Genomic DNA, 144,179 nt, shown 5'->3' with positions numbered 1-144,179 from the left:
CTTACTTTTTGTATGTCCTGGTACTAACTCTTAAACCGACAGTTTTCTCCTAGTTACACTGCTAAGTAAGCGTCGAAATGTTGCCTGTTCTCTGCGATTTTAGTCGACAGCGTTACCCCTTGCGAAAATGTGCGAACGTTTTCAAAACTGTTTCCGAATCGCGTAACTTGGGTGGGACGTGGGGAACAGTCCGGTATTTACCTGCTTGTAAGTGAGAAACCGCCTAAAAATCTCACACAGGCTGGCCGGCACACCGAGCCTCGTCGTTAATCCGATCCGGGACCGGCGCGTCTGTCGGAAACCACCATTGTGCTGGTGTGCTGCTGCTTCATGGAAACGCACGTGCCCATATCAGGAATGTCGTAACGCAGAAGTTACACCAACTCAAGAGGGAGACATTCGAGCACCCGCCCTATGGTTCCGACCTGTCCCTAAGCGATTATCACGCTTCCGATCCGTTAAAAAAGGCCTTGAATGGTCGGCAATTCTTGTCGGACGTGGACGTGCAGCATACATTTACGGAATTTTTCACGCTATTTTACGAAACGATATATCTTCAACCTGGTGCGTAGGTGGGATGAATTCCTTAATCCCACGGCGATTTTGCCTGGTTGGCAACGGAAACTTTATGATCGTCTCTTATAATTTTGTTTTTCAGAACGAATTAAGGTTTTAGTTAACCAGAAAAACGATTTGTGTGTCCATTTGTTTATATTTATTTCCTCTCTCTCTAGTTTGGATGTCGTGATGAACACGTTCATCTTTTTCCCCGGCGACATAATTCAAATTTTCAGTGGGAAAAAATCGAGGTGACTTTGAAAAGTTTATCTTGAGGCTCGTCAAACAGTCCAACCTCTTCTTATTTTCCAACAGTTTCACTACATTAGAAATGCAATGAAGTTTGCCAAAAAAATTTTTAAAAACTCATTGAGTAATATGCAATCCTCTTTCTCACTTTTTTATTTAAAGTTGGAATCGAACATCATTTTTCGAATGCCAGGTCCAATAAACACGCTTTTGATAGATTATTCTCGCAGAGATACACATCACTGAAATAACAAATCTAAAGTTTCTTTTTTTTCTACTCCTAGTTCCTGATAATTAGCTTTACCGGTAAACATCCACTACATATAGACGCACGCCCGTGTAAGACCTCTGATTATTGCTGGCCACGATTGAAACAAGTTGCCAACAGTGTAGCATTTCTTCACCCTCTAATTGAGTAAATTATGTTTATTTAAAGTACACGTGTGTTTTTGTATCCCGCCTGGAAGGCGGCGCGTGGGTCTGCTCCTGAAAACTGAAGGGTTGGTCGAATGAAGGAAGCGAGTAGGAGCAGGTGAGGTAAAACTCTCGTCACTGCAGTGTTAATTAAAATTACCTTTACTTAACTTTGCGTACAAGTAGTGGTTCGCCCACTGTGAAATAGAAACAATGTTGCTAGGTCGACTCCTCGGAATCAAATGGGCTGAATCTGCAGCGGCGCTCGTAGAGCTGAACAGCGCCGGCTAGAGGGCGCTGTAGTCGGTGTCGGTGTCGTGGTGCTAACCTACGAACTTGCACCTACGCCGTGACATCGTAGCTATCGATACCACACGTGTCAACTAATCTTTTGCTTGCCTGTCCAGATTCCTACGGTGACAGATTCTTTGGCCAACTTCCAACCATTAGTCATTAGCAACGAGGTCATAACGTTTACCGACGCGAAACAACATTCATAGAGTATCTTATGCGGTGCCAGCACTTAGCTTGGTCACAAAGTTTATTCCCTAAGTGCACTTCCTTTACAAAGTCTGTTTCTTAATCAGAAACGCACTACAAATATAACAAAAAACAATTATAATTAAAACTGTTGACAACCTATAACGTTCTCAGTCCAAGTGGAGTTACCAGTGTTCGTATCACCATAGAAATGCAGTCGTGGTTTACGTGGTTTACGTGGTTTACGTGGTGTCCGAAAAGACAAATAAAACCAAGACACGACATCCCCAGTCCAGTAAATACGTTCAGGATATTACCTCAGGTCGTCTCAGTATAAAAAATAAAAGTTCAACGCTGTCAGTCATTGCAACAAATCTTTTATTTAGCAAGTTACCGTGTTTTTATTTAAACAGGTCATATAAAAATGGATATATCATCATCAAACTTAGATTCCGTTTGACAAATCATAACACCAGAAAATGCAGGACAAGCACCATCACAAACTAGTTGTTCTTCGCCAGAAATATTACGCTTATAATTAACAGCTTTCTTAGACTTGGAATACACTGCTATGATCCATTTCTTTGAGCGCATCGATTAAATAAATTTTTTATAGTTGGACTGTGTAGTAGTAACTCACTCGGAAAACTTTTATTTTCCATGCAGGGGAACAAAAACTTAAAATAAAATGTTAGTTTTTTCCATATAAGCCTGGTGAAAGAGCGATTAATAACTTACTGTGACTACGGTAATTACACTATTCTTTGCCCATTAATCATTATGATAAGATGTTGATTCCTAATTACGATTTAAGCTATGGAGCAGAATTATAGTCATAGGCGTAATAACTGCCCGAGACGCAGAAAATTACTATCACCAAGTAGATGCGAATGCACTGTTTTGTATGTTCCTATACCGCGAAAATGGTACATTTCGGTTGTAGGTTTACACTCAAATCATTATGTACCCTACACTCTCCATGGCTTTCTCTTGTCCATGAGGGGCCACGACACTACTCAAACATGAAGTGGATGAACGACAGGCAATTAAGAAAGGAATGACCACTCGAATAAAACCCTCAGCAAGCTGTGATTAGTATGAAAGTTCATCAATAATGCATTGCCAAGCTGTGGTTAGTGTAACGTTTGTCAGTACCGCATTGTGGAAGAGTTGCCGCACAATTTGGTACAAACAGTCATCAGAGAATCCATAATCAATTATCTCTGGTCCCAAAGGAGTGATAGCCTATGATGGCGACGATGATGGTGTTGATGATGATGATGTTGATGATGATGATGATGATGGTGATGGTGATGGTGATATGTGTGTATAGTGAATAGTAAAGATAGTCTGACACTTACTACCGGTACGGCCGATGTTACATTTGCTTTTGAAGATGTACAGTAGGTAGACAAAAATAAGGAAACAGAAAAAATACAACACATTTCCGAGCCTAATATGGTGTAGGAAATTCATTGGCATTCATTATAGTTTCCAGTCGTCTCGGAATTGTCTTAAATGTTTCTAGCACCTCTCTCTAAAACAGACCACAAAGTTTCAACAATATCGAGATCTGGAGACCAGCGGAGAGAGAGGATGAGATAGTACATCTTTCGGCAGCTCCATGTTCATTTGGAGCTGACGGAGATAGCAAGTGCGACATTCAATTCTTCAATGACTTTTTCAGCTGTCATCGTCTTATTTTTCGTCACAGTCCTCCGCTGAGACTTAGCACATGATGTTTTTCTGCTTTCCCTGTATACGATTTATAACTTCGAAACAGTGCCTCTCGAAACACTAAATACTTCGGCTACCTCGGTTGCGTAGGCAACTGCCATACTAGCACCAACGAACAATTTGATCGCATTCGAATTCGAATTCACATAGTTCCGACGCATTGGTCTTAGTACCACACAGCGCACAGTCCTGACCAAGACTGACCATGTGGTCAAATACAACACCGCTTGACTAGCATCTACGCTTATGTTCAAGCATGCACTTCTGGCGGTGTTTCCACATTTTTGTCCAACACCTGAATGCGCACTGCAAGAGGTTCTTGAAGTTCTGTTAGGAAAATCTTCCTGTTTGACGCCCTCTCATATTCTAGAAGCGTTTATCATGCTTACTAGGCAACAAAGTGGAACAGTTTCCCGAGGTGCCCGCGCAGAGAATCAACCGCATGCTGATTAATGTAGGCGTAATCAACAGTTTAAGAAACCAATTGCAAGAAATCACGCAACTGAACTAATAATTTTAGGAAGAAATCAAACAGAATTAAGGTAACTGCCTCGCTTTTGGAGACGATTTTTCTTTATTTAAAAAAAAATATAACAGGCGCAATTACTCAAATAAACAACCCATACAACTGCGTTGATAATTTCTGTTGAAGAAACAAAATTGCTGTTAAATAAAAAACACACTGAAGTACCTAGAAACACAAATAGGTAAAGCAGTAGGAGCTAGAAAATTTAAATATAATGAAGATAACCGGAATAAATTAGAAAGATTTGTTATTGATGTAAGAATTTGTTAAACGGAAAGAGAATATGGTGTGTTCAGAAAATTTTGTGGAAAGAATTTTGTTTATACGTCTGCGTCAATGTTATCCCCTTCAACGTAGTCCCATTATATACGTTAGTACATCGTACGAATCCCCGAAAAATATCTGGAACTCAACCTCTCAGCAACGTGTTTTTAATCTCTGTTGTGTGTGTAAAAAGAAAGCCCTTTAAAGTTTTTATTATTTTTGAGGAAAAAAAAAACAGAAAGATGTCGCACATTATTGAGGCTGGTGCTTCATTACAATATTGTTTTTCACGAAAAATTTACAGACAAGCATTGTAATGTGAATAGGCGCATTATCGTGGTGCAAAACTATGAATTATTTCGCCACAAATCCGGCAATTTTTTCGGACTGATTCACACAAACGGCGCTGAACTTCGATCTTGGCGATTCTAGAATGCCCCCACTAGGACGACTGAGGCTTAGTTTCGGCGTCACATCCGTAAAATCAAGTTTCATCACATGTTATGACATGTTTCAGCCGGCCGCTGTGGCCGAGTGGTTCTAGGCGCTATAGTTCGGAACCGCGCTGCTGCTGCGGTCGCATGTTCGAATCCTGCTTCGGGCACGGATGTAGGTGATGTCCTTAGGTTAGTTAGCTTTACGTAGTTCTAAGTCTAGGGGACTGATGACCTCAGATGTTAAGTCCCATAGTGCTTAGAGCCATCTGAATTATTTTGAACATGTTTCAGTAGTTGACGATGTTGTTGACTTCATCTAGCGACTCCTAAGCAACTTACATTCGCTGCTGTTTGGTTCATCTTCAGCGACATCTCTATGATTCTCCAATCGTTCATAATCATTTCTTTCCTTTTTCTCACGATTTCATCGATTGATGATGTGCTGAGGCGTCCAGGTTGGTCGTCATCTGCGATGACCTTCTTCGAAACGCTTATACCACTCGTAACTACTTGTTTTACTCATAGCAGACTCAAAAAAAGTAATGATTAACTATCTTAAAGCTTTGCTACATTTCACTCTGTTCTTAAAGCAAAATTCAGTACTAATTCTCTGATCCATTTATATACAAGAAATAAATAATCGCCGATACTAGTAGTGAAACAACCTTAGTGCCACCCCACTGACGTCATCCAGTATGGCGGCCGTGAAATCACGTGACGTCAGATGCAGACTCGAGTACGTGACGTCAGCTGATGACGCGAGTAGCGTTATCCAAGATGGCGGTTTTTGGCGCGAAAGTGTACGCCCCCCTGCTGGGAAGTTTGAGTTTTGGCGGGAAATTGAATTATGTGCTTCTACAGGTCACTCCCTCCTTTTTGACTTTTTTTGCATGATGCTGCGTCATCGTCTTGGAAAATTGGCGTGAATTTCAAATTTTGGAGGGAGTTAGTATGGTGCCTTCCGAATGGAGAGGTCTGTTGCAATGCAGGAATGTAGTTGACTTAACTGTGTAGTCCTCTAGACGGCCGAATAGTGAACTAATACTTAATATGTGTTGGACAGCTTTCGTGATCAAGTCGAAATTTGAGAAGATTCAGTATGGGCATGTCTTTGCACTGGGCCATTCCCTCCCATGTAAATTTTTCGGTTGACTGCTTCATCACATTTCGTGTCTTTATTTAGTTGAGGGAACATCGATTGTGGTGTGTGCGTCTAGCAGGCGGAAGACACGTTTGCTGGTTCTCTAGACATGAGAAACACCTTATTTGACTTCGTAAATTATAGGGGTGATTTAGAATCTGTTACATTACCGACATCGGTATTCGCGAGTGAAAATATCACTATCCTTTATTTTCTTTTTTCGAGTTCCCACGTTAAGGTCTTTACAGACAGGATAAGTTTTTCTCTGCTGATCATTTGTGATCGGTGGCGGAACACTTGGCTGGACGTCACAAAATAATGAGATGTGAGCGCAGTCGAGCATAAAAACTATACCGATTTTGCTCATAAAACTAAATGAAAATGGACTTTGTCTATTTTCGAGGAAAGAGGACATTTATTATCGCCGCGAATGGTTTTTTTTAATAGTTAATTTATTATAGGAGTCGACTTGATGTTAAATAATGGAGTGCAGAACGCGGACGAGTTCCCTACGAGAGCGCGGCCCCTGCTGGAGCGTTAAACGAAGGTGTTTTCCATCCCAGAACGAGAGACGTTGGGGACCTGTCTAATCTGTGACAGCGGCGCCTCCTAGCCATTAGGGACCTGCGCCACTTTTAGACGACCAAGGTGCATTTGGGGAAAGCCGCCCTTTTATCTCCTAGTTGACAATAGCTGCTTTTGTGTTGGCGAAGTGCAATCGTGGTCACCACAAGTCGCGAGGCTGCTGCTGGTGTATTAGCTCCCTCGGTCCTTCCATCCCGTAGGTGACTGTACACTGAGGAGAACGCAAGTTCAACTGCAGTCTTTTAGGATGGTTCAAATTGGTTCAAATGGCTCTGAGCACTATGGGACTTAACTTCTGAGGTCATCAGTCCCCTAGAACTTAGAACTACTTAAACCTAACTAACTTAAGGACACCCACACACATCCATGCTCGAGGCAGGATTCGAACGTGCGACCATGGAGGTCGCGCGGTTCCAGACTGAATCGCCTAGAACCGCTCGGCCACAGCGGCCGGCATCTTTTAGGAAGACGACTTTCCCCAGTACATATGTACAGCGTTTAATAAGAGTGCTAGTTTTTTCGCATCAATTTCGAAGTGTAATTAGAACTATGACGCATTTTTTTCCATCAGCCGTGATAGCATGTATTGGCTTCGGTTAGCTGGGCTGTAGGGTGATTTTTAGTAGGCACGTGTAGTGAACTCTGACATCAAACAGCGATAGATGTTATATGTTTGTAGGTAATACACTTTTTTTAAACTCCTCTCTATCCAACACCAGCATCTAGTCAGTTGAATGTACTGCCAATCAAAAAGAATAAAGATTGTATCTTACAACCCAGCCTTTTTCCCCCCTACTTTGTGGGTGTAGGGTAGATTTTGAGTGTTTCTGTTATTGGTATCGAGTGGTATTGCGAAATTTTTTCCCAGAAGGATAACACCAGTTGTATGGTATAGTCAGATTTTGGGGCATATTGCTGTCCTTGGGTAGCACTACACATGTAGTTGTGTAGTTAGGTCCAATCTTCGTGATTAATTACGTAATTAGGATCGATATTTGGGTAAGTTTCGTGTGGTATTGTCAATTTTTTTCCCAGCGGGTTAAACCAGATGTATGGTGTCATTAGTTTTTGCGATTTTGACCCGTCCTTGTGCAGCGCTATGCTTATAGCTGTGTAATTCGGCCCACTCTTTGTGATTAACTAGGATCGATATTTTCGTCAGTTTCCTGACCGAACTAAATATAGTACACTATTCTAGCCTTCCTCTCCCGCATCTGGACAGTTTCCATGTGTTAGGGGGTGCAATTAGGCTTTTCATCCAGCAAAATCAGGGTTCAAGTCACTGATAAGTTGCGTTGTTTACATGCACTGAGTGTTATTGTACTGCATTATTCTCGGGTGTTTAAGTGTTGTGAGCGTGTTTGCATGCTTTATTTCTGTGATCTACGAGTAGTTTGCATGTCTGTATGCTGTCTACTGGATTATTTCGGTAATTTACTAGTTGTTTGCGTCTCTGCAAATCAGTGTACTGCATTATTCAGGAGTAGTTTCCAGGTCTGTAAATTGTATATTGTGACCCCTAGAACGTTAGGGCGAGTGTTTTGTATCAGCATGATAAATAAACTACGTGAAATCCATCCCTAAATAAATTGTTCCAAAAATAAATACTGTACACTCCCTCTCTTCAGCAGCCCAGAGCAGGCTGATTCCTTTTCCCATGAATTTCCCCCTCCAGCCAGCCAGGGGGAAGGGGGGATGACGAGGCAGGGGCACACATGCAGCTGAGAAAAATACGTGACGTCATCATGATGCTGTGCTCCTATGGACTGAACTGCATGTTCACATGAACTATCGCGGCCCCCTCTAGTGGTGAACTGGAGAACTAGGTCAGTTATTTGGACTGGTGGAGCGGAGGCAGTTGTGTCTTGTGTGGTGGGAGCTGAGACAGCTGTTTCCATGTGTTGTGTAATGCATCTTTAATGCAAAGCATTTATTTGCATGACCGTATTCTTCCTCTTCATATGTTCAAGCATTAATGCTCGCATCTGTTCTTCATGCAGTGATCTGTGGATCCACTTCTCGGCTGAATGAGTGCATGTAATACAGCTATTAAAGCTCCCCTGTCAGGTACCAACATGTCGCTACTTGAACACCGACAGCTCAACAAGCACTGATATCTCAGCCTCTTCTGGTGGTAACACCAAACTAAGCCACTACTGCTGTAGGTAGATAGTTAATTTAAACAAAATTATGCAAATTTAAACAAATTATATTCGAATTGATTAACATAATGGGCAGCCTCTAGTGGAGGCACCACCATACTAACTTCCCTCAGCTGCAGGAGTAAGCTCTTAGAGCAAAATTCCCTCCAAAATTCGAAATACCCGCCAATTTTCCAAGAGGATGATGCAGCATCATGGAAAAAAGTCGGAAAGGGGAGAGGGGTGATCTGTAGAAGCACATAATTCAATTTCCCGCCTGGGGGGCGTGGCACTTTCCCGCCAAAAGCTGCTGTCTCGGATAACGGTACTCGTGTCATCAGCTGACGTCACGTGACGTCACGTACTAGCGTCTTCAGCTGATGTCACGTGACCTCACGGCCGCCTTCTTGGATGACGTCAGTGGGGTGGCTCGATGGTTGTTCCACTACTGATACTATCACAAAACATGTAACCTTTTGACAAATGAACAGCAGATGATACGTCTGATATGACTTACACTTCACAGATATTTTTCAGTCGTGTTTACCAACACAACAACAAATAAATTGTGCCATCCAAACTAAGTCAACATACCAAATTATATAAACCCTATACTTTTTAACATACCCGTAATGACGACGATGATGGTGGTCTATGTTTCTTGCTAGCAGTTGAACGGAATGGACAGTGTCTTGAAAGGAGGATATACGATGAACATCAACAAAAGCAAAACGAGGAAAATGGAATGTAGTCGAATTAAGTTTGGTGATGCTGAGGGAATTAGATTAAAAAATGAGACACTTAAAGTTGTAAAGGAGTTTTGCTATTTGGGGAGCAAAATAACTGATGATGGTCGAAGTAGAGAGGATATAAAATGTCGACTAGCAATGGCAAGAAAAGCGTTTCTGAAGAAGAGAAATTTGTTAACATCGAGTATAGATTTAAGTGTCAGGAAGTCGTTTCTGAGAGTATTTGTATGGAGTGTAGCCATGTATGGAAGTGAAACATGGACGATAAATAGTTTAGACAAGAAGAGAATAGAAGCTTTCGAAATGTGGTGCTACAGAAGAATGCTGGAGATTAGATGGGTAGATCACATAGCTAATGATGAAGTATTGAATAGAATTGGGGAGAAGAGGAGTTTGTGGCACAACTTGACAAGAAGAAGGGACCGGTTGGTAGGACATGTTCTGAGGCATCAAGGGATCACAAAGTTAGCATTGGAGGGCAGTGTGGAGGGTAAAAATCATAGAGGGCGACCAAGAGATGAATACACTAAGCAAATTCAGAAGGACGTAGGTTGCAGAAAGTACTGGGAGATGAAGAAGCTTGCACAGGATAGAGTAGCATGGAGAGCTGCATCAAATCAGTCTCAGGACTGAAGACCACAACAACAACAATAGGCAGTTACGAGGGTCTTTGACTACAAGTCCCTATTCTACTCACCTATATTATTATGGGTTATTTAGTAACATCAGATGCGTATAACAACACGAAAGATGACATGTTGCTTGGAACAAGAGAAAATAAGTAAGTTAACTCCCTATCGAGTAGTCAGCATATAAGAAATGGTCCACTGTTCCTGGCCTCCACACCAAGTTTCACCATTTGTGTCTCGTATATTTGCTTGTTGCTTGAGATTTTTATGGAAAAATGAATCTATGGGAGCAGAGCTATAAAGAGGCCTTCGGCTGCTAACATGGAAACCTTACCGCCTCGACAAAATTTTGAATTTCGGAGTGGTTCCAATGCCATGGATTTTAATGCGTTGTCTCTGCAAAACAACTGTTAAAGGTGAATCTCAAAATCGGTACGAAAATATTCAAAAGCTTGTGGTCGCCTCTGCGCCCTACTGCTAACGCAGCGTACTGTTCTGATATCAGGAACAAAGCGGCACCACTAGAGCCAGCGCAACAGAAGATGACGTCAACACCAATAAAAGTAAGGCAAGCAGTGTCGGGGCATGACAGCAGTTATCTATGCATCGTGAACTGAAGGACACCTGTCGGTGCTTTACGAGTGTCTAGTCTTTCGCTTGGTTAAATGAATAGATACCTCACATGGTCTTCATTTTGGTTTTTCTTCCTTTCTCCCGTGTCTGATGATCTTCATCTTTTTGGGTGTAAAAGCAAATACTGAAGGAACTCTGAAAAACTGAAAAATTGTCCTACAGCAAGTGAAGATAATAAATTAGCGGCATGATCAAACGAACATATTATAACACGTATTGAAAGGGATCTGATATTGATGGACTGATGGAGACATCATTGAAATCAATGGTAATTAGATGACGAGAACGTCTGAAGTAACTGTCACAAAAAGTGCAAGGTTCTAAAATGATACTTTTGGTATAACGGTCGCAGGTTCGAATCCAGCCTCGGGCATGGATGTGTGTGATGTCCTTAGGTTAGTTAGGTTTAAGTAGTTCGAAGTTCTAGGGGACTGATGACCTCAGATGTTAAGTCCCCTAGTGCTCAGAGCCATTTTTTTGTTGTTGGTATAACTGATTCGGTTATTTTGATAAAGCCGGCCGGGGTGGCCGAGCGGTTCTAGGCGCTTCAGTCTGGAACCGCGCGACCGCTACGGATGCAGGTTCGAATCCTGCCTCGAGCATGGATGTGTGTGATGTCCTTAGGTTAGTTAGGTTTAAGTAGTTCTAAGTTCTAGGGGACTGATGACCACAGAAGTTAAGTCCCATAGTGCTCAGGGCCATTTGAACCATTATTTTGAAAACGTGTCGTCCCTCAAGAATTAAATTTGACTATAAGTACATACAAAACGTATTGTACCTCACACTACTGATAAGTATTCCCTGGAATGTGCTAAGAATTTCCGCGTCAAGATGTTGGATTGGTCCCTCTATGGAGCTCGGTAGCGGCTGTTAGAGGAACTGAGGAGACTATTTTGACACGGATCTGCAAATAATCGTTATGATTTTGATTGCAGAAGAGCACCTAAACCGCCATCATACTAAGGAATCGGCAAAATTACTGGTGGACAATTTGATAACCTAAAAGACCCAAGGCATACTGCTACTGCTTAAGCCATTGAATTGCCCGCCAAGCTCGATAATGTTAAATATGCAGTTTAGCGGAGTCGAATACAGTCATTTCTATAAACTCGTGAGAACTCTTTAACGAATAAAAGAAAGTGTGACCTGAGTCCAGGAGGGGTCTGGTGTCCCCTTACACCTCCCCACCACTTCCCTATTTCCAAATTGCGGATGCATGCGATGAAGACGAAAGAGACCCGTCCGTAAGTGAGAGTCTTCGTGTTAAAAAACCAGAAGCCAGCAATCAGCACGTCGTCACTAGGAAAGAAAGAAACTATAATCTGCTCCATAGTAGCCAAGACGTTAGTTTTCTACAGTTTCAATATTATTGTCATCATTCAGCTGCCAGCCATATCACCAACTATTCGTACTTACGCTGAAACATCTATTGAATGTTGTATCCACACAATATTGCGATATGGGTTAACTTTGCACTCAGCGCATTGAAATTCATGAGTCTTACTACACTGCTGGCCACCGTAAATGCAACACCAAGAAAGACAAGAGGTAGCACAACAAAATTTATTTTGTAGATAACATGTTGACCAAGTATCAAATGATTACGTTTACAGACGTCTGTGACATGTGGTTCCTGCCAGAATCAGTAGCCAGAGTAGCCGCCATTGTTGGAGATCACCGCTGCCACACGTCTCGGCATTGAGTCATAGAGACGTTGGATGTGTTCCTGGGGTACAGCAGCCCAAGCAGCTTCCACACGTTGTCAAAGATCATCTGGTGTGGCAGCTGGGGATGTAATCTGGGTCACTCTTTGAGCAACCATGGACCACATGTTTTCTATCGGCGAAAGATCCGGAGAGCGAGCCGGCCAGGGAAGCAATTCAATCTGGTTATTGACGAAGAACCTTTGGACAATGCGTGCCACATGTGGTCGCGCATTATCCTGTTGAAATATGGCTGTGGCCGAGCCCTGAAGGTAAGGAAGGACAACTGGCTCCAGCACCTCGGATATGTAGCGCCGGCTATTTAAAGTGCCGGCAATGCGTACTAGAGGCGTGCGAGAGTAATATCCAATACCGCCCCATACCATAATACCCGGTGCAAGACCAGTGTGGCGGTGCATAACGCAGCTGTCCAGCATCCTCTCTCTACGGTGTCTCCACGCTCGAATCCGACCATCGTGGTGCTGCAGACAGAAGCGTGCCTCGTCAGTAAAGACAACGTCATTCCATTCTGCCGTCCACATCCGTCTGTCATCACACCATTGGCGACGGAGACGTCTGTGGTTCTGTGTCAATGGTAGACGAAGCAATGGACGTCTTGCGGACAGACCACTCTGCTGTAAACGGCGTCGAATGGTACGCGCAGACACTGGATGATGCGTTACAGACGCAATGGGCTGTGCTATGGTTCGGGATGTCACTGAGCGATCCGTCACTGCCATGCGCACAATTTGCCTATCAGCACGTGCAGTGGTGCACCGAGGTGAATGCGATCGACCACGTCGGTCCGTCGTACCCTCCTGCATCCAACGGTCACATATCCGCATTACAGTTGTTTGGTTTCGTCCAACACGACTAGCGATTTCTCTGTATGATAATCCACAATCTCGGTAATCCTCTATCCTTCCTCTGTCGAACTCGGATACTTGATCAAAAGATGTTCGCTGTTGTCTGCGAGGCATAACTCATCGTCTTGTGAAACAACCACAAGGTAAACACACGTGCCGAACGTACACTCGTCGCAATCGCCAAGCCTTAAATGGCGCTATGAGGTGGTGCCACAGGCGCGCGTGATGTGCGTCTGCGCTGAAATTCTAATCAGTTGCATATCTCATCGCTGCAAGCTCATGGTGTAAATTTCACTCGATTCGGATGCTTCCTTCAGGGTGTTGCATTTACGGTGGCCAGCAGTGTACTTGGGTGCGGCAGCAACTTTTCCGCGCGACGTTACGCCGCAATACAGCCGAGCATTCCTAAAAAAGATTGGTTTTCACAAATAAAGTTACCTAAACGTCATAAAACCAGCGTACTGAAGGGACAGGAGTCATGGGATACGTCCTAATATCGTGCCGGACCATCTTTTGCCAGGTGTAGCGCACAACTCGAAGTAGCATGGATTCGACAATTCGTCGGAAGTCCCTTGCAGAAATATTGAGTCATGCGGCCTCTTCAGCCGTCCATAATTGCAAAAGTGTTGCCGGTGCACGAACTGACCTCTCGATTATGTCCCCTAAACGTTCGACGGGGGTCTTGTCGGGAGAATCTGGACGGCCAAATCATTCGCGCGAATTGTTCAGAATGTTCTGCAAACCAGTAGCGAACAATTGTGGCCTGGTGACATGACATCGTGGTTTGGAAACATGAAGTCAATAACTGACTGCAAATGGTGTCCATATATATGAACACAACAATTTCCAGTCAACGGTAGTTAAACACAGCCGACTCCATTATGGAGCCACCACCAGCTCACACAGTGCCTTGTTGACAACTTGGGTCCACGGCTTCGTTAGGTCCATGCCGCACTCTGACCCTACCACTAGCTCTTAACAACTGAAATCGGAAGCCATCTGACCAGCCCACGGTTTCGCAGTCGTCTAGGGTCCAACAGATATGGTTGGTTGATTTGGGGGGATGGGACCAAACAGCGAGGTCATCAGTCCCATCGGGTTAAGGAAATTTGGATATTTGTGGAAAGGGCTTATGGGACCAAACTGCTGGGGTCATCGATCCCTAAGCCTACACACTACTTAACCTAACTTAAACTAACTTACGCTAAGGACGACACATACACCCATGCCCGAGGGCGGACTCGGATCTCTAACGGGGGGAGCCACGCGGCCGTGCAAGAAGACGCCTCAGACCGCGCAGCTTCCCCACGCGGCGGCATCGGGTTAAGGAAGGATAGGAAACGAAATCGGCCGCGCCCTTTCAATGGAAACCAAACAGCGAGATCATCGGTCCCATCGGATTGGTGCAGGATGGAGGAGGAAGTCGGCCGTGCCTTTTCAGAGGCACCACTCCGGCATTTGCCAGAAGCGAGTTAAGGAAATCATGGGAAACCTAAATCAGGCTGGCCGGAAGCTGGTTTGAACCGTCGTCCTCCCAAATGCGAGTCCAGTGTGCTAACCACTGTGCCACCTCGATCGATCAACAGATGCTGTCACGAGCCGAGGAGAGGAGCTGCAGGCAATGTGGTGAAGCTAGCAAAGGCACTCGGGTCACTCGTCTGCTGCCATAGGCCATTACCGCCAAATTTCGTCGCACTGTCCTAAGCGATACGTTCGTCGTACGTCTCACACAGATTTCTGCGATTATTTGAAGCAGTGTTGCTTATATGTTAGCTCTGAAAACTCTACACAAACGCCGCTGCTCTCTGTCGTTAAGTGAAGGCCGTCGACCAATGAGTTGCCCGTGATGAGACGTAATTTCTGGAATATTGTATTCTCGGCACACTCTTGACACTATCAGAATAATGAATTCCCTAACAATTTCCGAAATGGAATGTCCCATGCGTCTACCTCCAACTATCATTCTTCTTTCGGAGTCTACTAATTCACGTTATGCGGCCATAATCACGTCGGAAACCTTTTCATACGACTCACCCGAGTACAAATGGTAGCTCCATCAATTCACTGCTCTTTTATACTTCGTGTACGTGATTCTGCCGCCGTCTGTACATCTGCACATCCTTATCCCACGACTTTGTCAGCTCAGAGTAAAACACGCATCCGCTTAAGTCACTGTTGTTATCCTTTACATATGCATAGGATGAAAGGTCAGCCATCTCCGTACTCTGAAGTACCCCCTCTAAGATTGCAGACCTCAACTGTGTGACACTTCGACATTCGCGTTACGACAGATGTAACCGCAAGTTTCTCAAGGCCTTGATCAGAGCAGGAATTCCCCAACGTTTATCAGGACGGATCTGTTTCGCAGCTGTTGACGGCGAACGCCAGTGTTGCCTTGTTTCTCCAAGAAGCGGGCGTACAGTTATAAATCAGCCACAACGGATCTAGAGTGCGATAATGTAGAACGTGGGCTTATTGATGTACAAAGTTTAAGATGAATTTTGAGTAGTATTAGTGCAATTTAATATGTCTGTGTCCTACATACAATACTGTATACCACGTACGCCATTACCCATTTCTCTGACTGCATGGTTAACGCCAAAAGCCAAAAAATAAATTTAAAATACAACTTTTCCGCCTAAACAAAATCGTCTTACGGGAGCCATATCACTTACTATCTTCTTCTGTCCTGCAACAACCGTAGCGAGGTTTGTACCACAAGAAACTAAGAATAGACCTCTTTCATACGTAGTGCAATGGTGACGGAAAATTTCCACGTGTATAATTGGACTACTCTTAGCAACAAATAATCCTGAGTTAATAACGAACATCAAAACGGATACAGGGGTTAGTAAACACAAGGTTGTCGTAGCGAGTTGAATATTGTAAGCCCAAATCCTCCAAAAATAATCGAGAAACATACCTATTCAAAAAAGCAGATGAAAACTCACTTGACGCCTTCCTGAGAGACAATCTCCACTCCTTCCAAATTAATAATATAAGTGTAGACCAGATGTGCCTTGAATTCAAAGAAATAGTATCGGCAGCAATTGAGAGATTTATACCAAATAAATTAACAAACGACGGAGCTGATCCTCCTTGGTACAAAAAATGGGTCAGAACACTGTTTCAGAAACAACGAAACAAACATGCCAAATTTAAACAGACGCAAAATCCCCAAGATTGGCGATCTTTTACATAAGCTCGAAATTTAGCGCGGACTTCAATGCAAGATGCTTATAATAGTTTCTCCAACGAAACTTTGTCTCGAAACCTGGCAGAAAATCCAAAGAGATTCTGGTCGTATGTGAAGTATGTTAGCGGTAAGAAACAATCAATGCCTTCTCTGCGCAATAGCAATGGAGATACTATCGAAGACAGTCGATATACAGCAGGATTTTGGAACATATATTGTGTTCGAACATTATGAATTACCTCGAAGAAAACGGTCTATTGACATACAGTCAACATGAATTTAGAAAACATCGTTCATGTGAAACACAAATAGCTCTTTATCCGCATGAAGTGTTAAGTGCTATTAACAAGGGATTTCAGATTGATTTCGTATTTCTGGATTTCCGGAAGGCTTTCGACACTGTACCACACAAGCGGTTTGTAGTGAAATCGCGTGCTTATGGAATATCGTCTCAGTTATGTGACTGGATTTGTAATTTCCTGTCAGAGGGGTCACAGTTCGTAGTAATTGACGGAAAGTCATCGAGTAAAACAGAAGTGATTCTGGCGTTCCCCAAGGTAGTGTTATAGGATCTTTGCTGTTCCTTATCTATATAACGATATGGGAGACAATCTGAGCAGCCGTCTTAGGTTGTTTTCAGATGACACTATCGTGTATCGATTAATAAAGTTATCAGAAGATCAAAATAAATTGCAAAACGATTTAGAAAAGATATCTGAATGGTGCGAAAAGTGTCAATTGACCCTAAATAACGAAAAGTGTGGGTTCATCCACATGAGTGCTAAAAGAAATCCGTTCAACTTCGGTTACGCGACAAATCAGTTAAATCTAAAGGCCGTAAATTCAACTAAATACCTGGGTATTACAATTACGAACACATTAAATTGGAAGGAGCACACATAAAACGTTGTGGGGAAGGCTAACCAAAGACTGCGTTTTATTGGCAGGACACTTAGAAAATGTAACAGATCTACTAAGGAGACTGCCTACACTACGCTTGTCCGTCCTCTTTTAGAATACTGCTGAGCGGTGTGCGATCCTTAGCAGATAGGACTGACGGAGTACATCGAAAAAGTTCAAACAAGGGCAGCACGTATTTTATTATCGCGAAATATGGGAGAAAGTGTCACTGAAATAATACAGGATTTGGGCTAGACATAATTAAAAGAAAAGCGTTTTTCGTTGCGACAGAATCTTCTCACGAAATTCCAATCACCAACTTTCTCCTTCGAATGCGAAAATATTTTGTTGTCACCGACCTACACAGAGAGAAACGATCACCACGATAAAATAAGGGGAATCAGAGCTCGTACGGAAAGATATAGGTGTTCGTTCTTTGCGTGCGCTATACGAGATTGGAATAATAGAGAATTGTGAAGTTGGTTCGATGAACCCTCTATCAGACATTTAATGTGATTTGCAGAGTATCCATGCAGATATAGATGTAGATGCGATCATCTCACACGGTTGGCAACAAAATGGCAATGTGTGACTGTTTACCGCATTGCAAAAATTGTTCCGTCTATTGCTTATACGCAGTGTACTTCAACATAAATACGCTTCCGCAGCATCCACACATTTAAACACACCATTACTGACTATGTCGCTAATAAGGTAAAGTACCAAAATACTATGAAACAGTACTTTCTACGGATTATTGTAATTTATGTTTAAATACGCCGCTCGTTGTCATTTGCTGGCGGTCGCAGGTTCTGTCCTGGTGGTGGGGCATGTGTCTTTATTTCATTGTAATCCGTATATAATTTGTCTTTGGGATTTCTTGTATTGTCTTCTGATGATGTATTGCGAGAAAGAATTACGCAATTGTGTATTTAATAACTTTCCACTCAGTTGGATGTGTCGGCTTTACTTTGCCTTCCATTTCAGCAAAACGGAAAGGTTACTTTCGATCTACCACTCTGCTTTTACTTTTCAGTCGACCAAAGTTTCTCCTATGATGCCTTTGTGTTGTTGAATAAATGAATGGGCAGAGTAAACCCGCTAAGTGCACGAAAGCTCCTGCCATCGCAGAGCCCACAGTGCGCTGCAGAGCCCAAGGTACCAATCTCACGAGCTAATGACGTTCAACAGTATCGCGAATTGAGTTAATTTTTCTGGTTTCACCCAGATCAATAGTGGATACTCTGATAGACGAGACCTGTAAGTCGCGAAGTCTCCCCGCCTTGCTGCCAAACTTAGCATGGAAGTTTCTTCCGTGCGTGTTCTGGCAAATTACATCCACGTGGTAGGGAGAAATAGCGTTACCTCAATTTAACGACCTTCGTGACGAAGCCAGTGGCATTATCCTGATCCTATATAGCAAAGGACGTGATCAACAGTCGTCTAAGGCAAGAATATTTTGTCAGTGAAATTTGTCGAGAAAGTTATATTTCCATATATCGAATAAATCGACATCAGTGCTCATTTCGTACCCCAAAGCATCTATGTATGGGTATTGCAATATTTGCACAGCAGTACAAATGTCGACTGCATATGCAGTGAGTCTTGTTTGGAAAAAAAAGAAAAAAAAGAGGACTATTCCACTCACTCACAGTACATGCTTGTAGACAACAGTAATATCCAGTTTGCTATTTGTACTCACCCATGCATTTAGTACTGTTAGGGTCTGCCACAGTATATTTGTAAAGGTCCCTCTTGAGTACATAAATTGTACATTTCACAATTACCGGTTTCGGCCATTGCCATCATTAGATTCGATACAAACAGAAAAAGCAATGGAGCAGTCAACCAAATTCAATTAGCTGAAGCAAAATCAACAAGTCCAATGATACATAAGAAAAATAGAAATATTAACATTATTATAATGTTATCTGCCGTACATACTGGCCATACATAGCACAATGATATTGTAATGCAGGAATCAACGTCAAAATCTGTATATCTAGGTACTTAGTAAGTGCTAGTGACGGCTTTCGCACGTCAGTATTTATACAAATAACTGAGACCCGAGGGCGCACTAATTTTTGGGTACGTTGGTAACCAGTATCGTAAATTCAGTGGTTAAAATGCGTTATACGTAGTCTGTAATTGAAATTACTTAGTATGGCAAAATGTGTGTCTGATAATGAAACATCAACTGACATAAAATATGTGGAAATAAAATCCATACTTATAATCCACATAAAACGTTTAAAGAGTGGTAACAGAAAGTTACTAGCCTGGCAGGGTGAATGACACACAATTGTGTAAAAGCCAGAGTAAAACGTTTCAAAGTAGCATCACGTCTATAAATCGAAACCTTCCGGCAAGACAAAGGAACTAAACATAATCGTAAGCCTAAGATAATTAACAAGGCGGTAACTATTGATTAAAGTATCGATAGTCGATGACACATTCGGTGTGGAATCTCAGTGATGCCACCTCGTAGCTTCTCTGTAAGAAGTTTTGTTTCTCTATGGCGGAGCTTTCGGAAGAAGGCCCAGTCCCCTCGCCGCTGGTGGCTGGTGCATACAAGCGCACACCAAGCTGCTGAGTTTCTCCATAAATCAAAATAAATATTCAGGTTAACCAGATTTTGTTCATTCAGCCGAAACCCCGGTTATCGTTTTCTAAGTGCGTAAAATTTCCCTTTCTTCTGGTAAGTTCAATAATCATCCTTTTGGTGCCTTATGTAACACTTCTATATTATCTTCTATATTTCCCGCCACATATTTTCTTTATTCAAATGTGTACCGAATGTATTCTCGTGTTAGCTCTCTAAAACGAGTCTTGAAATTTCTTACCGATTGACCAACGTAAAACTTATCAGCCTTGGCAGCTGATCTTGTGGACACAAGATTATAAATATTTGTTGCTATTGTTGCCATCTTTGTGGCGTAGCCTAGAACCAACCGTATCTTTCGTTTGAAATCCAATTTTTACTCTCTTTTCTCTGATGGCTTGAGCAATTCTGTAGGAAATTACACCATTATATAATATTTCAATAAAAAAGTGCAAGAAGTCGTATTACGGTGGGAGTCCCTCGTTGCGAGACCAACATGCAAAAATGGGGCGTTCTGCCAGCTGATGGGGACGTGGCCTGCGATTGCAGAGCACCGCAGTATCTCGGTTACTTACTCATATTTCATCTACTCGAACAACCTTGCCAAAACGCAGGGATTGATCGAGTTGCTGCATTAGGGAAATGCAGACTGAACATGGAAATGAACGAATGACTCAGTAAATAACAACCGGATATCACGTTCCATTGTAACAAAATACTCAGAAATATCCATGAATAACCCACGAAATTTTATCAATGTTATATCACGCTGTACCTGAGGAACTGTGACCAAAATTGGGCAGATACATCTCATTTTAAACACAGCCGGTGATGTAAACACATTTTTTGTCCACATCCGTCTCAGAACAGTAGAATGTACTACCGTACTCGTACTACAGGAACACACTTGTAAAATAATGTTCTTAAAATTGTAGATACAGCTATCATGAAAGGTATTTTATTGCCACAAACCACGTAGGCTGGTAAATTATTTTGGATTATTTTGCGTGTACTTTCAACCTTGTAGGCCATCGTCTGGTGGACCTTTTAAAATATTTTGTGGTGAACAACGGATTTATACAATTTTAAAACGTAATCCATGATTATTATGATTATGTGTCACTGTGCAAGTAGGTAGTCACTGTGTATGTCACGACATCGTCTAGTCCCAAACTTGAACTACTTTAGAAGTTAGACTGAACAAAGGTCAATCTAGATTGACAGCATTTGTAGATTCAGTAACAACATTTGATAATGTTGACTGTAAGCCTCTCTCTGAAGTTATCAGCGGTAAATTGCAACGTTTCATAAAAATCGAAATATCTTAAATCGAATGTAAATTTAAGACTTGGTACGTCATTAAGGTATTTGTATGGTGTCAAACCTCATACAGGGTGTAAGAGTTTTCAGCATTGCAGCGCGTCAGCAATCGTAAGTATCGAAATAATTATGAAAAATCCGCCTCGATTGCACAAACTACCTGGTGTTTACCTAGGTTTCAGCGTGGGTAACCACGCCTTCTTCAGAACAAATATAAAACAGCTTGCCTAAATAGGCATAGTCAAAAGCTAAAATCAACACCTACAGTGGCAAGACCCCATAATTTTTTTTTTTTTACAAAAACACGGTACATATGTATCAAGTCAATAATGTTACTTATCTTAACCCTGTGTGTCCTGCCTCGCTCCAGCCAACGTACGTTGAGATAAGCAACATTATTGACTTGGTACATATGTACAGTGTTTTTGGAAAAAAAATTATGGGGTCCTCCTCTGTAGGTGTTGATTTTAGCTTTTGACTATGCCTATTTAGGCAAGCTGTTTTATATTTGTTTTGAAGAAGGCGTGGTTACCCACGCTGAAACCTAGGTAAACACCAGGTAGTTTGTGCAATCGAGGAGGATTTTTCATAATTATTTCATACGGGGTGGTTCCGTAGTGACGTGACAAATTTTCATGGAGAAGGATAAATGTATCAGTTTGAGGTACAGGACCCCAGCACAGAAGCGACCCAGTCGAAAGTTATAAAATTAAGCGAAAATCGTTCTGATAACTCTGACAGTGGAACACATATATCAGTACTGTTAAGTTTTACAACAATTATTGTTGTTGCTAAGACTGTAGGGTAGGCAATTTCAGACTGGCAGCATGGACCAAAACAATATATAGTAAACATGGTCTCTAGAATTCATACCTTCAGAGCTATGACCATTTGTTCATCTTCGCTACTGTGAAACACCTCTTCTGTAAGCTCTTTGGTTTTCACATTTTGGGAGTGGATAATATGGGCCAAAACAAAAAAAAAATTATCCAGTAAATATGGGTTCTCAAATGAATACCTTAAGAACTATGAGCAGTTGTTCATCTTCCATACTGCAGGCTCTGTGGTTTCCATATTTTGAAGAAGGCAATCAAGGAGATTTCCCCCTTAAATAGGGCTTTAAAATGCATACCTTAATAGCTATGGGCACCTGTTCAGCAGAACAGATTCGTTTCGCTCTATCAAAGATGAGCAAGTGCCCATGGCTCTTAAGGCATGCATTTTAAAGCCCACATTCACTAGACTTTTTTCCTTGTTTTGGTCCATACTACCACCTCTGAAAGTTGCCTACCCTACAATCGTAGCAGCAACAGGCCCAAGTATCAGAACGATATTCGCTTTAACTTTCGACTCGGTCGTTCCCCTTACTTCAGACTGGTACTTTTACCCTTCATCATCCGTGAAAGTTTTTAATATCATAAAGAAATCACCCTGTGTAGAAGCGAATCTTCGACGATGAACAGTACAAATAGAAAGAGAATAAAAGGTTTTAGAATATGGTGCTCACAGAGGTCCGACAGCTAGTGACATGATATTGAATCGTGTTGAGAAGAAAACACATTTTTGCCAAACTTGACTTTAAAAATGCACAAGTTTTCGGGGTAATGAAGAGAAGTGTGAGGGTATACTTAGTAGAGGGAGATCTAGGTTTGATTACAGCAGGTGTAAGCAGGTTGCAGTAGTTCCGTAGAGATGAAGAAGTCCACCTGCTTAGCTGAGGGTTCGAACCATTACTACACTTATTGGTGCTCATTAGATACCTTGATTACTATAAAGACAAATTTTAATACATTTTCCTTTCATTAGGTGAGATCGGTGTACGCTCCTTATCTTGACACTGTCGTCCAGTCTGCATGGTACTTTAAAGTCAATGGAAAGCAAATATGCCGGTCACGCCTTCACGAGATTCACCTCTCAGACGCCCCATTGTGTGTCGCCTATGATGTTTAGGACATAGACGAGCACCGCCTGGTGTGCAGTTCAGCAAGAAGTGTCTGGTTCTTGGTGCGACAGATGTAGTCCCTAATTACCCGTACGAGTCCTCATTAGATACCCACTCAGCTGTTCACGTCGGAGGTTCGAGTCGTCCCTCGGGCATGGGTGTGTGTGTGTTGTTCTTAGCATGTTAGTTTAAGTGGTTTGTAAGTCTAGGGACCAATGACCTCAGCAGTTTGGTCCCTTAGGAGTTCACACACATTTGAACATGTTTTCCGACGTCTTGCTGCGCCCTCCTCCTCGCGACGCCGTTTCCTGCTGTTCTCGGTGGTATTAATGTAAACGGATACGTAAATAAGTAAACGAACGACGTTCATTGTACCTGTATTCCACGTTCCCTACGCTTCCCTTGATCCCTGCAGGGTGGTAACGGGACATGGTGGCAAGGCCTCGGGTTGCGACCCCTGTCCACTTCGCCCCCACCCGTCCCTCTGGACTCCGGGAAGGTTCCTAAATAAATAAATAAGGCTGAGTATTATCGTGTTTGCCAACCATGCCGCGGGCCCAGGTTCGATTCCCTGCCGGGTTGGAGGTTTCCTCCGCTCGTGGACTGGGTGTTGTGATTTACTCATCATCATTTCATATCATTCCATCGTCACCGACACGCAAGTCGCCCAATGTGGTCTCGACTGAAATATAAGACCTGCAACCCGGTGGGCGAACTTCCCCGGTTGCGACCTCCCGGCCAACAATGCAGCACGATCTTTTTTTCTTTTAGAGATGGAGAGATTTGTATAGGAACGAGTGGCGTGGAGAGCTGCACAAACCGTCGTTCGAACTGAAGACCAGAACAACGCAACTCTCGTAACGTTCATGGGAGTAGAATTAGAGAATTCAGGCCTATTCGGTGGCGTCGATCTGCGAACAGAATAGGGAGTAGAGCAAACGGAGAAAATGTATGAAAATAATGTCAAATGTGCATTGTTCTTGACCCACGCGGTACGTGCATTGCTACAGTTGTGCAGGTACGACAAGCGCAGGGTGACGTTTAGTGCCGGCGCATATGCTGTTCCCCCAGAAAGCCTCAAAGGGGCCGCCAAGCTTAACGACTGTAGCCGATAGTGGCTGCAACATGGCTCTACACGCGCGGCAATAAACAGTTCGAAAGCGTTGGAAAACTTCACGCAGCGTGAACGCTTGTCTTCGTGCCTTCTTAGTTAGGCGGTCTGAGTTAAATGCAAATTGTTAACACCTAAAATGACAAATGAGGTATTTCTTTCCCCGTGAGTCATTCAGTTGCACTTTAGCAACAGTGTTCACCTGTTATATTTTAAAATGTGAATTAGAGTGTAAAAAGTGATTAGAAACATGCACTATGTGAACCCAGCTGATTCAAACTGATCACTGTTCAGAGCTCTAGATATGTGCAGCCTTTTTAGTTTATTACTGGAAGCAGGCTGAGACTTCTGGTGCAAAAAACCTACATTTGCTCACACTCTTGCAATAGATACAGAAAGAGTGCGAGAAAAGAAGATTCTTATGGCAAGCCTGTTTCTGCGGTGAATATAGTTGATATCCGCTATTCGCTAAATACTCGGTATTCAGTTAGTACCTATTTTGCTATTGCTGAATGATTGTTATTTAGTTCGTTTCTTAGAAAATACTAAAAAGAGCAACGCAAATTTAAGATGAATAAAGATATAGAGAATTAAATATTTTCGAAAACGAACGGAGGTGGAATGTCACGACAAGAAATCATGGCACGCTATCAGTTCATGTCATCTACAAAAACTTTTCAGCATGTTGGTGACAATGTAATTCTGTTAGAGATGATAAAGGACCTGCAACAGTAGTTGAACGGAATAAAAGTTATAACATATTAACAGAAGTAAAACAAGGGTAATGGAATATGATCCAATAAGACCAGATGACGCTAACAGAAGTAAAATAGCAAATGAGACACTAAAACTAATCGATGGGGTTTGCTATTTGGGCAGAAAGATAACTGCCAATGGTCGATGTGGAGAGGATATAAAACGCAGACCGGCAGTAGCAAGAAAAGCATTTTGAAAATTAGAAATTTAAATGTTGGGGAGTGTTTTATGAAGGTATTTGTATGGAGCGTAGGCTTGTTCACGAAGTGAAACGGAAACGATAAGCAGTTGAGACAAAAATAGAACAGAAGCTTTTGTAATGCGGTGCTAGAGCAGAATACTGAAGAAAGATGAGTAGATCGAATAACTAACGAGGAGGTACTCTGTGGAACTGGGGGAAAAAGACATTTGTGCATGATTAAAAGAAGTGTGGAGAACTGCACCAAACCACTCTTCGGACTGAAGCCCGTAGCCGGCCGGAGTGGCCGAGCGGTTCTAGGGGCGTCAGTCTGGAACCGCGCGACCGCTACGGTCGCAGGTTCGAATCCTGCTCGGGCATGGTTGTGTGTGATGTCCTTAGGTTAGTTAGGTTTTAGTAGTTCTAAGTTCTAGGGGACTGATGACCTCAGATGTTAAGTTTCATAGTGTTCAGAGCCATTTGAACCATTTTTGAAGCTCGTAACAACAACAACAATAATAACAGTCAAAGAATGGCACGATGTAATTTAAAATGTAAATGACACGCAGTAACAATGCAGATCGACAGAAGATAGTAAGATGTCGTCACATCACCGCTATCCATTCGACATCCACTGCTGGGGAAACATGTCGTCTAGACTTCACGACGGTTCAGTGACTTCAGCTATGCGCATGCGTGTTTGCTGAATTCATCTTTCATTAGGTAGTTATCACGGATGTTTGATATTTCGTAGATTCCGGCAAAGAACTTTCTTGATCCATTTTCCATCCAGTAGTCTGGATAGATCCCTGCCGCCCCCACAATTAATTTTCAGTATGGCCATATTTACGACTATTCCTTGGTCCGCTTGTAGTTTTACTGCCTCGCCAGGTATTTCTTAGCCTGCATATTTTCCTTGCTCGCCCGATGCATCTTAGTTTTTGAATGGTTTCGGCATTAAAATTCCTAGTCTCACTCGAGGTTAGTCAAAACAGATACTACGCAGTGACAGCAAACATTACAGTGCAGACACAACGAAAGCTTAGCTTAGAAAACTGTTTTAGGGTTATTAAAAAAAGGAAGAAAGGAAGACCAGGGTTGAAATGGTTCAAATGGCTCTGAGCACTATGGGACTTAACCACTGAGGTCATCAGTCCCCTATAACTTAGAACTACTTAAACCTAACTAACCTAAGGACATCACGGACATCCATGCCCAAGGCAGGATTCGAACCTGCGACCGTAGCGGTCGTGCGGTTCCATACTGTAGCGCCTAGAACCGCTCGGCCACCCCGGCCGGCTCAGGGTTGAACGTCCCGTCAACATCGAGGTCATTAATGACGGAGCATGGATTGATGATCAAGTAGGTAAAAATATAAAAATGCAGTAAATGAAGCAGGCAAAAAGGAATACAAACGTCTCAGAAATGAGTTTGACAGGAAGTGTATAATGGCTAAGCAGGGATGGCTAGAGGAGAAATGTAAGGATGTATAGGCTTATCTCACTAGGGGTATGATAGATACTGCCTACAGGAAGGTTAAAGAGACCTTTGGAGAAAAGAGAACCACTTGTATGAATATCAAGAGCTCAGAAGGAAACCCAGTTCTAAGCAAAGAAGGAAAAGCAGAAAGGTGGAAGGAGTATATAGAAGGTCTATACAAGGGCGATGTACTTGAGGACAATATTATGGAAATGGAAGAGGATGTAGATGAAGATGAAATGGGAGATATGATACTGCGTGAAGAGTTTGACAGAGCACTGAAAGACCTGAGTCGAAACAAGGCCCCGGGAGTAGACAACATTCCATTAGAACTACTGATGGCCTTGGGAGAACAAGTCATGACAAAACTCTACCATCTGGTGAGCAAGATGTATGAGACAGGCGAAATACCCACAGACTTCAAGAAGAATATAATAATTCCAATCCCAAAGAAAGCAGGTGTTGACAGATGCGAAAATTACCGAACTATCAGTTTAATAACTCACGGCTGCAAAATACTAACGCGAATTCTTTACAGACGAATGGAAAAACTAGTAGATACCGACCTCGGGGAAGATCAGTTCGGATTCCGTAGAAATATCGGAACACGTGAGGCAATACTGACCTTACGACTTATCTTGGAAGCTATATTAAGGAAAGGCAAACCTACGTTCCTAGCATTTGTAGACTTAGAAAAAGCTTTTGACAATGTTGATTGGAATACTCTCTTTCAAATTCTGAAGGTGGCAGGGGTAAAATACAGGGAGCGAAAGGCTGTTTACAATTTGTATAGAAACCAAATGGCAGTTATAAGAGTTGAGGGGCATGAAAGGGAAGCAGTGGTTTGGAAGGGAGTGAGACAGGGTTGTAGCCTCTCCCCGATGTTATTAAATCTGTATATTGAGCAAGCAGTGAAGGAAACGAAAGAAAAATTCGGAGTTGGTATTAAAATCCATGGAGAAGAAATAAAAACTTTGAGATTCGCCGATGAGATTGTAATTCTGTCAGAGACAGCAAAGGACTTTGAAGAGCAGTTGAACGGAATGGATAGTGTCTTGAAAGTAGGATATAAGATGAACATCAACAAAAGCAAAACAAGGATAATGGAATGTAGTCAAATTAAGTCGGGTGATGCTGAGGGAATTAGATTAGGAAATGAGACGCTTAAAGTAGTAAAGGAGTTTTGCTATTTGGGGAGCAAAATAACTGATGATGGTCGAAGTAGAGAGGATATAAAATGTAGACTGGCAATGGCAAGGAAAGCATTTCTGAAGAAGAGAAATTTGTTAACATCGAGTATTGATTTAAGTGTCAGGAAGTCGTTTCTGAAAGTATTTGTATGGAGTGTAGCCATGTATGGAAGTGAAACATGGATGATAAATATTTTGGACAAGAAGAGAATAGAAGCTTTCGAAATGTGGTGCTACAGAAGAATGTTGAAGATTAGATGGTTCAAATGGCTCTGAGCACTATGGGGCTCAACTGCTGTGGTCATTAGTCCCCTAGAACTTAGAACTACTCAAACCTAACTAACCTAAGGACATCACAAACATCCATGCCCGAGGCAGGATTCGAACCTGCGACCGTAGCAGTCGCACGGTTCCGGACTGTGCGCGTAGAACCGCGAGACCACCGCGGCCGGCGAAGATTAGATGGGTAGATCACATAACTAATGAGGAAGAATTGAATAGGATTGGGGAGAAGAGAAGTTTGTGGCACAATTTGACTAGAAGAGGGATCGGTTGGTAGGACATGTTCTGAGGCATCAAGGGATCACCAGTTTAGTATTGGAGGGCAGCGTGGAGGGTAAAAATCGTAGAGGGAGACCAAGAGATGAATACACTAAGCAGATTCAGAAGGATGTAGGTTGCAGTAGGTACTGGGAGATGAAGAAGCTTGCACAGGATAGAGTAGCATGAGAGCTGCATCAAATCTGTCTCAGGACTGAAGACCATAACAACAACAAATGGATTGATTAAAGGATGGGGAAGGCGACCGGTCTTGTCCTGTCAGAGGAACCACACTGCCGGTATTTGCCTGGTTTGTTGTAAGCAATACCGCTCAGCTTTACTCTTCTGTTTATTTCTGTTCCTATCGCTGTCTTCGACTGAAATAATATACCCACAAAATGATTCTATGGCTTCAATGTTGATTCGTTCCATTTTATGTTCCTTATGTTGATTATACTAGATTTTAGTTTTATTGTAATTGGTTTTGAAGCCATTTTTTCCTTTTTTAATGTCAAATTATTCGTGTCACCGTATTTTTGCAATTACAATTGTATGTCTAAATCATACGAGTTCAGTGTATGAATAAGCGTATTTGTAGGGAGAACTTGTATAGTCGAAGTGGAATGTCGACGGTGGCGAGTTGTGGTCTGGAGCGGGAACATAGCCTGTGTGACTGCTCGCGGTTTTAACGTGAACGTGTCACACGGTCCGATACAGGAGCGGACACTCCCGTGTGAGCCCAGCTGGTATGCACAACTTGTGAACAGTGATTACTGGCACGTACATTATGATCACTAAAGTTTTCGGGAGTATCAACGACGTTTACGTGAGTGTTATCTACAGGCGATTATCCCGGAATTCGTACCAGTTACAGGTTGCCCATCTAACGGCTTCCAAAGACAGCAAAAAATTGATTTTCAGTATTTCGCGTAGTTATTGAGGGAAATTAAAACACTGTTGCAATCTCATTTCGAGGTACAATCTTATCTTAAATGTTTAACGCAATAAGATAAGTATTACAGTTAGAAACTGTGCTTCTTGGGTCGGCGTAACTGAAGGCTGACTTTACTCGGAGTTAATATATATCCAGTATTTCTGGTAAGCGCACTTAGCGAATTCCAACGAAGTTTACATATAATCTCAAATCTTTACGAAAATGTCTCGGTGAAATCAAGATCGGAGAAAATGTTTATCGGTTACTATATTTTCGCCATCATACAGTCAAACATAATGGTCAGGCAAGACGTTTTAATTTCTTATTTCTTTACTACTGACTCAATTTTTAATTCATTTTGCAGACAGTATCAAAATGAGCCACTGAATGTATCTGCAAAATTATACCGTTGCACGACACAGTTCAGGAGACATGACCTCCTAAACATTGAGATGCGTGAAAAATTAGCTTTTGCTTAAAATGGCGCGGAAATCACAAAGGCTACATTCAGCCAGTGTTTCACAGTGAGAGCAGTTAGAGACTTCCAAAATACTTTAAGCATAATTTCAAACCTCTGTTAAACTTTCTCGATTGCACGCTTAATGCCAAATATTCTAGACATTAACTCATTTGTAGGCAGACTTTGAAGATTTTTATGTACGGGAGAGCGATTCTTTAAGGAATCGGGGGTTTACTGGTAGACAATAACCTACAACTTAAACCTGAAACAATGCGTGCACATATGAACAAACAATGTGAATACGCTGGAGGTAATTGTAGATAACAGTACTCTGAATTAAATCCAAAACAATTGCGATATTGTAACAGTGTAACAATGTGCCAGTGGACGCCTATTTATTCTGAGTGATCTGTTATTTGGTACTGGTTCACGTCATATACCTCTAGATAATAGAAGACTACGGTGACAGAATGTTGACACTTATTTATACACGCATCAAAAAAAGGTTTTGCATCACCCCGGTTCCCAGAACTCCTGAAGACAGACGTTGACTGTGGGTATTGTATCACAGACACTGCCCCTTTGACTGACTGTTCAGGGATGTCACAAAACCCGCCCAAACTTGTAAACAATCATGCATGAGTAGCGCCTATAAGATGGGGGGTTCCGGCAGCCGATCAGTTCCAGTCATTCCACCAGGAAGCAGGTACATGGCTCGTGTTGTCCGTAGTTCAACGATGCCTAGACGGCCAATACCGCGGTTCGATCGCGTCTGCTTTGTTACTTTGTGCCAGGAAGGGATCTCAACAAGGGGAGTGTGCAGGTGTGTCAGAGTGAACCAAAGCAATGTTGTTCGGACATGGAGGAGATACAGAGAAACAGGAACTGCCGATGACATGCCTCGCTGAGGTCGCCCAAGGGCTGCTACAGAAGTGGATGACCGCTACCTACGGATTATGGCTCGGAGGAAGCCCGACAGCAACGCCACCATGTTGAATAATGCTTGTCGTGCAGCCACAGGAAGTCGTGTTACGACTCAAACTGTGTGCAATAGACTGCATGATGCGCAACTTCACTCCCGACGTCCATGGCGAGGACCATCTTTGCAACCACGACACCTCGCAGCGCGGTATAGATGGGCCCAACAACTTGCCGAATGGACCGCTCAGGATTGGCATCACATTCATTGATGAGTGTCTCATATGGCTTCAACCAGACAATCGTTGGAGACGTGTTTGGAGGCAATCCGGTCGGGATGAACGCCTTACACACACTGTCCAGCGAGTGCAGCAAGATGGAGGTTCCCTACTGTTTTGGGGTGGCATTATGTGGGGCCGACGTACGCCGCTGGTGGACATGGAAGGTGCCGTAACGGCTGTACGATACGTGACATCCTCCGATCGAAATTGCAAATATATTGGCAGCGTATTGGCGAGGCATTCGTCTTCACGGACGTCAATTCGCGCCCCCATCGTGCACATCTCGTGAATGTCTTTCTTCAGGATAACGACATCGCTCGACTAGATTGGCTAGGATATTCTCCAGACATGTACCCTATCGAACATGTCTGGGATAGATTGAAAAGGGCTGTTTATGGACCACGTGGTCCACCTACCACTATGAGGGATCTACGCCGAATCACTGTTGAGGAGTGAAACAATCTGGACCAACAATGCCTAGATGAACTTGTGGATAGTATACCACGACGAATACAGGCATGCATCAATGCAAGAGGACGTGATACTGGGTATTAGAGGAACCGGTGTGTACAGCAGTCTGGACCACCACATCCGAAGGTCTCGCTGTATGGTGTTACAACATGCAATGTTTTGTTTTCATGAGCAATAAAAAGGGCGGAAATGATGTTTATGTTTATCTCTGTTCCAGTTTCCTGTACAGATTTCGGAACTCTCGGAACTGGGGTGATGCAAAACTTTTTTTGATGTGTGTAGAAGACATTAGTTGTAAATGGTCCAAAATGCATGCGTAATCGACTTTGAATCTTACGTTTCGTTATGAGTTGACGAAACTCAGCACCAACATACGACGCAACACATTGGAATCCAGCGATGGGGTAATACGCTTGCAAAATTCAGAGACTTCCAATATCTCATCAAAAGTGTCTGACCACCTGTATATCATGCGGAATTGACCACTAGCTGTCACGAGAGGCGGATCCGCCAATATAAAAGGAGGCGGTGAATGTTGTATTGTCAGTAGCGAAGCAGTAACAACGGAATTGGTTGGCCAATACAGCTCAGTGGCGTCGAAAGTCGATTAGCCATGGGAGGTCACCTGAATAACGAATCCATCAGGGTGTACTAGCTTACATGGTTGTGGAATGGATGAGTAGGCTGTTAGCGACTGAGGATAGTTGGATTGAAACATTTATTTTTCAGTTTAATTTATTCTTCGCAATTCGAATCAAACGTCAATAACCAGTCTTGCGATGCGATGCCAATCTGGGTCACCTGACGGGTCTGTGGCGAGCCAGTCGCCAGATATGAAGACTTGCCCATCTCCACCAGCGCGACGTCAGTAACAACGACGGTGCGCACCCTTCAATACCCGAGAGTACACGACGTATGGAAAGCGGACGTGCTGGAACGGACACCTGTATAATTAAAGTGGTCTCACACCAACTAACTACTCGCCGGGAACAGTTAAAATCATGAAATAAAAACATCTGCTCGAACAACATTCAACTTTAAAGAAAGCACTGAGTATCCATCCATCAAGACATCCAAGCTTCAAGTCTCATAAAATGTAAAATGGGAAAGGCATTACGAGTAAGAAACCTCTCTGACCACAACACAGCCATGTATATGGGTAACACACTTCACGTAACCAGTTAGTATCCATATTGACTACACATAAGCAGACAGTAGCGATCATTAGGTTAAACACGAATTACTTAACTAGAGCGCTCACTGCTAACTTAGTGTCACTTGCAGCATGCCAGTAGGAATCTATTATAAAATAATGCTCACTATAGAGTGTTAACCCTCTTATACTAATAGGCTTTAGCTTAATCTAACTTTCCATTTTGAAGCGGAGACTTAGCCTCTTTATAACTAAACAGCACTCTCCTGATCATTAACATACCACAATTACGAGTATAACGCAGTGTCCTTAATGGTAACAAGTTCCTTAAGCTAATGCATCATTAAAAGAATTAAAACCGTTCACACGGTATGAATTTACTGTGAGGGCTCATGACAGCCGCTGACAATAGCACCTATTTTCGATTGCGAACACAAGTCCGCTGTTCCACACACACACACACACACACCGAAAGGGAATAACATAATTAAGACGGTCATGTGCGTACAGTAATCGGGACCAACAAGTTTACGAAAGTTGACGTAACGCCAGACGCAAGGATGCCATTGCTTACAACCAACCAATTCACACACATCATATTCAAACCAAACCAATCAACAAATGGAGGCGACTAAAAAGAAATGCGCAGCCGTGTGTTCAGTGCACAAGCAATACCAAAATGCGATTAAATACTGACACTCAGACAGAGCAGCAGAATACGAGGACATTACTAGGCGTATACCCACTCCAATGAACCGACAATCAACAATATTAATTGTAAGAGCCTTTGATACAACACAACAGCGGAATCTGACTCGCTCTTAGACACAGCCCTCGCCAAGCACCTGAACGTAAGTGGCGAAGCCATACGACAGACGAGACCACAATTCAAAACAACCTTTTCCTTGTAGGGGCACAGGGCATAATGAACTAGGTGCACACTTGCTTGCACACCAACAAGTGGACTACAGGAACGAGCAATAGCTGCTACAGAAAGCAGTACTCGATTACACTAATATTGCGCAACCGAAACTATCGCGAAATACAGCTGACCATACGAAGCATCGCCCACCCACCGTTCGTCACTGTTCCGTTAGCAGCCACACGTCATCGCGGAAATCTCGCAAGGTGAGCCAATAACAACTTCCCAAACCGGGAACACACATGCTCGCTGCTAGACAATGTCCAACCTACAAACACTAATAACACACCCTGCACACTGTTCACATACAATCCAAAAAAGACACGTCATTATGGAAACACACCTAAACCAAAACAAATTTCCAAATGCGCGTTACCTACTGACAAGGAACAGACGTACAAACTCTAAATCCTGTCCGCAGCTCGTGGTCGTGCGGTAGCGTTCTCGCTTCCCGCGCCCGGGTTCCCGGGTTCGATTCCCGGCGGGGTCAGGGATTTTCTCTGACTCGTGATGACTGGGTGTTGTGTGATGTCCTTAGGTTAGTTAGGTTTAAGTAATTCTAAGTTCTAGGGGACTGATGACCATAGATGTTAAGTCCCATAGTGCTCAGAACCAACCAAACTCTAAATCCATTCGGAAATCATGCAGGCGTCAATAAGCTGGGAACTACAATAACATACCCTGTAACGGGTGGAATTTAGGAAAAAAAGCTAGGAGGTGGATTGATCAGTACACGGGAATCGGATTCGGGAGGACGACGGTTCAAACCCGTGTCCGGCCATCCTGATTTAGATTTTCCGTGATCTCCCCATTTAGCTTCAGGCAAATGCTGCGATGGTTCCTTTGATAGCACAAGGCCGATTTCCTTCCCCATCCTTCCCTAATCCAACTTGTGCTCCGCCCTTAATGACCTCGTCGTCGACGAGACGTTAAACACTAATCTCCTTCTCCTCCAGAACGTAGCGACTCTAACCGATGCTCAATCAATTCGTCACTTAGTAACCAAACAAGCAAAACACTTAGGAAAATCATTAAAAAGCTTCCGCTCCTAAAAGAACACTGAACATTATGGAACTGGATTCCGCTGCCTAAAATGGCGCGATCGAAAACATGTCACAACTTCCACATCGAGTGCACGCTGTCGTAAGACCACCAGAGGCAGCCCATACTGCTGGCTAGTTCTACACCGCACGCTTCTCTGTCACGAGAGAGAAGACAGTCTGTCGCGCAAACAGCCGCCAGGGAGCGTGAATTCGACGTAGAACGCCGCCACGGTAGGTGGCGGGGTTTCAAAATAGTCAGAGGTCAGCATAACTAGATACAAGGGACATTTCAACTGACCTAAATCTGCCCTAACGGACTGTTGGTGATACGATTTTGAAGTGGAAACGTGAAGGAACAGCCGCCGCTTAACCAACACCAAGCAAACCTCATGTACTGACTGAGAGGGACTGTCGAGCGTTCCGGAGGACGTTTGTTAAAAACCTCACGAAATTAGCTAAGCTACTCGTGATGTGGTCTAGAGAGCGGTGTTACTGGACAGTGGGTAACTGGAAATAAATGATGTGGAGTGATGCATTTGGTAATCTGACGGAAACGTTTGAGTTTGGCGGATTCCTGGGTAACGTTGCCTACCGTCATGTGTAGTGCCATCAGTGAAGCAGGGATGACGTTGTGTTATGGTAAGAGTGTATTTTTCTCGGATAGGTTGTTGTCCCTTCACTGTGCTTAAGAAAAAGCAAAAATTCGGAAGGATAGGAACACATTTTACAGCATTCCGTAGTGGTACAGTAGAGGAACAGTATAGAGACGATGACTTAATGAGCATGACAATGCACCCAGTCATAAACCATGTGCGACGCAACGGATTCTGGACAATATGTTGTTGTTGTGGTCTTCAGTCCCAAGGCTGCCATTCCAGAAATGGACCGGCCTGCCCAGAGTCCCGACCTCAACCTAAAGGAACACCTTTCGGATGAGTTAGAATGTCGACCTTGATCCAGACCACAGAGTCCAATATCACTGCCTGGTTTCGATTCATGAGGAATAATTGGGTGCTATTCCTTCACAGATATACCGACACATTATTAAGTGTAACCTCAACAGAGTTCAAGTTGTCATAACGGCGAAGAATGGACACGCTCCACAGTAATTTCCAGTAGCAGGCAAGTGGATATTTTTGATCAGGTAGTATACTGTAACGTGTCAAAATAAATTTTGAACAGTTACGTAAATAATGTGGTCGTTTCAATCTATTATGACAGCAGCAAAATGTCGTAAAGCTGATAAAGGGTGTAAAAATGCTTTATTTTTTGTAACTAAAGGCAGTGTGTCTCTATATGTTCTAGAAAAACCAGTATTGTAAACAGCTGTGTAACTGTTTACCCACAAGCGGCAAAAACCATCTGTGCGGCAGTGGCTGACAGCAGCAACGTGCGCCAAATGACAGATGCAAGAAATTATACATTGATTGTTAAAGAATAATGGTAGGACCATACGTTTGTCTAGATTTATGGTTCAGCTATGGTTTTGTGGAAAGAAACAGTTGGTCACTATCGAGAAGCCGAAGAGTACGTGAACTTGAGTCGGTAAGACGACTGTTGTGTTACTCCGTGTCGCTGTAGACACGTTTACGTGTGTCGCTATTGATGTTTGCTAGGAGAATTCGGTATCGTTTCTCAAGACTGTAGGAAATTTTCTGGAAATGTTGTTGGAAAGGTTTCGGAATCTCGTGATGAGTAGAGTTAGATTTTTAAATGCAAGATTAGATAATGGAGTAACAATACTAGGGCACAAATGTTTATACACAGGCGGCAAAGACCATCTATGCGGCGGTGGCTGATAGCAGAAACGAGCGCCAGAGATCATCCTAGACGAGCTGGCTGCTACACAGCGAAACAATACACCCAAGAAATTATATATATTTAGTTAAAGAATAATAGTACAGCACTACGCTTGTCTAGATTCATGGTTTGATGAATTTTATTTGAAAGTAGCTCCTCGTAATTTTGTTTCCTGCTTATCCTGTTTTCAAGCGATCTTTCAGTGATGTAGCGTTGCTGGTACGCTGTGTTAGTTTCAACATTGATATTTATGTGTCGTAGGTGCATCCGCAAATAAAACTTTTAATGACAGCAGTTGTGTCTGACTAGGTCCGGTTTCGTTACCTGTGATAGTTTCTTGCTCACGCCAAAGGATTCGGGTGTTGCGTGTAGTTTGGAGATTTTGGGATAAGCACAGTCTGAGGTAATTGAATGCCAGCTATTTGTGTAGATTTGTGGAGGTTAGTGTTACTACGAGGTAGTAACTTGTTGCATACTGATGAGTATTTAATAATCGAGCGTTATTCTCGAGTTTTTCTTGCTCGTAGGATCAAGAACAGGAACAAACGGACTGAATACACAAAAGGAACACCATGTAAAAGACAATACAAACAGCTAAGAAGCTTACAGAAAACACACACACACACAAAGATAAAATCTAAACAAAATTCAAATTTGGCGCCGAACTCACAAGTGAACAAATGAACACTGACTGGGCTGGGACACACAAAAACCACAATTACACTGTGTTTTGGTGAAGTGCAAAGTGCTTTTACATCCTTATTTGTGAAAATACGTGCTATATTTACGTGTGCATTACGACACCTCATCATGATGCTGAGAATAAAAGGAGTACGTAAAAGTGAATATAGGCGCGAAATATCGCGACAAACTACATTACGTTTACATGATAGGTTAACTCCCAACAAAATTCCTCATCAACATCATTTGGTTGCGGATGACAAGCTACCTGCAATACATAATACACAAGTGGTGCTGAAAAATCATGCACAAGAAGTGTAAAGATATTAACAAAAAGAAACGAATTACTGTTTGAACTGAATATCAACATAATTTTGTAATCATTTAGTAAAAATGCTTCACACTACAGATTAAATAAAACGGAAACCCACTGATGATGGCACAGTGGTGCTGAAACATGTTTCGGAAGTTGGAAGAAACGTGGTTTTGCGTAACTGGCGGACCTTACATCCTACAATTTTAACTGCAAACTCGGTAAACTCGAGGAGCTGAAAATCCAAATGATGGACCAGAAGTGAATTGTGATCACTTTTGTTTTTAGCCCATACTCATTGTTAGTGACGCAATTACAGAGATTCCCTTGCCCTAGCCGAAACTTTTAAAGACGGAAAATCCAACTGCTACAATTATTCTAGTAGTACGTGACGAGTGACATTCAATTATACTTGTAGCGGGTAGGTACGAGAGAAGCCAACACCTGAAGTGGATGAGCTTTTGAAAATCTGATTTTAATTTGCGTTCACTCGCTCACATCAACGTTTGGCTGTGTGAAGATCTGATTCATTTTGAAGAGCTAAAATAAACTATGATTCGATAAAATCAAAGCTAGGTGCCTTTATTATCATTTTACTCACTATTATAAATAAAATGAAACAGAATAATCCAAATTTGAACTTTGAAAAGGGAAGTAAAAAAAAGGATGGAAAGTTTAGTGATCTGACTTATAACAAGTCAGTGATTTGCTATAAATAAATGATCGATGAGTCTTTAAAACGAAAGCAGAGGCGTATTTTATCGAACTTTAACGAGGCAAAGTTTACAATTTACCAAACTTCTTGAGAGGTAACATTGGAGTTACAGTAAAAAATAAAATATTGACAATTATAAACTAATACGGAAAGATTTACCTGCGAAAGAATTCTGATTTAGTACAAAAGGCTATAATTAAACTTCGTTAGCAGAGGTACCAGTAGTTGGAGGATGTAAATAACTGTTGTTTATTTATGTAGTAACAATTACGTCTTTGGCCTGAGCCGTCAATCGCTTTATAAAAATAAGTAAATGCAGAACCTTCTTATCCATTTCGGAATGCGCAAGTGTTGTAATTAAGAATTAGAAGTAATTAACTGAAATAATTTCATGCGAAGTTTGAGGTTGTCATTATGTGAGGAACGAGTTAAGAGGTGTAACTGTTATTACGTGGTAGAGTACGACTGTCCAGTATAATTTTCATTAATAGTAGTTCGTACGATACACTCGTTTCCGGTGTGTTGTTGATCTCTATAATTATTTATGAGCTTAACTCAAAAACATCCGGGGGATCGTTATAATATTATAGTGTTGGAAAGCTTATTTAATAGTTCGATCAGGCACACGAGTGCTGATTGTTTTCAGAATTGAAAGGGTTTGAGAGATATAGTCATCAGCCACATTCAACTAGTTTTGAGATACAGCGACTTTAAAGTTTCATAGAAGTATAAAAATGTTAAAGAGAAAATAGACACTTCCTTTTTGCTTTTAATTATAATTTAATACATTGCAAACCTCGTGTAAAATACACGATCTTCTTTTGTTATGTAATATTAATTTGAGAGTCTTTTTAACTATGATGTGGTCGAAAATGGCTTATGACTGTGTCTCCCTGAAAATAATTTAAAACACGAAATACGTTTTTAAAGTTTTATTTTGAAAATTATATAACAACTGGTAATTTTTAATAATTTTTGTACTTTCACATACATAACAGATAAGTCAGTCTAATACTTTATTCTCCACTGTAAATGTGAAATCAAGGAAGTTCTTCTATGTCATCATCGTTCACCTTATTTACAGCACGTGAACGAAAAAAGCATTGGTATGCCATAAGTGACAATATACCACCAATCTTTTTCTGATTAATTTGAAGTGGCTTTTTACATTTTATTGGCAGCTGAAATAGATCTGCTTCAGGAGATCTCCCTTTCCTCTTGTTACATAGATCCACTGACTTGTAGGTTACTATTTCTGAGTAGCAGTGCTTCACACTTAGCGTGAAGGGACCTTCATACTCAAACTTAAATTGAGACGCTTCACTAAAATGAATGGGATCTGCATATCTGAACAGAGTGGGTATCGAGATTAATGACTTCGGATCGCACAAGCTTCTAAAGTCTTGTCTGTGCATTTTCGTCAGAATGAAACTTTTAGGACTAGCAGATTTGACTACTTCTGCCCATTCATCTGGCGCGTATACTATTAGACGTCTGTTTCTTTCATAAAATTCAGTTCGACCAAAATCACGATCACAAGGAAGTCTAGTATCACCTACCACAGGGAAATAATGCTGCAGACATTCAAATCCTTTGGTGGCAACGAGAGTTCTTTCCAGGGCAATAAGAGACCAATTATTTGCATGGCCCTTACAGTTATCTGTGATTATGTGGGATTTTTGGCTTAAGTGTTGGCTATCTCCTACTATTTTAATACAGCTCCCAGTTTCTTGTATCCCCTTCCTCCGTCCTTCTCACTCCACAGAAACATGTATCCATTATTTGAGCCACTATCGTGGATACCGTAGTTATACCTCCATATTTTTCTCTTGTAGAATACTGGGCCAACTGTTAGTTTTGACATGGGAGACGTTTATAGCATGTCCATTGCTATTATATGGTGCTCTTTCACATTCTCTTTAGCCAGAGAAATTAAAGACACGATCTTATTTTGCCCACTATCAGCTCTTCTTAGATGCAACTCATGTTGCTTTTTCCTTTGTGTGACTTCTTCTGCACCTAATTATGGGTTACTCGTTGCTATTAGAAAGGCATCACATGTTGAACAGGTGTCGCTTTTCGGCAGTTTGAAGCCTATGTTAATTTCTGACACAAAAATTGCCCTGAATATGCTTTGTGATACAGTAGGGAAACCCTTTTCCTTACAGTATTCAGAGTATTTGTTCTGAAATAAGGATGTAATCGAGAGTTCACATCCAAAATATACTTCGTTGAGGTTCTGCTGCCCGCTATAGGAACTATTACATGTTGGTACAGCATTGACACCTTGCACAACTTCGTCTTAAAATTTATGTGGATGATTGCCATGTTCGCCTGAAAGAAAAGTCCACATGAGTTGATACGACACTTCGTGTTGTTATTATACTTAACATTATTTTATTTGGTTAAAATGGATACCTTATAGTAAAATGTAATAGACAAACCTCTTCCACCTTCTTTTGGAACTGCGCGACCCATCTTCATCTGCTGTTGCAAAGCCCTTCTTGTATGGTTCTGTAAGCCATGAACCCTGGCTTACAAATCATAACTTTCATTCCATTTACTTTCACATTGTATAAAAATGTCACAGCTCTAATGAAATTTGCATTGTACTCTGTTTTGGATAGTTGTAAAAGAAAGAAATGTGAAGCAGAACAATGTAAAGCAAATTTTTGACAATTTGTCCACCATGTTTAAAAAAAGTGAAACGAACCTTCCTTTTTATGGTAACATTTTCATACAACACATTAGGTAAGTATTGTGGGCATTAAAGTTCCCCAAAACGAGTGGAAAATATTTTCTTCCTCTCTGAGTAGTTTCGTAAAGCACTTATTTGAACAGCTACAGGGACTTCCCAAAGATGCTACCTGAACAGTCTTGTTGGTTTTAGAAGACACGTACTGCTGACTTTCTTGAAGAGCTTGGTTTCTGGGGTGATACTTCATTTGCTCTTCTTAATTCAAGTTTCATTATGAATAGTAAAATAGACACAGAACATCCGTGAGATATAGTCACAAGCCACAAAGTCATTATATGTCGCTGAAACGGCATTGATAATAAAAATATTCTTACAAATTTGTAGCCATGAAAACTATATTATTGCCGCAATCAGTGGTCGTTAAAATTGGGCTCTAAAGATTTCTCATTAACACAAAAGACGACGATCAACCGTGAGAGCAATGTTACTACTAACAACACAACACTGAACAAGGATCACGAGTAAAAAATATTTTTGTATGCTTAGCGAAACATCTTCTGAGGATCAGAATCCTCATTTACACTACTATCACTGCCGTATATGCCTAGAATGTGCGAAGCACCTTCAGATGTACGTGAGCCTTCAGCAATTTTGATGTGGCTTGTGGCTATGTATCTTCTGAAAAAGTCACCAGGTGGCAGAGTATACAACTACACTACGTCATCACCTGCAACTCGTTGGAGAAAGATGGAACTTCTTCAATCCAAGATGAGGATGGCATCGTTAAGAATGTCATAGCGTGAATATCTCAATATCGACAAAAGTGTGGCTTATGATTATATATCTCCAACCCCTTCAGTTGCTCATACAGTGTTTCAAAGAAACTGTTATCTTCTGCGAGGTTAGACAGATCTGTTGCGCCTCTCCACAAATTATTAGCAATTTATTGCATCTATATTTTTCTTCTCGTTTTACTCTTGTACTGGGTTGAGGTGACGCCTGAACATTTTATCAGGGCTAGATACGTACACACTGTAGATGGCATTTCCGATACAGTGCATGCGTGCTGAAATTATATGGAAGGCAAGCCCCCACAGACAGAAGCTTATTTAATAACCATTCATTATTTAAATTTTAAATACAATTTACGTTGTAATAAGTCGCAAGTTATTTGTATCGCTGTTGTCTTTACTGTTGCTAACAGTAGTACGGCTATGGCGATTCTGGCCCGCTTTATTTACGTTTGTGACGTAGATAAATAGCCTTTCGATGACGCCATCACAGAAGTATCCAGATGAATATAGACCGACAACATGCTGCCGGGAGGAAAGTCTTGAAAAGTACTTATAATAATGCTTTATTCTCTTTATTGATTGACTGGAATAGCTAGCGGTTTCAGCAACCCTCTCAGACACTATTTTCAATAAAGGATGGGAAAATGTCCCCAGAAGATTAGAGTTTATGTCCTGTGAACGGCGCAGCCATTAGAGACAGACCACAAGCTCGGATTACGAAAGGATGGGGAAGGAAATTGACCATGCCCTTTTCAAAGAAGCCATTCCACTATTCGCCTGGAGCAGTTTGTGGAAGTCACCGAGAAACTAAATCAGGATAGCCAGATGGGTATTTGAACTACGGTCCCCTCCTCACTCTCCTCACATACATAAATATAAATAAGTGGCTACACATAAACTTAATAACACACACTTTCATTAGTTGTCAAGATTGTTTACTACACTGTCTGCAGCTCTTGATCAGTTAGAAGGCAGTGATTATAGTAGGCTCATATGCACGCTGAACAGTGGTGGACACCACATTCTATGAGATCAAATTTGAAATAATTTTGAATAATTTAGAATAGTTGTTGGTACAATAATAAAAATTGGTGACAAGAACTAAATGACTGATAAAAAGGAATACTAAATTGGTGATGACCTAACAAGCAGTATGGCTATGGCAATCCTGGCCCTCTTGTTTACATTTTTGACCTGGGTCCATGAATTTGACCTAGACTCTGCCCTGTTTTGTTCCAGTTTGTGGGCTAGGTCGATGTGTTTTTGATGACATCAACACAGGGAATTCCCAGAATTTCTTATGTAGTTCCAAATATTACCAGAAATTGGCAGGGAATTTACAACACACACACTCACACACACATAAACACACATACAGCCACACAATAGACACACACACACACATGCACACACAAATTGTTTGATGAATCACCCACCTCTCCTGTGCTACATTTTTACGCGCCATTAAAATGAAGGTGCCAATGACTGTATAGCCCCATCTGGGCTGAACTCATGACCAGAATTAGTTTGCAAAAAATGTCATCCAACAGAAAAGTATCTGAATTACTTAAAATGGTGTAAATATTGTCAACCATATTTTCATTGCTAACTTAAAAAAAACATTATGCACTGTAGATTATGCACTCAGCAGGTACGTTGGTAAATTTCATTGGTTGCAGCATATCATTCACTATAGAATATTAGAATGAATATATAACACACCCATCCACAAATAGTTGAAAATCAACATTTGCTTACCCAATTTAAACAACAAATTTGTAATACATACTTGTCAAACATAAGTTTTGTTTTAAATACTGTTCCATAAAACTTCAAAAAACGCAAAACAAAATAACTGCTGCTTTTATGCTTTACTTCCCTTTGTCAACAAATGGATGAAAAGATAAAACTTTCAAAGTTGAATGTGAGTAACATACTTGGTTTAAGATACAAGAGAACCTGAAATTAATTGAACTAACACTTAGTGTTAGCACTTAGGCCTAAGTGATCGATGTTGTAAAACACAAGTTATCTAAAATACTGCACCAAGCAGGTAAGCACACAAACAAATAGGGAAACTGATTTACTGAAAAATGAAACTAATTAGGCTTACTCTTGGTGTAAGTCACAATATACTCCCAAATGAAATATTTCCACACTTGAATTTTTCTGAAGCATCATTTTAAGACAACAAAGATAATGCATGATGTTATAAATTAGAAAAATGTAACATGATATTGATGACAGGTATTGCTTTTATTACAAATGATTCAGCCCTACTTGTGGTTATGTACATTAACAACTGTAGACAAAGGTGCAATCTTTACCAACTAGAACTATGGTACTAAGGCTCTCTAGGCATTCATAGACTGTATTTCCTATAATCAGCAATTAAATAACACCAAATCTAACAAAAATATCCAATGAGAAAGCACGCACTCATACACACAATGTACCCAGAAGACAAACATTTCTCGATCTTTTAGGCTTGGAAAGACCAATATAACACTTGAAAAGTATCATAGGCGAGGAAAATAATTAATTCGAGGCTCTACTGTGTCTTAAACCAAGCGCCGTACTCAGATCGACGTATGAACATAGCCACCTGTTGGTGACCACAAGCTGAAACCAGGAGTTGATTTTATTTCGACTTCTTGAAGTTTTTCGGAATAGTGTTTAAGGTAAAATTAATCTCTGACAACTACATATTGCCAATATAAACAAACGTCGGTTTTTTTAACTGTTTGTGGAATGTATATTTTACGCTTGTTCTAATACTCCACAGCGAATAATATGTAGTTTCAAATGAAATTTGCCAACAGTCCATAAACGAATTTTTGAAGTCAATAATGAAAACATAATTGGCAATAATTTCGTCAATTTGCAAAATTCATATACTCTTTTAATGGTGCGACGAATTTTTTGATACACAATTATATAACGGAAAAGTCAGAGACTTGACTGAAGAATAAAAGGTATTTCGAAGCATCAAGAAGACTTACGAAGATCATGCATCATACATTATGTCTATACGAAGTAACATGTGTAATGTGTGTTTGACATTCACTTCATAAAAAGAGAAACCAATTAAAGCCCATTATGCTTGCTACCAGTGTTTTCTGAGGTTTTTGAAAAGGCAGTGTATAAGAAACCAATAACATACATTCAGATTCACAGTTTGTCACTCTTGCAGTTGGTTTTCAGGAAAGGAGCAACAGAAAAAGTAGTTTATTTTGTGTGTGAGGCACTAGCAGTATTAGATGATAACTAGAGCGCAATAGCTATCTCCTTTGGTTTAACAAAAGCAGTCGACTGCTTGCATCACGAAAACTTTTTGTGTACATTGGAATACTGCGGAATTACAGGAAAAGCTGAACAATGGTTCATTTCATAAATAGGGTACTGTTCTAGGTCCTTTGCTTTCCTGAATGGATATAACAGCTGCCAGTAAAATGGCAGGTAATTTCAATTTTATTGTGTTTATAGACAACAGGTGTCAATGTGAAAGACAGAATATAATGTAAGTGGTGTGGCAAATATGATAGTAAATAACATTAGCTCTTGGGTTACAGAAACCAAAGTGATGCTTAACGGCAGCAAAACACAGTCAGAGAGATTCTGATGTGGAACTTTTGTTTTCACTGCCTCTGACTATAAATGTGAAAGTCTGTTTCCTTTGTAGACTTCTCAGTTGTATTCTTTGGTTAGAGATCTGCTCATATAATAAAAATGGTGTCTGCACTGCATCTGAATGTGCTTTATCCAGATCTACATTCATTTCAGCAAATCTAAACGACTTATGTAATTGCAGTGAAGTGGTACCATGGAAATCAGCTAGATTTATTAATGAAGAGGCATCAGAAAGTTTCTAGACAGCTTGCAGAAAGTTGATGTATGTTATTTGTTTTTCCATGCTTTACACCGTTGGAAAGCTCCCTGTCTGTGCGAGGAGCGAATCCAGCAGTGCTGGGGTAGAGGAGTGAGCTCGGATGGACACAACTGGCAGTCATTCGGTGAAGCAAGTCAACTGCGAGTTGGTTGGCCATGGCGTCGGAACATTCAGTATCAGTTAACGGTAGACATCGGGCATGGGGTACAATAGGCAAGGAGGGCAGTCGGTACTTTCCCAGTGGTGACTCCAGGAGATACGCAGGCAAGGGTTTCTATTATTGCAAGAGAAAAGGGGCGCTACATGTGTTCTTTAGTAGTCGGCAGTGATTTTGGTCGGCTTGTCGAATTATGAGCTGTGTGGGCTGAGTACAGTTTAAAGTGAATGGAACAAGCATTGTGCTTTGTGTGTAACTGTTATTGGCAGTTACGTTTCTTATCCAGACTATAGAGTGTTTATGAATTCCGTTGTGATTATTTCGCCACGAGTGTGGTTAAGATAATATAGCCATACAGAGACTTATGTAATTGCATTGAGTTTGATGTAGGTAGATTGCTAGTTCTTTTGTTGATTGTAGCACTAGCAGGAGTGAGTAGATGGAGTCAGAGGTTAGTAGAAATAGAGGCAGATTTTATTATGATTGAATAGACACCGAATTGTAAATTTTGAGGACTGCCATTATGATTTTTATGGGTTATACTAGTTTGGTCTGATACATTGGTGATTCTGATTTTGGCTTTATTGTGTTTTATGGTATTAGTCAAGAGGCTGGGCATTGTGGGTTGTAAATAGTTCTGTTATTGTCCCCAGCTTTGCTGTCACTGGGGCCGTATTTAATATCAGACTGGCTTGGAAATATACTGAAAGAAATGCTAATTTATTTATATTTCTTTGGTGGTCAGTTGTTCAAGGAGTATAGCTGGTCAAGAAACTTGATTTCTCTCTTGTAAATTTTCTGTTTTGTAAAGTGGTGAAGAACCGCCACCACGCCCAAATACTTTGCTACAGTTTTTAAAAAGAAAACAGCCGATTAATGAATGATGGCAGTCAGGTAGCCAACCTATTTATGATTGTTTCCTTGTATCTTAGAAGACGCACATAGATAGTTCAAGGTATAAATCAATAGAACATATAAAAGAAGAAATTGCAACTACTTTATGCTCTGTAAAAAGAGATGAAAGAGTTAAGAATGTAATTAACTCCCTCAAAATCTAAAACTTTCACGACGCTGGCAAAATCTCAAATCAGAAACATAAGCAACATATCAGTATCACAGGGGATATTTCCAGATACACTGAAATATACTGTTGTCAAATCCCTTAAGAGAGGTAGTAAGACAGATATTAATAACTGCTGACAGCACCCACTATAAGAGTATACCTCATTTTTGAAGGTACCAGAAAAGATTATATACAAAAAAAGCAATAATACACCATTCTCAAAATAACATACTTAGTCTGAATGTGGATATCAAAAGTGTTTCACTGCAAAATATGCTATTTTGCAATTCACAAATCATATTACACAAAAATTTAAGTAACAGAATATTGCCAACTGGTATTTTCTGTATCTTCCGTATCTGTGTAACACTGCCAGAAAGAAAGAAAAAATCAGGGAATGGTAAGTTCCTATGGAACCAAACTGCTGAGGTCATCGGCCTTAGTCTTACACACTACTTAATTTAACTTACGCTGAGAACAACACGCACACCCATGCCCGAGGGAGGACTCGAAGCTAACAACGTGGGGAGCCGCGCGAACTATAGCAAGGCGCCCCAAATGGGAGTGTTGTGAACTTGGATGAAACTCGGTAGCCCGCCGGTGTGTCAGAGCGGTTATAGGCGCTTCAGACTGGAACCGCGCGACCGCTACGATCGCAGGTTCGAATCCTGCCTTGGGCACGGATTTGTGTGTGATTTCCTTAGGTTAGTTAGGTTTAAGTAGTTCTAAGTTCTAGGGGACTGATGACCTCAGATGTTAAGTCCCATAGTGCTCAGAGCCAGTTGAACCATTTGAATGAAACTCAGTAAGGTGGTGAGGTCAATGATCTATAGCTTCAAGAATGTTACTTAACAATGGGAATGCCGAAGCAGAATCAATTTTAAAGAATTCTTTTATTTCTAGAAATCTCCTTTCTTTCTTCCAAAGTTCTTTTCATTAATATTTACGTGCGTTAAAAATTTTTAGTACTAACTGCACACCTATTGTGAAGTGACATTACACACACAGATGACGTAGGTTAAAGTTTCTTCAGTGTAAGACAAGTGCTCTTTGCACCCATCACGAGATCATACTTTTGCTCAGCGCTCTCTGCTTTTTTTTATCTGCCCTGACTACAGTACCTGTGATTGCTGCACAAAGCGAAAAATAACCAAGTTCGATGCTAATATTCACACACAAGTATTTATGCTTTATTCGATTTTTTTGTACATTTTCATGACCATTTGTTACCATTATAATAAGATATTAATGTTTTGTTTTTAGTTGCTCTACATGTTGAACTTTACTTTGGTATCTTGCACAGAATATTGCATAATTATTTGTGTGTATGATGTTTCATGATGACACCGAGTATGATAATCCACAAATATTCGTCTTTTGAACATAAACTTCCTCTTACGTTTTCCTGCAACATTCTTGCACCGTTTCACGTATTTGCTAGGAATAATGTCATATTCTTACTGTATACGAAATATTCATACTTATTTTGATTATTTCACATAAATACTCATATGGTTTTTATTAGACAGTCAAAATCGTATGTACAGTTCAGATTTTGGTGATATAACACACTTCTTTACTTTCAGTTCCATAATTTATTTTCTATGTATTGTAAAACCACAAATTCAGTGAAAATCTAGTCTCAATATTTACATTGCTATCCATTAGATTGAAAATCAATGGTGGGGGCATGCAACAAAAGTCGAACTTGGATATAGTAAATGTTTATATAAACAAATGGTAATTGGCATTTGAGTACAACCGTACAAATGTGATAGGACTAACGCCACCCACAGAGGGCCCGCCACTCATAAATAGCATTTTAATATTATGTGATTGTGATAAACTTGTGTTAGGCCTCTTGTAAGAAGGTGGAATGTCTGCCAGGACGTGTCGGAATTCGACAGCAACAGAATCGTGACCTAGCGGGAAGATGGCTTATCGTTGTACGATACTGCTGCTTATGTTGGTTGGGATTCCACGACTGTCATCCGAATATGGAATCGGGGTGTTGAGAAGAACCATATTCAACAACATGTTGAATCTGAACAGCCCTATGCGGCTAGCGTTCGAGAGGACAGGTGCATTATTCGCTTGGCCGTACACGATCATACAGCTACGTCACGTCCTTTGAGGCAGGAAACGGGCTTGTTTGCAGCAAGACAAGTATCCACACGGAAAGTGTTGTGCCGTCTGGAGCACCATGGACTACTAGCTCGGCACCGCCTTTGCGGCTTCACTTGAAGCGGCAGCAGAGAGAGAAGCCGACAGAGCCGCTCATAGGGACAAGAATTGACATAGAAGTGGCACCACGTCGTCTTTTCAGACGAGTCTCTTCTTGTGTAGAGCGTCGCAACGGTCACATCCATGTGTAGAGGGAACAAATGTTACTAGACTGCATTCCTCATCATCAGCGGGCATACGTGCACAGCATGAGGTTCCACTGGTTACGCATCGGACTTATTTAACATAGCTGGTAATTTGGACAGCATCCGTTACATTCTGATGTATTAAGGCAGGGAGCTGCGTCCTGTCTTCGAGGTCTCTGTGACGTAACCTTTCAACAATAAACCACAACACCACCTATTTGTTGTACGTTTTGTCCTGACCTGCCAACGGCCTTGCCGCTTTGGTAATACCGGTTCCTGTCACATCAACGAATTTAAGCGCTGTCGGGCTTGGATGGGTGACAGTCCGGTCTGTTGGCATGCGGGATGCTCTCAGTCCCAGTGAGCGCAATCGAGGAGCTTCATGATTGAGGAGTAGCGGCTCCGGTCACGAAAACTGACAACGGCCGGGCGAACGGTGTGCTGACCACATGCCCCTGCATATCTTCATTCGGTGACGCCGCTGGGGAGAGGTACCGTTGGGCCTTCTGAGGGCTGTTCGGATGCGGTTTAGTTTAGTTTTTCTGTCCTGTCTGTAAGTTTGCTTATAGGCTCGACCTTCTCTAATTTTATCTTCGTAGTCTTTTGGCGAGATACACGTAGGAGGAAATTATATATTAGCTGACTCTTCTAGGAAAGTCCGATCTCAGAACTGTAACAGTAAACTACACCATAATGCACAAAGCCCCTCTTCCATCGTCTGCCACTACATATATCATCTCTGTCATGCTTTCGTGCTTACTGAATGAATCTCCATCGAAATGCGCTGCTCTTCTTTGGATCTTCTTTCTTTCCTCTATCCGTCGTATCTGATACGGATCCCGTACTGACGAGCAATATTCAAGTATTGGTCGAACGAATGTTCCGTAAGCTAGCTTCTTGTTGATGGACTACATTTTCCGACGATTCTTACAACGAATACCAGTCTCGCATCTGCCTTACTCGCTATTAATTTATGTGGTCGTGCCGCTTTAAATCCCTATGTACGCATACTCCTAGATATTTTATGAAAGTAACTGCGTCCAGTTCTGCAATCGTGGTAAGCATTAAACAATAGGTGTTTTCATCTATATTTACGCTATACCTTACATTTGTTTACGCTGAGAGTCAATTGCTGCTCCCTGCACCAAACATCGATGCTCTGCAGGTTTTTCTTGCATTTCTCTGTAGTTTTCTAGCTTTGCGACTTCTCTGTACACAACAGCATCATCCGCGAAAACCCTTATGGAGCTTCCGAAGTTGTCTACTATGTCGTTTCTGTATACTGTGAAACACACCCTTGTCGCAAGCACGAAGGTGTTTTCCCCTATTTTGTTCATTAGGTGTCAGTGTAGAACTGTGTCAGAGGCCTTCCGGAAATCAAGGAATACAGCATCTTCCTGGGCGCCTCTATCTGCCTTTTTCTGGGTCTCGTGGACTTACAGAGCGAGATGGGCTTCACAGGGTTGTTGTTTTCGGAACCCATGTTGATGTCCTTAGAGCAGGTTTTTGGACTCCAAAAATGTGATAATACGCGGTAATAAAAGTTGTTCCACAATTAAACAACAGTCCGACGTCAGAGATATGTTCATGTAGTTCTGTGCTTCTGTTCGACGACCTTTCATGAAAACGAGAGCGACCTGTGCCTTTTTCCAGTCATCAGGAACACTTCGCTCCTCCAGAGACCAACGGAATCGTATTGGTATCCCGTCAGATCCAGTGGTCTTCCCTAGGTTGAGAGATTTGTGTTGCTTTTCTATACCATGGTCGCTTATTTTGATGCCAGTCATGTTTTCGTTCGTGCGTCGATTTAAAGGAGATGCTACAGTGCGATCTTCCTCTGTGAAACGATTGGAAAATGGCGTTTAAGTATTTCGACCTTTTCTGTGTCGTCCTCCGTTTCAATCGTATTATAGTCACAGAGTGTCTAGACGGATGACTTCAATGCATTTAATGGTTTGAATAGGACCAAAACTGCTTAGGATTCCCTGTCAAGTCGGTATACAGGAATTTACTTTCGAATTCATTGAACGCTTCATCCATGGTTCTCCTTATGTTAGTTTTGGCTTCGTTTTATTCCATTACAGAAGGTGTTCGATTGTTGCAATGGTCAGCCACTGAAAACATGTGGTCATGGGTTGCCAAGTAACTGGCTCACCACCAATCGCCAGTGATTATTGATGATGAACTCTACTATAGCGTTGAAGCAGCCTCGTATGATGTACAGCTATCTGTCGTCCAGTCTCAGTTTGACGTGATGCACAGCCGGGTTGCATTCACTGTTCTTGACAGAGGTGGCAGCTGTATGTACTATTGCATCATGTATACCTATGAATCATGTACAAATTTAACGATATGTTTCTACTACTACACTGTATAAGCACAACAAGTAAAATTTCGTACATATTATCTTGAACTGCGGGCAAACGCAGACAAACGTCCATATTTTTATATGAAGGCAACAAACACCGCTCTGGTCGTACAAAGTTTAACAAAACCACGACCCGTTTCAGGCCAGTTTAGGCGTATCCTCAGGTGATCTAAACAGCGATCAGAAAGGATGTATTTTACAATCTTACACAGGCTTAGTGGGCAGTGTTACATGGAGTAGAACAGATTCGTATATTAAGTTCTCAATTATGTCTACAATATTATTTAACGCTTTCCTTGAAGCCTCTCCCCGTCCTTCACGACATTATTTAACACGTTCTTGAAGCTTCTCCCCGTCGTTCATGTCACTGATACAATTAAAACCCTCTAGAAGCGTTTGTCAAGTAGACAAAATTGTAAAATACTTCCTTTCTAATCCCTGTTTCGAGCACCTCAGGATGCGCCTAAACTGGCGTGAAACCGATCGTAGTTTTAATAAACTTTCTACAAGAACGGTGTTTGTTGTCTTCATATAAAAAAGTTAAATTTCGTTATTTGTTGACCTTTTTCGTGTTGCAATTTAAATGCCTCAGCAGTGTACAAATGTTATGTGACCCCCCTTAAATAAATTTCGTGGTTTCTCGAATTACTACCACTACAGGAGGTTTGCACTGCAGGTGTTCGAAGAAGAACACTTTTCTTTTAGAATCAAGGAAGCAATTTCTGGCTGTCGGTCTGGAAGAACACTCTCCAAAAGCACTTACCAAAGATCAGATCTTCAACCAAGACCCATTTTATATAACAAAGGGGATCTTTGATAGGATCAATTAAAGCCACAGATTATATTATTTAAAAGGCATCGACCATGTCGGGCACAGTATACCTTACTGTTGTGGACTGACAAGGCAGCCAGTCCACAGTGACGGGTAGCCGAAAGGGCACACGTACACACACGCCGACTGGCGCGAAGTCTGGAACAGGATTCGTAATGAATGTGATAAAGAAAAGAATGTAGCTACTAGAACACTTAACTTTTATATCGTCCTTTGGTATACAGCATTCTTGATGATACAAGTGAGACTATCTTGAGATACATGCAATGGTACAAGTGGTGCCTTGCTAGGTCGTAGCCATGGACTTAGCTGAAGGCTATTCTAACTGTCTCTCGGCAATTGAGAGAAAGGCTTCGTACGTGTAGTCGCTAGCAATGTCGTCCGTACAACTGGGGCGAGTGCTAGTCAGTCTCTCGAGACCGGCCTTGTGGTGGCGCTCGGTCTGCGAGCCTGACAGTGGCGACACGCGGGTCCGACATGTACTAATGGACCGCGGCCGATTTAAGCTACCACCTAGCAAGTGTGGTGTCTGGCGGTGACACCACACTTACGACACATCATTTTGTATCAGGGGTAGTCATAAAGTTTAATTATAACCTCTAGAAAGTAAAGTCTCAATTGTTTTTGTTTGTTTGCAGGTGCATGTCTGCAGTCCGGGCGCACTCTGAAATCCCCACGTCACATTACTGTAGAACGACACTGAGTCAAAACGAAATGGCTTAGCTCTTTGGCAAAGCGGAGTGTCAAAAATGGCTGAAATGGCTCTAAGCACTATGGGACTTAACATGTGAGGTCATCTGTCTCCTAGAACTTAGAGCTACTTAAACCTAACTAACCTAAGGACATCAAACACATCCGTGCCCAAGGCAGGATTCGAACCTGCGACCGTAACAGCAGCGCAGTACCGGATTCAAGTGGGTAGAACCGCTCGGCCACAGCGGCCGGCAGCGGAGTGTCATACGGTAATCCGTTTCTCACACTAGAAGGAGAATAACGCTGCAATAATTCATGATGTTTGTCGAAGTGTACGACCTCAATGCACCATCATATGACAAAGACTGAAGCCCTGGTGCTCGAAGACTAGCATATTATAACCAGTCACGGATGTTGCACATTTCGAACATCACGGTGGTCGTCTTCCTGTGGGTTCCGCGACGGCTCACACTCATTCAAAAAGACCGCAAATACGAGGCGGCAGCGGAAATGTTGCAGCCGTGTCAGTTCAGTTTAGATTATGTGTTTAATAGCCTAATCACCATAGACGTATGGAGTCTGATTGTAGCACTATGGCCCGGGGACAAAGGAGCAAAGCGAGCACTGGAAACATGTGGACTACACCACCGCTGAAAAAGACGAAGACATGACGGTGATTAGACAAAATGATGCAGAGTGTTTTTTGATCCATCGAGGTGTAGTAGTAGCAGATAATGCCCGTAATGGGCATACCATCACAGGAGCGTACTACCGAAATCTTTCGACGATTTTACGAGGGACTGTCATAGACGAAGCGTCGAGGAAGCTCTCCGATATTTTTGATCCACTGCAACGGTCCAGTTCATTCAGCACGGGACACAGTCACGCATGCTGTTTTGTTTGGCTATAAAATTTTGTGTCATCTGCTGTATTCACCTCACATTATCTTTTCTCAGACGAAGAAGCTATTACATGGATGGCTTTTCTAGATCGAAGGCGAGTTGATTTTCGAGGTGGAAAGTATCCCGAACAGCAAAAATGCAGAATTATACAACCAAAGTCTCCACAAAGTGTCCATCGTTGGTAGATGTGGAGAATGGCTGGTACCACCATTACGTTTCATGGACGCAGCTTGATCACGCCGAGTAGACAATTGATACTTAATTACTATTACCTGTAAATTTACTGATATGGTACTTGTCGTCCTCTGTACAACACCGAAGATACTCAGTAGGAACGAAGTACAAAGCATACAGTATCACATTGTGGAGCCACCAGGCAGTTGCTCCAAAAATACTGTAAGAATCTTCAACTATGGTGATCTTATGAGTACTCAGCCGATGCGATAAAATGGCCAATAAAGAGTATGGGTTCTTGTTGTCCCACATGGTATCTTGTTTGCTTTCATTGCCAGACATTAACCTTTAAGAGTATTAAAATGAATAAGTCTCTCCCCATTATAACGAAGATTCGTAGGGTGTTACGTTATCTTCCGTCTTTCATCACTAAAATCCGCTTTACAGGTCTCTTCTCGATGCACTGCCAGACGGGATTAGCCGAGCGGTCTGAGGCGCTGCAGTCATGGACTGTGCGTCTGATCCCGAAGGAGGCTCGAGTCCTCCCTTGGGCATGGGTGTGTATGTTTGTCTTTAGGATAATTTAGGTTAAGTAGTGTGTAAGCTTAGGGACTGATGACCTTAGCAGTTAAGTCCCTTAAGATTTCACACACATTTGAACATTTTTTTTATGTACTACGCAGAGCTCTGGGTGGTCAAGAAGATACTTGTTGGTAGAGCGAAATTTAAATTTCTGGTGTGCACGGACTTCCTTAGTGTTTTTCAGATTATTCGACAAGTGTTTGCAGCGGATAGAATAGTTCAGCATAGGCAGAAGAAAGAGGTGGCCTTCTTCTGCATCCATGGTCTCATGGGAACCGATGGGAATGAGGCAGCTGACAAGGCAGCGAAAGCAGCCTGCCACGAAAATACCACGGTTCACCTTTTCATCGCCCTATAGGCTGCTGGAACGTGAGTGACAGACTACGCCGGCCGCGGTGGTCTCGCGGTTCTAGGCGCGCAGTCCGGAACCGCGCGACTGCTACGGTCGCAGGTTCGAATCCTGCCTCGGGCATGGATGTGTGTGATGTCCTTAGGTTAGTTAGGTTTAACTAGTTCTAAGTTCTAGGGGACTGATGACCTCAGATGTTAAGTCCCATAGTGCTCAGAGCCATTTGAATTTGACAGACTGCCCGAGTGGGAAAGGCAATTGCTGTATGTGGACAACAGCAACTTGCGTTCGATCAAACCGACTATTCGACCATGGCATACTTATCTCCTTTCGGATTTCGAGAAGGGACGAAGTGGTTCTCAGTCGCATTCATATCGGGCAAGCCCCAATTACACATGCTTATCACTTTCGGCATGAAGACCCACCGGAATGCAGTGTTCGCGACGTGACATTCACGGTTCACCATGTTTTACCGTCGTGTGTTTTGTACGCTGATAGAAGGGCAGCCTTTGATCTGCCAGGGTACTTATCCTAAATTTTAGGAGATGGTGAAACAAAAGCAAGAAAACTTTTCATATTTTGGTTGACACCACGACTCCTAACCAGTTTAATAAGACGAAGATTTTAATGTGTTTGTTGGGTGATTGGCTCATCCTATCAGTTGCGCGATCAATCAGCCATCTTTATGCCATAAGCTGTTTTATTCATATTTTTAACGTGTGACTAAAGCGAATTTTTTTTATGACTGTGGCTACTGTTTATGGCTTTTTCTTTCCGTTTTAACGGCAGTATCTCCTCCTGAACCAGCAGCACGATCTCAAGGAAGAGCGGTTATGGCCACGCTGTTAAGCGCCCAACAGTTTTCGGCCCGTCCATCCTTCCGTCGTATCACGGTTCAAATGGCTTGAGCACTGTGGTGCTGAGGTCACCAGTCCCCTAGACTTAGAACTACTTAAACCTAACTAACCTAAGGACACCACACACATCCATGCCCGAGGCAGGATTCGAACCTGCGACCGTAGCGGTCGCGCGGTTCCAGACTGTAGCGCCTAGAACCGCTCGACCATTCCGGCCGGCTGTCGTATCATGGACACTGACATACAGCTTAGGCAATTGTTCTCGACTTCGCCTGATAATGCTGTCACGCTGTGGAACTATGATAATGGTATCATCGAACCAGTCTAAAGTCCTCTTTTGTGCTTTATAATGTCGACAGTTTCGACCTATGCAAAACAAGTTGATAAAAGTGCCCTGATTTACAAGTATCAGCAATGATTTAAAGTGCTAGCTAGCTCGGGCGTTGTTTAGCCGCATGACACCTTGATAACGCAAGTCTCCGCCACATGTTGCTCACAATCTTCGAGGCATTGTCAGTGAGATGTAGAGTAGTGCAGCTTTATACAGTGAGTTAGTCACGGATTTTTTACTCGGGTGAAAGACATCTAAAACTAAATTACACCGAAACGAGTTTATGGCAACATTAATGTAATATGTAAAGGCTTGATGCCAGAACAGATTCGTTGACAATTGGCTGTTACATGGAATCATGCTTGTGTCTGATTACCTGTATCGTGGAATGAAAGATACTTAATTTTTCTAGCCACATAAAAAACATTCACCAACCATACTTCGTCCTTTACTATAATAATAAAACTTGTCCCGGAAACTTCCTGGCATATTACAACTGTGTTCCGGAGCGAGACTCGAACTCGGGAGCTTTGCCTTTCGAGGGAAAGTGCTCTACCATTTCTTTTTTTTAATCTCATTTTGTTCGCTTTTGTTCATTGCATCTATTTTTAGCGGACGTCGTAAGACACCCGTTTAAGTTCGTCGTTGATCGATTAAATCGTTTTTTTTATTACAGAGGGCAGCTAACCGTTTGATCGAACACGCTGAGCTACCGTGCCGGCCACATCTGAGATCCCAAGCAAGACTCACGCTCCGTCCTCACATCTTTACTTCTGGCAGTACCTCGTCTCCTACTTTACAAACTTCACAGAAGCTCTCCTGCAAACTTTGCAGAACTAGCACTTCTGAAAGAAAGAATATTGCGGAGTCATGGCTTAACCTCAGCCTGGGGGATGTTTCCAGAACGAAAAGCTGTGAGGACGGGGCTGAGTCGTGCTTGGGTAGCTCAGATGGTATAGCACTTGCCCGCGAAAGGCAAAGGTCCCGAGTTCGAGTCTCGGTCCGGAACACAGTTTTAACCTGCCAGGAAGTTTCATATCAGCACATACTCCGCTGCAGAGTGAAAATCTCATTCTGGAACCATCCCCCAGGCTGTGGCTAAGCCATGTCCCCGCAATATCCTTTCTTTCAGGGGTGCTAGTTCTGCAAGGTTTGCAGGAGAGCTTCCGTAAAGTTTGTAAAGTAGGAGACGAGGTACTGGCAGAAGTAAAGCTGTGATGACTGGGTGTGAGTCGTGCTTGGGTAGCTCAGAGGGTGCCGGCACGGTAGTTCAGCGTGTTCGGTCAGAGACCTGGCATGTCTCTGTAAAAAAAAAAAAAAAAAAAAAAAAAAAAACTGAGTGAAGAGATCAACAACGAACTTCACTGGATGTCATGTGACGTCCGCTTCGACCAAATACAACGAACAAAATGAAAAAAAAAAGGTCGTAGAACACCTGCCCGCGAAAGACAAAGGTCCCGAGTTCGAGTCGCGGTCAGGCACACAGTTTTAATCAGCCAGGAAGTTTCATATCAGCGCATACTCCGCTGCAGAGTGAAAATCTCATTCTGAAATTTGTCTTTTTTTGTCATTAGTTATCAGAATGGCTCGCGGACCTGTAACGTCTTCTGTTTTGTGGCACCGTCTCCATCTCAGACTAGCATTTACACTCAGCGTCCTCGATTACTTACTGGATACATTGCTATCTCCATTTTCCCCTACAGTTCTTGCATCTACGCCTCCGTCTAGTGCCCTCGACGTTATTCCCTGATGTTCTGACATATACACCGTTCATCCAACATGTTCCAAGACTGATTTTATTCCTGACATATAAGCTATGCCAGCACAGTAACTACGGTGGTAGCTCGAACAAACAATTGTAAAAAAAAGAGATGTGCAGTTGTAAGCAGGCAGTGTTAAGTACTGGAGGTGCGGCGATAATGTGTGGAAACTGTTGTCACAAATCCGAATGGAGTGATATCTCTGAATCACGTGTTCCAGAGATACTCCAAATGTTTTGTAAAACAGAAAAATCTCTTCACTGTTGGTCCCACACACACAGTGTCGTACGCAGGCAAGGACAAGATAGACACAGCGCGGATGGGCGTAAAAAGTGGCCAGAAAAAGAAAAGATAGACGATTTAAGAATTAACCGGAGGAGCCCGCATCTCGTGGTCGTGCGGTAGCGTTCTCGCTTCCCACGCCCGGGTTCCCGGGTTCGATTCCCGGCGGGGTCAGGGATTTTCTCTGCCTCGTGATGGCTGGGTGTTGTGTGATGTCCTTAGGTTAGTTAGGTTTAAGTAGTTCTAAGTTCTAGGGGACTGATGACCATAGATGTTAAGTCCCATAGTGCTCAGAGCCATTTTGAATTAACCGGAGGAGGTTCGTGAGTTCTCCTACTACTCTCGTTCCTGTCTTGTGTCGATGAGAAGAGGCCTTTTCCTCATCTCGTCACAGTGTCATTTTGTCCAAATAGCATCATACAGAAATCACTACCACGTAAGAGGCGTCACATACGTAGTGCGTCAACAGTGCGCTTGGTTCATACAGCTACCGCCTGGGTCAGTTACGTTCAGCAATGGAGTTTTCGCTGCTACTTCGCTACGGTATTGTAGGGTATCAAAGGTTGGCGAGCGGATGCTGCAACAGATATGCTATTTGACTGAGGGTTTACGCTTTCTTCCGATTTCTGTCAACTGAGACGGGAGTGAAACTGTTTAAGCTAGAGTGCTTCGAAGTATTAATACAATATTTAGTGAACAGGGAAACATATCTCACATATAAGAAATCATTTCACCTCACTTTATTTTACTTTACTTTACTCCTCGTAACGCCTTAAATGAGAACTTAGTATCTTATTCTGAAAAATATGCAGCAGATCTTGGCGACAAATTCACGAGAAATATCGATACAACTAATGTAGTTAAGGAAATGGTGGCTTTGAAAATCCAGCCGAAGAAGGTAATGAAGATCACTGACACAACCCCTCAGTCTCATATTTTTAAGCTTATTTTTTTTATTGTGGGTTGCAAGAAGTTTTGAATTCGATGATATAATCAGTAAATTTGTTTCACCCAAAAGCAATGGAAAATAAAATTATATTAAAAACCTTGTTGTTGTAAAGGAAAGTGATCTTAACAATTATTTATAGTCCATCTTCATTTTTTCAATTATTAATTTACGCACATTAACAATTTATGAGGAGCAAATAAAATCTGTTCTTCATTTTATGTCATACTAAAACACCATTCCACCATTCAACCATTCTGGAGACAGATGAAACAAAACAGTTTTGCTCACAATATATATAAATTTTATGTGGCATAATTCTGCCCACCTTTACTGAGTAAAACTACATCCTGAACCTTGAGGATGGAACATGAAAGGCTGTCTAAAGCCAATCCTCAGGGATCCAACACCCTTTTAAGTTGACGAAATTTTGCGGCTTACAGACAGCGGTAGTAAAGATAACAGTCCCTCAGAATCTGAGTTCAATATTTCTACTTCTGATGCATCAGTTTCTGAATAACTATCAGTATTTGAAATCTTTGTATTTTAAATTGAACAATAAATTACATAGTTTGTATTACAACAAATATTTTAATTGGATCCTAAGATGTTGATTTATTTCCTTCATTTATTAACTCTATCATTACAGACACCTAAATTTTGAAAGGTTAGTGAATATTCCTTGTTATTCTTATATTGTGCATTTATGCAGCGGAAGTTATTACATGCTCCAAGACGCGAAACACTAAATGTAAATTTCCGTTTTGAGCGTGGTTCAACACTCCAATATATACAATACATAATCATTTCGCAGTGTGTTTGTACATGCCAGTCTTTTGGCACCGCTGCAGTAGTGGATGCAAGAATACTGTGAGAGTTTCGCGACTCATTACCTTGGACTCTGGTCACACGGAAAAATGAGCATGCAGAAATTTGCATGAAAGGTTGTCACTTTGACGACATAACCGACATTTACGACAATGCGACGCGTGAGTTGAGTAACATCCCAAGAAGAACTTATCTGAAAGTTTCACAAGGTAGTATTAAGTTCTGTACATTGTACTCAAGTGGGGGCAGACTGGGTAGAACTCCTAACGTTTTGAATCACCATCTTACCTTTTCTTTATTTTTTATCGATCCAGTCTAGAAACTTTGTGGCTGACGGAATATACTACCACCTGTCGCTTTTTGTAGTCAGCGTTTTCCGCATATTCTTTTACTCGTTGTATCTGCAGAGACCCTCCTTATTTCCTACCAGCAACATCCTTCCATAGCACATCTACAACGCTTCGATTCTTTTTTTTCTGGTATTCACACAGTACGCGCTTCATTTTCAAACAACGCTCATGAGCACTATGGGACTTAACATCTGAGATCATCAGTCCCCTAGACTTAGAACTACTTAAACCTAACTAACCTAAGGACATCACACACATCCATGCCCGAGGCAGGATTCGAACCTGCGACCGTAGCGGTCGCTCGGTTCCAGACTCAAGCGCCTAGAACCGCACGGCCGCACCGGCAGGCCTAAGCCTCAAATTATGTCCTATGTTGGATACCGGTAAACTTCTTTTGTCTGTACTGGTTTTCTTATTATATCTTCCTTAGTTATTGTGCCATGCATTATTTTCCTTCCAGAGTAGCAGCATTTCTACACATTGACTAGTAAGTGATTTCCAATTTCGAAGTTACCGTTGGTATCATTACTGCTACATCTCGTTACTTAAGTCTTTCTTTCGTTTATCCTCCGCGTTCGGTGATCATTAGAACGTTCGTTCCATTCAACAGCACATGCAACTCCTCCTCACATAGATTAACAAATTCATCAGTGTTTCTTATCACTGATATTCTTTACGCTATGAATTTAATCCTACTCCTGAAGATTTGTTTTATTTACGTCATTGCCTGTTCGACTTAATGGTTGAACAGTAGTGCACGAACACTGCACGCTTGCTTTAAACTCTTTTAATCCGAGCACTTCTCTCTCGGTTTCCCTTCCTTATTACCTCGTGTGTATTCTTGTGCATGCTATTTATTACCTATCTGTCCCGACAGCTTAACCTACTTTCCCTAGAATTACAAACACCTGCACCATTACTTTGTTTAACGTCAATAGGTCGACAAATTCCATGCATATGTTTTAATTTTTCCTAAGCCTGGCCTCCATTATAAATCCTACCCTCAGAACTCCTTCTCTGATGTATTTACCTTTTTAAAGCCAAAGTAACTGCCATCTAATAGATATTCAATTTTGTTTTCCATTGTTTTATGTTTTTCCTATCAGCAGCTTTGATGCATGTACTGTTAAGCTGATTGTACTGTAGTTCCGGCATTTATATGAATTTGAGAGCTTCAGGGTTGTGAGGATGATATTATTCCGAAAGTTTGAAGGCATGTTAGTAGTGTGTCTACCAACTATCTCACACATTGTTCACTATGGCGACGCTGGCGCACTTTGTTTACGTAACTTGATCCAGGTCATCGACTTACTGTCATCATCATACATATTAACGACATAATCAGTGATGATATCATCCTTATCAATGGGAAACCCCTAACTCTTCCCCTCCCCCCCGCCGCTCTATCTCCAGCCAATCATAGTACAGTATTTAAAATGATACAACCAACGAAAAATCCAAGGGGGTGGAACTAACCCAATTGTGTTAAAGAAACTTAAAAACCATCTCCCTCTTTACCCCCTCTCACCCTCCTTATATCTAGACAATCATAATGCATTATTAAAGTGAAAAAAATCCAAAATGATAGAAGTAGACCAGTTCTGCTTTATAACCACCTCCCTTCTCTTTCCAACCAGTCAGAGCGTAGTATTAAAATGATGTTTAAAAATTGTGTCAAATTATTTTGTTTCCGACATACAAAACAGCCACGCCCTTTTCGCCTACGCTCCTGCATATAATGATGTCAGAAGTGAAGTAAAAATTACATAAACCTTATTATGTCTGGCATTAAAAAGGGTGAAAGTCACATTCTTTCTGCACATGTACGTATCTCTGACGTAATGTTAAAGTGATGTCAAGATCAATGCTATGCATTATATATGCACACCTCTGAAACAACAATAAAATGATTTCAAGGTCAAGAGCATATACATAAAAATGGAATACACACAAATATGTACATTTCATGCTGTATTCCCTACAAACATATGATCTCTGTATTTCGTATGTCAAATACTGTCCTTAAAAATGTAATTATGTCGCTCTGTGTTTCAGTTATCAAAAATGCAGTACAAACATGTGATCTCTCTCATGCAAAGTAGTCATTCTTACGCTCAAAGTAGTCATTCTTCCCTTCATCTCCATTTAGTGTTACCATACTGTTTAAGACCCAGTAATGCGTAACATCTAACTCGTAACTTTTTAAAGGGTGTCCACCAATCCCTCAGGTGCCCACCTTTCACTATAAGTATTCACCGTTCCCCCTGGTTTCCACCTTGTAACACATAACGGCTCACTCCCAACACATATCACGTAATGCCCAATGCCTAACGCCTAACATTGTGAAAAGTAATAAAATAAGGAGACGTTTGTTTGTAATCCGTTCATTTTTCATTCGTCACTGCTGTTGTCAAAATGACTCTCAATTCGAATGGACGGAAGAGTAGTCTTAAGAGTCAGGTATTGGAATCTCGAGGAAATGGCCGCTGGAAACTGTCATCGCTGCAAAAAATAGAAACTGAGGCTCCTGGCTCTATACTGGAAAAAGAGTTTAAACCCGTTCTCAACTGGTACAGACGTAGGAACAGTTATTCTGAAAGGAGAGAGATAAAGAAGTTAAAAACAATGTTTCTTCCGCGGCAGCTGTTAAAATCAGTTATTATTGCTTTCTCCATCTTCAGCTTACTGCAATTAATTAAAGAGAATTTGTAACCTCCCCACGTAAAATAAATTGAGATTTAAATAATTATTATGGATAGCGATTCTAATTTTTGTGTGACCTCAGAACAAAATTGGTTCCCATGTATAATCTCCGTGCACAAATGCATTCACATTTAAAGTACCCACAAAATTCTTTTCTCATTTAATGTAAGCTCGAAACAGAAAAATTCCTAAACCTCATAATAAAAAAATAAATTCAGTAACCTGGTAAAATTTGGACGACAGCAGTGCTGCGTCATGACCCTGTAAGATCATTCTGAATAAAAAAAGCAAAAATTCTTACCTCAATAAAAACGGCGAATATATCTGCTCTTACCTAAAAATTTTTTCGGCATAGCTCCGTGCAATGCTGGCCTATACATTTGTGATTTGTGAAAGGAAGCAACTGATTTTTTTGAAATTAATGCTTTTTTTTTAAAAATTACTTTATATTACCAAAATTATTAGTAGGACATTTTTAAAACATTTGAATGACAGTTCAGATACATTACTAGATATGCGCGACGCTGCTTATTTACCTTATACAATAATACTCCATCTCCAGAATCCCGACCAGAGCAGACTGCAGACAAGCGCAGACAACCTCAGACTAGCGACTAGCAACAACTAACTACTACAGTTATACAGTTCGTACTGCAGTCACCACTGCTCTCTGGTCAGCGATTCTATATCGCAGGCAGCGCATACCTCTTACAAATTTCACACCAGACGCGTTTCGCTTTTATTTACTAAGAACCCCACTCATGACGAAAACATATTGAATCTAATGGAAACAAACTTTACCTATTTAAGGAAGTTCACATCGAAACTAGATTCAGCACTATGATGCGGCCCTGATAACAATGATTACCAAAGTACAAAGGACAACTAAAACAACCAGAAAGATATACACTGAAGCCCCAAAGGAACTGGGTTAGGTATGCGTATTACAGAGATATATAAACAGGCAGAATACGGCGCTGCGGTCGGCAGCGCTTATATCGCCTATGTAAGACAAGAAGTGTCTGGCGCAGTTGTTAGATCGGTTACTGCTGCTACAGTGGCAGGCTATCGAGATTTAATTGAGTCTGAACGTGGTGTTAACAGTCGGCGCTCAAGCGATGGGGCACAGCAGCTCCGAGGTAGCGATGAAGAGGGGATTTTCCCGTACGACGATTTCACGAGTGTACCGTGAATATCAGGAATCCAATAAAAATCACATCTCCGACATCGCTGCGGCCGAAAAAAGATCTTGCAACGACGACTGAACAGGATCGTTCAACGTGTCAGAAATGGAACCCTTCCGATCAACAAGAGTCAGCGTGCAAACCATTCAACGAAACATCATCATATGGGCTTTCGGAGCCTAAGGCCCATTCGTGTAGGCCTACCCTTAATGACTGCACGACACAAAGCTTTACACCTCGCCTGGGTCCGTCAACACCGACATTGGACTGTTGATGGCTGGAGACATATTGTCTGGTCAGACGACTCCTGTTTCAAATTGTATCGAGCGGATGGACCTGTACGGGTATGGAGACAACCTCATGAATCCATGGACCCTGCATGTCAGCAGGGGACTGTTCAAGTTGGTGGAGACTCTGTAATGATGTAGCGCGTGTGCTGTTGGAGTGACATGGGTCCCCTGATACGTCTAGATACGACTCTGACAGATGGCACGAATGTAAGCGTCCTGTCTGATCACCTGCATCTATTCATGTTCATTGTGCATTCCGACATACTTGGGTAATCCCACCAGGACAATGCGATACCCCACACGTCCAGAATTGCTACAGAGTGGCTTCAGTTCCCTCCAGCATTACTTCAGACATTAGTCGAGCCCATGCCAAGTCGTGTTGCGGCACTTCTGCCTGCTCGCGGGGTCCCTACATGATGTTAGGCAGGTGTACCAGTTTCTTTGGCTCTTCAGTGTGTATGTTCAGCAAACCAGCTAAAATGAGTAATGTCTTATCTAAATGAGGAAACTGAAAATTCCACCACAGGTCAGGAGCATGTAAAGGAACTCTGGATAAAGTTAAAGAATTGGTTGACCGTACACTAGATAGACATGTACCCAGTAGAACACTTCATAAGAGGAGGGAACCTCCATGGTATATAGTCACTGTAGAGAAACTTCTAAAGAAACAGAGATTACTGCATAATTGGTGTAAAACATAGGACTATAGATAAATGCTGAATGAAACGCGTTTGGCTGTCAAGAGAGCAATGCGAGATGCATTCAATGACCACCGCAGCAGAATATTGTCAATGACATTTCACAAAGCCGGCCGGGGTGGCCGAGCGGTTCTAGGCACTACAGTCCGGAACCGCGCGACCGCTACGGTCGCAGGTTCGAATCCTGCCTCGGGCATGGATGTGTGTGATGTCCTTAGGTTACTTAGGTTTAAGCAGTTCTAAGTTCTAGGGGACTGATGACCTCAGAGGTTAGGTCCCATAGTGCTCAGAGCCATTTGAACCATTTTTGGACCATTTCACAAAATCCAGAGAAATACTGGTCGTATTATAAATACTGGTCATATGTAAAGGCCGTTAGTGGCATCAAAGTTAGTGTCCAGTCCCTAGCGAATGAGACAGGAGCTGAAATTGAGGGTAGCAAATCAAAAAACGGAAATGCTCAATTCCGTTTCCAAATGTTCCTTTACAAAGGAAAACTCAGGAGAATTGCCCCAATTTAATCCTCGTTCAACTGAAAGGATAAATGAAATAAGTATTAGTGTCAATGGTGCTAAGAAACAGCTGAAATCGCTAAAACTGACAAAGCCCCAGTCCCCAATGAAATCCCTGTCAGATTCTATACTGACTATGCGGCTGAGCTAGCCCCTCCTCGCACTATAATCTATCGTAGATTCCTCGAACTAAAAACCATGCCCAGTTCTTGGAAAAAGGCACAGGTCACACTCATGTACAAGAGGGGTAGCAGAAGTGATCCACAAAACTATCGTTCAATATCCTTGACTTCGATTTGTTGTAGAATCTTCTGAGCTCGAACGTAATGAGGTATCTCGAGCAGAATCACCTCCTCAATACCAACCAGCATGGTTTTCGAAAACATCGATCATGTGAAACCCAGCTCGCACTATCGATCATGTGAAACCCAGCTCGCACTTTTCTCACGTGGCATATTGAAAGCTTTGGATCAAGGCATCCACGTAGATGCGGTGTTTCTTGGTTTCCGAAAAGCATATCACTCAGTTCCTTGCTTACGCTTATTCTCAAGAGTACGATCATATATGCTATCAAGTGAGATTTGTAATTGGATTGAGGACATTGTGGTAGGGAGGACACAGCACGTTATCTTGGATGGAGGGTCATCGTCGGATGTAGAATTAACTTATGGTGTACCACAAGGAATTGTGTTGGGACCCTTGCTGTTCATGTTATATCTTAACAAGTTTTCAGACAATATTAATAATAAAATCATAATTTTTACAGATGATGCAATTATCAATAATGAAGTACTATCTGAGAGAAGCTGCATAAATATTCAGCCAGATCTTGACAAGATTTCGACATGTTGCAGAGACTGCAAACTTGCTCTAAATGTTCAGAAATGTAAAATTGTGCACTTCACAAAACGAAAAAATAACATAATATCCTATGACTATAATACCAATGAGTCACTGTTGGAATCGGCCAACTCATACAGATACTTAGGTGTAACACTTTGTAGGGAGATGGAATGGAATGATCACACAGGTTCAGTCACTGATAAAACTGGTGGTAGACTTCGGTTTGTTGGTAGAATACTGGGGAAGTTCAATCAGTCTACTAAAGAGATTGCTTTTGAACGTTACAGAGAAGGGCAACACGAATGGTCACAGATTTGTTTAATCCATGGGAGAGTGTCACAGAGATACCAAAGGAACTAAACTGGAAGACTCTGGAAGACAGATGTAAACTATCCTGATAAAGTCTTTTAACTTAGTTTCATGAACCGGCTTTAAATGATTTCTCTGGTGATATACAACAACCTACGTACCACTCACAAAGGTATCGTGAGGATAAGATTGGAATAATTACTGTTCGCACAGAGGCATTCAAACTAACATTCATTCCGCGCTCCATACGTGAATGGAACTGGGAGAAACACTAGTAAGTGGTACAATCGAAGGTACCCTCTGCCATGCACCTCACGATCGTTTGCAGAGTACAGATGTAGATGTGGATGAAGCACCTTCTGTGGTCATTCTGCAAGTTGGATACAAGTTTTTCTACATTTTCATTGCTTTAGGATAAAAAGAGCATTTTGTTTATTAAAATGCACACCAAATACGCATCCAATCTGCAGAATGATTACAGAAGATGTTCTGTAAATAAAAGCGAAACGCATGTGGTGTAAAATTCTCTTTAGTTAATTGCTGTAAGCTTAAGAAGAAGAAACCAATCCTTTCTTTTAGTCAAGTTATGCCACAAATTTCTTTTCTCCCCAATTCTATTTGGTACCTCCTCATTAGTTACGAGATCGACCCATCTAATCTTAAAAAGTCTTCTCTAACACAACATTTTGAAAGCTTCTATTCTCTTTTCGTCTAAGCTGTTTATGTTCCATGTTTCACTTCCATTCATGGGAACACTCCATACAAATACCTTTAGAAAAGACTTCCTAATACTTAAATTTATATTCGCTGTTAACAAACTTCTCTTCTTCAGAAATGCTTCTCTTGCTATTGCCAGTGTACATTTTATATCCTCTCCAATTCCGTCATCATCAGTTACTTTGCTGCCCAAATAGCAAACCTCGCCTAATATTTTAAGTGTCTCGTTTCCTAATGTAATTCCCTTAGCATCTCCTGATTTAATTCGATTACCTTCCATTTTCCTTATTCTGATTTTGCTGATGTTCATCTTAAATTTTCCTTTCAAGACGATGTCCATTCCGTTCAACTGCTCTTCTAAGTCCTTTGCTGCCTCTGACAAAACTGCAATGCCATCGGCAAACTTTAAAGTTTTTATTTCTTGTCCCTGAACTTTAATTCTTACTCCAAATTTTTCTTTTGCTTCTTTTATTGCTTTCTCTATGTACAGATTGAATAACATCGGCTGTAGGCCACAACCCTGACTCAATCCCTTCTCTAACACTGCCTCCCTTTCATACCCCTCGATTCCTACAACTGGCGTCTGGTTTCTTTATAAGTTGTAAGTAATCTTTAGCTTCCTGTATTTTACCCGTGCTACGTTTAGACCCAAAGAAAGTATTCCAGTCAACGTTGGCAAAAGCTTTCTCTATGTCTAAAAATGCTATAAATGTAGGTTTGTCTTTCCTTAAACTATCTTCTAAGATAAACTGTAGAGCCAGTATTGCATCGCTCGTTACTACATTTCTCCGGAATCCAAACTGATCTTCTCCGAGGTCGGTTTCACCAGTTTCTCCATTCTTCTGTAAAGAACTCGTGCAATCATGACTTATTAAACTGATAGTTAGGTAATTTTCACACCTATCACCAACTGCTTCCTTTGGATCCATGGCACGAACAGCCTGACTGAGGTGGTCTCACAGATTCTCGAATGGGTTTTATAAAGGCACATTTTTAGCCATAGCACGTAAATCTATTTTTTTTAATCAGAGAACCCTGTTTAATAAAGCACGAAAGCCAATGAAAGTTATCTTGTGCGCGGTCGCATGTGATCGCTGGTGAGACACAGAAAGGATGTCTAGTGTTTTGTTAATTACTTCTTCTGTTACCTGTTCTGGAAGGGAGTCGAGGGAGAGCCTCGCGTGTTAGACTGGCCGCTCTAATTTAAACTCTTTAATTTTATAAAAAGTCACTGCGTACTGCAGGGCGCATACTCGCTTATACTAGTAATTATATAAGCAAATTTCCACTGCGCACGGACGAGATACCGACGTGCGGATAATCAACATATCACTAGTGATTAATATTGTATTCCCAATGTAAGTAGCATAGTGCACTTCAGTAATTATAGTTATGATTAACGCTATTGTGATTTCATTATTTGATTAATCCATGATCCTAAAATTTCAACATTATATGTAAACTGTATTTTCAGTATTTATCTCATTTTAGCTCAGAAATAACGTGGCCCACGAACCTCCATCTTACGGCGACGAAATTCTCAAAGTATATGTCCGATGCCACCTTATCATGGTTTAAATATATTCACTGATTTTTTAAATATTTCCATCCAGCTCAATTCAGTTCAACAAAAATTATAAAAAAAATAATATATATATATATATATATATATATATATATATATATATATATATATATATAATTTACATTGGCGACACGTTGGCCAGGACGTTATTTGTGAGCTAATATTTTTTTTTTTTGTTTTTTTTTTTTTGTTTCGTGTTTCATCGCAAACATTACTCTGAGAAATCACCAAGAAGGAATGGAAAGGATATTAAATCCAGAAAGCATAATGGAAAATCTGGTCAGACTGTGACAACAATCACCACAACAGAGAAGGTAGGACAGCCTTATCATATCTATCGCATTTGACTCTGGCGCAATCTTTCATTAACTCGCGATATATAGTAAAGTTATGCAAAAATTTTTTTTTAAAAAAAAGAAGTGATTTTTACTACTGAGTGTGATTTTTTTTCAAAATTTTATTCAGATTTTCAAAGGACGACAATAATTATTGCAATATGGCCGATACACAGCTTAGTAGAGACAACATGGCGTGTAGATACATCGCCAATAATAGATCAACTCTATGCATTGTTTGAATAACAGTTACATACAAGCTAAACATTGTAGACACCCATTTGCTGTAGAGACGAGTTTAAAAATATTTCACGCATTTGCTTTACTGAATTTTCAAAAATTTTATTACTTTTTTGCTATTGATATAGTCACGACTCGTAGTATGGCAAATAGAATGGATAACATAAACAGTTCGCCTACTGCAAATTCCGTATCCAATGAAGAAGCACAGAATCAAATTACGCTTGCTCAAAACACTAATGCTCAAACAAGCGAAACAGTAAATGAAATACAGAACCTAAACAATCTAGCCGTAGCAACAGACAGTAACACAGAGTCGCAAGATGTAGAAACTGTATCACAAGCAGTAAATTCTCACGATTTACCTAGGGCAGATAATGTTCAAACAGTAAATTTCTCACAATTTATCAATGCAGTCATGCAACAATTTCAACAGATGAATACAAGTTTACAGAAATGACAAACAGTTTACGGAAAAATTGCAGGAAATAAACAAAAAACTTGACGGTAATGACGCTAAATTAACCAAAATTGGTAATACAGTAAATTCATCATGGTGCTCTTCGGACCACGCGCTTACAATGTGAGCTGTGTGACATGTTGCACTGTCCTGCTGGCAGATGGCAATGTGTCGAGGAAAAACAAACTGCATCTAGGGATGGACATGGTCCCCACGGATGAGTGCAGACTTGTGTCGATTTCTTGTGTCTTCAAGAATGACAATATCACCCAGACCATAACGCTCCCTCCTCTGGCCTGGACCCTTTCGACGATTGTTGCAGGGTTTTTGCTTTCTGTCCGATGGAGTATAAAACGTGATTCATCTGAAAAGGCCACCCGTCGCCACTCAGTGGACGTCTAGTTGCGGTACTGGGGCGATTCCAGCCTTGGTCGTCGATGAGCAGCAGTCAGCATGGATGCATGAACCAGTCGCCTGCTGTGGAAGTCCACATGCAACAACATACGCTAAATGGTCGTTGAGACACTGTTAGTAGCCCCCTGGTTCGTCGGAGCCCTCAGTTACCCAACAGTTGCACGTCTGTCCTCCAGTAAACATATCTGCAGCCATAATTCACCCCTTTCATCTATGGCCCGTGGTACACAACAGTTGCCTCGGTGCCAGTTTTGGACAGCACTAACCACGGCTGCATGCGGACAAAAAAAAATGGTTCAAATGGCTCTGAGCACTATGGGACTTAACATCTGAGGTCACCAGTCTCCTAGACTTAGAACTACTTAAACCTAACTAACATAAGGAAATCACACACATCCATGCCCGAGGCAGGATTCGAACCTGCGACCGTAGCAGCAGCGCGGTTCCGGACTGAAGCGCCTAGAACCACTCGGTCACAACGGTCGGCTGCACGCGGACCGTTTACGGACTTACCCATATCGGAAATTTTTCCACCTTTGGCCCAAAAGCCAGTCATGGTGCCATTAGGCTTCCACATTACGACAATGACTGCACTGTTCTTGCATACTACTGACAAGCTTTCAACACCCTCCACTATTAGTGCTCCCAAAAGCCATATGTGAGTGACTATTGCGTGTTGACGTCGAATACAGGCGGTGATCACATTAATGCGACTGTGTAATTGTCTCATACCATTGATTACACAGCATCTGTGTAAGCCCTACTTTCCTTCACATAATTGTTGTTGTTGATTGAAATCAGGAGGCATTGCTCATTTTCATTATGTTCAAAATGGGTAGGAACTGGCGTGCTGAAGATTTTCGAAAGGCGAAACAGACGCGTAGGTTTACAGCTCACAAACGCTGCTGAGAAATTTAAAATACCTGCTCTCACGCTGAAGGAAGATTAAAAAGAGGAGATGGATCAGACGTGAAAGTAAGTCCTTCTTTGAATCACATAGTAGTCAAATAAAACAGCATGGTGTTGCTCGTTTTCTTTTTCCATTTTTGGGTTTCTGTACCTCAGTCTGTAGAAACGGGACCATTATGGGATCAATTCGTCCATCTGTCTTTCTGTCTGTCTGTTTGTGCGATTGTTAAGACAGCGTATGTACCATGTTCATATTTATGTAACATACTAAGTTTTACGGTCCCTTGGCGTTCTGAAAAATTTAAGCTTCTATGTCAATCCAGTCAAAAGATACGACCACTTACGTTACATATTTTGATACTCGTCTAATTAGAACCTGTAGGGTAGTACCTTTTGATCTAGAATCATATAATTTGGCAATAAGCAAGGTTTTGCAACACAAATATAGGAGAAAAAAACCTAAAACTGTTAATTTGTAATTATATGACTGTTTCTGCGATTTCTTGTCCGTCTGTTTGTCTGTCCGTCTGTTAAGACCGCTTTTTCTGAGGAACGGATAAAGCTATCAAGTTGACATTTATGTCAAATACTAATGTGTACAGTCCCTTGGTGGTGAAAAAAAATTAAGCTTCTAAGTCATTGGAATTACAAGATCAAAGTCAATGCAATCAAAAGGTACGTCCATATATGTCACATATTTTGATACAAAATGTCGCACGAAAACGTACCTGAACCATCTACACAGATGTCGGGGCCCGGTGGTCTAGCAGCGTAGTACGGCACCTGGACACCAACAGGTAGTGGGATAGAATGTCGGTCAGAACAGCGATCTTTCACACTTCGTTTTAACCTAGCTTCACCTCTGAACGGTATGAGAAGTCAACAAAAGCAACACGTGCTTCGGATTCCAAGTTAAACTGCAGGTCCCCATTCCCTGGTTGGATAACTGGGATGCGTCAGATTCATGCAAATCGCCACAGTGGTATCCAATAGAAATCTCTGCATTAGGAAACTGACTCACACGAAATGATTTTTATAATCTACACTCCTGGAAATGGAAAAAAGAACACATTGACACCGGTGTGTCAGACCCACCATACTTGCTCCGGACACTGCGAGAGGGCTGTACAAGCAATGATCACACGCACGGCACAGCGGACACACCAGGAACCGCGGTGTTGGCCGTCGAATGGCGCTAGCTGCGCAGCATTTGTGCACCGCCGCCGTCAGTGTCAGCCAGTTTGCCGTGGCATACGGAGCTCCATCGCAGTCTTTAACACTGGTAGCATGCCGCGACAGCGTGGACGTGAACCGTATGTGCAGTTGACGGACTTTGAGCGAGGGCGTATAGTGGGCATGCGGGAGGCCGGGTGGACGTACCGCCGAATTGCTCAACACGTGGGGCGTGAGGTCTCCACAGTACATCGATGTTGTCGCCAGTGGTCGGCGGAAGGTGCACGTGCCCGTCGACCTGGGACCGGACCGCAGCGACGCACGGATGCACGCCAAGACCGTAGGATCCTACGCAGTGCCGTAGGGGACCGCACCGCCACTTCCCAGCAAATTAGGGACACTGTTGCTCCTGGGGTATCGGCGAGGAAAATTCGCAACCGTCTCCATGAAGCTGGGCTACGGTCCCGCACACCGTTAGGCCGTCTTCCGCTCACGCCCCAACATCGTGCAGCCCGCCTCCAGTGGTGTCGCGACAGGCGTGAATGGAGGGACGAATGGAGACGTGTCGTCTTCAGCGATGAGAGTCGCTTCTGCCTTGGTGCCAATGATGGTCATATGCGTGTTTGGCGCCGTGCAGGTGAGCGCCACAATCAGGACTGCATACGACTGAGGCACACAGGGTCAACACCCGGCATCATGGTGTGGGGAGCGATCTCCTACACTGGCCGTACACCACTGGTGATCGTCGAGGGGACACTGAATAGTGCACGGTACATCCAAACCGTCATCAAACCCATCGTTCTACCATTCCTAGACCGGCAAGGGAACTTGCTGTTCCAACAGGACAATGCACGTCCGCATGTATCCCGTGCCACCCAACGTGCTCTAGAAGGTGTAAGTCAACTACCCTGGCCAGCAAGATCTCCGGATCTGTCCCCCATTGAGCATGTTTGGGACTGGATGAAGCGTCGTCTCACGCGGTCTGCACGTCCAGCACGAACGCTGGTCCAACTGAGGCGCCAGGTGGAAATGGCATGGCAAGCCGTTCCACAGGACTACATCCAGCATCTCTACGATCGTCTCCATGGGAGAATAGCAGCCTGCATTGCTGCGAAAGGAGGATATACACTGTACTAGTGCCGACATTGTGCATGCTCTGTTGCCTGTGTCTATGTGCCTGTGGTTCTGTCAGTGTGATCATGTGATGTATCTGACCCCAGGAATGTGTCAATAAAGTTTCCCCTTCCTGGGACAATGAATTCACGGTGTTCTTATTTTAATTTCCAGGAGTGTATATGCATAATTAAATCCTACTCGCCACTTGCTTACTTAACTTGTGTTTCGGATGGCATAAAAATGGACTGCAGAAGATTTGTGAGAGGCGAAAAAAGCTATTTCTGCAGTTTCAGATTCACCAATTGAAAAGGCAGATAATACTTTTATAATATCTCCTATAAAAAGACTTGAAATGAATTGCATCCGAAGGTAAGCTCTATTTTGTATCACATATCTGTCGACTAAAGCCCAGTGTTGGTCACCCTGGAAACTAATCTTATCTATTTTCAATACGCTGTAGAAGTTTTGGGTAGGGCGGAACAGGTTATTGCTGCAAGTTTATCGATTAATAAAACAGCGAAAATTTTAAATTATCTTGTACTACTCTGAAAATGGGATTTCGAGAGAATTAGTAGGGTCTGTAATTTAGCGGGGTACATCTCTTACTCGTCGAATTCAGGTGGGTTCAGATGTTACATATCGAAGACTGGAGGATTCGTGAGAATTTGGCACGTAAGCGGTACTCTAACGTAATGGGAGTTGAGAGGTGAGCGCTAACGCGTTTCTTCCAAGTGGTGTGGGCAAGCATTTTACAACCTCTCACATATGCCTCGCGAAGTTTCTGCAATGAGAAAATTAGGGGCTACTACGAAGGTTTCTACAGAGAGGCAGCCAGCGGTGGAAGTTTTGTCTTTTGTTGTCTCGATAAATAAGAGACAACATTCTTTTGCGAGTTTTGCGTGCCTATAAAGGGATGGACTGACATCTTAATGAGTAGACTAAATTTAAATCTACATCTACATGCTTACTTTGCTGGCCATCTTACGGTGTGTGGTGCGGGGTGGTGGTGGTGGAGGGGGGGGGGGTTAATTTTATCTTCGTGATCCTTAAGCAAAAAGTAGGAGGGTTGGAACTTTAATAGTGGCAACTATTTATTTACAGCTCGTACAAAATAGATACGGGTTTTCAAAGATGTACTGACCTTGAAAGTAGTCACCAGCATTGTGTGTAGCCCGTTGCCAGCGATGTGGAAGTAGCAGTGCCAGTTGTGTTGACAGTTCGGGCCGCACAGTCTATTGCCCGACGAAATTGTAGCAGTTCTGAAGCGAATGCCGTGAAATGTTTCCATCAGTTTGGAAATCGAGTTGAGCTCACGAGAGCTTAAGTCAGGGGAGTGCAGTAGATGGTATAGCACTTACCAGACCCAACAGTCAAACAAATCAGTAGCAGATTTCACTGTACGTGCTTGAGCATTGTCCTGCAAAATGATGGTCAGGTCCTGCTGAAAGCGTCATCACTCTGTCTCTAAGCTGGCCATAGGTTGTGTTCCAAAAAAGAACAGCATAGAGACAGAAGTGATGACACTTTCTGCAGGACCTGGCCATCATTTTGCAGGACAATGCTCAAGCATGTACTATGTTATTGGTGGAACTGAAGTTAGGCCAAGTCGCTCCGCATTGTGCCATGGCCAGCAGCTGGAGTGGTCACCAGTTCGTCAGGTGACAGTAAGTTGCACCTTAATGATGTCGTGAGCGGCAGCTTTGCAGCTGGCCGGCTCTTCAGGTACACAATACACTCGATACACGGCGCTGGACTAGACTGGAGATGTCTATTTAGGTTTTTTTTGTTCATCTTGAGACACCATGTTCAGGTAAGATAATGAGCACTACACTCGTAAAAAATATCGTACAGTGTAATTCCCATGTTTTTGTTAGGTATGACTTGCAACTTGTAAGTAGGTGTAAGTATGTTTCATTCCGAAATTATGTTGCTACAGGAGTCTTGTATTCATGAGGAGGGAGTTCAGCTACACTGGGACATGGTGTCGCTGTTCTAATATCATTACCCATCCTTACGTTTCTCGCACGTCCTATTCACTTGTAGATTGGCAGGAGGCAACATCCCTGTAGTTCAGTGATAACTTGCTGTCCTATCATTATCATCCATCATTCCCTTACAGGGCTGTTAGCTAGACTGGCTGGAGCAACTTTCTATTGTTAGACTAGTAGCAAAAATATACTCTCCATATCCAGCAATTGTTGGCGAAACTGGACGAAGCTACTATATAGTGCTCGATCAATGATAACTACCTGACCCTACCTCATTTTTTAAAAATAAACAACATTCAGCACTCTTTACAAAATAAAGACTTATGCACATCCTATCTGGCAGCTTAGGACAGACTGAAGCTCCTTAACAAGTGGAGCAGAAATGAAGGAAGGGGGAGTCGGAAGTGAGGAGGGCTAACAGCGCCCTCTGGTGCTGGTGGTGTTGTGAACTAGGTCAGCTGGTCTCCAAACATCAAGGTGAATACACAAAATTTGATATTCCTGCCAATAAATTTGAATTTCCACCATTGTTTCTGGGAGGGATAGGGCATCCTCTGATGGTGGCATTCGTAACTGTTTAAATAAATAAAGAAGGTGAAATTGTCTAACTAAAAACTATATACATCCTCCCAGTTCTGCAGCTCAACGCAGCCTGGACGAGTTTTCCACCATTTCCAGGGGCTGTGGGGGGGGGGGGGAGAGGGGAGAGGAGGGGTGTATGGGGAAGGGATGAGTGAAGGGTGGTGGTGAAAGAGACCCACATGCTGACCAGGGAAAACCCATGATATCATCAGGGAGCGAGGGTAATTAATTGATCAATTAATCAATTTGCATATTTTATCTGAAATAAAATTGATATCAAAACTGGGCGAGAACACGCTTTACCCTACTACTCCTGCCCTCCCCACAAGGTGTTAGAGGGATGAAATAACAATAAAGAAAAAAAAGAACAAGCTGGCTCTCAATCTGCCTTGGGGTTTTTGTGCTGCTGTTGACCACTGGAGACAGCACATGCCGAGCTGCCATGTTGTGCCATGCTGCTCACACTAACCCTGTCCACGATAGTCTGTTGGAGGAGATGCATTCACCGCAGGGCATTTAAGGAGATTTGCTGCAGTCCGAAGAGTTGGATTACTGACAGATCAAGGACAGTTGCACGTAAGCAACTATCTCTTTTTGATTTAGTCCACCAAACCACCTGCAGAACGCCTAAGTCAATTAATTTGGTGAGAGGACTCTTAAAACACTTAATTCCAGCTGTTCACTGTTCAATGGACAGCTACTGGTGTATGGAATCAGGTAAACAATAGATAAATTTATTGAAGTTGCCAAGCTTCATTGGCTTACTCGTGTTGGGGCAGTGCAGTCTGGCTGTAGTTGCTTTCACAACTAATTACAAAATAGCAAATCATTGCTATTCAGTCAAGTATATGTCTACCTTAGATTGTGTTTTATCATAATTGTTATTTGGAACCTGGCATCAATTATCATGTGTTCTTGGTTGTTTGAATGTTTATGGTTTTTCTGTTTAATGTTAACATATTTTTTATGAATACTTATTCAGAGCCCTTTGTGACATTTCAAGTTGTATTTCCATCCTGGATTACAAGATGTACATTAAGTACCGGGACATATGTAAATTCTCTGTATTGCAACTTGTCAGTCAGCAACGTCAGACCGTGAATGGACACGTGTTGACATTGAAGCAGGGTGAGCGGTAGCATAGGGATTCAGGAGTTGCTATGACCAGACAGTTTTGATATTGCAAGAGGTTTGTCCATTAGTGTTTTGCTGGTTGTGACTTTATTGGAGGGCTATCTTCGTGCTGGATTATGCGAACAAGTTCTGTTTTAAATTTTAGCCTGACAAGATTCATAGATTATTTAATCGCAATTGTACCATAGGCATTAACATCGTTCAAGGTTAATTTGATGTTGCTCACTTGAAGGAAGGGGAAGCTGAACAAATTTTAAGGGTTCTCGTGCAGTTTCCGGGCGTACTGACTCTTAAAATTCTGTATCAGATTCAGTTGTCTGATGATATGCCCATTTGCTAGGCACCACACGTTTATTTCCTCGAAAACTGAAAGTAACACCGACCATTGCAAGCTACTGCATCATAGTGTCATTATGCCATCCACTTCACCATGTACTTCAACCAAACTTGTGGTGCCCAAGAGGAATGGCACAGGCTGTAGGCCAATGGTACCATGCTCTCAATCAGGTTACCTTGCAGTTGATTCCTATACAAAACTTACGCAATTGTTTCAGTTGGCTTGCTAGAAGTGCTATTTTATCGTGTTAGACTTGAACCATGCGCCCTTAGGAGAATATTCCGAGGCTCTGAGAGCAATCTGTACCAACTGGAATTTATTTGAGATCAGTGACGTTTTATTTGGTTTATCAACAGGTGCTGCGGTTCTTTTACGTTTAGTGGACTCGATTTTGAGCTAGCTTAAGTTTAAGCGTAGTTATACCTACCTTGGCGATGTAGTGATGTAGCAAGGGCTTTCAGGAACATTTAGACCACTTAAACCAAATTTTGGTTCGTTTGCGAGAACCGGCATTAACTTGGGATGAAAATGGTTAAAAAGTACACAAGAGCTATCCAGAATTTTCCTCCACCTAAAAATAAGAAATGTATAGTTCGATTTATCAGTATGACAAATTATTTAGGAAATTCGTACCTAATTTTGCTGTGCTGTGCCCATGAATCAGTTGCTGAGGAATGGGGAGGTTTTGCAGTGGACCGATTGTGAGCAAGCAGGCTTTGACGCACTGAAGTTTGCACTAAGTAGTGCTCCTCCAGAGTTTGAACGTTCATTCATAGTGGAAATCAGTGCCTCAAATTTTGGGATTGCAGCAATAGTCCTCCGGGAGCATGACGTTGACGGAAGACCAGTCGTGTACACTTCCAGAGTTTTGTCTGCAACTAAATTAAAATATTCTGTGAGTTAGTGCCACTATCGGTGCTTTTCGGTTAGGAGAAATCAAAGTTTCATCTCACCCGTAAAGAATTTTTATTAGCTGGGGCTTGTGAAATCTCGTAATATTGTTGGGACTGCGTGTTGCGTTGCCTGCATATCTGCCTTTCAGTTTTCGGTCAAGCATATAGGAGGACCAGATTATCATATCGAATATTCCTTGAGCTTTATGTCTGAGGTTATTCACATTGATCCAGATGCATTTCGGGATACCAAATGTGGAACATGGGCATCGATGGTATCGATGAAAATTTCTTCGCTATTCGGTAATAATTTTCAAAAAACTAGACCAGGATCGAGATGCAGATAATGTTAAACAGAGGCTTCTCGCTGATGAATAACTTCAAGGGTACCAACATAACAGAGGACTCCTTTGTTATTGTACCCACTAGAATGGAAAAATAAAAATTTGTCTCGCCAGGGAAATGATCGCTGTCGTTTTTCGGTATTTTCATGAATATTTGCTTGGAGGGCATTTGTGGAACTATAACACCGCAGTGAAAACTAAGAAGATATCAGAAGACTGGTCAATGAGTGTGAGACATGTAATGTAAGTACACCTAAACCTTATACTCGTCGTGGTCTTCTCGATTCACCCTGCGATGAGAGGCTCATGGAAAAGGTTTTTGTGGGTTAATGTAGTCCTCTTCCTTCGTAACAAAAAATGTAGCATATATGTTTGTTATTGTCGATGCAGTCTCCCGTTTTGTATGACTTATACCCAGTAACAGGATGATATCTAGAAAAACTATCCAACTTTTGGCTATTTTTGGGCTTCTGAGGGTCTTAACGATAACGCTCCCCCTTTTGTTTCTATAGAGTTTAGAAGGTTGTGCTTTGGGAATGTGATATCTCGTATTACCACCATTCTTTGTTACACACAGTCTCCTTTCGGAGAAATGGTTAACTGTAATTTTTAGTGGGTGGGTGAGTGGTTTGGGGAAGGAGAGCAGACAGAGAGGTCATCGGTCTCATCGGATTAGGGAAGGACGGGGAAGGAAGTCGGCCGTGCCCTTTGAAAGGAACCATCCCGGCATTTGCCTGGAGCGATTTAGGGAAATCACGGAAAACCTAAATCAGGATGGCCGGACGCGGGATTGAACCGTCGTCCTCCCGAATGCGAGTCCAGTGTCTAACCACTGCGCCACCTCGCTCGGTGTAATTTTTAGTCTGCACTGTTTGTTGTCCATTATCACTCTTACATTTTATGGGGTCAGTGCACAGCTTTGTTGAATTTCGCTTGTAATTCTACTGTTCTTGGGACTCACCGGAGAACTCTGGGCATTCTAATATTTGCTTACGTCCTTAATTCACCTACATCAAACCTACGGACTATTAATGATCTCCTTCCAGAATCCCGAGGTCATCGGAAATAAATTGGAGGCATGCTAAAATGCTACTAATGTTGCACATCGGAGAGAGAGTGGACTGGCAAGGTATCCTGTTGAGTTGGATGTTGTGAAGGTCTTGTTTATTTAAAAATTTGCAGCCCAAAGTCAGGATGATATAATTTCTCAGAAACTATTGCCACGATTTGTTGTATCTTGCAAGGTTGCTAAGATTTTGATCCCAGTTAGCCTCTTGGTTAAAAAATTGCCTACCAAAACCAATCATTTTCTTGTAAGTTAAGTTAAAAAATGGTTCAAATGGCTCTGAGCACTATGTGACTTAACTTCTGAGGTCATTAGTCGCCTATAACTTAGAACTAATTAAACCTAACTAACCTAAGGACATCACACACATCCATGCCCGAGGCAGGATTCGAACCTGCGACCGGAGCGGTCGCTCGGTTCCAGACTGTAGCGCCTAGAACCGCACGGCCACTCCGGCCGGCTAAGTTAGGTTAAAACTCGTGATTTCAAATAATTAATGTAATACCGCGAATTGAACTATATATTGGCTCATATCGACAGAGGTTTTCCCTCTTTCACATCTTTGGCCTTGTACACACAAGTGCTATGGCACTCCGCTAGGGTGTATAACTTACATCGCCTGCCTGCTCCCTGAGCGCTGTCAACGCAGCCTCGCTCTCTGTCTGCCTCGTAGTTTTCGTGGTGGCACTGACCAGTGGTGACGGTGCATGCTGAGCCGCCACGCTGCGCTGCATCTCTCACACTAGTCCTATCCACATTGCCTAGATGGGGGATACGCACTCACTGTATGGCATCTATGGAGGTGTGCCGCAGTCTGAAGGGCCAGACTAACGACAGGCAGTGGCCAGCTGCAACTGAGGAATAACTGCTTGTGACTTCGTCCACTGCACTGTCAGCGGACTGCCGAAGACAGTTAATGTGGTAAGAAGACTCTTAAAAACACTCGCTTTTAGCTGTTCATTGTTCTGCGCACAGAGGCCGGTGTATCTCAACATGTAACCCTTAGCTAAACTTATTTAATGGCCGAACTTCATCAGCTTCCTTGCGTTGGGGCTAGCCAGCTCTGGCTGTGTTTCGCCTATTAATTATGAAGTTGCAAAATACTGCCATTCTGTTTGATGTACGCTTATTGACCCTAGGTTGTTATCATAATTACGCTTCTTATACCTAGTACACATACATCTAATTATCTACATATATACTCCGCTGGCCACTAAGCGGTGTGTGGTGGAGGGCACTGTTCGCGCGGAAGTCATATTTCCCCCCTCAGTTCCACTCGGGGATCGCGCGAGGGAAAACGACTGTCTGAACGCCTCAGTACGAGCTCTAATTTCCCTTATCTTTGAATGATGACCATTGCGCGATTTGAGAGTTAGTGGTGATAATATATGCCCTAAATCATCGGCAAAGGTCGGATTTCGGAATTTTGTGAGCAGCCCCTTCCGTTTAGCGCGTCGTCTATCTGCAAGTGTGTCCCACTTCCAACTTTCTATCAGATTTGTAACGCTCTTGCGATGGCTAAATGTACCAGTCATGAATCTTGCCGCTCTTCTTTGGACCTTCTCAATCTCTTGAATCAGACCCAACTGTAATGGTCCCATTCAGACGAACAATACTCTAAGACCGGACGAACTAAGGTATTGTAAGCTATTTCCTTTGTTGAAGGACTGCATCGCTTCAGGATTCTACCAATAAACCGCAATCTAGAGTTTACCTTACCCGTCACTTGGGTAATCTGATCATTCCATTTGAGATCATTTCGAATAGTCACACCCAGATACTTGACGGATGTTACCGCTTCCAAAGACTGGGCATTTATTTTGTACTCGTACATTAATGGGGATTTTCGCCTCGTTATACACAGTAGGCTACACTTACTAATATTGAGAGATAACTGCCAGTCATTACACCACACATTAATTTTCTGCAAATCCTCATTGATTTGTTCACAACCTTCGTGTGATACCACTTTCCTGTAGACTGCAGCATCATCGGCAAATAGTCTAATGCTGCTGTCATTACCATCAACCAGATCGTTTATGTAAATCATAAAAACGGGCGGACCTATTACACTACCCTGGGGTACACCTGAAGTTACGCTTGTTTCTGTTGAAGTCACCCCGTTCAGAACGACACACTGCTTCCTGTCTGTTAGAAAACTTTCTATCCAACCTGTAACCTCCCCACAAAATTCTCTCTCATTTAATGTAACCTCAAAACAGAAAAATTCCTAAACCTCTCAACAGTAAAAATTATAATTATGTCGTTCACATTCAGCGTAACATCCCAATAAAAAAATAAATTCAGTAACCTGGTAATAATACAATGTAACTAACCTCTCAATTAAATTGTCGCTCACTTATGACTTTTCAATAATTCACTGTGAATTTAACCTGGTAAATTTTGGACGACAGCAGTGCTGCGTCATGGCCCTGAAAGATCATTCTGAATAAAAAAGGAAAAATTCTTACCTCAATGAAGTCGCCGGATAACGCATATATATCTGCTCTTACAATAAATTTTTCTGGAACAGCCCTGTGCAATGCTGGCCGATAGATCTGTCAAAGGAAGCAACTGATTTTTTTTTTTTTTTGCAACAATCGGGATGATCATGGATGGGAGAAATTAGTAAATTCTTTAAATTGAAATGAATGATTGTTAAAAGTTACTTTTTATGAGGAAGATTATTATTACGAGATTTTTAAAACGTTTACATGGGACTTGAGATAACATTACTACATATGCGCGAGGCTGCTTTTTACCTTATACAATAATACTCAGGCTCCAGTATCGCTGCACCACGACCGGGCCAGCCAACACGATACACCAGACCAGACCAGAGCAGACTAGCAACAACTTACTGCTACAGCTGCACAGTTCCTACTGCAGTCAGCACTGCTCTCTGGTCAGAGACCTTGCATATCGCAGGCAGCGCATGAGCAATACATCGAAATTACATCTGCTCGGACCTCTTACATAACCCTCCACTGGGGGGGCAAAAATTTGGCAGCGATGGTGAGTCAATTGGACTTGCCATGAGCAACAAATGTTTCTAAAATCTACTTAATTAACTAAGTTTACAGACACAGAGTCTATACATATATATAAGTGCAGAACATGAAATGAAATAGAGTGCACATGTATTGAGTACAGAACATATCAAGAAATGACAAAATGTATACGCAATGAGTACAAAACATATTAACAAATGACATAAAGTGCACACACACTGTATATATTTTTACTATTTTACAAGAACTAGGATACGCAATGAGTACAAAACATATTAACAAATGACATAACGTGCTCACGCACTGTATACATTTTTTTACCATTTTACAAGAACTAGGAAAGGAAAGGGAAGGATTGCGTCATGGTTGTAACACAGTAGGTTGCACGTAGCTGCACTGAAAGTCCATATCTCTCTACAGAAGCACAACACCAAGTGAGACAGTCTGAAGTTCTCTTCCCTGAAGTATTAATCGGTGTAACCAGGACACTGAAATGTTGTATTAATATTCAATGTTATCATTTTGGTAGTATATTAGGTACACCAAACAGTGGGACCATAATAACATCTCCATCGTTCAAGGTGGTGGACAGCATGATGTGTCAACACCACATTCTTGTAGAATCCATACTCTTTCACCAACGTAGAATTAGTGCAAAATCCAAATATAGTGCTCCATGATCATGAGGATGGACAGGACAAACGGATATTGCAGTAATTTCTGGTAATTAGGTCAGAAGGTGAAGGACATTAAGTATTATGCTAGTCATAATTGAGAATTACACTAGTCTATCAACCGATCTGAGTAATTGTTGGCACTCATTGCCTAGTTACTAAACATTTCTGTACTATGTATGGAGTATTACAGAACATTATTCATAAGTCATCAAATTACAGTAAATATTGGCACTCATTGGCCAGTTACAAACCATTTTTATGCATTATTCAGAAGTGATCATTCAAAGCAAGAGTTAATTAATGGCATAGCATTTACGTAATTCATCTAATTATAGTAATCATTGGCATTCATTGGCCAGTTACAAACCATTTTTACGCATTATTCAGAAGTCATCATTCAAAACAAGAGTTAATTAATGGCATAGCATTTACATAATTCATCTAATTATAGTAATCATTGGCATTCATTGGCCAGTTACTAAACATTTTTATGCATTGTTCAGAAGTCATCATTCAAAACAGGAGCTAATGAGTGTAGCATCAAGCTACTGGTATTCATATATAATAGCATATAAGTGACATAAGACAAATTTAAAATATAAGAAACAGTGGCATTCATTGGCCAGTTACAAAGTATTCATATAGTTTTATAAAACATTATTCAGAACTCATGATTCAAGTGACATAGGACATATTTAAAATGTAACACACTATAACTATTATTCAAGGTCTGTGGTCCAATAATACATAGATATAATGGATTCAATACATCTGAGAAATCCGCATTATATTTAGTACTAGAAATATCTCTTAAACTAGTAGCATTATTTGGGACTGGTAATACATTTTTTTCTGCTAGCAATGCATTGCGTTGGGATCGATAATTAATTGCTGGGGCATAACAATATTTACTCTTGACTTATTGCTGCAAATGAGGATAGGTAACGTCATTCGTCATGAGTCAGCTGTAGCAAGGTTATGAAACAAGTAGAGTATATGTGATCACATTCATGAATGACACACACAAATGGGTAAAAAAAAATGCAAGTACTAGAACAGGTTTAATGACTAACTGCTTATAGCACATTAATTTCATGAATAGCTTCTCCTGGAAAAAATACAAAATGGATTATTCAGCTGAAAGAAGAAACGCATATTATGCTGAAAAGTAGTGAACTTCGAATTAACTCAATATGTATGTACTCTAGCTGTCCTTTCCAAAACATGCAGTCATTATACCATGCGATATAAGACATACTGTCAAAACGGACTGCATCAAATACTTAAATAACTACATAGCATTTCTTAGCTAACAGTAAATATAAAAACTTCATCATTATCCTCATCTGCAAAGAAAATTTCATTATTCATATTACCATAACTTCATCACTATCATCAGCTGCAAAGAAAAAATTCATTATTCATATTAGCATATTCTTCATCATCATCATTCATTATCATCTGCAAAAAAGACACTTCATTATTCATTATTCATATTACCATTTACTTCATACAACTATTCATAGTATAGAGTTTCTTATTTCTAGCATATTTCATCACTAAAACTAAGATGTGTAGTTCTGTCTGACAGCCCGCATCAATCGCCTCGTATTCTGAAAGAAAAATAATTAGTTAAGACTGCTATCATACGATGTGTATAGTATATTCTTGTTAATGCTTGTTAATTCTGATCCATTTACTCTTCATAACGAGGTATTGCATTTTCTTTCGTTCATTCTGATGGTGAAATTCCCATTTCATAGTAATCCACTGTGGTTTGTTTATGTTATTTCTTTTACACGTTATTGCTTTCTGAAAATGATGAATAAGGATTAATATCTTGCATTTAAATCATATACCCATTAAATAAAAACTTGTGTCTAATGATATAATTAAGCATACAGCATAGCATGACAGAAAACGTATTATGTCAAAAACATAGAGAGTGTTCAGGTACAAAAATGTACACACAGCCTCATAATGCAGTAGCCAAAAGTGTAGAATAGTCAAGATAATGAGATATCATAAGGAAAAATGTCAAAGTCAAATGGTGTTTGTTATATCTTAAAGATTTCGTAGTGAATACAAACAAAACAGGAAAACAATCAACATACACGAAAAATGGAAAATGTTCACGGTCTGATGTGTAACGACAAGAAAAGCGACCTGCTAACCTTACCTTGTCGGGCACTTGCCAGGAAAAAATATGATAATCATCAGTAAGTAGTCACATAAATATAATTGCATAAGTGGTCATATAAAAATCAGGAAATGGCATTACAGTGTGATAAATCTTAAAGTATGTTCATTCAATAAAGGGTTTAATATTGGAGACATGGTGATTGCCCCTGCTTTTTCTGCTTCTCAAAGTTTCGACGTGTACTACATTGGGGTGAGGAATGCTGCGAATTCGATATGGACCTTCGTATAAAAGCTCAAATTTACTGCATCTATTCTTTCCTCTGTTGGATAAATAATGTGTGCGTACTAATATCTTCTGTCCAACGTGAAAGTCACGGCGTGTACAAACCTGTCTTTCCTGTCTTCTTCGGTGCTCTGCGGCACGTTTGATGTTGTTGAGTGCAATGCCAATTATTTCATGGTGGCGTAGTCGACGATATGTGGGAAAGGATACTAATTCTTTAATTTTGTTAGGTGGTTCAACATTTTTCAATATAACAGTCGGAGATAGCATAGTAGATTCATTTGGTATTGAGTTAATTACATCCTGGAATGACAGTATGTGTGTATCCCAATCAATATGTTTTTTATGGCAGTATATTCTACATAGTTTACCAATTTCTTTCATTAGTCGTTCACAAGGGTGCGAAGAAGCGTGATACTTGGATATATAGATCGGAGAAATGTTTCTTGTTCGTAACATACGTGTCAATATAGCAGATCGAAACTGTGGTCCATTGTCGGAAATTACTTTCAATACAAGCCTTATATGAAATAGAAAATGTTTTATAAATGTATTCGAAATAGTTTTAGCAGTAGCTTTGCGTAACGGTGTGAAGGTTACAAATTTCGAAGTGAGTTCAACAGCGACAAAGATGTAACAAAAACCTCTATTAGTTCTGGGAATCGGACCAAAAATGTCTACAGCGGCCATGTGTCTCAATTTAACAGGTACAATGGGATGTAACGGAGGAATATGTGAAGTCGTGTCTGACTTAGCTTTCTGGCAGATTTTACACGACGCTAAAACTCGTCGAATACGTTTCTCCATGTTGGCAAAATAACAGTTCTGTCTCAGTATAAGAAAACATTTTCTGGCTCCGTAATGTGCGTAACTTAAATGAGTATACCAAATTAATTTGTTAACCAGTTCGTTGGGAATGCATAGTAACCAGTTGTTGCTGTCAGGGTGAGAGCGGCGAAACAGAATGTTATTGCGTACAGTGTAATGGTTTCTGATGGTAACATTATTCCTATCTTGCCAAAGGTGTTTAATTTCTTTCCATACGTTGTCTTTACTCTGCTCTTGTGCTATATCTCGTAATGACGCCGAAATGAAATTTTCAAATGCAACTTGTTGAATATACATGACGCTAAAATTTGCTTGGCAGAAGTTGGTTGCGATGTCTTGCTGATTGTTGCTGAGAGAACGGGATAATGCGTCTGCTACAACATTTTGTGTACCGGGAATGTGAACAATTGTAAAATTAAATTCCTGTAAATAAAGTTTCCATCTGCTTAACCTGTCATGTGTAAATTTTGCTGAAAGTAAAAACAGGGTAGCTCTATGGTCTGTGTAAACGGTCGTATGTCTTTCATAAAGAAAATGCCGAAATCTCGTAAATGCCCATACAACACATAATGTTTCAAGTTCTGTAACAGAATAATTGCGTTCAGCAGGTGACAGAATGCGACTCGCAAAGGCGATGTTTTTAATTACTGTAGAACCATCTTCTTCAATTTCCTGAAAAATGTGTACGCCTAAAGCGGTGTTAGAACTGTCGGTGGCAATGGAAAAATTTCTAGAAGATCTGGATGTGATAAAAGTGGTGCATTCAACAAAGCTTGTTTCAGATTGACAAATTCAGACTGCGCTTGGCTATCCCAGGACCAAATAGTGTTTTTACCCGTCAATTGACATAATCTAGGGGTGTCTAAAGCAGAGTAATGTATAAATTTACGAAAAAAGTTAATTAAACCCAAAAAGCTGCGTAGTTTTTTCTTCGTCGTAGGAACAGTAATGTCACGTAAAGCTTGAAGTTTTTCCGGGTTAGGCGCAATGCCTTCTGCTGAAATTACATGTCCAACAAATTTTATAGACGTTTTGCCAAAGTGCGATTTACTGAGATTAACTGTGAGTCCTTGTGCACGAAAAGTTCGTAACAGTTGTTCAAGAATCAAATTGTGTTCAGACCAGTTAGCTTCTGCAATAAGAATGTCGTCTACATACGTTGTGATTCTATCTTTTAATTCTGTCGGAAGTATAGTATTCAAACCGCGAATAAATGTTGCTGAAGAAATAGTTAAACCGAACGGTAATTTACAAAATTGATAATAGTCACCAAAACAGAGAAAAGCTGTGTACTTTCTGCATTTCGGATGGAGCTGAATTTGCCAAAATCCCGATTTCAAATCTAATGTGGAATAAATAACAGTCCCATGAAATTTCTGTAGAAGTTCTTCTAGTGTCTGTGGGTGATCTGTTTCATTAATAATAATGTCATTGATGTGACGCGAATTAAGTACGAGGCGAAGTGAACCATCCTTTTTCTTAACAATATGGAACGGGTTTATGTACGGACTAACTGCCGGTTCAATAATTCCTTGGTCAAGCATAGCTTGCAATTCTTTCTTAACTTGTTCTCTGTGAATATACGGAATGGGATAATGTTTGGCTTATCTGATAATCTGATAATCTTGAAATTCATACATAAATCCGGACATAGTACCAGGGACGTTGTCAAAAACTGGAGCTTGCTGTAAAAGAATTTTGTGTAGTTGAGTACGTTCGTCGTCTGCATTTGCATTGCTCTGTTTAACTTTATCAGAAATCATCTGTATAACGTCATAGTCGGCTTCGTCTGGAGTATTATAGTTGTGTACGTACGTATCTGTGAACAATGTGGAATGACAGACTATGTTACCTGATGCAAAAATGACCTCTGTCCGATTAATTGTTTGTTCTTCTGCAGATAAAAAGTGCTGAAATTCTAATGCGAGTTGTACATTTACATCCTTTAACATTAAATACGAATTTTGAAAGTCAATAATTGCGTCATGTTGTACCAGAAAATTCGTACCTAAAATAACGCCTGTTGTCAATAAGGGAACAATCCAAAAATTTGAGTGAAACGTATGACCTGCAATACAAAATAAGTGTGTCTGTAACTTTGAAGTAATAACATTTTCGTGAACAAGATTCTGTGTGTCAAAAGTATTGCTCGCGTTCTGCAAGATGCTACCTGTACTGTATCTAGTCAAATTCTTTCTGACGTGCTATTATTTGCGGGAGGATGCTGTGGCATTTCGACTATTTGTACTGTTCTGTTATTTCGTCCTGACGCATTAGGTTCGGGATGATACCTACTGTCTGGTTCATTCATGATAATCTGTTGTTGTGGTTGATTCTGCTGCTGGTAAGACCGACTGTTATTAAACGTACGCTGAAAATTGTGCTCATTACTTTTACGTCTGTCATAACAGTCATTGCTATACGGCGCATTGTGATATGAGTTAAAATGGTGTGTTTTCTGTACGTAGTGATTTCCTTGTTGCTGTGCGTTACTATTTGGTGTGGCCGACGCTATGCGTGTAGGCGGCAAAACATTAAAGCTTGGTTGACCTTGCACATTACATTGTTGGTTAGGTATGTTAACCGGCTGGTTTTGTTGTTGTTGTGGGGAAAAACCTCTATTGTTACCAAAATTCGTTTCCTATTGCTGATAATTTTGACGATACTGATAATTAAAATTTTGCCTGTTATTAAAATTACGCTGGTAGTTCTTGTCGCTTCGGGAGTGTCTAAAGAAAAATGTCACTTTCGGTAAAATTTGTCATATCAGGTTTTCTTTACTCATTCATTATTCTAGATAGATCGATAGCCGAAGAGTTGTTTTGAAAGATATAAAGGATAGTAAAAGAGAAAGCAGCAGTGCAAAATACTAAAGATGAAATAGCACTACTTCGGCTCGGGGCCCTGTGCACGCTACGGCACATATTCATCGAAGCGTAATGAATCCCCTGAGGTCTATTACGCGCTGCAAATAAATTTTAGTTTCTTTGTTACAGGCAATGCCCGTGAAAATTCAAAAGGAAGTTGTATCCAATCCAAGGGGTGAATCTGTGTTCTGTCATTTTTAAATACTTTAAATTTCCTAACGGATAGAAAGTGCTTGTAATCAAAATTTTCGTCTCTGAATGTCTGAACAGGTTCAGAATTGTATGCTAATCTGTTTGTCTGTGACTGTTCGGAATCTAAGTCACGTACTCTCTGTAAATTACCTAAATTATACTGGCTGTGTGAGTCTGACAAATGTTCGGAGAGTGGCGTATGCTGTGATGTGTTAAAGGCTGAAACATTTTTCATCTCTGTCACTTCTTGCTGTAAAGTTGACAATTTTCTGCGTAGTGTATTATTGGACGAACCTATCTCACTGATCGTCTGCTGTAAATTTTGGAATTCAGGTGTTTGATTAAGCGAAACTGGTGACGTATCGTCTGATTTGGTGTCGTTATTATTTTCGATAACATCAATACGACTGGCCAATTCATCATATTTTTCAGTCAGTGCTTTTACCTGATCATCGTTTTTAGTAACACAAGCATTGATTTGTTTTGTATCTTACGTGTGGTTTTGTTCAATTTCTTAACGTCTGCTTTGATGGCATCGGGATCCTGTATTAATTCCAACTTTTCAAGTCTGTTGGTCATTGTCTGAAAGTCTAATGTGTGTGTGTCTGTTTTTGTTTTAAGATCGAAGATTTCATCATGCAATTCGGTGTTCAACTTTTTGATTTCGTCTAATACTGTAGCACTATTGTTGTCTACGTATGTTTTTGCTTTCGTAAACAATTTACGCTTATCTTCCTTTCTCTGTGCAGTAATTGTTTCCATGACTTGTTGCTTTACTTTATTCTGTTCCTGTATAAATTTACGGTAACGCGTTTCACTGTTTTGTAGGTGGCGATTAAAACGTTCGTCAATTTGGATGTTTTGTTGTTCAAATTTCGTGTCTACTTTCGCATCCAGTGTGCGTGAAAGTTCTGATGACATTAATTTAAACTCGTCGCGTAACTGTGTTGCGTTTTCAGAGCATTGATTAGCGACTGCACTAATTTCATCTCTAAGTAATTTAGCTGTGGCTGCATGTGTATTACTTAATTCTTGTGCCACAGATCTAATTTCTTCACTACTGTTCCTAGCACAAGCCTTAATTTCCTCACGTAATTGTTCTTTAGTATTATGACACTGCGCGGCAACGGCTGTAATCTGTTCACTAACTTGTTTGTTCTGTTCATTTAGATTGTCGTGTTTTTCATTCAACTGTTTAAGATTTTCATTAAGTTGTTTGAAGTTGTTGTCTTGTTTTTCATTCGACTGTTTGGAATTGTTGTCTAGTTTTTCATTTAGTTGTTTATTATTTTCATTAAGTTGTAGCAATACTGCCATAACTTGATCCATGTCAAAATTAGCGACTCTATTTTCTATGCTGTGTGTTGGTGTATCTGCATTTGTCACGTTTTGTGTAACCATTTGGTCATTCTCTGATTCTTGAGAAGGTTCGCCAATTGGATATGCACTGTTGGTCACTACCTCGGAATCAAATAAATCTGACGTATTTTGACTACATTGTTCATCTTCGTGAGAAACAATTATCCGTTCGCTACGTGAATTTTGCAAATCATTACTAGTAATCGGCACGCACTGATTATCAGTAATTAGAGGATTATCGCTATTACACTGAGTGTCGCAAGTATTATCGGTCAAATTATTCGAGTCGGCTATTTCACTCATTGCACATCGCGATGTACTGTTAACAGTTTTTCGAGGCATTTTTCACAAATCAAAATTAAGCACAAAATGAAACAAACACAAAGCAAAAATGGAACAAACACAATTACAACAAAGAGCAATAAATTGCCGATGATCTGCGAAAGAAAGAGTGACAAATTAGTAAATGCGTTGCGCCAGATGCAAACTACATTTAAGTAAATAAGAGCAGATATATGACTACTTCTCAGAAATTCACAAAGAAAATACGATCCTGGCCGGTTGTCGCCAAGTGTAACCTCCCCACAAAATTCTCTCTCATTTAATGTAACCTCAGAACAGAAAAATTCCTAAACCTCTCAACAGTAAAAATTATAATTATGTCGTTCACATTCAGTGTAACATCCCAATAAAAAAATAAATTCAGTAACCTGGTAATAATACAATGTAACTAACCTCTCAATTAAATTGTCGCTCACTTATGACTTTTCAATAATTCACTGTGAATTTAACCTGGTAAATTTTGGACGACAGCAGTGCTGCGTCATGGCCCTGAAAGATCATTCTGAATAAAAAAGGAAAAATTCTTACCTCAATGAAGTCGCCGGATAACGCATATATATCTGCTCTTATAATAAATTTTTCTGGCACAGCCCTGTGCAATGCTGGCCGATAGATCTGTCATTTATGAAAGGAAGCAACTGATTTTCTTTTCTTTTTTTTTTTTTTTTTTTTTTTTTTTGCAACAATCGGGATGATCATGGATGGGAGAAATTAGTAAATTCTTTAAATTGAAATGAATGGTTGTTAAAAGTTACTTTATATGAGGAAGATTATTATTACGAGATTTTTAAAACATTTACATGGGACTTGAGATAACATTACTACATACGCGCGAGGCTGCTTTTTACCTTATACAATAATACTCAGGCTCCAGCATCGCTGCACCACGACCGGGCCAGCCAACACGATACACCAGACCAGACCAGAGCAGACTGCAGACTAGCAACAACTTATTGCTACAGCTTCAAAGTTCCTACTGCAGTCAACACTGCTCTCTGGTCAGAGACCTTGCATATTGCAGGCAGCGCATGAGCAATACATCGAAATTACATCTGCTCGGACCTCTTACAAGCCGCATATGTCATCGGATAGACCGCTAGCGCGCACTTTTTTGAGCAAGCGACAGTGCGGAACTGAGTCGAACGACTTTCGAATGTCGAGAAATATGGCGTCAACCTGGGTGACGGTATCTAGAGCCTGTTGTATATCATGCACATAGAGCTGTGTCTCGCATGACCGCTGTTTGCTAAAACCGTGCTGGTTTCTGCAAATGACCACTACGGTCGCAGGTTCGAATCCTGCGTCGGGCATGGGTGTGTGTGATGTCCTTAGGTTAGTTAGGTTTAAGTAGTTCTACGTTCTATGGGACTAATGACCTCAGAAGTTAAGTCCCATAGCGCTCAGAGCCATTTTTCTGCAAATGAGCTTTTCAGAGTATAGAAAGACCATTATGTCTGAACACAAAATATGTTCCATGATTCTACAACAAATCGATGTTAGTAAAATTGGCCGGTAATTATGTGCATCCGATATCCTACCCTTTTTATAGATTGCTATGACCTGGGCCTTCTTCCAGTCCCGTGGAACTTTCCGCTGTTCCAATGATCTCTGATAGGTGATGGATAAGAATGGTGCTATATTTGCAGCATAGTCAACATATAATCTTACGGGGATATCGTCTGGGACAGATGCCTTCCTGGCGTCTAAGGATCTTAACTGTTTTACAATCACAGATACACTAAACACTATGTCAGCCATTCTTGCGTTTGTTCGATAATTGAAAGGGAGAATGGTGCTGCAGTCCTCTACCGTAAACGAGTTTTTGAAAGCTAGGTTTAGAATTTCGGCCTTCTGTTTATCATCATCAGTTACATTACCCGTACTGTCAGCAAGAGAAGGTATTGAATTGTTTCTAGCGTTCATAGATTTTACGTACGACCAAAACTTTTTGGGGCTATTTTTTATAAATGCTTACGCACAGCTTTTGTTCATTGCCAGTTTAATAAGAATTGGCTTTTGTAGTTGACGTGTACTGGCAAGTTTACTGCATGAAATTCTTAAGTTTGCCAGGCAGAGTGCCCGTCCACTCTGAGTAACAGAGGCCAGCTCCTGATTGCAAATTGTTGACTGCACCTTCTTGTTAATGGTGTAAGTGGTACCTTGACTCATGATTTATTCCTTGTATTTAATGGCAAGCTTCAGAGCTATAAACTTATAGAGTTTAAATTGTTTTAGTCCAGTACAGGCTTTAAAAAATAAAATGAGATGGGCGCCCTGTGTCATAGTGTGATTTCCTTTTTATGTTGATTAAACGAAGCCTGCAGGGTTGACAGCTGTGGGTTCATGATTTCTGATCCATCTTCTTAATTGTTAAATATTAAGAAATGGATGTTAACGACAGCTATAAGGTTTCTAGTTAATTTTTTGGTATTCAAGGAAAGTGATTTCAGCTTTAAATTTTTATTGGACGTGTCATATTTCATATTTGAATGCTAAACGTTTTTCGAACAGTAGTTCTCAGTGGTCCATATGTTATGCCACAGAGGCTCTGAGTACAAATAATGTGATCTTTGGTTGTCAGTAGAATTGTCGTTGCTGTGAGCACGCTGTGATAAGCCAGTGAGAGAATCGGGTGTTGGCTTTGCAACTGAGCGGATGGAAGTAGCTTGCAGAGTACAGAGGTAAGATACAGAGAAGGATGAATTGCGAATTACAATTTTGTAAAGATTAATTGGACTCGTTATGATAATGAATTAATGTTGTTACTGCACTGCTTGCTCGTGCGTAGTTACGATGCGTTTGAATAACGGGAAGTTTTTATTGAATTTTTCTTTCAGTTTGGGTTGATTAGTTCATTGTTTAGACAAGAATAAGTAATGTTAACAGTTCACATGGCTTGCACTGAAGTTAGTTTTCCCACTGCTTTACCATTATCAGTAATTAATTTCATTGCAGAGAAATTTATTTTACCATTGTGATTGTTGTGGAATGACTATCACTTTTCATAATATAGTTTTGAAAGGGTAAATTACTTTTAATCATTTAGCAACTTCAAATTCCATCACCATCCTCTCACGAAAAAAATTCATATTTTCTGATTACATGTATCGTCACATTGCGCTTTGCAGAACACGGTGATTGAAGCATGATCTACTACTTAGAATAGCTGCACGTCCTTTTAGTGCACAAGTGCAAAGTTTTTCTTTTATTTTGTTTGCTTGAGGCTGCGCTGCATGTTTCATGCTCATCACTTTGTGCATCGTCTCTTTTCACAGGTAAGCCACACGAAATTTGTTAGGATCAGTTCTACATCACAGACAGGCCATAGTTCGGTTATTCTCAGTGAGTTTTGGCTTTTAAAATTCATTATCAGTTCTGTTCGGATAACATTCAGTTCAGATTTCATTTCAAATGCAAGCAACCTTGTACTCACAGTGCAGTTTTTTACTTGCGTGTATATTATTCAGTATTTGGAAATTTATTTTGTCAGTTCGCGTACATAAATTACAGCTCATTTTTAGAGGATCATTTTGATTATTTATTCTTTCAAAATTCTTTTGGTAAATTTATGTGCTTTTTATCCTGTTATCTTTGGAACTGCAAGTTACGTACTGTGAAGTCACGCATTGTAGCCCTCTCCAATGTGCTGGACGACAGAATTTCACAGAACAGCTTATACAGTTACGTTTTTTAAACAGTTAGGTAAAGTTAATTAAAAATAAAGTTATAGACTTTCAGACAGTTTCGGCGACTCATTTTATCGGATAGGGTTTCCGTAATTACACCAGTTACGTTGATCGGGATGAAAACACAGATATACGAGTTAGAAGGAATATCAGCCCAGTCTAGACCTGTTTCAATTCACACAATTAAACGTAAGAAATGTTACACTGTATGTCTCGACTGCAAATGAAATTCCGCTAAAAATAAAATTAATAAAATGGAGTGCCTTGTTTTCATGATCTACTATGTATATAATTAAGGCCTTTCCTTTGTCCACCATTAAAACAATAGTGTCATTTGCATCCAAGTTTGTATGTATTTTTTGTACTTTACCTCTTGGTTGTTTCCATTGTGGCAAATATTTTTGTTTTAACATGTGTTCTGCACTGTTCTTCATTAACTAATTTAGCAATTTTCGTGTCTAGACTTTCTTCAGCTTCCATGGTGCAAATGGTCTTTTCATTGAGCGAATTGTGCCTTAAATATTTTTAACGTCCCCTCTTCCTGTCTGTTAAACTGTATTTCGGTTAGGATATCACATGTGGATAAAAGTCCCAAGCTTTATTTTTTCACTTCCCGTTTAGTTCCTTCTGTTTAGTAACCTTCTTTTGCTTTCTTCAACTAATTGTGTTCTGAAGGCCTTGAACGTTGTCCTTAACCCTGTTTATGATGATTGCATATTGGAGCTGAGTCAAAATTTAGTTCTACATTAAATCTTACAAAGATTCACTAACCTTACTTCTAGATCCCTAATTTCGCTTTCGATCCGCAAGACACTGACTTTGTTTTTCATATATAAAGTTTCATGTATATTATAGTATACTTCGGTAGTATATTATGTAACAGGCATTCCTTACTGAACTGCATTTTCATGTTAAGAGTCATAATTTAAACACTGTTCCATAAACTTATAAGAGAAGTTCCATACATTTGACAAGGTAACATATTACATGTTCCTGATACACTGTTGACTGGAACAGCAACATAATCTGAAGAAATTATTTGTTTTAGTTTATAGTCGCAATTTTATTTTGTCTACTGGCTACCGGTTTCGGTATCATGTACCACATGAGCCCATCTACCGATAAAAAAAATTACAGCGTATAAGTTAAACAACTCTTTAAGAGCCATCTACAATTTCATGTCTGTGACAGAGTGCTACCTTAGCAAATAGGCAGCCCCTTACCCCTAGTGCACAGTCGTCAAGTTCTCTTCTCAAGTCGTATACTAAGATTAAAGTAAGTATTATGCTATTTTTAAAAAAATAGGTGCAAATTGCGCTAGTCATCCACGCTCCTTCTCAGCGGGACGTCCGCCTGCTTAGCTGGACGGTAACGTGCGCTCCTCCAATGCAAGCTGGCCCGGGCTCGATTACCGGCTGGGTTGGAGATTTTCTCTGCTCGGGGACTGGATGTTGTGTTGTTCTCATCATCATTTCATCACATCACCGGCGCGCAAGTCGCCCAATGTGGCGTCGATTGAAATAAGACTTGCACTTGGCGACCAAACTTTCTCGTCTGGGACCTCCCAGCCAATGATAACATACGCTCATTTCATTTTTTTTTTTTCTAAGTGGGACTGATCATTCTACTCCAGTCAACGAGATTTCAGGTCGAAGACGTGTCTAGAGACACCCTAGAGAAGTGTGGGATACCAACCTGTCGCAGGCCATACGATCCGACAGCCAGGAGTGATGGTCTGGAGTGTCATTTCTTTTCACAGCAGGACTCTTTTGATTGCCATCCGCAGCATCCTTACGGCATGGCGGTACATTGTGATATTCTACGCCCGCTCATGGCAAGCCATCCCGGGCCTACATTTCAACAAGATAATGCCAGCCCGCACACGGCGAGAGTTTGTACTGTTTGTCTTCGTGCTTGCCGAATCCTACCTAGGAGTGTATAATATCAAAAGAAAATAGTGTATCTACACACATCAAAAAAAGTTTTTCGTACCTCGGTTTCGAGAGTTTCGGAACCTGTACAGAAAATTGAAATAGAGATCAACATAAACATCATTTCCGCTCTTTTTATTGCTCATTGAAACCACACATTGCATGTTGTACCACCATACAGCGAGACCTTCAGAGGTGGTGGTCCACTTTGCTGTACACACCGGTACCTCTAATACCCAGTAGCACGTCCTCTTGCATTGATGCATGCCTGTATTCGTCGTGGCATACTATCCGCAAGTTCATCAAGGCATTGTTGATCCAGATTGTCCCACTCCTCAACACTGATTCGGCGTAGATCCCTCAGAGTGGTTGGTGGGTCACGTCGTCCATAAACAGCTCTTTTCAACCTAACCCAGGCATGTTGGATAGGGTTCATGTCTGGAGAACATGCTGGCCACTCCAGTCGAGTGATGTCGTTATCCTGAAGGAAGTCATTCACAAGATGTGCACGATGGGGGTGCGAATTGTCGTCCATGAAGACGAATGCCTCGCCAATATGCTGCACTATCGGTCAGAGGATGGCATTCACGTATCGTACAGCCGTTACGGCGCCTTCCATGACAACCAGCGGCGTACGTCGGCCCCACATAATGCCACCCCAAAACAGCAGGGAACCTCCACCTTGCTGCACTCGCTGGACAGTGTGTCTAAGGCGTTCAGCCTGACAGGGGTGCCTCCAAACAGGTCTCCGACGATTATCTGGTTGAACTCATATGCGACACTCATCGGTGATGAGAACGTGTGGCAATCCTGAGCGGTCCATTCGGCATGTTGTTGGGCCCATCTGTACTGTGCTGCATCGTGTCGTGGTTGCAAAGATGGACCTCGCCATGGACGTCGAGAGTAAAGCTACGCATCATGCACCCTATTGTGCACAGTTTGAGTCGTAACACGATGTCCTGTGGCTGCACGAAAAGCATTATTCAACATGGTGAGTTGGTGCCAGGGTTCCTCCGAGCCACAACCGGTAGGTAGCGGTCATCCACTGCAGGAGTAGCCCTTGGGCAGCCTGGGAGGGGCATATCATCGACAGTTCCTGTCTCTCTGTATTTCCTCCATGTCCGAATAACATCACTTTGGTTCACTTCGAGAAGCCTGGACACTTATCTTGGTGAGAGCCCTCTCTGGCACAAAGTAACAATGCGGACGCGATCGAACCGCGGTATTGACCGTCTAGGCATGGTTAACTACAGACAACACGTGCCGTGTACCTCCTTCCTGGTGGAATGACTGGAACTGATCGACTGTCAGACCTCGCCGTCTCATAGGCGCTGGTCGTACTTGGCTGTTTACATCTTTGGGCGGGTTTAGTGACATCTCTGAACAGTCAAAGGGGCTGTGTTTGTAATACAATATCCACAGTCAACGTCTATCTTCAGGAGTTCTGGGAACCGGGGTGATGCAAAACTCGGCAAAAGTCGGCAAGACTCAGCACAACCAGGAGCACCACCGAAGATGTCCAACGTAGCTTTGGACGAAACGTCAGGGATAGAAGAGTTCCATGGACGACCGCCATACAATCCGGAAGAATTCTCGGCAGCTGAAACATCCGGTCGAGAAAGCCTTCATTCTATGATGCAACGTATTGACATTCAATTACTTCAAATTTAATAAGTAGGTATACCATCAAAAGAGATGGGTCGGAAATGAAAAGCCCACAAGCTGGGTCTGTTATTGACATTTTCGTGACAGAAAATATGTATAGTATGCCGATGACTTGATGTTATTGCTTAGAGGTGATCGGGAAGAGAGTAACATATGGCTGTTAAGTTTTATGCTTTATCGTTCCTATTACTGTGAAAGTCTAAGTGTAACTTTTCAAAAGAGAGTTTTTACCCTTGCATCTCATTGAAAGACTTTGACTGCAGTTTGACTGTGTACGTAATGTTCCTTTCTCACTAGTGCCTGTATGTAATCATTTCTTACTTGCATACGAAGCTTCTGTGTTTATAGTACCCAAGAGCATTATTACGAAAAAAACAGTTACGCAGGTACTGAACTAAACAAATCAGAATCCGAATATAACAAGGAAAGACAATCACTGAAGTTCATAAACAATGTTGAATAATGGCCCTAACAATCACTTTGACATGCCTGTGCGACAACAGATAAACAGTTATACCTTGCAAATGCCTGCCTGAAATAAATCACACTGCTTTGTCGTTACTCAAATAATCGTGCCATATACATTGCAAGATGCTACATGCCAGTTTAATAGCTATTTAACAGTCGGACAACGTGAACTGCATTGCGAGTCCGAAATACTTTTCTGTTTAAACTTTTGAGTAAGAAGCGGGATTAGGAGGCTCAGTCTCGAATAATATGAAAATTAATTTCACTTCAATTCTGCACTGCTTAGGAGGAACCAAATATGAAATTATTACGAGGTAAAGAATCAACCGTACCGTGATAGTCCAACAACGCAAGCCACGAAAATTTATGTATCGAAACTGAAAATGCTCACTAAACACGACATCCCACTTTCTACAAAACTGACGCTCTTGGCTGGACTTCAGCTTCTTTGATAAATTCCAAATTACAGCAACAGCAATCCGAAATTAGTCGTCCACCCCAGTACACACGTTTTCTTCCAATCACTCTCGACAACTCAGTCTCCCCCTCAGCCATGGACTGAGTACTTGACGACAACAACAAACTTTGGATCTCAGAGAACTTTCTCCATAGATGCACTCAGAAAAAGTGTTGTCTGTGGTCAATATCACACACAAAACTGCCACTTCATACTTTAACAACTTTTCGCGGTGACTAGTTTTAACAGTTTGCATCCGAAACTGAATGTTATTGCGGAATACGGAGAGGGAAGAACTATAAAGGTTCTTGGACTTACCCGGCGCGGATGACTGCCATATGGGTGACCCAGGTTCGAGTCCCGGTACCGCCAGAGATTGTTCCGTGGTGGGAGGACTGAAACGGAGTGCACTCAGTCTCGTGACTACAATTGAGGAGCTACTTGACCTGGAGCTAGCGATTCCACAGCCAAGAAATGAAATAACGACGAGGAGAACAACGTGCTGACCACAGGTCCCTCCATAGCGCATCCACTAATGCCGTTGGCAGAGAACGACACTGCGGACAGTCAAGCCCGACTAACACGTCTAGGGCCAGAATGCGGAATTTTACGTTCCATGTGAAGAAAAAACGCAATTTTCGTACTTTCGGAATATACAGGGCGCCAACAACTCTGGACAATTGCAAGTGCAAGACCGAATCGTGCACAAGAACAGAAAACGACGTTTTTCGGGAGTAATATATGCAAAAGTTTGAACTTACACTTTATAATCATGGGAAAATTAATGATGTGAACATTTTAAAGCAAAAGCCAATGACCGAGGGATTAAGGAAACTGAATGCTTACAACAAACAATGAAAGGTAAGATTAAGCAAGGTTTAGGTAGAAAAATACTTTAAAATATATAAACATGACTTACAAGGGAGACATCTTGCAAAAACGTGCAAGATTTTTTCGAAAACAAGATATTAAGATAATCTTCAAAACTAACAGCTCAGAGCACAACAAATTTTCGCATAGGGTTGTTTGCATACAAAGACTTTTAAATGCAGATATTTACAAAATTTCTTGCAGTGACTGCAATAATTATATTAGGCAAATGGGGCTCAAATTTATGACAAGGTTTAAAGAGCGGATGAGAAATCTACCCTCTATAAATCACCCTATTCAGAGTAAGCATACAATACAATGTATGGTGAATAATATTGAAATGTTGCCCATCATCCCTAGGGTCCGGGTGATGAACGTCTTGGAAGAAGTGGAAATCTACAGTTATATGAAAAGATGATCAGATAAGTTACTCAATGATCAAAGTGAGCTCAGGAAAAAGCAATTCTTGGAACTGTTTACAAGACGGAAAAAAGATGCTTGGTCATGTGTATTACTGAATACTGGTTTTGCTAATAATCTTCTCTGCCCCCTCCCCCCCACACACTTTTTATCTTTGACTATACTTGCCAAGATTTATCGCTTTTCCCTTCCTCTATGTCTCATAATCTACAAATTTCTTTTACCAACCTCTCTTCTCTTCCCTCCATGATATATCCTACACAATAAATGATATGCAAACGTATACCATTTAATCTGATAGACCCCACTATTAACTACGTTATAAATGACTATACTAAAGGTTAAATTTAAGATGATAGTGGCTCAAGTACCATGACGTTTTAAAATAACTCGAGGCACTGTTTTAGTTGCAGCTTCACAAAGGAACTATGGACGTCGTGTGTTCTCATCACTTGTAGCCATGCAGCACGATCTGGTTGGGGCGTACATAGAACACAAGAGAATAAAATTCATATTAATTGTTTGTGAGGCTGTAGCACTGGGGAAAATAATGTACAATCGGTTGAGATCGAGAATTCGCGATTGGTAGTATGTATGCATCTTCTCTATATGTATGTGTGTAGATCTGTCAATGGCAGACGGTTGCGGTTCGAATGCGTAACTTGCTGACTGTTTGTCTATAAATTACGTTTCCAGGGGTACATACTCTGTTGATATGGGGAGGGGAAACTCATGTTACAGGATGCTAAGTACAGTCAACACACTGTCAACTAACGAATAACAAAAAATGGTTCAAATGGCTCTGAGCACTATGGGACTTAACTTCTGAAGTCATCAGTCCCCTAGAACTTAGAACTACTTAAACCTAAGTAACCTAAGGACATCACACACATCCATGCCCGAGGCAGGATTCGAACCTGCGACCGTAGCGGTCGCGCGGTTCCAAACTGAAGCGCCTAGAACCGCTCGGCCACAACGGCCGGCAATAACTTATTACTAGGATAAAAAAATACCCGAAATCTATAGTACGTAAATGTCCTGACATGGTTGTGGGGACATATCAGAGCTGGAGGGTGTAAACAAAAGTAGCGAAGCTGATGTGATAAGCAATAAGAGCATATACTTACGGGAAAAAAATTAACTCTGTACACTTGTCAAGTTCCTGTTGCAGATCCATAGATGGTAGAGTGGAAGTCAGATGAACGTGTAGAACTGAGCCGGACTTTGAGTTTCCATCAAGTGCATCACTACGTGAGTCTGCAGACAACCTCTCTGATGTGTAGTAGAAGTACACAAATTTGTTTCCAGACTACGAGTTTCCGATCTGGACCACTCACTGAGCCTCATCTAGGTACGAGTTGAGTGTCACTATACTTTTCATGATCTTCCCATCCAAAACGAATCCATATAGACCATCGGGAAGAGGGGAAATCTTAGTAATTTTTAGTGTGCTGGTGTACAGGACACGCAAATATCGCATATAGAATCATCCAACGCATGGATATGCCAGAAATATGACCGAATACACACAGAAAAATATCGAAAAATATGAAAAATGACATAAAATCTGTAAAAATCCAGGAAAATTCCGTATGATTACGAAAAATTGTTGGGAAATGAGTAAAATTGAGGGAAATACTACGAAATACGTAAAATCTCGGAAAAAACTTATAAAATTAAGTAAATTGACTGAGAATACATAAAAATAGAGAAAAAGTACCGTGAAATGCGAGGAATTGAGGTTGGTTGGGGGTACCCGGATGCTCAAGATTGAGAAAAGCTTAAAAATTAACCTCTGGCTGCATTCAGTTTTAACTATCCCCCTGTCCCTGTGAACTACGTAGGTTTTCTTAACACATACTTCAACAAAGGCGACATAAGTATTATGCTGAGGCGCTATATCAAGGCATGCAGAACATATGTATCCCAATCCATAACTGTGTTCTCACACATGCAGTCGAATACAGATATTACCGAATTACGGTTAATGGCCACAAGAAATGTTTTCCTGAAGTACTAAGTAGAAGAATCAGTGCATTTGTCAGATTTAAGTCAATCCCTAGAGCGTTCTGTAGGAGAGTGGACCTATGCTACATATATCACCTTAAATAGTGTGAGGGGGGTGTACTCGGGAGGTGTGGTGTTAGGACGAAATTCCTATATTATACTAGGCATGAGCAGAACTACCTAACATCAGGCCGTGACTTCTTTGTGCGAAAGGAATACTACCACAGTTGTTATGATGCTACTGTAAACAGCAATAAGATTGCTACATTTCTTTGGGTACTGATAGGGGTGCTTACTCTCTCATAAGAAGCTGCTGCTTCTTCATGTGCACTTTCATGCAGGAGGGCGTAGGTAGTACCTCAACGTATCCGCTATCGAAAATATTCATGTTGGCTTTTCCTCACTCTGTTTCCTAGTGAGACATAGCCGCATCAGTCAAAATCAGTAGTACTAATGACAAGAACGACTGACGTGGGAAGTGTGATTGAGGCTCCATGCACTTCCAACTTAAAGACTTATAAAATCCATTTATTTCCTAAGTGACAGAACAGCAGTCTCCTGACTTCGTTCTAGTTGGTTTCAAAGAAACTAGAGCGGCGGATAACCATTGACGATACCTTTATAGAACATCAGAATAGTGTTGAAGGAAGTTGTTTTATCATTCTAAAGTTTGTCAGCATAGTGATTGCGGTAGGGAACTTGTGGGGTGATTGTGTGTCTGATGTTGGACATTACAGTATTAAGAGCCTTGCATTCTGTACGACTAATACTTCGGAAACCGTATGGAACTAACAATATAGCATTTTTAGGTGCAGAACTGCGTAATCATAGGAGTGTGTGTTTATGCTTTACGATCATTTCTCTCACGCTGGTACCTCACTGGTACTGTCTCCAGACAGTGGAATAATATTTCAGCATTCATAGCACAATTGACTTACGTGAAATATTTCAAACTCTATCCATTTCGAACTCCGTCATGTATAAGCCGTACATTTCTTCTTGATCGTCTGTTATATCAACGCAACACTGTCATGTCTACTATACCCCGATAAGAGATGCTACCCTCCTCGATATGCAAGAATTGGAGAGATCTTGTGCATTTGGGTAAGATTGGTGCAGACCAGTCTGCTGAACAGCAGTTACGGGAACAGCTCCTCCACGAGATGTGCACTTGTAGATTAAATTGCCAAGTATGTTGCAGGAAAGATTGACCAAAGACAGTATGGGAGGGATTTGTCAATCCCGACTTTATCCTAAGAATGTGAGGATACTCTGTGATGCCCATCCACACGGGGAAAGATGACCAGTCATAATCGTAAATTCTGCACTATGGTCGATGTGCTGGAAATACGTAAACCACCTAACTGCATCGGTACAGGACGCCGTCTGGTATGCTTTAATGTATATGCCCGAATGGACGTACTGCACAGTCAACTATCTGCATTTTCAATCTAATATGTGGTGTATATGTCCGAATCGACGTCCTGCATTCATTATGTACCGTATGGTACTTGCAAAGTAGTGGAGGGGCGATTTAGCGATGATACAGAAATCGGGAAGCAATCTGCTGTGTCAATGGCTAGCGTCGAAATTACGGAGCAATTGGTAAAATTGCTAAAACTGATCGCGCTATCACCTGTGGTGTGCATTACGGTACATCGTCGCATATCAACAATGTCTTTCCCATCCCATCTGTCCGCTGGCACACCTAATGATTGACTGGTACCACTTGGTTGAGATGGAGGAAGGCTCGGGGGAACAGTGGATATCTGTTACCTGTCACAGTCGAGCAAGGGATTAATTTTAGAGGTCATCACCTTCAGACAGTTGTTTGGAAGCGTTTCTCAATGGTGCAGACTTATCCTATTTCCAAATGTTGCGATGCCCCCTCCACCATTTTTTTTTTTTGTTTTTTCACCAGTAAGATAACAGCACCAATTTTTATTTCTACAACCTCGCGCGTGTTGTGAAAAGCGCCTTCCGGCGATCGTCAACCCCAGAACAGTAATCATGTACATGACTGCAAAATGAGAAACCAATGTTCTTCGAAATGGAACACCGAGACATCCACTACTCCATCACTGTGGAAGATGAGATTAATTTTCGAATCCTGCCTCGGGCATGGATGTGTGTGATGTCCTTAGGTTAGTTAGGTTTAAGTATTCTAAGTCTAGGGGACTGATGACCTCAGATGTTAAGTCCCATAGTGCTTGAAGCCATTTTTTGAACGTGAGATTAATTGTATAGGTCTTCACCTTCGGATACCTGTCGGAAATGCTCTACAATGCCACAACTCTACCAGTTTCCATACGTTGTGATGTCTTCCACATTTCTGTCAATGAGAAACATCGCCTCTTTGTTTTATTTCTACCAACCTATGTTCGTGGGAGCTGCATAGTATACACCATGCGATGTTCAGCTTTCTGTGAGAGCCAGTCGATCGAAATATTATAATGTCGATTTAGCGCCTGACACAGATCTCGATGTAATGGTAGAAAAACGAAGTGTATGACAGAGTGCAAAGCTATAGTCATACAGTCGTACCCAGCCTGGATGTGTACCGTGAATATCTGGAATCCGGTAAAACATCAAATCTCCGACATCACTGCGGCCGGAAAAAGATCCTGCAAGAGCAGGACCAACAAGGACTGAAGAGAATCGTTCAACGTGACAGAAGTGCAACCCTTCCGCAAACTGCTGCAGATTTCAATTCTGGGCTATCAACAAATGCCAGCGTGTGCCCCATTCAATAAAATATCATCGATATGGGCTTTCGGAGCCGGACGCCCACTCGTGTAACCTTGAGGACTGCATGACACAAAGCTTTACACCTCGCCTGGGATGCCTTGCAACATGCTCTTCAGAAGTGATCTCCAGCCCCTTGTACTCTTACGGATTTATGGATAGTCCTGCACGATTCATGGTGTCAATTCCCTCCAGCACTACTTCAGACATTAGTCGGGTCCATGACACATCGTGTTGCGACACTTCTACATGCTCGCGGGGGCCCTACACTATATTAGGCAGGTGTAACAGTCTCTTTGGCTTTTCAGTGTATGTACCATGCTCGATGTCGACACGTAGACGGTATTTGTTCTTCGAGACACGGTAGAGACGAGAGAGAGAGAGAGAAACGGTAAGATCTTATAGGAGATTCTACTATAAGGAGTAACATAACTGTTTAAAATGTGGCTGCAGATAGTTCTCTCAATACTACACCGATTTTATACACAAAACTAATAGAAATCTGCTGTATCTGTTCCTGTGGAATCATGGCTGTTTTTATTATTATCGTCACGATGGCGTGTTTAAAATTAGGTGTTACTACTAGTCCCGTGTTATTTCATACTTCATAGTCTCAAATTATAAAGTATACACCACTTGAATGATAGCTCGTTGTGGAACCTAGAAATGAAAGTGTTTTTCCCGACATGTGAGCAGATTGCATGAAACAGGCTGTGATGATCCAATTGCTTACAAAACTAGAACTCAAGAATCTGCTCCTATTGCGAAAGATTGTCTGCTGGATGAGGGAAATTTTACACGCATATTAGTAGAGGTGTTCATGGAGAAAAAAAATCAAATGTAAGCACGCAGACGATATTTGTTCTTGATGTATCGGAAGAGACAGATGCGGTAAAATCTTATAGGAGATTCTATTACAAGACAGGCTCTCACGATTTGTTTCGTAAACGCCGGTGTGATACAGCATTGCACTGGTAAAACAGGACCTGCCATAGTGTACAAAACAGCAATGTCCTCTTGCATATGTCTTCTTGTTGTCAAACGTTTTTACTAACAAACAGCGATTTCAGTATGAGAGACACTCTCAGGACATCTTATTTGTTCATAATGGTTTCGAAATAATGAGGATATTCTGCGGTGATCAGTATTTCTCAAAGCAAAATAGAGGAAGATTTTTGTCCCCAATTTTACGCAGGGTGGATATATATATAGGCCTCTGCAGTCTGGTCATCTGTAATCGGTGGCGGTGCTGTAGTCTTTTTTCACTTCGTTGAGTTTCGCAAAATAATGAAATGCTAATTGTGTCCTGCACACAAACGTAAAAACTATATCAATTTTGCTCATAAACTAAAAGAAAATAGACTGGGCCTATTGCTTGGAAAGAGAATGTTTATTATCATCCCGACTGTGTTTTCCTTTTAATAGATGCTCGATTATAACAGATGCGTTGATATATTTGTTACTATGAAATGTTCTCACAATCAGAGTGGCAGGCACTTGTGGTGGTTGTGTGGGGACAGTCCAGTGTGTATGAGGTCGCCGATGCAGCTGTGCGCCGACCAGAGGGCGGTGGGTGGGGTGGGGCAGTGCCTTACATTTTAGCTGAACCAACAAGGTGCACTTGGCGTGGCCTTCATTTATGTCGTATTGTTTAGTTGGCTTTACAGCCTTTCGTGCTGGCGAAGGGCCGATGCTTGGGCTGTCGCCTCAAGATGGGCTGGGTGCCATTCGTCTACTGGTGGAAGGGCGGAAAAATCGCAGGTGTGCGGTAGCAGTTGACGATTTGGAATGTTCTGTGTCCTTACCGTAGGGGAAGGGAGGAAGGGAGAGAGGGAGGGAGGGAGGGAGGGAGGGAGGGAGAGAGGGGGAGAGGGAGAGAGGAATGGAGGGAGAGGGATGAGAGGAGGTTGGAGTACCTATTTCGCTAGTTCCCAGCCGTACATTGAGATGAATGCACGTTCAACTGCCACCCTCCTCTGCAATCTTTTGGGATGACGATTTTTTTCCACAGTATATGTGTTGCATTATGGCCAATTGATTACGAGTGCTGGTTTTCTTTCACAACAATTTCGATATGTAATTAGAAGAGCGAAGCGTTTTCCATCAGTTGTGGTAGTGTGTACTGACTTCGTTTGCCTGAGCCGCAAGGTGATTGTTGAGCAGGCGTCTGTAGCAGACTCTGACATCAAACAGTGATAGACGCAGTCCTCAGCTCTATGCTTACAGCTAATACACATATTAAACTCCTGTCTGTACAGTACCATTATCTTGTCAGTTGAACATATTTCCCACCAAAAAAAAAATTAAGATAGTACATTCCACTGCAGCCCTTTTTCCCGCCAGCTTGTAGGTGAAGGGTACAGTTTGAGTACGTATGCCACTAGTTTCGAGTGCTAACGTGAAATTTTTTTCCACCAGGATATGACCAGTTATATGACACTGTCAATTTTTTTTAGCAGTATTGTGATTTTAGGCATTTCTTTAGTACCGCGATGCATATAATTGTCTAATTAGGACCAATCTTCATAAATAATTACGTAATTGGGACCTATCTTTCCTCAGTTTCCCAATCAAAATAAATAAATTATAATAACCTACCCTTCCTCTCCTGCATCTGGGCATTTTCCATGAGTTGGTAAGTGCACTCGGGCTTTCTGTCCAGAAGGACCAGGGTTCAAGTCCCAGAAGGTTTCAAACTCTCATACAGAAATAAATTGTAAATGTTTCTTAAAGAATTATTTTAACTGTGTATTGTTGTTTTCTGATCGTACGATGGTGGATGATGGTACGTGGTACCGAAACAGGTAGCCAGTAAATCAAATAATTGTGCGACTATAGTAATTTTTTATTGAGTTTTAATCAATTCAGCGAAATCAAATTATCATCTCCGCATGAATACTTCTATCCTTGTATATATTTACGTAGACACTTTAACAGAAGCATATGTTTTATATGCAAATACAATTTTGGCAATGATAGTTTTGCTGTGATGTAAACATATTCTTCCAAAACAGATGAACCCACAAATGTCACCTTCTGTCAGTTTAATTTCAATATCCTCTCCTTTTAAACCAAGACACTTCACGAAAGGTAACTAATTTAAAAAGGTGCAGTTGATATATCTTACAAGTTACGTTCTTTCAAAAATGGTTCAAATGGCTCTGAGCACTATGGGACTCAACTGCTGAGGTCATTAGTCCCCTAGAACTTAGAACTAGTTAAACCTAACTAACCTAAGGACATCACAAACATCCATGCCCGAGGCAGGATTCGAACCTGCGATCGTAGCGGTCTTGCGGTTCCAGACTGCAGCGCCTTTGACCGCACGGCCACTTCGGCCGGCTTACGTTCTTTCATTGGTATATAAATGGTTATTGCATTCGACTGTAGGGATCAACGTTACGCAGGACTGAATTTCACAGACACTTCGCGGAAGATGTAAAACACCGTCGGAAATATCCAGAACTTCCCGGAGGCAAAAATTCCGAGTTTTATTATTTGAGGCGCGGACAGACTGGAGGGATAATATTGTCGCGCAGCACCATCTCAGACTATTTGCGGCTGAGCGGGCAAACTTCCGGAGATATATGAGTCGGTGCTAGAAAGCTGCACCTACATTCCCATTTCCCGGATGGGCTGGATCGCTTTGCCTGCGCGGCTAACGTTATTTTGAGAACGTACTCCGTCGATGAGAAAGACAAATAATTGTTCCTGCGTTATTCTGCGCCTGCCAAACACCCCACCTACGAACGCGTCTATTCGTCTCTCTGCCTTGCCTTCTCCCAGTCACAGTCCCTCTTTCTCTCTTCTTCTTCTCTTCCGCGCTGTCACACACACACACACACACACACACACACACACACACACAAATACATACATACACGCACTCCGCCTCGCCAAGAGCAGCTAGCAGAAGATTTGATTTACGATTGTTGGTAAACATACAGAACAACTCGAAGAAAGTGGTCGAGTTTATGAATTAAAATAGCTGCATGGTTACAAACGGAGTCCACATCTTAGCACACCATTCATAATCTTAACACGTGTACCTTTGCTTACGTTCATAACAATAGCAAATGTTGACGATTATTTTTATCTTAAAGACAGAAGTTAAGATTACAGACGGGCATTATATTTTAGATATTGACTCCTCTACACAATATGCGTATCAGAGAAACATTTATACTATGGCTACCAGTAAAGTAGCCTCCGTTACGCTATAAATAAAATACTTAAATAGTTAAGATGAATTTATAAGAAAAATCTTAAAACTACACTATTGTATTACTACTCTCCAAACCACAATTCAGATTCAAACATTTGTAATATCTCTTAACCGGTTAACAAATTCTCTCTGCGTAAAAATCGGCCGCCTGAGAGTTATGGAAGTCAACGAGTACAGATACTGTGGTTCCGTAATTGTATGATTACGATTTCATGCATAACACTCCGAGATACTTACGGAAAGTTGTCCGCCTATTGAGAAATCGTGTAACAACGTTTCTCACGAATCTCTTCGCCATTTCTTGCATCATTTCATTTCCGCCTACAGACAAACGGCCATTTTTGTTATCACTATAAACATTCGTCCTTCCACTTCTAAATAAACGTTACAATTGACTCACAACAGCTTTCAATCATTACATACTGTAAGAGAACGAGAAGCACTGCTCTGATCGCTACGGTCGCAGGTTCGAATCCTGCCTCGGGCATGGGTGTGTGTGATCTCCTTAAGTTAGTTAGGTTTAATTAGTTCTAAGTTCTAGGCGACTGATGACCTCAGAAGTTAAGTCGCATAGTGCTCAGAGCCAAGCACTGCTCTCTCAGTTCTAAGCTCACTTACCCACTGCCCGAGTGTACATACGGTTTCACCCTCTCCAATACTTATGGCTACATGAAAACGGAGGTTATTTACCGAACTCCCTCCTATAAACTTTGGGGCAGAGACTTAAGGATCAAAGGAAGAAAAGTCTGTGCAAACGTATGGTTTAAGCTCTTCAATTTCTGAACAATAGTTCTCGATATATTCGAAGCATACGATTTCCGTACTTGAGTCGCACTCACCATTCAAAACCATTTGCACTAAATTTATCCCATGCGTTTCCACAACAGCTTGCCAACCGCTCTGCTCTCACTTCCGTTCCATGCGCATCACAAATTCTATCGCACGCTATTTTGCATAAATCAGGCACACTGTTCCATCAAAAAAATAGGAAGCGTAAAATTGTGCTGTCCCACTGCTGTCGATATCAGTAGAGACAAAGAGATTAGCAAAACCACGGTCAGAATGAAAATAGGGCAAAAGAAATTAGAGAAAGTGGTTGGGGGAAAGATTGGAAAACGTGTATCTAAATGGTCATGTACCCTGATATGGACCATATTGGATCCGAATGTGTGTCGTGTGTGCCGGCCGAAGTGGCCGTGCGGTTAAAGGCGCTGCAGTCTGGAACCGCAAGACCGCTACGGTCGCAGGTTCGAATCCTGCCTCGGGCATGGATGTTTGTGATGTCCTTAGGTTAGTTAGGTTTAACTAGTTCTAAGTTCTAGGGGACTAATGACCTCAGCAGTTGAGTCCCATAGTGCTCAGAGCCATTTTTGTGTCGTGTGTCTTAACCATTGCGACAACTCGATTAAAGAGTGTTCACTAGAGAATGGAAAACCAAACACTAGTTACGGCATTTACAACTGTGTACACTTCATTTGGGTCTTATGACGGAGGTGCCTATGATCTGGCCAGTGGTCACACATTTCACCAGTGTTCGTGCTGTTGCACAGTTCGAAGTAAACTGGCTTGTGTGTCATAATAAAACAACGACATTACAGCGCGCTCATGCCGTGAACTATACTCTAGTTCTAGTAGCTTCGCACTACGCGAGGTTAGACAGGCAACATAAAAGGATTCTGCTTTGGCGTGAAGTAACTTTTGTGCCGCGTGTCTCTGCATGGTACGATAGTCACTTGTCAGCCAAAAAGAGCTGTAGTCGCATGTATGTCTGCTACAGAGATTCATTACTAGTCTGGCAAAACATTATACAGTATCACTGATGTCACTGAAGGCAGCTGTTTAGAACAGCAATATGGTGGTGAGCGCTGTGAAAGTGTAAATAGCTGCTTATTTATTGATAAAACATTCCTAAAAAATGGAAATAAACTAATGCAACCACGTTACCTTTAGAATTTTCATATAACGGTCAATACATGCGTCGTGTCTGACTGTAATGTTTTGTACAGCAGACGGAAGATACAAGGAAAGGAACATGTCTCAATACAAGCACAACTAGAAGCATCTTACGTGTTTTTGCTTTTGCACTGTACGTGAGCCTAAATAATTAAAAGACAGTTTGTCTTCTCCGAAATACCGGTACTGTTTAAATAGTTTATGTATATTTTGAGCGGTTTTATAACCTAGTATTATCAGACGTAGGCTTATGATGTGCTTTTAATCAGTTTCGATCAACTTCGGCTTTTCTTCGAACAGTAAGCTCGTTATGAAAGTGCTCCTATAAGCAGAATATGCTATTTGTCGTTGATAACAAGCGTATTTATTCATTTGAGTGTTCTTACGAAAACTACAGTCTGCTTTCAACGTGTGTATATGTAACCTGATGCTCTTCTCAGAATACGATTCTACAATGTACAGTATGTGTTGAACCGGTAAAGCTTACTACGCCATTTCGTTTCAGAAAATCGTATTAGTGCGACACAAAAACTTCCTGACGTGCCACCTTACTTCACCAAACATCAGGCTTGGTAAAAGCTGCGTCTCTGCCGACCCAGTAATGAATGTCTGTGGTGTCTGTTATAGCAGTATAACTCTGGGTGGGAACTGCGGTCTATTTGTTGACGGGTTGTGCGAGTTTTGACTGGAGTCGGCCAATAGGGATGCTAGGCAGCAGAATTCATTTCGGGAGGCCTCTTGGCCCGCACGCAAAGGAAGTCCTCCTTCTTGCTGCCGTCATGAATGGGCGTGCGGATTTTCCTTGGAGTGTAGACGCTTTATCTTGTGATAGTAATATGGACACATTCATCGGACTTTGTTCTGGATTATGGGAACATCAATAATGCCTTTGCGCATTTACACTGATTTATATGACTGAATAGTACGTGGCTTTCAGATCATGGAGAATTTGACTTCTGTCTATGATTCATTTTGCAGTCATACTTGGCGTGGGAAATGTTAGGTCTTTGTTTGCGCTTTCAACGTCTTTAGAACACGTGGAAGTCAATATTTATCAATTTATTCAGTCATCCAAGGTTTCAAGTGACTTATCTCAATTTATTTCCACTCGTATGACAATGTGCCAGAAATTAATAATTGTATGTTGTAGTTTTAGTTGTCATTTGTATTAAGCGGTAACGCAGAAATGGAAATTAAATGAGCGTATGGCATCGTTGGCCGGGAGGCGCCATCCGGGGAAGTTCGGCCGCCAAGTGCAAGTCTTATTTGAGTCGACCGCGCGCCGGTGATGAGGATGAAATGATGATGAAGACAAACAGCACCCAGTCCGCGAGCGGAGAAAATCTCCAACCCGGTCGGGAATCGAACCCGGACCCCCTTGCATGGGAGGCGAGCACGTTGCCACCCAGCTAAGCAGGCGGACGTAGCATTGTTTCTGCACAAGCAGTGTGTTATATGTCAGATGATTGTTAATCATTATATTGCGTTTTATTATAGTTGAGATCTTACGAATTTAATATTCTTCTCTCTCGTCTTCGTTTAATGACTCCCCACAACTTCCATTGCTCAACATGTGTTCACTCGAGAACCACGTTCTCGAAACGTACCTCATTCATTTTAATTATAATCAAAGCTCGGGTGAAGTAGCCTGTCTTAATCAGTGATTGCAAAAACATTAAATAGGTATATGAACGCAGAAAATTGCAACCAGTCACTTTTATGAAATATGTGTTTCTTTCATAAACTGGTATAATAATCTTTTCAGGTTCATCTTCAGATGGCGCTCAGAAAATTATATGACTGTTTCATAGCGTAATGATGGGCACTGGCTCTGCGAGAATAAGATAGAAAATCCTTAGCGTATCCCCATTAGTAACGTTTATATGGCGATTTGTGTCCAAAAATGAATTCCGTACTTTCTTCGACAGTATGGGATACAAATTGTTGGATATAAATCGCCATACAAACATTACTCATGTCGATACATTAAATAATTTTATATCTTCTTCTTATGGGGCCAGTACCCAACATTACACTATAAAACAGTCATTTATCTACGTGAATGACATCTGAAGATGAACCTAAAAAGGTTCGAAAACCGGTTTGTTGAATAAACGAGTATTTTAAAAAAAAGAATGGTTGCAGTTTTCTGTATTTGTATTGAATAAACAGTCACGGGTTCTCAGATACCCGTAATGGTAATCTTAAAATTAAACAGGGATTTCAGCTATGCAGGTAGGTCTGTGCCACTACTGAACTTTCAGACGCTACCAGTGGAGACGGAGCCATCTACCACACTAGCTCAGGTTTTTTTTTTTTTTTTTAAATTATTGAGTAATATAGGGCTTAGATGGCAAAAACATTTGCATGGAACAAATTACGTCTATAAGATGCAATTCATTGACATAAGTTGTTGGTAGAACAGTGATTTCTGCAGTGTGCATTCTAATTCAATTTTTATGTGTTAACTCTGGGTAACGCTCTCCCTCCCCCCCCCCCCCCCCCACACACTCCCTTTTTTTTTTTAAATTCCTTTGTGCTTTGCGAAAGTCCTTGCCACACCGAAACTTTAATTATCTACCTCTGAGGGCACAAAATCTTTGTCATAGTCTCTTGTCTATTGCCGGTGTACAGTAGTAAGGAGGGCAGCCGATCAAACTTAAGTCCGCATTTGTGTCGCTCCTATATAATTGTTCCTCGGGATATCTTTTCTCTGGTGATGGAATGCATGTTTTTGTAATACATATCAGCACTATTTAATGGACATGTTCAAAAGAAATAAATATTGCAACAGTTACTTTTCTTACTCCCAGCTTTGTTCCGTGAGAATTTCAAGCTCGCCTGATCTTCCGATTATATGACAGGCGCGGCTAATTGCCATAGCTCCAGTTGCTTGAAAGTACTGTGTCATTTTGTCGTTCACTGAGTTATTCAAGAAAAGTACGTCGTGTTTTGTTAATGAAAGGGTGTTATAGTTGAAGCTTACATCCTTACTCGATTAAGAAGATTTGTGAAATTTTCTGTGAAAGATAATTCTGGTATTTCTGCAAAAAGAAGTGTCCAAAAGTAGATAAACAAAACACCGATCAAATGGAGATGTCTCTAATTGTAATACTAACAGTAAGCTTTCGGTTCGAACTCTACAAACGGTTTCTAACAGTTTGCACAAATTAAGTCTTTCTTGGCCACTTGTTGACAAACTGCTTGTTGACTCCTCTCGCGTTCTTCGGTCGCCGTTTGTTTGATAATTTTTCTTACGTTTCATCAGCACGAGTGGCTGGCATTGGCAAAGCTTCTCGCTCCATTGCTGGTGGTGGACTGGAGTCGAGCTCGCGGCCGCAGATTACGTGTACATGGTGCGCTTTTCCGTAGGCGCGGTTCTACCCTTGCTACCTGCAACGGTCGTTCACTGGAGCACTGGAATCCAGGATCCGTTCACCTCGAGGCCATCTTTTGTTTCTTGTTGAAGCTATTCCCATGTTTATGTATATCTAGAGGTTCAAATGGCTCCAAGCACTATGGGACTTGCTATCATCCCAAGAACTGTTCCTCCGGAGGACATAATTGCTAATCCCGAAGCGGCCATTTGGACCCTTCGCCCGCATCTCGTGGTCGTGCGGTAGCGTTCTCGCTTCCCACGCCCGGGTTCCCGGGTTCGATTCCCGACGGGGTCAGGAATTTTCTCTGCCTCGTGATGGCTGGGTGTTGTGTGCTGTCCTTAGGTTAGCTAGGTTTAAGTAGTTCTAAGTTCTAGGGGACTTATGACCACAGCAGTTGAGTCCCATAGTGCTCAGAGCCATTTGAACCATTTGGACCCTTCCTTGTGAAAGAGCTGAGGAAATACGCACTGAAACCGCTAGGATACAGCGCCGAGCAAAACCACCACCTTTCAACCTGAAGAAAGAGGAGTTACAAGCTGTCAAGAGTCTTAACGCTGACAAGAGTGTTTTGGTACAGCCTGCAAATAAGGGAAATGTGACCGCCGTAATGAAGACCGAATATTATAAGCAGAAGATTCGGGACCTGTTAGATTCGACGACGTACCGAAAACTAAGCGCAGATCCGACGCAGCGGGTCTCACGAAACACAAATTGGTTAATCAAGGCGTCTTCACTCTCGAGTGACATACAAAGGAACCTGCGCAACACGGTAGGCCTACCATCTCGGCTGTATGGTTTACCAAAGATCCATGACAATAATGTTCCATTAAGACCGGTTGTTAGCGCTCGTGGCTCACCGATGTATAAGCTGACGAAACACTTGGTCTCTCTGCTCGGACAGCAAAGTGCCACTCAGTGACTATCTGGAGTACATCGGTTCCATTTTCCCGCAAGATATCACCAAGATCTTTCATGCATATCTCACCACGAGCTATTTCATGTGGAATGGCAGCTTCCACGAACAGCCGAAAGGCCTGCCTTGGGTAATCCACTCAGCCCAGTGGTGGCAAACTTCTTCATAAAACATTTCGAAGCGCAGGTACTGGACTTGCACCTTGTAAACCCAAGGCGTGGTATAGACATGAAACGATACCTTCGTTGTATGGAGCCACGGTGAGGAACAGCTCGGTGACTCCCTAAGACACCTGAACAGCCCCCGTGCCAACATAAAATTGATCATAAAGGTTGGAAAAGTCCAACAGGTACCCTTTCTAGACGTAATGGTCACGGGGGATAATGAAAACCTGGGACACAGCGTGTATTGAAAACAGGCACACACACACTGAAACATACACAAACTCTCAAATCATTACCCGAGCCAGAAAAGAGGCATGACTAATATGCAATTAACGCGATCAAGACGAATATGTGAGCCGCTGCACTTTACATGCGAGATACAACACCTCGAAAGCGTTCTGAGGAGCAATGAGTACTCCACTAGTTACTATATGAGAAGCGTGACAGAATGAAACACTCGGCGAAGTGGCACATCGGAAAAAGAAATGTCGGAAATGACATACATTCCCAGAGTTACGGACGGAATCGGCTATATACTGCGCAAACACGGCATAAAGACTATGCATAAACCGACAAAGATGACAAAAGAGTCTCAGATCGGCAAAGGGGATAGGGACCACTTGCAATGTCGGGAAAATACTGCATCCTACGGACATGCGGAAAAATTTATGTTGGAATGGCTGGACGATCTATCAACACCAGGATCACCTCACATAAGTGGCGCTGCAGGATGGGGCAGTCGGGGAAATCGGCCGTGGCAGAGCACGCGCTGTGAGACGCCTATAATACAGTAAAATTCACCAACACGGAAGTTCTTGCTGCATAGAAGAGTCATCACACCCGCTCGTTTGAGGAATCAATATAAATGCCCAGATATGAGAATAGGTTCAACAAGAAAAAGAAGAAAACCGCAAAGTGGAAGGATCCTGGATTCCCGTGCTGCAGCGAACAACCGTTGCAGATAGCACCAGAAATGCCCAGGTGAAAACTCTTGGACGTTGGCGCGCCAGATACATGCGGGGTGGTTATAATTAAACTTTCCCTATTTAAAACGTTGTAACAAGGAAACTAATTACCGCATGAGGACCAAACTTGGTAGCTTTAATTTCAAGGACACGGAGAAGAGAAATAATGCAGAATCAGTTCAACTGAAACGCTTTTAAAATGCTGCTACGGTACATCAAAGCATTACATACCGGTACCGTCACTCCTATAAAATGGGCTCAATATGGCGCTAGTCAGTGTCCAGAAGAGTCTGAAAGCGTAGGATTGCATTCTGCACAGCAGAACGAAACATGTTCATAGGTGTGCTGGCTACCTCTCTTGAGATGCTGCACTTCATATTAGTATATGAATATTCCCCTGGTAAACCCTGTCCTTGAGGAAGCCCCAAAACCTGAAATCACAGGAGTGAGACCAGGGATCGTGCCAGCCAAGAATTTGGAAACGATCGGCTGATAATTCGATCGGCTGATAATTCGATCGTTTCCAGGTGTGTTTCGGAGAAGCAGATGAACTTCAGGAGAGATGTGCGGTGGGGCCCCATCTTGCGTGAAACCTGTTGAGTTTGAAACGCGTACGTTTCATATGTATTCATTACCAGCGATGGCGAGGCATGACAGAATCTCTGACCAGAGAGTTATTTATCGTTGCTAGTCTGCGCTTGACCGCGCGAGTGTTCAGTTGCGAGTTGTACTCTGTCTGTAGTAGAAGTCGGATACAGTTGTGTGTGGCGAGTCGGCATGCGTCCGCGGTGTGCTCTGCCCACGAGTCTGGTCAGGAATGTGGTGGATGATATGTATATTGTTGTAGAAGGTAATGAAGCAGCATTGCGCTCAGCTAATAACGTATGTTAATTGTAATTAATTTGTTCAAAAATGCCCCAATAATAATTTTTTTATAAAGTAAATCTTTTAAAGAATGTAACCTCCCCGCATGTTATTTGAAAGTCCCCGCAAGAAATTAGAAAGTCAATGATAATAAAAGAATCTGCCTGATGTTGTCTTCCCACAAAAGTGAATAATAAAAATGAGCCAAGCGTAACCTCCTTGCAAAATTAAAGAATAATAATGGCCCAAGTGTAACCTCCTCACAGGAATTTGATAAATGCAAATTGACCAAAAAACCCACACAATAATATTAATTAAATAATGAACCGTGAACTGAATGTAACATCTCAACACAAATAATTAAACCTGATAAATTTTATAAGGGCAGCTGCGCTGACCTTCGGCCCTGTGAAATAATTAAACCTGATAAATTCTTACCTCAGTAACACTGCATCTATATCTGCTCTTATTTTTCGGCACAGCTCCGTGCAATGCTGGCGTATATTTAATTTTGATTCTTGGAGGAAATGCATAGGAAATATTCTTTAAATTGAAATGAATGCTTTTTCTTCAACAGAGTGGAAAAATTCTTTAAATTGAAATAATTACTTTTCTTTAAAAGATTTACTTTATAAAAAAATTATTATTCGGGCATTTTTTGAACAAATTAATTACAATTAACATACGTTACTAGCTGAGGGCAATGCTGCTTCATTACCTTCTACAATAATATACATATCATCCACCACATTCCTGACCAGACTCGTGGGCAGAGCACACCGCGGACGCATGCCGACTCGCCACACACAACTGTATCCGACTTCTACTACAGACAGAGTACAACTCGCAACTGAACACTCGCGCGGATATGCGCAGACTAGCAACGATAAATAACTCTCTGGTCAGAGATTCTGTCATGCCTCGCCATCGCTGGTAATGAATACATATGAAACGTACGCGTTTCAAGTTCAATGCGTCTCTGCCCTGGAGCGTGGATATGACATGCTGGAGAAGCATATCGCAGTAACGCCGGCCAGTCACACGGGACGTCTTTGGTCCTTGAGCGCCAGCCTTTTCAAAAAAAAAAAAAAAATGGACCAATGATGAACGTGGCTGTGAAGCCACACCATACGGGGACACGTTCACCATACAGAGGAACTTCATGCACAGTGACTAGAAGTAAGGATCCCCATACTCGGCAATTCTCTTTGTTCACCTCACCCGTCAGAGAAAAATTAGGTTCGTCTGTCCCTAGGATGGTCCAGAGCCAGCCCTCGTCAACTTGAATCTTTGTGAGAATGTTGAGAGCGAAGTTAACACATCCTTGTGCGTCCTGTGTTTCAAGTTGCTGTCGATATGGGTCTTGCACGGATATAATTTGAGAATTGTTCGAAGCACCTTCTGTACAGTGCACCACGTGATGTTCAACTGTCGTGACAGCTCGCGCACTGCCTGACGATCGGGAATAGCGAGCAGCGTTGTCTGCCATAGCAACAGCGATTTCACCAAGCATCTGTGGTGCAACCTGTCGTCGGTCTCTTCCCAGAGCGACGCCCAATTCTCCATTTGATTCGAACTTCATCATGCTCCGCACAGCAGGTGGAGAAAGAGTACCCTTCTGTAATCCTTCCAGCCGGCGATATTCTAGAAGTGCACCTGCAGCATTACTGTTGTTTTGATAATAGAGCTTCACCAATAAGCCCTGTAAACCTTTTGTCCAGGATCATGTGATTCGTCGAGAAGTGCACTGCAACTGGTCAGGTGTGTGAGACTATGAATCACGATGACTGATCACGGCACCTGGTGGCCATAGTTTGAACTGGGCGGTGGCAGTGTGACGTATGGAAATCATGCACCCCATACTCTGGACATTAATGCTACCAAGTATGGTATTCGTACGGTAATTAGTTTCCATGTTATAACGTGTTAAATAGGGTAAGTTTAATTATAAGCACCCGGTATCATTTGCGGCCGCGACCTCGACTCCAGTCCACCATTAGCAGTGGAGGGTGAAGCATTGACAATGCCAGCCACTCGTGTTGGCGAAACGTCAGACAAATCATCCAACAAACATCGGCCGAAGAATTCGAGATAGAAGCAAACAGGTACTTTGTCAATTTGCAAAAAATTATTGCTAGTCCGGAAACAATCTGCAAAGTGGTTTCGGCGATGTACTTGTGTTAAGCGTACATCTTGTCATACTTTAAGTCCTTACCCGTAAAACCTCACAACGTTCCATATGTTCAGGAGTTACTTTCATCTGATAAAGAAAAGAGGGTTAAATGTTGCGAGCTGCTGCTTAAAAAGAATGTGACTGGTGAACTTGAACAGATACTACATTTTATGGGTAATGGAGCGTGATTTCATATTTCAAGACATTTGAGTAGTCATATTAATCGCTACTGATCCGCCGAAGACGCTGACATTGTGCCTCAAATTCCTCTTCACGATAAAAAATTGGATTTGGTACCCTGTTTCTGATAGGCGAACTATCGGTTCTGATGTTCTTGGAAACCACTGCCAATAAAGACGCTGATCTTCAATTTTTCGAAAATTTCTACTTTCAGTTAAAGGAACCTGGAAGGTAAGGCTGCTTCATCCAGGACGATGGGTCTACGTGCCACCCATTTCTGCTGTTTATGCTGTCTCGTCAGGAAACTACGCAATAAGCAACGGTTTGTGGCCGCCTTGTTAGCCGGACTTCACTGCTTGTGATTTGAAAGATAAAGTGCTAAACGGTAATAGTTGCTGTAAATTTGGAAAGTATTTTTAAATTTGAAATAAAGTGTTTTTCTATGACTGAATGAGCGTATTATTGACGCGGGTCCGCTTTTATGTTGGACACACCCGATCCCAACACATTTTATTGGTATTTCTTTCAAACTCTTGCAAAGTTATAAATTAAGCGAAATACATAAGTGCAACTTGAAATTGGAAGATAATCATATCCCGAATTATCCGTTAACGGACTAGAAGAAACACATCTCTCCACACTCTCTTCACATTTGCGTAAGAGGGAATAAAAATTCGTTTCAATAGATCGTTAGTTTTATATTCATGTAACCAGAAGTAAATCTGAGGCGCCGATCTTTACTTTATAGTGCTATCAAGGAAACTAACTGGGTTGTCACAGTAAATTATTCAACTATCTTGGTTTTTTGAGCACACGATGGAAGGAAAGCAGTTCAAAATTTAAAGAACCGTTCGGCAACAAGATTTGTAAACGTGTTTTTTACAGGTCTAACTAGGATTATTTTCATTCACGATAGCTTCGCCGCTTACGTGTTCAGACACGGAGTCGCCAATGTTCCCCGAAGTGGCTGGAGTGAATCGTCTGATGAAGACGTAAATTGTATACTCTTCACATTTTCTAAACAGATGATGGTATGAATAAATAATAAGTCATCTGTATCTGCTTCTAAATACACATTCAACAAGTCACTGGCTGGAGTGTGCATCTCCTTCCATGTTCTACTCGCAAATCGAGATCGATTACTTTTGCTGAAAAAAAAGGCATTCGCTGTAGTTAATTTAGCTAAACAAGGGAGAAACTAAGCCAAGGTAGTCAGAGCATATTTTGAACTCTGGTCTTCCAGAATACGAGTCCAGCGTGTATGTTCACTATGTTCGATTTATCAAGTAAAGCGTTCTCTGCACAGCTGTATACTTTGAAATATTATCTGCAGTGGACTAAATGAAATCTACATTCCAGTAAATCCTCTTCATTCTACGTGTAAATAGCCTTACCACTTATCGTGACAGACTCAGGCATCGCCAGGAGACTACTAAACGCATGCAAACAGTAAGGAAGTGGCGGAACGCCGAGAAGTGAATATCGGCAGAGGCGCCAACATTCTGGAAACATTAGGGCAATTAAGGTGGCACCAGGCGTGTATGGGGCTAATGACATCCTTACACACACACACACACACACACACACACACTCACATCCACAGCGGACGCACCTCGGTAGTAGGCGCCGAGTTCAATGACTGCGTTGGCGTCGGTCATGCTGGTCCATTCACGAGCACGTTTCCTGCCGCTATCCCGCTCACAGGGACGACACGTGTTTGCCCATTACTGGCATCCATCTCCCCCCCCTCCTCGCGCCTCTCCTTTTTTTCTCCTCCCCCCCCCCCCCCTACCCACACTCTTTCTCTCGTGCCAAGTCCCACGACAGAACGGATCTCCTTAGCGCTGCTTCTTATCCAAATATTGGTCGAGTCTGTTTGGCGAGTGGATTTAGGTACCGATAGTCTGGGATTACGATGTTTCCCAAGTACTGTTACTAGGCCCTGATCCTCAAGGGAGACTGTCTCCTCATCTGTGTCGGCTGAAAACGAATACTGAAAACTTACGGACAACGTGAGCTACGGCTATTGCACGACACGTGCACTAAATGGGAAATATTTGGTGACACCCGGGTCCCGAAATCAGCAATGATCTCAGAAGCGAGAGACGCTCCTAAGGTCCGATGCGATGTGCACCTTTGCTCTGTTTTCCTTTTACACTTAATATTGTGTCTATTTGACCTCGCTCTTCCAAAATTTGATACAAGATAAGAAAACATCACGAACAATCTGTTCTCAACACGAAGCTCGGTTTGAACACCATAGTGTTATACTAGATTTTCTATGCCGTTGTCTTGCCCTGACCTTTAAACTGATTGACCCAGCAAGTTCTGAGGGGAATACGATTTCACGCGGACTCGGAACCACGGTGCCCCTTTGCATTTCTCACATTAAAAAATCGTTGCCAGACGTGAAAGAAGCTATAAGTGACAAGAAAATTATAGGACGACAGGGGATCGAACCGTGACTCTTTACAGTTTTAGTCTGGCACTGAGTGGAAGCTTACTTTCGATGTACAAAATTGTAAGTTAGTGCTGATAAGTGTGAAAAACTATCCCATAATTTTCGAACACAGCATTAGTAGTATGCTGCTTGACAGTTACGCCGATTAAATTCAGGTTGGTTGTAATTAATGTGCAACTCTTCACAGAGTCCCGGTGTGGTACCGTAACTTTATAGATATTCTAACGCGTTAAGATTTACGCTGGGAAAAATTAACTCCAATTTTGGCCACCAACTGCAGATCTGGCGCTGTGATTGCAAGAAAGACGTATAGAAATGTCTCCATACGTAATGAGTTAGGAACAGGATGTGGGCGGGAAAAGTCAGAAAAGTGAGAAAGGCATAATGTTGATATTATTAACCACACAATTTGTTCAATATGAGGACCAGAGAGGTATACGACATGATGTATAGCGCCAAATTTTCACCTGGCGGCCAAAACTGGAACTGGCTTTTTTCCAGCGTAAATCGGTTTCGCATTAACGCATTACCAATATACGAAGTATCGCTGTCATATGATAATTACAGCCCATTCTGTACCTCCGTAAGTAGCTGCATCTTAATAGTAACCACCCGTTCTCTAGACGCAACATTAGAAAGAGATATGAAATGGAATAAGAACTTAAGTACGGTGGTAGAGAAGGCGAATATTAGGAAAAAGTAGTTCATCTGTAAAGGAGATCGCATATAAAACACGATACGATCCTTTCTTTAATACTACTCAAGTGTTTGGGATCCTCACCAGGTCGGATTAAATGAAGACATCGAAGAAATTCAGAGGCGGTCTGCTACATTTATTACGGATAGGTTTGATCAACACACAATAATTATGGAGATGCTTCGGGAGCTCAAATGGAAATCCCTGGACGGAAAACGATGTTCTTTTCGCTAAACATCATTAGAAAATTTAGAGAATCGGCATTTGAAGCTAACTCCAGAATAATTCTAATGCCGCCAACGTACATTTCATGCAAGTAAGAGAATTTAGGGCTCTTGTGGAGGCTTATAGACAGTCGTTTGCAAATGGAGCGAAAAGTGAATGACTGGTAGTGCTACAAGGTACCCTCCGACATGCACCATACGGTGACTTGCGGAACATAAGTATGTAGATGTAGATGTAGAACCGTACCCGCAAAACGTATTCTTCAAATAACTCCAGTTTGGTCTGCAACAGGAAAAAGCTCCGATGATGTCCTTAAACAGTTGCTAGAAATGTGAAGAAGATGGCCAAATACTGAAGCAGAGGGCCAATGAACTACAGAATGTAGTAAGCAAAGGAAAATTACATTCTCTAGCAACCCTGTTATTGGTGCTTTTATGCGTAAAAATCAATTTCGAAACATAATCTCCATTTTTGGAACACACCTTCCTGCGACTCATTACGCTTCATCTCATTCGTTCTTAGTCTGTTGTAAATTCATTTCCCACAGTGTAAAAGAAGTAATTTTTGAACGTACGTTTTCTCTCATCACTAAGCATTTTCGTGTCACCGGCGTTGCCTGAGAACCCCGATGTATATTCTTTTCGTGTGTATTTGATCTGGTCGGTTCGTCCTTACCCAAGGGTCAATGACGGATAGTGGTAGGGTCGGGGATCGCTAAACGGAAGGCGCATGTATGTACTGGCAGTGCTGCTCCCTTGTTACTCACTAAATCAGATATAAGGTGTCACCTGTTACCGAAAATACGACTCAAATGAGGAAAAAAGATTAGGTCTTAATTTATTTTATTATAAACCCAGTCACGGACCTCAAAAGGTTATTAGCCAGGTAATTAATTTCGATCAACGATGCCCATATTCCGAACTGAGTAAATCCAGTGTACTACAGAATTCGTGGCATTGCGTGTGTAGATGGTGTAGCCATATCAATCAGCCACACAAGGTTCGTCACAAAATCAAAAATTTTGAGTGTGATAGACATCATACGCGGAACATATTGACATTTTAAGGAAACGAAGATGGTCAACGATGACCGAAATTAATTATCTCATTAATAAACTTTTGTGGCCCGAGACTGGATTTATAATAAAAGAAATAATCCCTGGTATCCGTGGAACGTTAATGCGAAAATGTCGCGTCTCGCGAATTAGGGTTTAATGTCCCATCAACAACAATGTCATTATAGATCTACAAAAGAACAGACACCATATATATAACTAAGGCGATGACGGCCAATGATCTCTTCAGCAGAAGCACACCAAGCTCGAACTCTTACGGGAATAGGCGAAATGCAGCGAGTAATGAGACTAATGAGCAGGGGACTGCATCAGTAGTGTGTAGTACAAATTAACAATTTGGATCTGAGGGGAGGCGGTCTAGGGTAGTCCGTGTGGGTGTGGTGGCCACTGTATCCGGATGGCGTAGTGGTCAGCGCATCTGCCTAACAAGCAGGAGGCCTAGGTTCGAATTCTGGTCTGTCACAAAATTTCAACTTGCCCCATTGATGTAAATCAATGCCCACTGGTAGCTATGGCCTTCGATTCCTTTGTGTCATGCTTCTACTAAAATTTGTTTTCTTTTTGGGGAGAAACGGAGGTCATCAACCTCACGCTCCCTTTCCCCCAGCTCCTTGAATCTGAGCAAGGGAAGGAGAAGAGAGCTAGATTCAAAGAAGAGGTGCGTTCTTCGGCTGAGTTCGCTTAGCTCGAGACAGTGAACGTCACAGAGGTGATCAACAAGCTGCAGATGGAGATGCTACAAGAAAGGCGTTGTGTACAATGATGCGCTATATTCACGAACTTCCGATATCTCCCATTTAAACTAAAAAAAAAGAGGACCGGAAACACACTCCCTATTTCAAGGTATTTCTCTTGTCGCTGGTACTTTAGGTGCAAACCAGCACAAATACCGAGCGAGGTGGCGCAGTGGTTAGCACACTGGACTCGCATTCGGGAGGACGACGGTTCAATCCCGTCTCCGGCCATCCTGATTTAGGTTTTCCGTGATTTCCCTAAATCGCTTCAGGCAAATGCCGGGATGGTTCCTTTGAAAGGGCACGGCCGATTTCCTTCCCCATCCTTCCCTCACCCGAGCTTGCGCTCCGTCTCTAATGACCTCGTTGTCGACGGGACGTTAAACACTAATATCCTCCTCCTCCTCCAGCACAAATCGTGCAGTGTCGCATGGAGTATAGCTGTCGACAGAACTGGACGCTCCGCATCTATGGTCTAACTGGAGAATGCTATGAGTTTAATAGTTGTAGCGCGTTATAGTGGGGCTCATGAAATTAGGCGCATCGTTGTCAACTCAAATATTGTGTTGCAAAAATTATATACATTTAAATCAAAATAAAAGTACCGAAAAACTCATTGTTTTTAGTGTGAAGTATGTTGTATTGTATTCCAAAAAGAATTTTTTTGGGTCATCAGTCTTATGACCTGTTTGATGCGGCCCGCCACGAATTCCTGCCGCGGTGCCACCTTTTTCCTCTCAGAGTAGCATTTGCACACTACGCCCTCAATTATTTGTTGGAGGTATTCCAATCTCTTCCTGCTCTATTGTTTATACCCTGTAAGGGTCCCTCCAGTACCACCTACATTATTCCCTGATGTCTTAAAACATGCCCTGTCTGCTTGTCATTGTTTTCCTTATGATCATTTCGTCGCCGATTCTGCGAAGGACCTCTTCATTCTTAACTTATTAGACAGACTAATTTCAACATTCTTTTCTAGCACCACATCTAAAATGTTCGATTCTCTCCTTTTCCGGTTCTCTCACAGTCCAATACTCATTAGCGTACAATGCTGTGCTCCAAACAACCATTCTTAGAAATGTCTTCCTCAAATTAAGATTTGTGTTTGATACTACTATACTTCATTCTTAACTTATTAGACAGACTAATTTCAACATTCTTTTCTAGCACCACATCTAAAATGTTCGATTCTCTCCTTTTCCGGTTCTCTCACAGTCCAATACTCATTAGCGTACAATGCTGTGCTCCAGACAACCATTCTTAGAAATGTCTTCCTCAAATTAAGATTTGTGTTTGATACTACTATACTTCTTTTGGTCAGGAATGTCCCCCTCTGCCTGTGCTACTTTGCTTTTTATGTCCTCATTGCTTCATCCGTTATGGGTAGAAATGTTTATTCAGTTGCCACAGGAAAAATTACTAACGTTACAAGACAGTCGCAATGAAAGTATTTTCTTAATTCAATACACTGAAGCGACAAGTCGTCGGATAGCGACATGCACATACACAGATGACAGTAGTATTGCGTACAAAAGGTATAAAAAGGCAGTGCAGTGGCGGAGCTGTCATTTGTTCTCAGATGATATGTGTGAAAATGTTTCCGATATGATTACAGCCGCTTACATTGAACGAGGAAATCGTCAAGAAATTTAATATTCCACAATCCACAGTGCCACCACGGAGAATACAGTGGCAGCGGCCGTCACATAACGACCGATACCAGCGGCGTTTGCGAGCAGTTGTCAGTGCGAACAGACAAGGAACACTACGTGAAATAACTGCAGAAATCCATGTGGGACATATGACGTAAATATAAGTTAGGACAATGCGACGAAATTTGGCGTTAATAGCCTGCGGCAGCAGACGACCGACGCGAATGCCTCTGCAAACAGGACGACAGCACTTGCAGCGCCTCTCCTAGGCTTATGATCATATCGGTTGGAGGACCGGAAAACCGTGGCCTGGTCAGATGGTAGGGCTAGATTGTGGGGCAGACCCGACGATGCCACGGGCCCGAGTTGTCAACAAGACAATGGGCAAGCTGGAGGTGGCTCCATAATGGTGTGGCCTGTTATATTTTGTTTTAAGCCGCAAAAACAACTAGGATCATACGCGCCCAAGTCAGAACTGTACAATACGAAGGCAAAAAGAGGAGCTAAAAACGACTACACGTTAATCCCAATCAACGGAAGGGAAGACAGCTAAAAACAGAAACGCGGAGAAATGTCTATAAAATACGCCATAGAGACTAAATGTCCTTCGCCATATTGCTACGACAGATAAAAAGAAAAACGCGGTCGACAGCACTCGCGTCTTTCGCTAAAACGGCCGATAACTCAGACGGCAAATATGAATGAGAACGTAAGTGGTTAAAAAAAAGGGCATTCCGTCAGAAAATTGCGGACCGCCAAAGGCTGAGGACAGTGAGTACAAAGTGGTGGGGGAGTACCACTTAACAAAAGGCGTTGGCTAAAAAGACAGTGCCCAATATATAACCTAGCTAAAATAATCTCACGGTGAGAGGATTAATAACCCGGAGATTGTACCCATGAAGGAAGGACCAGTAGTGACGCCAAAGTGACACCGCCTGCTGACAGATGGCAGCACAGAGATTATCGGAGGGAATGTAAGAACTAGCGGGCTGAGGTAAGAGGACTGCAGCTTTGGCAGCAGCGTCAGTGGCCTCGTTTCCTGTAAGACCCACGTGACCAGGAATCCACATAAACATCACAGTGGCTCCATCAAGAGTGAGCAAGTGACAGCTTTCCTGGACCTTTTGCACTATGAGATGGACGGTGTACAGCACACTGAGGCTTTGAAAGGCACTGAAAGATTTGGAGCAGATGACTCACTTGAAAAGCCTGTGTCACCGGATGTACTGCGTGGCGTGATACAGGGCGAAGAGCTCTGTTGTAAATACTGAGCAGCGTCCCAGAAGACTATACCGAAAAACGTCGGTGCCAATGACGAAGGCACACCCATCACCACGGTCAGTCTGAGAGCCATCAGTGTACACAAAGGTACTATCGCGAAGTTCCGTAAGAAGGTCGTGAAACAGAAGACTGTAGAGCGAGGCTGGAGTAGTGTCCTTAGGAAGCGAATGAAGGCCAAAGTGAACACGGGCCGTCGCTCGAAGCCAAGGTGCTGAAGGTAGTTGAAGTTAAGCTGCCGGAGCACATTGAAGAAGGAGGAATAGGATGAGTGGCGACGCATGGCAGACTAAAGACATGCATATCTGCTGAGGAGAAAGCTACGGCGGTAGGACAGCAGTAGTTCGCCAACTTCTGCATACAGACTCTCAACCGAGCTAGTATAAAAGACGCCAATGGTCAAACGGATGGCACGATGGTGGATAGTACTGAGACGGCGTAAGAAGGACGGATGTGCAGATACATAAACGAAACACCCATGGTCTAGTCTCGAATGGACAAGGGACAGGTACAAATGGTTCGATCTGCTCCCCAGGAAGTATCAATGAGGACGCGTAGGACATTGAGGGACCGCATTCAGCAGGCCGCCAGGTAAGACACGTGGGAGAACCAAGAAAGTTTCCTATCGAGCCTGTGCCCCAGGGATTTCAACGAATCGAAGAGCAACAGGCCTAAGATGTAAAGACGGTGGATAAAGCCAATTGTGCCTCCAGAAATGCATACAGACTGTTTTGTCAGAGGAAAAACGAAAGCCATTTTCGATGCTTCATGAGGCATCGCTGAAGACGCCGTTCAATGAGACAAGTCCGTGGAGAACTGCAATAGATCGCAAAATCGTCAAAGAAAAGGGAGCCAGAGATGCCCGGCGGGAGACAAGCCATTACAGTGTTAATGAAGGACGACAATCAGGACGTAACCCTGAGGCACACCGTTTTCCTGGATAAAGGTATCCGACAAGGCAGAACCCACACGTACCTTGAAAACTCGGTCTCTTCAAAATTCCTGAAGGAATTTTGGTATGTGGCCACGGAAGCACCACATGTAGAGAGTATGGGGATACCAGTCCTCCAGCAGGTGTCATACGCTTTCTCCAAATCGGAAATCACGGCCACAGTCTGGGATTTCCGCAAACAAATAGTTATGACATGGGTGGACAAAGTGACGAGATGTCAACTGCAGAACGACGCACTCGAAATCCACACTGTGCAGTGATTAGTAAACTGCGAGACTCGAGCCACCTTTCCAGCCAGGCATTAATCATATGTTCCGTCACCTTGCAAACACAGCTGGTAAGAGAAATGGGATGGTACCTAGAAGTAAGGTGTTTGTCCTTACCAGGCTTATGTGTGGGTATGACAGGGGCATCATGCCAGCCTCTGGAAAACGTGCCCTCTGCCCAGATGCGGTTGTACATACGAAAGGAGAAAGTGCTTGCCCACAAGAGAAAGGTACTGCAGCATCTGAATGTGTACAGCGTCGGGCCCTGGGGGCGGAGGATCAGGATGAAGTGAGAGCATGATCTAGGTCCCTCATAATAAGCACTCACTATTCTGGGAAGAGAAGGGTATCGTCCGAGCTCCCGCCACACGTTTACGATGGAGTAAGGCAGGGTGATACTGGGAGGAGCTCGAAATCTGCGCAAAATGGCGGCCCAAGGTATTGGAGATAGCAATATGGTCCGCAGTGACATCGTTTGCTAATGTCGCCCGGAAGTTTGGGAATGGACCTTGGTTCCAGAGAGCCGTCGGAGGTTGGCCCACACGACGGAAGAGGGATTGGAACTGTTAAAAGAACTAGTGAATGAAATCCAGCTAGCTTTTTTGCTATTTTTAAGATCGCGACGACGCTGTGCACGCAACTGTTTATATAATGGATGCAGTTTGCCATCGTAGGATGATGGTTAAAAATATGGAGAGCACGTGCCGCGCGAGAATCGTGTCACGATACTGCTCAGTCCACCAAGGGAACGGGACACGGCATAATCAAGAAGAAGTGCGAAGAGTGGAACTTTCTGTGGTGCTGAGGATAATGGTTGTAAGATATTCCACCTGGTCATCGCAATTGGGGAAATGTTGTTCGTCGAAGGTTTCTAAGGAAGAGTAAAGCCTCCAGTCGGCCTTAGAAAACTGCCATTGGGGTGTGCACATAGTTGGGGTGGGAGTCAGCAATTGGATGGCACACGGGAAATGGTCGCTCGAGTGCATGTCAGAGAGAATGGCCCACTCGAGATGATGGACAAGCTGGGCAGTGCAGAAGGAGAGGTCCAAATGGGAATAGGTGTGAGTGGAGTCTGAAAGGAATGTGGGTGCTCCTTTGTTAAGTTAGGTGAGGTTAAGTTGATTGAGAAGGTCAGCCAAGAGGGCACCTTGTGGATAGGTTGTGGGCGAGCCCAAAGGTGAGCATTAAAGTCACCAAGCAGCAGAGAGAGGTGAGAGAGTTGCTCGATAACCTGGAGGAAGTCTGCCCTGGTGACACCTAATGATGGAGGGATGTAAAGGGTACAAAGGGAAATGATCAAATGAGGAAGAAAAATGCGGACTGCAACAGATTGGAGCCAGGTAGTCACGGAGATGGGTTGACTATGAACATAATCCCGGATGAGTAGCATGACTCCCCCATGAGATGGAATGTCGTCCTCAGTGGAGAACGTCAAAGCAGACCGGGAAGAAATGCGAGAGCTCAAAGCAGTCGTGAGGACGCAATTTTGCTTCCTGGAGGCAGAGTATAAGCGGACACTGCGATTTTAGGAGCAGCCGTAAGACATATTTGTTGGATCGAAGGCTGCGAACGATCTATTGGAGGAGAGTCGTGACGAAGAAAAAATGAAGGGTTGTCACCTCGGCGGCTGCCGACTGCCTGCCTTCGAAGACGCGCTGCTACAGGGCACAGAGGCAAGAGGCAGGAGGATCCTTCTCCATAAGGTCTACAGATGCGTCGGCATTCTCCTCCTGTCAGTGTGCGGAGTGCAGGGCAGAAAAACAGTTGGTGATGTGCACTGGCTGGGATTAGCCGAGCGGTCTATGGAGCTGCAGTCGTGGACTGTGCGGCTGGCCCCGGAGGAGGTTCGAGTCCTCCCTCGGGCATGGGTGTGTGTGTTTGTCCTTATGATAATTTAGGTTAAGTAGTGTGTAAGCTTAGGGACTGATGACCTTAGCAGTTAAGTCCCATAAGATTTCACACACATTTGAACATTTGATGTGCACTGACGGCACAGAGGTCGGCCGGGCGAGTGTATCACATGGCGACACCGTCGAAGAGGATCTCCAATTCGGCGAAGGAGAAGACTGTTTCCCTTTGTTTGACTTACTGGAGCCTTTCCAGTTGGCAGAGGAAGGCTTAGATGTTTATTGGCTGGAGGGACGTAGGACGTCTTCGTGGGATAACTCCTTCCGTCCTTTCCGCCCTGCTAGTTGCGTAGCAAGTGACTTCGCCCCTTGAAGTTAAAGTTTGGTGGCTTGTTGCATAGTCGGAGGAGGAGACTGATATGCTACCATGGCACTGGGCGATTCTACAACCGTGATGCTGAATTTTAGGTCGCATGTCTGCGTGGTCATGTCCTTCATGGAGCGAGATGTACCAAGTGCCAGATGGTAGCCAGATGGTAGCTACAGCATGAAATTCCCAGTCAGACTTCGACCAGGAATCGCGGTGCAGCTGGAGGTTCTTTGAAACATTAGCCTCATTCCGTTTACGTATGGTAGACGTTGACGGTGAGAAAGATAAAAGGCTCAATGTGAGAAAATCCCCTATGACTGCCAGCGTCTCCGATGGCGCGCTCTTTCCAACTGGGAGCCCCCCTCAGAGGGGGCGCACCCGCCTTAGGTGATTGTTCATATCTCAGGTCACACCTCCCGAGCAACTGACAGAGGTACCAACCGGCATTTTAGGAAGGTAGCAGCTCCGGCAGTTACCCCTCCCTGGGCTGGTCTTTACCAGACGGTACGTGCGAACCCTGCCTGACAACCCAGGGCTGAGAATCACGCATAACGCAATCAGCTGTTACGCGTCAGACGCATGGGCTGGCCTTCCGGAGCGCACAGGGAGGAAGAAGAAAAAGAGGAACCTCAAACGTCGAATCGGAGGAAGGACAGGAGAAGGAGAACGAAGAAAGAAAAAAAGGAACGAAAAACAGCGCAGAGACTATGTATATCTGCAGATTTTTGCGGTCGTTGTCACTAAAGTTAAAATCTTCAGTGGTGTTATGCCGCGTCATATTTTCTCTAAGATAATCGATGTTTCGACCCTTCTGCTGGGATCTTCTTCAGGATCTTCTGGTGTCCACTATTGCTAGAACACTATCAGAGACCAGTGTCACGTTGTCTTATAAGGGGAAGTTTTCCCGCGTTTGTGCTGGAGAAGTGGGAGTACTGGTTAAAATTCTTGTGGCTACCATTGGTGGGCCATCGTCATAGGCTAATATTCCGGCGCTGATGCAAAAGAAGGGACGGAGGGACGTTATTGGATAAACTCTGGTGGATACTATTGGTGGCCCGTCGTCATTAGATAGAAAGGCACTATTCTACACATACACTTATTGGTTGGTTAGCCTATGACGATGGCCCACCAATGGTAGCCACAAGAATTTTAACCAATATTCCCACTTCTCCAGCACAAACGCGGGAAAACTTCCCTTTATAAGACAATGTGTCACTGGTCTCTGACAGTGTTCTAGCAATAGTGGACACCGGAAGATCCTGTAAAAGATTCCAGCAGAGGGGCCGATACGTCGATTATTTTAGAAGAAGTAGAACGCGGCCTGACACCCCAGACGATTTTATCTTTAGTGACAACGGCCACGAAAGCCTGCAGACTTACATAAAACGCTTGTATGGGCAAGAGGTTTATACCACCATCAGATGACTGGAGAACCTTCGCAGAAGAAGAGGTAAATTACTAAGTGATCTGGCGTTTCTCTCTCGGTGTCGTGATAACGATGTTATTCCCAAATTCGCCAGAATTAGCCTCCATGTACAGACAGTGAAAGCCAGGAGGATCTACCAAAGCGCGAGCCAAGCGCTGCTTCGTGAAAGAATCCAGCAAATTATGATAGCTCCGGAAGAGAATTTCGAGAAGCTAGCGGTTAAAGTGCACAAGGAGGACGCTACCGTAGATCCGACCCGAAACGAGTAGTGGTGGACCACTTGTCAGAAGTACTCGATGAAGCAGCTGTTTCAGTTCCGGGCAAAGGTCTGAATTTCGCAACTACACCGTAGAGAATACCTGTTGAAGAAATCGTGAGTGCCGTCGAAGCATCCTTGTTTCGTCTTCCGAAGGTGCAGGCCGAAGAAGTAAGACAAGATGTGTCGAGAGAAAATCGAAATCTCCCAAAAGCAACATATCGGGCCGGAAAGTAATTCTCTTAAAACTCATGAGAAACGAAAGCATCGTTGTAACGAAATAGGATAAGGGGAATGCTACCGTTGTTTTGGACGCTGTGGATTATCGCAAGTTAAAAAGCGATCCGACGAAGAGAATTGTTCGGTAAGTGAAAAACCTGATATCAGACTACAGATTGGACAGCTCTATTACAAATAATCTAACACCTCAAATACCTGCCTCACACATAATGTACGGACTACCCAAGAAACATGAGGAATCGGTTTCCTTGAGGTCTATCGTCAGTGGGATTAACTCGCCAACTTATTTTTTAGCACTACATTTATCTGGTAAACCGAGACATCTAGTTGGTAAAAGAAATACTTCTGTCAAAGATTCGAAACATTTTTAAAAAATCTTCAATTGACATTCTTGTTACCTTCGATGTGACATCGTTATTCACTAACGTCCCTGTGTCAGACACAATGGAGGTCATAAAGGAGAAAGTTGCTCCAGATGTTTGTGACTTAATTGAATTATGTCATCGTTCGAGCTATTTTAAATACAATGGTGCATTCTATGAACAGGCTGACGGCCTTTCTATGGGCTCACCCATATCGCCAGTTGCAGCTGATATTTCTTATGGAACATTTTGAGCAACAGGCATTTAGTAGTGTTCCTTTGAAGCCTTCTTGTTGGCTCCGCTGTGTGGACGATACATTTGTTATATGGGCGCACAGCGAAGAAGAACTTCATGCGTTCCACAATTTCTTAAATGGAATTCACCCCAAAATCATATTGACCTTGGAGGTTGAGAGTGAGGTCAAAAATGGTTCAAATGGCTCTGAGCACTATGGGACTCAACTGCTGTGGTCATCAGTCCCCTAGAACTTAGAACTACTTAAACCTAACTAACCTAAGGACATCACACACACCCATGCCCGAGGCAGGATTCGAACCTGCGACCGTAGCAGTCGTACGGTTCCGGACTGCGCGCCTAGAACCGCGAGACCACCGCGGCCGGCTGAGTGAGGTCGGTCTCCCGTTCCTAGATGTGTTGGTATACATAAGATCTGATAACACTCTAGGTCACAGAGTGTATAGAAAGCCGACTAACACAAATAGGTATTTAGACGCCACTTTGCACCACCACCCAGCGGAGAAGCAAGCATTGCTCAACATTCTGTCTTCATGTGCGTTCCGTATTAGCGATGACGACAAATTGGAATCGGAGTTGAATTTTTTAAAGATGACATTGAAGGCAAATGGCTATGATAGTTGTTCAATCGACAGGGCTTTTAGGCGGAATATTACTCACGCTAATAAGAATGACGAGGAACCGTCTTCTCAGTCTGTTAAGTTACCGTTCGTTTCTGGGGTCACTGACCGCATTGGCAGAATTCTAAAGAAAAATGGAATCCAGACATCTTTCTGTAGTCAAAACAAAATAAAAGATTTTTCCAACGAAAAACGGATTCACTTGATTGCCTCCACAATGCAGTCGTCTATCAGGTGACATGTGGCTGCGGAAAACTGTATATAGGGCGAAACGGGAAGAACTGTTAAAGAACGCATTAAGGAACACGAAAGGCACACGCTGCTAAACCGATGTGTAAAGTCGGCAGTAGCGGAACATCATGAGAACTGCGGCTCTGACATAGATTTTAGTAACGTAAGTGTGCTGGCTGAGGAAACAAAACATTTATAGAAGAAACGTCCGAGAAGCGGTTGGAATTTCCAAGAATGCATGTAATTTCAATAGAGAGGACGGCTATAGGCTTCGGACATCTTAGCTCCCCGCCATCAAGCTAGTGAATATGAGGCCGCGGTGTGCGAGCAACATATACAACGCGCTGCAGGTCACCTCGGCGAACAATAATATTTGGGGTAGGTATTCCCCTTTTTTTGCTCTGTCCATTTCGCACCTAGCCAATGTTGACGGCCAATCAATAGCAGTAGGAGGAATTTCAACCAATAATCCTTCTCCAGCGTAAGTGTAGAATAGTGCCTTTCTATGTAATGACGATGGGCCACCAATAGTATCCACCAGAGTTTAGACAATAACGCCCCTTCTTCATCAGCGCCGGAATATTAGCCTACGACGATGGTCCATCAATAGTAGCCACAAGTATTTTAATCGATACTCCCCCTTTCAGCACAAACGCGGTAAGATTTCCCCTTATAAGACAACGCGACGTTGGTCTCTGACAGTGTTCTAGCAATAGTGGACACCGGAAGACCCTGAAACAGATCCCAGCAGAGGGGTCGAAACTTCGATTATTTTAGAGGGAATATGACGCGATCTAACACGCCAGAAGGTTTTAACTTTAGTGGAGAGACTATTCCGATATCTGCGACTGAATATGCAGAACATATTTTCAACAACATCCCAGACATGTTCCCCAAGGGAGGGGAAAAAGAGTAGCTAGACGATAGACATGCTGCACAGAAGGGAAAAAATGCTGTGAAGGCTGGAGCTTCATGGTAGCCAAGCACAAACCCGCTAAAGAGCGGCGTACCCCCTGGGGGCGGTGTGGGCTGTGTTTACATGGAATGGACTGAGACCTTTGGTCCCACTGAACCGATCGTTGACTGAAAATGGTTATGTTGGGCTACCTGCTCCCAAACAACGATGTGATGTCACAGGGTCATAGTTGTTCGCGTTTGGTTTCAAGAAAATTCTGGAAAATTCGAGCGAATGATTTTGTCACCCAGATTGCCCCACACGAATCACATCCAAAATTTATGGGACATATTCGAGAGATCAGTTCACACAATGCATTGCACCGGCAATAATTTTGCAGTCGTGGACGGCTCAATATTTCTGCAGGGAACTTCCAATGAATTGTTGAGTCCATGCCACGTCGAGTTTCTGCATTACGCCAGGCAAAAGGAGGTCGGACACAATATTAGTAGGTATCCGATGACTTTTGTCACTTCAGTATACGCGAAGAAAACCAGATTCACTTATAAATACCGAATGAAAAACGTGCTGAAACATTATCAGAGTTCATCTCCTGTTGGACCTAGACGTAATTTCCTACGAAGAAGTTCTTAAGAAAAAAATGAAATTAACTTTCGGAATCTCTGACACATCACTGTTTGTTCCATCTGGGACACGAGTTGTACGTGAGATACTCCGCTTGCGGCTTAACGCTAGTACTGTCATACCGACTGCCAGAAAACATCTTCGTCCGTTCGAATAAGAATAACAGCATATATGTCTGATCTTCCAATAATATTGTGTTACCACCTCTCACAGGCATCGCGCCACTGCATCCATCATTCAACAAACTCAAGTGCACGACATAAACGTGCAGGAAACCTTAGATTCATTTTTTTCTTTTAATGAGAAGACGGTTCGTATTCTACGGACTGTATGAAGGATGACAAAGCGACCTAAAATGGAGATGACTCATTGAGTTGTCATTTTGGAATGCTTTTCAGCAATAAAATACACGCAGTATATTCTATAAGGGAAAAAGATCTGCTGTAGTAAAGAGGTAGTAACTACATTCTTAAAGCCAGTTTATGCTGTTCAATGTTTCATACGCACCGAAAGTAATTCACCTTGACACTGTAATTCATTTTCATTGTCAGTGTTTCCTACCAGTCTTATTTTAATTTTTTCCAATGCTGCAGACCTAATGCTCTGCTTGACATAGTCCCTTTCTTACGTCTTCTTCAAATGTTTAACACTTTGTGCCAATTCTTCTAGCGTTAGATCGTGAGGTTCGGCTGTAAGCCGTTTTACATAGAAAATCGTGACTGTATTATTCATTTTTTCTCCATCCCGAGTAACTTAGCAACGATAAGCACTTTTAAGGGAAAATTGCAAAAGACAGCTCCTGACTACGTAAGACTGCTGAAGAACTGCGTACCTGAGACATATGTTTCTCAATGACAAACGCAAAAATTCTACAACTTATATTGATTGAACAATCAAAGGCAGTTGAGGAGACGGTAGAAGAACATTATGGAGTGGGAAAATATTGGACACTGAACAGCTCTACTTGGTTTCTGAATATCGCCGAGTACGTCAATGCTGGTCACCAAGCTACAAGAGACTGGCCGCGGTTCATGGAAATGGAAGGAGGATTCTTTTTCATGACTGCTTGATGAGGAAACGGTAGTGGTCCATTATCGGAAGAAATTACTATGCATAATTACTTAACAGGCCTGCCGTGGGTTTTCCGGCACGCTCTGCCACTACCTCTGAGCTTTTGTAATTGATCTTAATATTCTCCTCACACATTAAGCTGAAGCTGCAGTAGCATCCACTTTCATGCTAATGGAGAACGAGACTCTAGAAAGACGTGGCGTTGTTTGTTTGGCCGCATTACACTCGAAGCTTGTAACGGAATAATATTGTTACCAACTCAATATACAATCATTTGAGAAAAAAATTGCACAGTTTACTTGAAACTATCGTCCATTTCAGAAGACGACGCGTGTATGACAGCTGTACCTGCTGCTACAGGGTGGAAGAAATAAAAGTGGCCCGGCCTTGTGGATATCATTTGTGGCAGCATTAATGCAAGAGGAAAAGACCAACAGTTACTTCCAACAGAATGAAGCAACTGCTCATGCAGTCGGCCGAACGTTGGAGCACATTTACACGATGTTCATGTCTGACAGAGATGTTAGCAGAGGTCAGTCTGGTCGCGGACCTAGCTGGCCACCCTTGTCACCTGATCTGTCAGTGTGCGATTACTTTGTGTGATGAGTCCTAAAGTCTAACGTGTCTCGAATCAACCCTTATAGTCTTAAGGAACTGCAGCAGAATATTTCGAATGAGACTGCAGCAAGTCCAGCAGTCCAACTTCGATGCGCCATCAGTATCTTGCTGACCAGGGCCAGAAAGTGCCAAGAGATGAATGGTGGTCACTCTCAATACCTGATATAGCAAGGTTAGTACTGTATTTGCTTTCCTCTGCTGAGTTTCTTCGTTCTCTGGAATTATGTTCTCTAGGTCACTTTTATTTGCCCCTCGCTGCAGTATTACAGAACATTAAGTCATTTACGAGAGGGTGGGCTGATGTCGTCATTGGTTCCGATACTGAGTAAGGGACAAATGGTTTAAGGAAAAACCGAGCTATTGGCCTTCGATACCAGCTGACGATCCAGTTCCCATTAATTCCGCTGATCTAGATGGTGGCCTTATCAGATAATCACACATGCGCATGTGTAACTTTAGCGACGCGTATAGAGATAGAACTCTGTAATCTTTTAATGACAAACTCTCTGAAGAATGTGCCCTTCAATGTGTCATCAGGAAGCGCTTGTAATAACTTCCCGATACGGTTACTCATTCTAATTGGGTCTTGCCCAAATCTCTATATCTTTCACTATGTTGTTGTTGTGGTCTTCAGTCCTGAGACTGGTTTGATGCAGCTCTCCAAGCTACTCTATCCTGTGCAAGCTTCTTCATCTCCCATTACCTACTGCAACCTACATCCTTCTGAATCTGCTTAGTGTATTCATCTCTTGGTCTCCCTCTACGATTTTTACCCTCCACACTGCCCTCCAATGCTAAATTTGTGATCCCTTGATGCCTCAAAACATGTCCTACCAACCGACCCCTTCTTCTTGTCAAGTTGTGCCACAAGCTTCTTTTCTCCCCAATCCTATTCAATACCTCCTCATTAGTTACGTGATCTACCCACCTTATCTTCAGCATTCTTCTGTAGCACCACATTTCGTTTTTTTTTTTTTTTTGCATACAGTAAAGACAAATTTTAATCTAGCATATGACTTGCTATAGGTCTGTGTTTGTGCTAAAAATCTTCCCTATTCTTATTTCCAGAGCACAGGCGTCTTTTAAGCGATTTCCTTCACAGACGAACCTGATTTTTCTAAATATCTTCCAAAAAATGTAGTTATTCATTCGTGGTACCTAACACAGCTCTCAAATTCTCATTTAATTTCATTTCGATTGTTACTGTAAGAATCCATATCAGGTTAGACTTTCAAGGGACATACAACGTAGAGAAAGGCATAAAAATCGAACTGTCATACTGAAAGGGTACAGTACCGCCCGACATTGAAAATAGGTACAACATTCTTCGTTATTCTTGTCAGAACAATACATTTTTTCTAATAATAACTCAATTTCAATTAATACAGCGAAGACGGATACCAGTGTGGGAAAGAATGACAATTTATTTATTTAATTGATCACATGTGCACTCCCACAAAATAAATCCCTACATCCTGTTTGGTGAGATCTGTGAAATGAATGAATGTATGGTCGTCTGCTAACCGCAGATAGTGAATGTGAATATATGATCATCTTTGAGACGGTACTTGTGTCATCTTTGGTGGGACCAAAGAGATGAAATTTACCTGAGCTTTGAGTGCCTGAAATGTGGCTGACCAGTACGGTAGCAAGGTGCTCCCCCACTTCGGCAGAGGTGCGAGAGAACCTGAAGAACGGCCATGTTTCAGCACTCTGCCGCTGGATCTAGTGTTGGTAAGACCTGTCTTAGGTGTGCTCCGTAAAGACAAAAGAGTGGAGACATGGTATGCATGTGGAATACTTAAGAGTAGTTTGAAATAATAATTTTTCTATTTCAGGAACTTTTGTGGGGAGAATTAAATGTCAGGCAGGTAATATTAATGGGATCGTAGTAATCTTCGGAAGTGACCAACGGTCACAATGAAACCACGTGTAGCAATAAGTTGAAATACTTCCGTGTGCTTAAGTTAAGCTGAATTACTAGCGTGTGTACTATAAGTTGAAATATTTAAGAAATGGCGTGTGCAGGACTTGAAATTAGAGACGAGTACTTCCACGTGGTGAGTACTGTGTGAGTCTCAATCTGTGTATGAGACAAAGGATAAAGAGAAGTACTCGTCCATGGTATCAATTGAGGACTCGCGTGTGTGATGAATATGTTCTTAATATTACTTTGCGCGTTATGTTTCCGTGTGACGCTTGATTCAAACTATAATACTCTGAGAGAGAAGCAAGGTGAGTCAGCCGTCTATCCAGCAACGCCACTTGGCTTGCATTGCACAGGAAGACGTGCATATATCCTCCAGAGTTCATAGTAGGAAAGAAAAATTACGAAGTGGGGCAGTGTCGTGTGAAACTGGGATAAATACTAATTGAAGTGGGAAAGCTGAAAGTGATAATGTTGTGACTATTCCTTGTGTTGTATTCCATGTTGCAGTGTGGTGTATGTCATGTAATTTAAGTATGTGTGGTTTGCAAGGGAGAATAGCAAGGTAGTTTCAGAGGTAGTGGGTATGCATGTTCCTATTGTACCGCTCGGTCTGGAGGAAAGTTTCGTGATGATGGTTGTGAGAGTCGAAGTGTGAGATATAAAAAAAAGATCCGCCATCCTATCCAGAAAGTGCACTGTAGCGTTAAATAATTACGAGACCATAAGATAGAGAATCACCAACGTAAAGCCATGCCCACTGGGCGGAATTTCTCATGTGTTATTGTTGTAGGTTATAGAATTTGTGTGTTTAGGTTCTAGAATTTATCGGAATAAATAAGATAGTGAAAAGAAAAAGATTGGTGGCCTTTTCCTTCGAATTGTATGTTGTCATGATATCCAGAATTTATAATGTGTGCGCCATTCATATTCAGTGCGATGGCCACGTGTTGATCAAAGCCGTTAAATAAGAAAGAAAATGTGGTATTGCCAGTGCGTAGTGAACAGTCAGAGTTCTGTAAATTACTGATAGTCAGATGAGCGTTTCCGTTGTGTATTATTCATACAGGAGGATAATTTGTAACTTAATTGTGAGTACGAGAGTTCATGTTACTCGATAAATAAGAATGAATCCACTCGCTTGGCAGACCACTCATCTTGCAGGCCTGACTGCTTGATGCCACAGTATGAGCAAGGCATGTGGGTGCCTCTCATCATTACTAACTGGCAGGATTTCGCTGCAAAATCTTAAATGACAGCCATTTTAAAGTAGGTGCCGTGTCGTCCGAACAAGACACAGCCAGGGCAAAAGCATCACAGGGGCAAAGATGCGAGCTGGTGTCAGTTCCATAAAGACTCGCCACGGGCGGCGCTGAGGATGAGGATATCGACTTGGCCTCGGCCAACTGCTGGCCGAGTAAAATCCGCCAATGACCGGACGACAACGGACAGAAGCCTACTCGAAAGATATAAGAGCTGTTCTCGCCAACTTGGTTGTAGATCAACGTCCAGGCAACGTCGTTTACTGAACTCTTAGAAGTGATCAGACACTTGTTGTAAATTGCATTTGCTATGTACTGTGAAGTTTACATACGATTATTTGCACTTAGCCATTGATGGCCTTTTTGTGTTATATTACATGCAGTGTTTCAGACTTCATCACTGGATTAGCCACAAAGATAAGTAAACCATTTTAACTCATTTGTGTGACTTTGTTATTAATCTTTTGTAGAACCTTCGTTCTCCTATTCTGTTACCTGACCCTTGGGCATAACTGTGTAATAGTAGCAGTGAGAAATTTTCTTAGCGGTGTACTGCACCAGAAGACGTTTCACGAACTCACAGACTCGGCCTACCGTAACTACATTGGCAAATTGGCATCCTCAGCAGTGGCGACGAGGCCTTTATAAAACTGGCGACGAGGATTTAGAAAACTGGCGACGAGGCTTTACAAAAGTAGGTATTAAGTACCTCTAGAACAACTACTTATAAGATTCGAAAACCGGTTTCTGGCCCGTAATTCACGAATATTCATCAGGATAATACTACACATAGTACCTGTACGTGTGATGAAGACAGAGTAACAACTCCTGACTAATATTCATAAGTTCCACGCTCTGCGCACTACCCGCTAATGGAAGCAGGAAAAAACCTTAACATAAGCCACAATACAAATAGGCTTAACAGTGAGTTTCCGAGTACATATCTAGAGCTATACGTTTTAAGAAAGTGAAACGAGTGAAAATATGAATAATAAATGAAGACTCTGCGAAGTTTAAGTGAATTGAAACAAATCGTTCTACATGTCACTAAACAGAATCAATGAGATCCTTGAAGTGTTACTAGGGATTTTCCAGTCAGGCTAATTTGATGAAAGTCTGTCGTCCACTAGCATACATTTCTATAGTGCAGGGACGAGTCACACCGTGGTGTACCATACAATACCAAACTTGTGATACTTGAGTCCGCGGAATTGTTTCGGCTTCATTTAATGATTTCTACAAAAATTTCGGTTTTTTATTGGGACTGACTGGACAATGCTTCGTGGTCGCAGTCTGACTGGAAATTTCATGCTGTAACTACCCGGCATTTGGCAAAGTTTGAATGTTTCCGTGGCTCGCAGTATAACACTGTAGCTCGACGTTCTGTGATAAATCTCACGGAGAAAGCTTTTGACGACGCACTTATACCGTGATAGGGAAAAATTTAAATTTTGCACCGGCTCCCAAGCGTTTGTCAGTGGTTGATTTTATTAGTTCTGTTGAACAGGCTGATTTTAAAGCTGCGTCCTGGTGTTGCAGAGGAGTTTAGGAGGGAAGTATGTCGTGCACTGACTAGGGCGAGTCCACCCAACAGTAATATCACAGCGGTTGATAGGGCTGCTTTACGTTCACTTAGAGTTGTTTCGGATATTGTTACTTTACCTGCGGGCAAGAGCAATGCTACCGTTGACCTGGACAAGCAAATGATGTTCCAAGATGCACTGCTTACTGTCGATACAGCTTATCGCAGGATCAGTGCTGACCCCACAAAAAGTGTTGAGAGATAGACTAATTGTCTCTGAAGAATAGTTCCTTATCACAGGAGACTCTTAAGAGTCTTTATTCTTATTGTGCTCTTCCCTCTAGCTTCTTTGGCCTCCCTAAGGTCCACAAAAAGGGATTGCTCTTCGTTCGATTGTGAGCGACATTGTTGCTCCGATATATAGTGTAGAAAAACACCTTGCTACTCTGTTG

Source organism: Schistocerca nitens, chromosome 6, assembly GCF_023898315.1.
Source record: "Schistocerca nitens isolate TAMUIC-IGC-003100 chromosome 6, iqSchNite1.1, whole genome shotgun sequence".
NCBI classification, from domain to species: domain Eukaryota; kingdom Metazoa; phylum Arthropoda; class Insecta; order Orthoptera; family Acrididae; genus Schistocerca; species Schistocerca nitens.
This window is presented reverse-complemented; position numbering follows the sequence as displayed.